The sequence below is a fragment of the Solea solea genome, chromosome 9 (assembly GCF_958295425.1).
Source record: "Solea solea chromosome 9, fSolSol10.1, whole genome shotgun sequence".
NCBI lineage: Eukaryota > Metazoa > Chordata > Actinopteri > Pleuronectiformes > Soleidae > Solea > Solea solea.
Window position 1 is genome coordinate 25,139,118 of NC_081142.1, and position 121,896 is coordinate 25,261,013.

A 121,896-nucleotide genomic window follows, 5' to 3' on the forward strand; every position below is an offset into this window, starting at 1 on the left:
GGTGACCTGTCCAGGGTGCACCCCGTCTGTTCCCCTGTGTCAACTTGGATTGGCCCTCATGTGGAGGATAAAGTGACCGACAATGCATGGATGGATGGTCTATCTCTAGACACTGCCCACTGCAGTCATCATTATTATCATCAAAATGCTGAAAACACTGTTGTCTTGAATGTCAGTGAAACTTTAAGCATTAAAATGTTTTCTGAAATTAAAACAGAAAAAGAATTGTTTAATGTTTTTTATATTTTTTGGAGTTGGACTGATTATGAGTCGGAGCAGGAAAATTCTGACTCGACATGTTATGGCTTTGAGAGTTTTACTTTAAGAACTATTGCAGGGGCGAGGGACTGGACTCTGCCCAAATATGATTTTTAGTTTTAAAAATCCACTTTTGGCTAACCCCCCAACCCCAATTCCTCCATTTTCCTCTGCCAGTTTCTCCCAGTTCCTAGACCTGGTCACACATTTTAAGATCGGAGCCGGAGAGGTTCAGTCTGTGGCCAGATGAGCTGCAGAAGAAGAAGAAGGCCTATATCTTTTCATTCCTGCTCTGAAAGATTTTTGTTGTGGATTTAGCAAATTGAAAAGTTGATCAGTGGCAATTGTCATGGTGTAAGAGGGTGGACTGGGTCATAGGCTGACTAAGAAGGAGTAAATGCTAGAACAATGAAACTTGGTATGCGTTAAATTCAACCTTTGTGGATACAAACTGAAACCAAACATCTGCAGAAAACAGGCTTAGCCGCTGAGGTCATTCATGCAGACATGGTTGCTACAGTAGGGGGGTGATGCTCCAGCTTTATCAACGGTGCAATAGTGGGCAGGGGAATTTCCTGAAGGGTAGGGAGAGCCTTGAAGATGACCCCAGGTCTGGACGTCCTGTGACAGCCACCACCCAAGAAAACATTTGTTACTAAGCGTCTTCCATGAAGGAGAAGAGAACAGTCTGCACAACAAACTCGGCATGGCAAAGGTTTCGGCTCGGTGGGTGCCACAGCATTTGACCCCAGATCAAAAGCATAACAGACTGGTCATGTTGCAGGAGAATTTGGTAGCTTTTGAAGCAGATCCAGCTGGTTTTCTGAATGTTTCTTAACCCAGGATGAGTGTTGGGTCCACCACTGGTTATCTATGGCCCTGTTCACACCTGGCATTACATCTGTCCTCAGTGTTCTGATCACACCTGATGTTAAATGTGTCCTGGATGCATCTCCTGTGACCATATATATATATATATATATATATATATATATATATATATATATATATATATATATATATATATATATATATATATATATGTACACATATAAAAAAATAACAAAGACATTCCTTTTTTAGTAAGATTACTCTTTGATTTAACTTGCTATTTTTTCTACTAATAGAATTGATAACCTAATTTGAACATTGTTTTTCCTGATATTTAAGCTTGACGTTGTTTCTTCCTTTGTTTGTTCTGCAGAACCGTTCTCCCCGTGGTCTCTGTGACAAATGGTCCTGGTCCTGTCCAGACGCCGCGCTTATCAAATTTCAATTTAAAAAATGCTTAGTGGGTTCTACTTTTGGCCACGTGTCCCACGGCGCTAATCGAGGAGGCTCAGCGCTCCGAGTTCTCCCTAATCCAGCTCCACCTGGTTCCAATCTCCCTCCGTTTGTGGGTCTTTATCAAAGCCAGACCCTGTTAGGAACCAGTTTTATCTCCTTCCCCATTCATTGTATGTGTGATTCAGATTTGAAGAAGCCTTCAGGGGTTTAGACCCACTCGAGCACGGGTCCAGCGGGAAAACTGTGGTTTCAACACTTTGACGCACTTGAGAATATCAGTTTACACAAGATAAGTGTAACTGTTTCTCTGCCCTGTTTAAGGCCATGGGTGCATAATTGATTAGAAATGGACTGATCACAATAATACTCTGTTATTGACTTTTATTTACTCTGCAAACATTTTGCAAAGTTCTCCTGATTATATGAGGCTTCAGCACTATTTGCTATTGTTATGCTGCTGCTAATGGAAGGGAAATGTCAGTGGTAATTGACACGGGCTGCAGTTGATTACGCTGCTCGAGGTCTGGTTTGTGATGGTGTGACTGGAGCTGGTTTCGCACACAGTAGCAGCGAATGCGTTTTTAACTGGGAGCTGGTTGCGTCACAGCGAGGTCTGGCTGCGGGGAGACCACACCAGAGGGAAACAGGCTTGTTAACAAGCAGCAATGGCAGCCACTGGTTGACTGGCACTGCTGTGTCACTCATGACAGTCACAGCAACAGTGTGTGTGTGTGTGTGCGCCTCCACACCATTCACACCTTCACACATCACCGTAGAGAGAGAGAGGGGGGCAGTGGTACATGTGTTTGGTGTCGGCTCAACACCTCCACCTGCCTGTGGGTCACAAGAATCTTAGATCCAAGACACCACAACACACACACACACACTCAGTACTAGAACACTGTGTATGTGATGAGAGATCCTTTTGTGCCGTTAGTGAAAGTGAAACTGTTCTAGTTAAAGTACAATTCACTTCCCTAAAGGATAGTTCATTAACAATGCTACGGTAGAGAACATTTCCCACTTAAAGGGTATGACTCTGTTTGTTTGTTTTTTTTTAAATAAAGGATGCATTTTCCACACAATAATTACATTTACTCATATGAATATACAGTACATATATATATCTAATTAATGTAGTACAATTACATACACATAAAATGTGCAGTGGTAATGTAAATAACTCTTCTGTGGAATAAATGTTTCTGTACCCTTGTGTACAGCCGGGGAACGCTCTTCAAATGTGTAATTACAGGTGCAGAAATGTGAGAAATCATTTCTCATATGACATGAAACATTATAGACCATGTGCATACAAGTGTGCAACATAATATATTATTTAAAACTCCAGTAAAATATGAGCATCATCAAAATACTGGGATTCTCCTTTAACAGAGAAAAAGTATGCTATGATTATTATAACAAATTAGAAATTGCAGACTGAATAAACCAGTGTTCTTCAATCTAGCTATCATATAAAATTAACTACTTTACATAATAATGACATATATATATTGCATTACATACGTACACAACACATTTTTATTAGCGCAATTCATCTTATTATGTGTGAATTATTTTAATCATTTTTTTTTTTAAATAATTCCTTATTTTGTACTTAATTCTTTATAAATATTGCTACACTTTTCTACACGGCAACCAGAAATTATTTGCATTAGAAATTAAAATACATGGATACAACCATGAGGCCTGGGGTGTGTGTTCATGACTGTTTTTTAAAAAAGGAAGGGTTAAATGCAGTGTGTGTGTGTGTGTGTGTGTGTGCGTGTAAATAAAACAATGTCTAATTAAAATTTCAAATTGCAAAAAAGCATAAATAACATTTTTGATTTCAGTCGAGCTGGAATTTGATCAAAAAACAAAGATCTTTCTCCAACAAAAAAAACCAGCACAATCAATTGTCTTGTGATTTAGTAACTCAGATCACAGAAGTGTGTGTGTGTGTGTGTGTTTGCCGTGGAGAAGCTGGCCCGCCTGGTTCCCTGCTCTGCATTCATTTATGTTTAGAAATAAAAAAAAAAACTGTGTTACAGTAGCATGACATCGACATATATCCCGATATAAATCAAATCAATATTTCTGTAAGGCTGGGCGATATGGCTTATAAATAATATCTGGATCATTTTAAGGTTATATCCCGTTACAGGAGATATATGTGGATCTAAAGCTGCACACAGGTCATTTCTCTGGACTCATGAAAAGTGACTGTAAATAAACTCTAAAATAAAAAATAATCTACTCTTTATGATCTGTTTTACATGATCTTAAAATACACTTATTATTACCTTTCATTTTAGGTTTATTTCTTTGGCTTTTAATATGTAAGTATGTGTGTTAGAAACAATGAACTTGACCTCAAATGTGTTAAAATTCACACAAATACTTAAAATTGAGTGACTTTTTTAAATTATAATTTTGTCGATTCCATTTTTTTTTTTTTTTTATACAAATGGGACATTTCATTTATATTGAGTGTATTTCAGAGAGTCATCAAAAGATACTTTATTGTGATAGGACAATATCCAAAATCTAAGACCATATCCTGTCTCATGACACCATATCGATATAATATGGATATATTGCCCAGCCCTATAGGCTCTCATTCGTGATCTACCCCTGCAGGTGTAGCTCTCTCACTAAACGCCTCCTCTGGTGAAACATTAGAAAAAATGACTTCCTTAAAAGCCTGTGATTGGAGCGTTGTCCGCTCGGCTGGGTCATGTGACATGCGCAGAAGCATCTCCCTGACAGGACGTTTCAAAGCTCTCAGGGGGAGGCTCGGATAACAGTGCATAATTAATATAATATATTTGTTAGAATAACATGCCAGTGCCTCTGCACAAATGTTGTTTTTGTAGGAGCAGGCCGGAGAGGTGGAGGGGTCTTCAGAGATTTCGGGAGGGAGGGAGGTGCTGTTTCTCCGGGCTGCTCATTCAGGAAGCGAGGAGCACACATAATATAAGTCAACACTAAAATATCACGCCTGCTCAGGGTTCTGACATCGCGGAGGTTGCCTGTATTTTTTCGTGTTTTCCGAGTGTGTGCCGTGCGCTGAAGTGCCATTAATCATCTGCTCCTGCTGCCAAACTCTTCCTCCTTTCAACTCACACACACACTCTGCATGAGGACCTGGCTCTTATCTCCAAAGAGAGTCAACAGGGAGCCGGACTGTCAGACACCACTCTCCCCATCCAGCCCTGACCCCGTGTCACGACCCCCAGAGATAAGATGAAAGTGGACAGCAAGGCTTCACCTGTCATCATCACTGACCACTCCATCCATCCAAGCACCTCCTGGATGAGAGGATTCTTCCCTCTCAGCTGCCTGCTCTTCTTTCTTTCATTTCAAATGTGCATAGAATCACTTTGTGCGTCCCTGACCTGACCCTGACCACACAGGACTTCAAAATGACCACAAGAAATGGCTACTTTTTAGTGTCTGATGCGACACCAAAATCACAATCTTCAGTAACTATAATGATATCAGACGAAAAAACAATCATCAATTCATTTTTTTTTAAACTACAAAGTTGTACACAACCCATATTTTGTACTGTTGCAATAACCACCTAGCCATGGCAGCCATTTTAAATCATAATAATGCTTCAATTCTTTCACAAATATTCTGCTCCTGTAATGAAATAATAGCTAAGTATAATAATTAGTTTATGTAAAAAGGCATTGACTTTCCTTAAATTAACTTTTTTTTTAGTGTAGAGTTAGTGTAATTAGTGCTGTCAAGAGACTAAAAAAATTAAGAGATATATTAATTATGATGTCATTGATCTAATTCATTTCTTTTTTAATCTCACCTAAAAATTACTTAGAAAAGCCCTCAACTTGAGGTATTTTCATTTAAATTCATGATAACATTATTGTGGCAGATCAAAGATTGATATATAACAAAAAAGTGGCTAAAAAAATGAGATTAACGTGATTAAAAACATAACACGCTAAATATGACTGTAATTAATGTAATTAATCAATCGCAATTAATGCGATAATTTGACACCCCTTAATGTAATACTTAGGGTATTTGGATTGTATCATTGATGTGTCCAGGGTGGGATTGGCACAGCACCCCTGTGACCCCCGTGTGGAGGATAAAGCGTTAGAAGATGGATGGACGATCCAGTGACGTTGAAAAGTATCTGTTGTATCAATGTTGTTACTTATTATCGTATCAGCTGTAAATTAGGACACAGATGTATTTACAGGCACCAGCTGCTGGAGGACATTATCTGTGATCTCATGAAAAGTGTTAGAATAACGTGCCGTGCCGGCTTTGTAAAAGAATTCTTGACCTTAAATATCAGTGACATGCTGTTTTGCACTACATTAGACTCCCTTTGGGTCAACACTGGTTTAGACAACGCAGTATGAATGTTCAAATGTATTTTATTGTTTTCATTTCATCCTCAGGAACACCAAACTTCCTCCAGACTGTTTGTTTTTTACAGAAGAAAATGACTCGTCACAGAAGTTGTGATTGTGAGTCATTTTTACTACATTATGGATCATAAACCATACAAAAGTAAAGCAACAACACTGTGCAACACAATGCAGCACTGTGGACTGTTGTTACACTGCAAAATCAAATTAGGGGGGGTGGGCAAGTCTTTAAAGGCCTTTTTTGTCTTGTTATGTGGTGTGTGATGTCTGTGCAGACCCAACCCAGCTTGCTTATTTACCCAGAAAATGCAATAACAATGGAGCAACACTGTCCATAAGCCCAGCACAGACGCCTCTTAATGTGTGCGGGGGTAATTTTACAATGGTTAAGCGGTTTTAAATCGGGCTGGGGTGTAATTGGAGTGTAGCTCTCCCACTAACTGCCCCTGAACAGTCTAGTTAATTCTTAACAACTCCCCCCCTCACCCTTTTTTCCTCCTCTATGCTGCACCAACCCTGCAAGTGTTTTGAACATTTAATGGCATCTCTCTCTTCAGCCATAAAGGATCCTCCAAGTTCCTACTCGCAGTATGTGTGTGTGTGTGTGTGTGTGTTTGTGTGTTTCACTTGCATGTTAAAGGTATGGGTTGAGGTAAAGGACTCCTAATGAGAAGCACATGTTCTGGTCAGTGGCTGGCTGTGCTGGAAGGGCCAGAGCAGCGAGCAGTGTAGCTTTGACTTATTAAAAGCAGTAAAATTGATGCTTCCTCCTGTTTTCCCAATTAAAGCTTTCGAAGCCATCTCTGCTTGACCCCCTCTCCCTCCTGTGATTCCAGGGGTTCACTGAGCACATCTGGATGTAATAGTCAGTCGATAAGCCCCCCCCCACACACACACACACGCACGCACACACACACACACACACACACACACACACACACGGCCGGTGACCAAACACAGCTGGGACCAGCTTTAACTGGACCAGAGTCGGGGTTTTGTGGTGGGCATAACAGGAGGTCTGTCGTTGGTTTTGGTCAAGCAAAAAATATCTCTTAACACTTCTCTTAATGAAAAGTCCCGCGGGTCAAACTCTATTAATTTTCCCTGACTGGCTCCTCCCACACACCTCCAGCTCTAGACAGAGGTCAAACTCATAAAGGTCCTGGGCTCAGTGACAGTCTAACACTCTATCTCCTTCATGCTGCTGCACACACTTGATAACGTCTCATGACTCAGTCAGTTCACCAAATGTACTCATTTATACAGTAGGTCCAATGTACACTGCAAAAAAGGATTTTCAACAAAGTAAAATCAACCTAATTTCTAGAAAATAATTTTTTTTTTATCTCTGCAAACACTAAAAATAAAAATTAATAAAAAATGTCCTTCATTATTAAGATATTGCAGCTTCATTTAAGCTTAAATTACCAGTAACATGCAAAAACAATTTGCATGAAATCCCAACTGTTCCTGTTTTATGTGTTCTCTACTTTTTTTATTATTATTATTATTATTATTATTATTATTATCTTGTTTTTACTCTGTAGCACTTTGAGATTTGTTGTTCGAATGTCAAGTGCAATACAAATAAAATCTATTATTATTATTATTGTTATTATTATTGTTACTGGTTGTATTAATAATTATGTGTTAAATACAGAAGTCAAATTCAAACAATTCTAAGATATAATTTCAGCTAAATCGAGACAGAATTTCTTGCACAGTGTTCTTACATTTTGGCCAGTTTTGGTTTGTTTTAAGGAGCATTATGGTCTGAAAGTGGCTGCAGATTTACAAGCTAGTTTTAAATATACTAGCCAAGCAAAAGTGCTTTTCCCATTGGCTGACTGTTTTGCTTAAAACAAGAACATTGAAATGATTGTATTAGCAGAAATTGAAAAGGTCACGCATACGTATATTGTGAGTGTTTAAACACTTAAAGATAAAATGGTTGTCATAGACTTAGAATTCATTCGAGGGAAGGGCCTTGCTTTACAGAGGTTGCTATCTGCAAATTTTCAAGGACATGTCAGTATGTGGACTCAAAAGAACAACCTGTGTGAGCTTAAGTCCAACCCTCTCTTTACATTATATACCCTGCCCTCTCTTTACATTAAACTTCAACGTTAACCAATCACTGACAAGCTTTCCATCTCAGCTTCCTCATTCATATAAACTGTTCAAACAAATAAAAGGAAATGAATTCTTCATAGTGAGACGATCTACACATCCTGTTGTGTCATAAATCTGTGGCTGTATTCCAGTGACATTTGTTGTTAGTTTGCACTAATTGCTTGTTAAATAAGCTTAGTCCTCTCAAGTCATGATATTGCATAAATAAAACTAATTTTGGATTCTGTTAGGTAATAAAATTATCGCTTAAGCAGCAATGGATCAGCGGTAGCTCTGTTTCTAGTCTACATGCCAATGTATCCCAGGTTTCCCATCACATTTCCTCTCAGCTTCACACTCTCTCTTTACAGCAGCCATTTTCATCTAACATGAAAGCCACTGTACACAACCTGCAGGACAGCAGACAGTCACAGAGCAGCTGCAGAAAAAAGTGAAGTATCCAGCTGCTAAAGAGGCTTCAAATCAGGTAGTGAAAATAGCAACGATTCCACAGAGAGGAGCTGGATGCAGGGAGCAAACAAGAGAACTGTCCTGTCATTGGTCAAATCCTCCTGCTTACAGAGCCCAGAGGAGGAGCACAGTGTCCTCCTCTCTCTCTGATCACAGGATTAATATAATGCTGAACAGTTATTAGAAAGTAATAGAGCAGGAATGCGTGAGAGACTGCGGATTCGGCACCAAACGCCAATTCACCCACCTAAAAAAAGACCATTAAGCCTATTAATATGTTCAAAAAACACAGCTCTCCTAGATGTGGTCATTGGCATCCCACGTAGCATTACAGCACAGCCAGTCATTCATGCGTGGACTTCCCTCCTCCTCCTCTGTTTACGTTGCAGCTGACGAGGGCCAGAGACAGCTCAGCATGTGCATTCTGTACCACATCAGCATGGACGACAGATTCAAGTCCATGTTTGCTGACACAGACTCTGCATACCACAGGTAAGGCTGGCTAATGTTCACCGCCAGCAGACCAAGGCACACACGTTAGCATCAACAGCTAACGGCATCCGGGAATTAATGCATGAGAAACAGAGCGAGAGAGAGAGAGAGGGACGCTCACCACATCTGGACTCGAACCCTAACAGAGGACGGCGTCTCGGCCGTCTCCCCTTGCTACCGCGACAACTCTGTTTTCTTTCCACTGACTTCTTTTCCCCCCGTTTCATTTAAGCTCATATTAAAACAGTAGTGCATCATTTTTTAAGTATAAACAAACGTCTGTTACATTCAAACGATTAAATCTGTCAACTCCACACAACTCTCTCTCTGTGTTTCTCGGTGAAGTGTATCTCATGTCGCCCGGTGGCACGCAGGAAGTGATTTGTGTTAAGACAGACGGAGGCAACAACAACAACATTGAGCTAGTAAAGTGTGACGATTGCAAGCAGGTTGGAGTCTGAAAACACAAATAAACACCCATGAAAAGAGAAATACAAAATCAACAACAAATATTACCAAAGGTGCATCATCAGCACAGAAACAGAAAGTCCGGCTTCAGGATCATTAACGAGAAAGTTGCTGAAACTTAAACCGCCCTGCTCAGATTTCCCTTCAACTTTCACTCGTAGCATTTCTGTGCGCAGTTGTGTTGAGCGCCCTCTTGATTGAGCTGACCCGGTCACTCACTCCTCTCATCATCAGCGATTAGCTACATGTACATTGTGTTTGCTTGTTGAGATTGGGTGTAAATTCTGGCCAGATGTGGTGAGAAGAGTGGGCTGTTTGTTTGGGAGGGTCATGTCAGCAGCACATCTGTACCCTCGGGTTCCCCGTGGCAGAAGTAACGCTCTGGCTAGCAGCGTGACCAGGATGTGACCTCTGACCCTGCCCCGCGGCTCTCATCCACCGCCCTTTCTCTAATCTTGCAAGGAAGAACTTCTGGCTAAGTTAAATATGAAGCGACACTCGTTTTCCCTTCTTTCCACAGTAAACCAGCACTTTCCATTATAAAAACTAGCGCTGAATGATTATGGGAAAATATCGACGGCGAGTTTTATGATAGATATTGCCACTGTGATTGTTTTTCTTTTCCCATTTATCCCTGCTGGCAGCCATGTTTTCAGTACCTCATACAAACCTTTCAATTGAGTAAAATTAGTGGGGACACTAGTGTGTATTCCCTGTCTCGGTGACTCTCTTCTTGGGCGCTGTCCACACAGAAACAGAATGAAAACATAAACTATCTCCTTGTTTTGTTATTTTGAAATGTTTTCCATGAACACAGAATTCTTTCCACATGAAACTCCCCAAAACGAGTCTTCAGACTGTAGTACACATGCCAGGCCTGTATGTGGCACTATAGTGCAGTTACAGAACTACACCAAAACCTGAGAGGAAGACTGTGAGCATGCACATACAGGCCGTTTCTCAATATCCATACTTGTGCGTACTTGAGCGTACTTGCGTACTCCCGTACTTGTGAAAACGTCATCAGCCTCAGTCCAAGTGCTGTTCCAATTCTCAAGTAAGCGAACAGCGAGGACGGTTCTCAAACCCGGAAATGTTCTCGCTCCGCCCATTTTTACCAAGTATGCATCGGAGGTGACTTAAGCGTACTTGCGATGGCCATGTATCCCAGAATACATTTCGGCGGAGCATAGCAGCAGATAATAGAAATATAAATCTGAAATAAATATTTTTCTGTGTCCCGGAACAAAGTTTTAACATCATTTGAGGCGAGAAATGAGTCATTTAGAATTCAAACCTGTGGTTTGTGTATGAAGATATGACGTATTTATAGTTTGGCAGCGACGTTTGTCGGCGGTGATCAGCTCCGCCTCTGCGGACGTTCGGCGCTCACTGTGCCCGGCACAGAGCAGCGTTACCTCGGCCTGTCCTGATGAAATGATCCGCTGGCTCAGCCGTCGCTGTCATTAGATGCTCGGTGTGATCCATAGATTTGCTGTTGACGTGTTATTTTGTTTTTAATGGAAACGTTTTGACCTGAAAGTTTGAAGGTTTGTATATTGTTAATGTTTTATTTATTTTAACTTTGAATTTTAGATTTATATTAAAGTCGAGATTTATATTTAAATATAATATGTAAATATTAGATATGTATAGTATAGTATGTAGAGTAGTATATATTTGTACACGTACATATATGTCATACATACATATATACTACTCTACAATGCTGTAATATATATATTTTCCACATTGTATTATTTGTATTGTATATTTTAATAGAAATACATTAATAAATGAAGTTAAATATTTAAAATGTAAAAATAATAACAACATATATATGCATTTATTAAAAGTATTTCATATGTTCATTTATCAACACTGTAGGTGGCGGTAATGAGGCTGCAGCACTTGGCGCCAGCCACCATTCAAACAGCAGAACAATACATACATACTTGCATACTTGAGTATTGAGAAACAACCACATACTTGTGTACTCCCGTACTTGGCAAGTATATACTCCCAGCGTACTTCTCAAGTATATACTTCCCAAGTACGCAAGTACATACTTGCTTACTTGAGTATTGAGAAACGGCCACAGAGTTAGGCACTGTCCACTGACGTCTTATATGAATATGTATGCATTACAATGTATACAATCACAGAAACAGAGACAGAATGAAGACTAAGGAAAGAACGTAGCGGTTACAAACAAGCACAAGAGAGAGGTGGGACTATGACATCATCATTTTCCCAAAGTAGCGTATTGGTTGTCGACACAAAACTGCAAGGCGGGCCCAAAACACAGTTTCCGTGTGAAGCAGAGTTCTCGTGGACAGTTTCCATCTGAAAGCGTTCTCTAACCCCTGTTTGTAAAAAATGCTTCAGCCCCTTTTATCCTCTTGCACCTATTTTTCTTTTTAAGACTTTTCTTTTATCAGTTTCCCAGGCCAGTGACTGACCCCGCCCCTTTCCCCTTCGGTTTTTAATGGGGTCACTGTTTGGTGTTGGAACTGGGACGTCCAGAGCATGGATGTCAGGAGTGAAGGAGAAGTGGTTGCAGAGGTGGAGGTGTGGGCGGGGGGTGGAGGTGAATGTGTCACTCTGACTGCAGTGTGCACGGCACTGCGTCTCTGACGGGGCCTCCGGTGGCTGTCTGCGGTAAATAAGCAGAGGCAGGTGCCAGAGAGTCTAGACGGGGCTGATTTGGGGTCCAGGGCCCCTGGTATGTGATACCTAACCCAGGCCCAGCCAAGCCTTTCTCTTTCTCTCTCTCTGTCCCTCTGATTCTTTCCTCCTCTTAAGGAAGTAGTGCACCTCTGCCTCTATCCCCTGCCACCACTACCCCCATCTCAAAGCTTTTCCTGTTTAATGTTAAATCAGCACAGAGGAGACAGACCAACAGATGGTGTGCGTGTGTGTGTGTTTATGGGGTGGGAGGGTGTTTTGCAGGTTGATGCTTTACCTTCTCTTTTCTCTTTTTTAATGTGGAAAACTCCTTTTTGAACGATTTCTCTTTTAGATCAGAATATATAACAGTGCATTATCCTAAAGAAAGGCGTCACCGTCTGATACACGTTATGTATCTTCAGGTTCTTTTCATGAGAATACTGAGTCGTTCATATCATGGTGGTAGCTCATGTGGAAATTCCCCATCACATTTAAACATCTTTCAAATCACAATTGTAATTGCAGTGTTCCTTTAAGCTGCAGAGTGTAAAAGTTAATGTAAGTTTTGTTGTTGATGTTATTGATCTTCATTAACAGAGATGGTGTCACTTTATTTGTATGACTGAGGGAGCATGTATGAGTATACAGCAGCAGTGCAGGGACGGGTGGGGACGTGGAGCATTTACCCAGTCAAACTTCTGCACAGGCAGTTTTTCTTAGTAGTAGAACTCACTTATTTGTGTTGTTTATGTTTTTAATAAGACTCCAACCTGTTTGCAGTCGTCTCACTTTACTAACCCAATGTTGCTGTTGCCTCCGTCTGTCTTGACATAAAACAAATCACTTCTATTTCTTGTTTTGTTGTCTTTTATCTGGCTGACCTGTTATATCGGCTTTCGGCTTCTCCCTTTTATAAAGAAAATATTAAAATCAGGAATAAAAAAACAAAACGAGTCACTTCCTGTGTGCAGCAGTGGAATGTTGCTGGGTGACGCGATATCGACACACTGCTCAGAAACACACTGGACATCATCGCTGTGAGTGTCTTCATACTATGTTGCTTAAATACTGAGATGTCTGTCTTGTAGTAGATATGAGGGCGATGTTTGTGCTACATTCTGATGCCTCAAGCTTTTCAAGTTTTGTCTCCTCCTTTTCACAGTGAGCATACTTACAAAAACATTGTCACTCTAATGACATTTGACCTAGGTTTTGTGGCATTCGCTTTTATCGCCTCTTCTGTTGCTATTCTTTTTCCCCCCATCTTCAGCTCTGGTGAACCAGTCGTTGGGATTACTGCCAAAAACACCAGATTTAAAGTAGCCTGTTGCACTGTGAATGTACATGGATATTCATTTATAAGTTAAAGGTCCAACACTACAGAAGTGGTTTACTGAAAGGCCTAATATGTAATATTTGGGTCCCAGTTAGTCATCACAGTTGAGCATGCAAATTGGCCCTAAAGAAAAGCAACAGTGACAGCTAATACCAGCTAATAATGCCTATTCCAACCAGACGCCAGTGAAAACAGACATGTAACATCATGTGTGCATCAAGTCACTTATGAGCCCAGGAGGAGAAGAACTAGCCCTGAGTCAGGAAACCAGGAAACAACGCACATTGTGTTGTTTCAAAAATTAAAATGAAGTGCAGTAGCCTACATGGAAGACAGCAACCATGTTAAAAAATGTAATCACTACTCTTTCACTACTGACAGAGACTTTCATCTTGGGCGAGATGGCCATAGTAACACAATTCCCATGTTGAAGTGAAAGTGGTTGTCAAAGAAACACTGCTAGAGATGTCTTTTCAGTGTTTAATGAAATATACTGTTTATTTTTAGAATCGATTAATCTGTCGATTATTTTCTCGACTAATCAAGCATTATTTTTGTCCATAAAATGTAGTTAAAATGATGAAAAATGTCGATCAGTGTTTAACAAACCTGGAAATCATGATGTTCTCAAACGTCTTTTCGGTTTTAATGATTTTTTTTTTTGTCAAATGAAGCAAAGAAAACAGAACATATTCACATTTAAGAAGCTGAAAAATCAGAAAGCTTGTATTGTTAGATATAATGCAATATGAAGATTTGATGCCAAGTATTGATCGGTTTATTGCTAAATCTAGGAATAGTGTCCATATAAATACAACATATGCTAAAATAATTCACATCTTAAAACAAGACTAGCATATAATAAAAGAAATTAATCATTTCTGAAAAATATAAAAATAGATTTATGGAACAGGGGGTCTGTTTTTCCAAGTTAATATTACCGTTTTGAATATGTCTGGTCACACTTTTAAAAATCTAAATCTAAATTTCTTTTTTAAATACCATCACACACATAAGAGATTCAAAAAAATGAGCGCTATTCTCTTACAGTTCATTCTCATTTCCATTCAAACATTTACGGCTTTGACCCTTCGCAGTGGCTCACGTTTCAACACAGTGCGCTCTGATACAGTCAAAGGCCTTCACCTCGCTCTGATCTGACTCCAGTCATTAACTAACCAATGAATTGCTGTATCTGCCCGTGTGACTGACAGGTGTGGTCAGCTCACAGTCACACTGTGATCGCTGCCAGACCTCAGATCTGCGTAATTTGTTGTAATTTATAGTCGAGCAGAGTAGCGGGGGCAAAGGAAGTGTTTCATTGAAATTATCAGTGAGACCTATTAAACTGTGAACCACATGAAAGGCCGCCAGTGAGCTCTGGAGTGCGTCAGCAGCTGGACAGCCGAGGTGAGAGAGAAAGCAGAGCTGCGAACACACACACACACACACACACACACACACACTGCAATGTTCACCTCCATAACTGTGCAGTCCTGAAATGTCAGCCTTTGATCACTGTGGCCCGCTCATTTACAAACACACGCAAACACAATTGAGTAGCTTTATAGATGCTTCAGACGCACACAGGCCTAAATCACTGTGAGGATATTAGCATGGCCACATTTCCAGTGGAATATAATATTTACTTCCTCACCTCACTGCGATGAGCTCACCGAGTCATGAGCTCAGCTGCTAGCAACTGATTAGTCATATTGAACTCATTTTGGAGCCTAATTGCAAAGTCAAATGCTGATTCAGGATGCCAGCTGCTGTTAGTCCGATTTAAAGCAGCCTTTTAGAATACATGTAAACATCCTAGTCCGACTAAAACTGCACTCAATTGAATCAAAGACAGTACATTTTGATTGACAGCTTTTTTTAAAAGCCCAAACTCGTTTACAGGTCTAAATTATTCAAATGTGTACACACACACAGCTCTTTTGCCTTTCATCAAGAATGAGTCATTTATACATTTACATAGGACACTTGGAAGTTGGAACAAAGAAATAAAATAAGTCCCAATAGAAGAGGGGGCAGGGTTTGACTCCGGAGAGCTCTGGGTCTCGACTCTCCTCATCCGGTGCACATGTAGCCATGGCTTGCAGAAGAGTGCGGGCATGAGCACATACGGCATTCCTGTCTGAGTGTGACAACATTCTCACCTGGTTGAATTCTGGCCAGAGGAATGTTGCCCTCTTGTGGAGGTCCTGTATTATCACTTTACGCACGAGCCAGTCTTTGTGCCGTTTAGGGTCCAGGGTTCCTGCTGTGCTTCACAGAACGGCTTCAGTAAAGTCTATCCAAAAGCCCAGTGTGTCCGGGGCCTCCTCTGCATCCACTTTCGCATCTTTCTTGCGCTAATCGAAACGCGTCACCTGACTGTGCAAGCCGGAGCCTGTGTAAATTAAAAGAAATTAAGCCTGAAACCGGCAAAGATCTTCAGCTCTACTGTGGAAATGTTGGTTGTGGGTGTAAAAAAAGTGTTGAACAGCAATAAGTACCAACAACTAGCCCACAACTGATGTTGTTTTGGTCTGTCACGTAAGTCTATCAGAAAAAAGCTGAAAGGAGGCATATCGCCACCTAGTGTAGTGTAGGGAAGGAAGACTTTATTCAATACATGTATTTTCCACTAATGCTTGTATCCTGGAACAAGGACAGTAAACCAACTAAATGGTTTGACTGTTCATGGAAACACACTACACGCTACACTCCAGTCAGGAAAAGGCAATAGAGGGTAGAAGTGTCTGTGTGATGATGGTCAATAGGCCTGTTTGAGTCCAGGGCCTTGGGTGGTTGTCAGAGTCCATGGGTCTCTGCTTTGCATCTGAATGATTAATCTCTCAGGCCAGGGCGTCTCAGGCCTCAAAGGCCACCTTTATCACGCCCCCCTCCAGCCCCTGTGGTGAAAAGAAAACACAGCGTTGTGCAGCAGCAGCTGATGCGGCATGGCCTGCAGTGAAGAGGATGGAGACGAAACACAGCCATGCACTCATGTACCTGCACACACAGTTCCCTTCTCTTTCTTTCTGTTTGATTTTACTGTTCTCTCTTTCTGCCATGAAACTTTCTGGGGCAATGGTGGCTCGGTGGTAGAGCAAGTCGTGAGTGGATGCGTGTGAATGGCAAAAACTTTGCCGTTCACACACTGCACTGGTGTTATTCCACTTCAATCTGAATTCTCACGAGGTTAAAGAGTTGTTGCAGGAACAGCATTATTCTGCATAATCTGATCATTCCTATTCATACATGTAGAGGTCCGGTAGCTGATGTCAAGGTAACGCCCTCCGGCATGAAACTATGCTGTTCACCTCTTATGTGGACAAATCAGCCAATATGTCTGACCACTCATCTCTTTGTCTGCTGTTTTCATCATTAAAGTGAAGATGGTGGATAGATGCTGTGCCAGAACTGTCGGAGACAGGCTAACAGGCTAACTGGCTAACGGGAGAGCATTTTACTGGATCCCCACAGATCCAGAGAGACAGCGGAGGTGAATTACTGCTATGAAAGTTGCTCACAGCGAGCAGAGGAAGACAGATTGACAGTAACCCCTCAGTGGTACGGCGAGTCGTCTTTCAACCTGAAAGTTGCACGTTCGATTCCCGGCTCCTCTAATCTACATGGTGACGTGTCCTTGGGCATGACACTTGCCAGCAGCATGTGAATGGGTATGAAAGACATGTGATAGAGGTGCTGTATGCATGTGACGGTGGTCAGGACACTGCAGGTCTGGAATAATGTCCTCTCCGGCTGTTTCCAAACTCGTAAAAAGCATGAGCCAGGGGCATTACAAGAATCAGATATGTTCAGCGTGTAAGTTTTGCGATATATCAGTCGATCTCTGTGGATTTAAAGTGTGCAGTGAACTCAGTGACAGGTTTGAATCCAGCACGAGTCCCAGTAAAGGTGTCTTCTAGAAAAAAAATGGACTATAACAACACAACGCAGCATCACCCCTTCAAGTGGGGACTCTACACACACAGGGTTAGTGTGTCCTTTGTGTCACAGAGGAAACACTAAACTGTCAGAATGTTTCCCTTCAACTTCAACTCTGTCTTGATGACTGATTGTTGTTCTGCATCACTATTCACTGATCTGTGTTAATGAACCAGGCCAAGTGTGTGACATGACTCCACGTTCAACAACAATAATCCAGCTCTGAGAACAAACTCCTCCTGCTGTCTCTATCTTCATGTCCCTCTCTTGTGTCTCATTCCTCTGCTGCTCCAATATATCAGCTCCATAACTCCCAGTATGACCTTCCACACCGAAACATTTAACTGAAGCCAGGGAATTAAAAATCAGTCAATGTTATCATTAAAAATAAACGGTGACTTTCTTTTGTTTCCGTTTTTTTTAGTCTCAGTATCAAGCGGCATCTGATTCCTTACACTGTGAAGAGATGATAAATAGGTGGGGAAATAAAGAGCTTATTGGGAGTCATTTGTAATATTTATTATCAAAACTCTGTGTCACTGGATTCTTTTTTCTATCTACTGCACACCGCACCAGGAAGAATGTTTAGCTTGGCTGCTGTTGAGAGGCTGATTGTGATGGACTTAATGTATGACACAGTCAGTCCAAAGAAAGGAAAGCAGCTTGGAAAGAACCAGAGAAAGATCCTGATCTTCACTGTTTTTCTCTCACTCTCCTCTCACTTTGTAAGCGATACCTTTTTAAATACACTGCCAGCGCCCGGGGAACTGGCGTCTGTGAGACTGTTTTAATTTGCCGGCTGTCCTCTGACTGATCCACGTTAACATAATAACCAAAAGCAGCTCCGACGCTTATTTGAGACCGTGTGTGAAACATGGTGTGAATGAGGCCTCTTAAAATAGACTTGATGCTGTACGTCACTTTACAATAAGGTACACAAACAAAGTTAAGTAACCATTAAGTATTCAATACCTATTGATTAACTAATCTTTAGTTAAAAGTAATTAATGATTATTAAGTATATACATTTGATTTTAATCTCTTGTTGAATACAATTTATTTTAATTAAATAAAGAAAAAATGTCATTGGTGTTGCTTTAAAACCTCAGTTATTGTGTGGGCAAGAGTCTAACTCTAGGTAGAGTTTGCAGCATGTATTTGGATGCTCAACAATTCCATTAATAACCTTTCAGTATAATGTAATGACACATGCCATTTACATCAGAGCGTGGAAGTTGGAACTGGGAGTATTGTCACTCAGCACATTCCTTTTTTAGAATTAGGGAAAAAAACAGGGACACTGATGTATCTCGGGATAGCCACCGTTAGCAATACCAGTAGATGGCAATGCTCTGCATTGTATTTTGCACACACAAACCGTGTAGCAACATGCCTTGAATTAAAAATGAAACAGTCTTATGTGTATGACTGATTTACTGTGAAACAAATACATGAGAAGTGCTACTAACAGTAAAAGCAGCACTGTTCTTATGCCACCTTGGAATCCCATGTTGGTAAAGTTGCTCCTAGTTTCTGAGTTGGAAATCTGACTTCGGGGGACTTTGGAAATTCAGAGTTACAACGACAAAGAGCATGCACCACAAATGAAGTGATCTGAGAGACAGACAGACTGACATTATGTGAGTGGAGGATTGTGAACCCGAGTGCACCAACAGGAGAATCAATGAGTGCTTTGAGAGGCTGTCAGAGGAAGTGACAGTTCGCCAGAACGTGAAGCAGAGCAAAAGTAAAGGAGGAGAAAGCAAAGCTGTCACAATCAGGTGAGACATGCAGACACTCAGAGAAGGAGGGGCTGCAGAGGCGAGACCAGGTTCTTTGGCCGGTGTGTTGCATAGCTGTAACCTGAGCAGTGACAGCAGGCAGAGATCAAAGCAGGGCTTGGACGAGGCCCTGGAAGATGCAGGCACAGGGGGATGAAGGGTCACCCTGAAAGAGGAAAAAGTCCTGATTCCTTTTCCTGTTCCCTGCCGAGGAATGTTCTCTGCGGTATGGGACGCAGCTCCTTTGGGACTAAACTGGCATTTGTAGGAACACTGGGCCCCCTTGTCTTAATGACCTGAGTACCTCCTCGTTTCTTCAGTGTGTCACAACTTACACTGACACACATGAAATGAATAATTAGCGTGTTTCCATAATGAGAGATGTCACGGCTGACCATCATTTCTGGTCGTCAGAGCTGTTACCTGGTGACGTCCAGAGAAAACTGAGCAGGAACGTGGACAGAAACATACCAGGAAGTTTCTTATTCCTTCTCTGGACAAAATCAGATTCATCTACAAAGAACACAGCGAGACCCGAGGTTCTAGGGCCAGGGTGTGTAGCGGCCTCTGTGACGCCGGAGGTTTGGTCGTGGTGCCAGAAGTGCAAAGCACCTAAAAATATTTATTAAGTATAGGATTCGATGAGGATGTGATCAAAGAGCAAGTTAATAAGATTATGTTTCTGACCAGATATAGTATGTGACGACAGCTTTCAGTACTTTTAGTTTGGTTTTCTCTGCTTAGAAAAGAAGATTACGGAGATTGCGAGCCAAAAGTGTCTCAGCATTTCCCAGGAATGACTGAAAGAATTAATAACTGGTCCAGTCCATCCACTCTGCTTCTGAGTCGACATCTGTTTTTCATTGGGTCATTGGGTTATATGTTGGCTTTAGTTAAGTGTCATCGCTTGTTATTTGAGATCACACCAGTGAAAACCCCAAAAACAACAAAGCTTAAGCAATAAATAAATGATAAAATAAGAAAATACTTAGAATACTAACAATAATAATAATAATAATAATGATGATAATAACAACAACAATAATAAACTAACGATTATTTTCTCAAACAAATGATTTGTTGTCTTGAAAATGACAGAACACAGAACAAAATCATTTAGTTCTGATTTTTTTTTTGTTATATGGAGCAAAGAAGCCAGAAAATAAGTCACATTTAAGAAGCTGAAAAATTAGAGTTTGTTTTTATGATTTAATGTAACAATCAATTGTCAAAATAGTTGATAATTAATATTTCTGCGACCCTCGTGGACGATGAAGTGGTAGAGCGTGGATGGAATTAATAATCGAAGAATCGTTGCAGCACTACAAAATGATCATAACTGTCTGAAGTGTGTCCCATTTGACCTAATGATGCTTGAAATATTGAATTTTCATGTCATCCAATAGAAATATTTTTCACTCATAAAAACATAAAGCATAAAAACAAATATTCAATATACATGGGGCTTGAGACATGGATGTTCACAGTGACAATAAAATCAGTTTATATCTGTAATATCTTAAGTTGGGCTTTTCCACAAGGAAACTCAAGTTTGTGTTGCTTTGTAAAACAAAGACAGTGTGGATTCTCTTTAGTAAGCCAGTTTTGTTAATCTCTGCTTTTCCCCTCTAACCACCATGTATCCACTGAGTGACTGTGCCAGTCCTGTCTTAATCACAATCGGAAGTATTATTATTTTAAACTTGCATTTTAAACTCGCCCTGTGCTGAAAGACAGCACAGATTTCGCACAAATCTAGAAAGTCCATGCTGGGGTGTAACCAGTGGGCCACAGAAATAGGCAGGCGGATGGTGTGACTCAGAGTTCCACTGTTCCTCCAGCCTCCTTTAGCCTGGCTCTCAAATCCCCTCTGACAGGCATAGCGTGCGGAGAGGGAAAAGACATTTCTTTCTGGCCAGAGAGGAGAGTGAGCAGATATTGAGAGTGTGTGTGTGTGTGCAAAACAGGAGGGAGGAGAAGGGGGTGAGGGGGTTGGAGGGGGGTTAGGGATATGGTACAAACTCTGTAACTGATCGCTGGAAGTGATTTAGCTAAAAACAACACGTCATTATGGCGCTTGCAGGGGTAAAGCAAACAGCTCGTATTTTAGAAGGCCGGCTCAGAGGCCGACGGGCCAGGCAGAAGAACTGCTGCACCACTCCCGATCAGAGGAAAAAGACAGGGATGCATGTGAAGATGGTGGTATGATCCATCAGAGCCCAGTTTATCCATCAACGACTCAATGCAAACAAGGCGGCAGAGGCCTGTCGCCGTGACCTCAAAAACCAGACACAGGATGGAGCGTGAAATCAGACCCCACTGGCTGCATCCACATGTCCATAGTGACTGATTTACATGCGGTAGCTTCAGGCCTTTTATCATCCTCCCTTCAACAGGCCTGGCTTGTGGAGCAGAGGGGCAGCCAGGTCCTCCAGGTCTGGCCGTCAGCCTGTGCTCTCGTCACTTGGCCGTGTTTTGACATGTCTCTGGTTTTTATGGCTTGGCTGCTCTGCTGTTTACCCCTGCAGCCATTAGCAGCCTGTAACTCACACTCATTGATGATGTCCAACACCTGCATCAGTGGACATGAATATTACATGAACTTGTTAGGAGCCTATTCTCTCTTTTTTTTTGACCAGCAGTAAAATGAATGAGCGATTGGTCTGAGTCCAGGACTGAGGGGGTTTCCCTGACACATGCCTGGTGTCAGAGCTCCACCTGGTGGTGTGTTGCCATATAGCTGTATGTTTATATAGCTATAGAAAATGACATTTTGACACAGCCTCCACTCTTCTAGTTTCACACCTTCAGGCTCAGTGATGACAATGTGTGTTAACTTTCAGTCATAGTCAGCAACTCCTGTGTGCTGTGATGTAAAATCACAGATTTCCTCTGTAGACTTTGGTGTAGGGTGTGAGTGGTTTACAAAGCAACACAAACATCTTAACTCTTGCTATAGAGGCTGTTTAACAGGGAGATAAAATGTTATATCAAGACTTGCAACAGGCATATATTTTAGTTTTTTTTGTCGTGTGGCTAAAGTCAGTTATTCCTGCTGGCAGCCATGTTTTCAGTGAAAGTGTCAGAAGGTTACATCAGTGTTTCCCACTCTTACTCTAAGGAGACTTACTTTTTAAAGTGACGCAAATCACAATATAAATCATGACAAGAGCAAATTTGAGCACAATGTAGCGACTGATTTACAGTCGTACAAGTGAATACTGAATATCATATACCACATTTCAAATCAAACCTGCACTATGATCCTTCATCTAGAGGGCATGGATTTGCACTAATGCTGATCGTGATGTGATGTGTGACCAGCTGACGGTATGGTTCAGATTATCACAAAGGGATTTGGATGGGACTGAGGTGAGAGCTCTGTGTAAACCAGTCAAGTTGGAAACATCACGTTGAAACAGGATATGAAAAAAAAAAACACAAACTGTTCACACAAAGTTGGAATACCACAATGTTCCTAAATAACCCTGTGTGAACTAAGAGCGACAAAGCCAGCGAAACCTAAAGCAGAACAAAAAAGGCATTGTTTTTGTCGATTTATCGTCTTTCTCTCTCTGACTCTTTAAGCACAGTGTGATCACTTCACACACCTCACGCCCCTGCACTGCTCCCCTCTCAACCCACTCCATGGCATTTTTCAAAATCAGTCACTGGGTCAGTAGAGGGGGGAACGCTCCTCTCTCCTCCCAGTGTGGCCGACCAATGTTACGAGGTAATGAGGTAAATCCGGAACACGTACAAGTCCACCCAGAGCTCAGACTACAGCCGCAGTCGAGATGGTGAAGGAATCACCATCAATCACCAGTCATCACCTTTTCTAAAATACATAACGTGTGAGGAGGAGGAACTCTGGATTTTCACGTGCTATAATCTGAAACAATCTTCTTTCTAGGTTCGGGAAGCTTACACACCTTAATCATTCAAATGACCCAAAGTTAGGAAGTGAACGTTGACAATTTATTGCCTCACAATGATGAACTTGCAAAAATAGAGCTCTTTTGGGAAAAAAATAAATAAATAAAATTTAAATAAAAGTGTCCCTTCTTTTAAGTTGGAAGAGTTCAGTTTATCTGACTATCCGGGTAGATTTTGTGTGTTTTGTGTTCTTATCTATGTCAGAGCGTGAAGTGAGTTGATGGTCTGTTGTTCTCCGGAGTGGATCCCACGGCTGGCCACACGATGCTTCTTCTCCGTCCGCAGTTGATTGATCGTCCTAGCTCGCCACTGAACCTCCCAGGGTTCAGAATCAGAACGCTCTATTCCAACAAAAAAACAATCTACACACACAGTGCAGAAAACATAATGTTACTATCATATCTCTGTTCATCACATGACCTCATACTACTTGTACTCTGAATATCTTCCATATATGTGTATACCCAGTGGCAGGATATAATATATATAATATATATATATAATATAATCGTCTAATCACTGTAAATGACCATGTTTACATTTAACATAGAAATATTTTTACCATTACACAATTCTCCGTCATGAAGTTACATTTTAATTTAGACTTATTTACCTTTGAAGAGTTCGGAAGCGCATCGCATTCATTTGAAGACAAAAAAAACTTTTTTTGGTTTGTTTTCTGAATATTTTTTGTTCCTGTTTTTCAGCCTGACTGCATTTCAAATGCATTGTAGGAGCCACATTTGTTTATTTGTCTGTCTTTTACATTTTGTCAGGTCTCCACTGGTGGCAGTATAGCGCTTTCTTTATACTTACAGGTGTAGGCAATCACGGGGGTATGGGGTGAAGGATCATATGGTTTTTACCGTTGGCTCGCTTACTCACCTCACTCCTTTGTTTTCCAGTAACATAATTTTTATTAGTTTAATTTTTGCATAAATCCAGTCATGTTTTGTGTCAATTAAATGGGAACCTCCCCTGAACATGGACAAGCGTATGGACAATTGTTTGTTGAGCGTGTCAAAAACCCTCTCCCACTCCCACTCCCATGCAGAGTGACTCCAGGAGGGCAGGATAGTCGCTATATGCATCATCTTGTATCCGTGGAGCATGGCATATCTTTCCAACTGATCATGGAGAAACATTGTTATGTCTAACAGATTTGAATGGGCTTTCCTTCTAAACAACCGCAAACTTCTCAGGTGCCTGCGTAAAGTCGACATATGTACATAACTAATGGTAATATCATCTATGTGACAGGACTATCTCCCAGTGTCTTAAACCCAGATCAAAGTAAAACTTGATTAAACTAAACAAGCCGTCCATGTTGTTATAAATCAAATGTTTATTGTGTTTATTGTTTCAAATGTGATCTAAACTAGCATAAAAAACAGAAAAAAAATTACTCTGAAAAACCAACCATGAAAAAAAATTACTCCGAAAAACAGACCAAAAAATAAATTACTCCGAAAAACAGACCAAAAATAAATTACTCCGAAAAACAGACCAAAAAATAAATTACTCCAATCAAAATTGTTTTATTCAAGTGAATGCAATGCGCTTCCGTAGAATAGCTATATTTATATTTTTAAACAGCTCCTTTTAATCAATATTTATGTTTTTAACTGTAGCATGTTAACTTTTTTTTAACTGTATTCAATTGTTTTACCAACATAAATGCTTAAATAATCACAGTAATACAAATCACAACATAACAATCATCAGTTAGAAATCATTTCAATAACTTGGCCTCATGTGCTCTTTCTATTTTCCTCATCGACTACAGTGGTGGCACGTTAGCTTAGCCACCTACCTTTGAGCATCCACGTAGAATACTACAATACCTACACATGACTAGCGTTAGCATCTCGCTAACATCGCTAGCGTTAGCCTATCGCTAACAGCGCTAGCGATTTTCTTCATTTTATTTTACACAATTATAAACACAATACCACAGTGAGTTTAAACATTAAATAGCGTAATAGCTGTAACTCCGACTGGTTTTTAGGAAAGTATTTTCAATAAAGGCATTTTTAAAACAAAACTTTATCAACAAGCTAATAATTAGGCTTAGCCTCCTAACATGTAGCAACCATGCTTACCGGAGCTCATACAGAAGGTTTGCACGTTGACAGCAGCTCCTTTTTTATCCAAAAGAAAATACAAAACTCGATCCTCAGTGTGTTAAAATCACTGCATTCATCAGGTCATTACATGTTTGTCTCGTATCAGAGTGAGAACGCACTCCGCGACCATGACAATGGGTACCGAGATGATGCGCCACCTTGTGGTGGGCATGATAAACACCACTAAATGACATAGATGGGTCTAGAAATCATGTGGGTTACATGTATGTTTGTGTCTTTATTTTTATTTCCACAGTATCTCCGAGTGTAAAGCATCAGTGTCCCAGCTGTGGGACAGACGCCGCTCATTAGAATCGGATTAGAAAAAGTGACAGTTGTTTTCTTGTTGAATCTTTGCTCACACACTGAAAACACAGCAGAACACTGTGCAGGAACTCCACCCTCTGGATCCGTCATTTATCTGTATTTATGTGAAGGTAATTGAAGTTGAAATGTTTTAAGAGCCTTAATTGCATTATCATGAAAAATGCTTTTTAAACATGAACAAATGTGGAATAATCTCATGTTGTTTATTCTTTATCTCGTCCCTGATGCGCCTGCAGCGCTGCCCTGCTGCCAGAATATGAACCGCGTCACCGTGGTGCAATATATCAAACGCGTGGAAGGAATATTGTCGTGTGTTTGGTGTTTAATGTGTCACAGATGCAGCATTCTAATATTCCACTGTGTAGTGCAACTGTGACTGATTAAAAATGATTGTGGGTCATAAATAAATAATCAAATCATCCTGGTCTGTTTGTTTTATTGGCAAATAAAACCACAACTCTTTTTTGTTCTGCTTTCCCAAACTTCAGATTTGAGACTTCACACACACACACAAAAGACTTTGAGACAACAATTGTTTCTAGATGTATATTTTATTAATATTATCTCCATAGTGTTTCCATTAACTAACGTTGGTCTGGTGGACAGTTTGTGGTCATATGCTGCTGAGCTGAAGCGATGAATCGATTATTAATCGATTACTAAATTAATCGAGAACTATTTTGATAATCGAATAATCGGTTTGAAGCTTTTTTCATGATTAAAACAAGATTTCTGATTGTTTAAGCTTCTTAAATGTGAATATTTTCTTAATTTCTTGCCGAAATCATTAAAAGTCAATCATTTTGGTTTGTGGACGAAACGAGACATTTAAGAACATCATCATTTCCAGGTTTTTTAATCGATTAATCGAGAAAATAATCGACAGATTAATCGATTATGACAATAATCGTTAGTTGCGGCTCTAATATGCTGCTGAGCCTGTGTAAAGGTGGAAGACACTCGAAGAGCAGCGCCGCAGCGGTCAGCCACACGACAGTGGCCGGGTTCCTTCATGACATCTAAGGCACAGACGAGGACTGAAAAGGCACTTCCATACGCTACTCAAGAACACAACAAACATCATTTTAAAAGGGATAGTTCAGACAGTTTAGATGTTAGTCACTGAACAAAATACTTCCACTAGGTTTAATCTAAGCGTATATTTGCTTCTGTATCTCAACGTAAGGCTTTCCAAGCAGGAACTGAGGCTTGTAAACTGCTCAATCTCTTGCACCAATGTCCATGGACAAAATCAGTGTTTCTAGCTCACGGGGGACACAGGAGGTGCTGGTCTACTGCAGGAGAAGAGAAGGTGGCAGTAGCCCTTGTTTGGCAAGTCCGTGTCACTTAAGTCAGTTCAATCAAAGGATTTCAAACACCAATGCGACAAAAAACACATTTTCACAACAACGCCGGTGTGACGTGATATCCTGTAAAATTGCTGATTTTCTCTATGGACTTTGGTGAGGGAGAGCCAACGATTAAAAAAAGTGACACAAACTTCAGTTTCCGGTCAGAAAAGTCTGAACACAACATACTTAACATATCATAATTAAGCAGGTATAGATTTCTGTTGTTAAAGCTGTTTCTCATAGCTAGCATCCATGTCTTTTAACTCTGTAACTGTATTTTAACTCCAGCTCACACACAAACATAAGATCAAAGAGAACATCAATCCTCACACGTTCCAAAGCACCTAACTATTCCTTTAAAATAGATTTGTATTCTACCAAAGTACAATTAACGTCACAGGAATTCACTGACAATCTTCTGTCATAAACTAGTTCAACATTTACAACAGTTTGGTAGTCAAAAGTAATTTACCTGTAAGAAGAAACTGTTCTTGACAGCTTTTGTGATGATTTAATGATAATGATTTTGTATAAATAATTTGACGTAATTCCATGCATATGTGTGGTGGAAGCATTTATGAGGAAAAGGCGTCTAGATTTAACGCAGATGGGAGATTCTGCGACCATCATGTTCTTGGTTCTCTTTCGCCACAAAATGCTAGAACATCCTGCTGAAAGACCAATGATCCACATACACTCAAACACAGCTGTGATTGGTCATAATGCTTTATTCTTCCATTGGAATGCCGCTGGGGTATCGCTGCACCAGCTCCTCCACCTCAATCACCTCCACCACCAGGTCACGGATGTCCTTGATGGAGTCTGGTGGCTGGGCTCCAGGGCTGGACGCGGCCTCCTCTGTGGCAGCCTCAGGGGACACGGTGGCTGTCACATCTGCTGCCTCTACACCTGCACTCACTGCTGCTTCCATGTCGTCCTGCACGTGGACGTCACTGGCAGCCTCCGCCTGGGTCTGAGAGGGCAGCCCGTCGCTCGGATTTGTGTCTTCGGGTGTTTCGTCCGAACTCACGGGCGATTTGCTGATGTCGGCGTCGTCCTGCAGGACATCGGATGTCGTGGAGACTTCATCCTCGCTGCTTTGCGTGGTTCTGATGTTCTCCGTCGACTCGATGTCCGAGGGTGGGGATTCACTGCCCATGGACACGCTCAGAGAATTTGGGTCTGAGGCTTCATCCAGGGCCACATCTCCAGGTGTGAGTACTGGTGCTTCACCACCAGAGGGTGCCTCTACCTTGATTCCTGAGTCTCCTTCACTGCTGTCTTCTGAACCAGCTCCCACAGCTGATGTGGGCTCTGTCTCAACGGCAGGACCAGGACTCAGTGCAGGAGCCTCTGTTTTTGCCTCCGTCTCTAAAATGTCTACGTCTGTGAGGAGATGTGTCACTTCTTCTACAACATCTGTGCTCTGTGTCACAGGATCGTCAGGCAGCGTCTCAACAGAAACGGCCGCCTCTTGGATCACAGTCTCTGCCGTCACACTGACGTCTGGCGTCTCATTTGAAGAGGCCGTATTTGCTAAAGCTGCCGACTCAGCATCCGCTTCCACCTTCACAGTGTGGAAGACGCCCTCTGCTTCAGGTGCGGCCGTCTCCTGACCGACAGCAACGGTCTGCGCGCACTCTTTTTGTTCAACTTCACTCACAAGCGTCTCAATCACACTGGTGTCTACGGAGGTGCTGACCTCCACAGGTTTAAGACCACTGCTCTCCTTCTCCTTCTGCTCCTCCTCCCGTGGGGAGGAGGATAGATCATTGGCCACAAGCGGAGAAGTGGGCTGGGGCTCCACGGAGGTTTTAGAGGGAGAGGAAAGTGCCATGGCGGGGCTTCCTGGGATAGAGGCAGACGGTGAGGAGAGACTGGAGCGGCTGGACTGACTGACCACGTCCCTGCTGTCTGTGAACAAGTTGTATTTCTGCAAGCTCGCTGCTTCCTTCACCACTGCAGAACCAAAAGAAGACAATGTTAACAAGTGGTTTGCTCTGTTGTCACATACTGTATGTGTCAGATTGTACCTTTAGTGACCTCCTTGTCCAGAGTTCGGAGGAGGATGCTCTCAAAAACGTTGTCAACGTGGATGAAGTTGGAGTAGTCGGCGTAGATGAACTGTTCCAGACCCTGAAGCTCCTGCATGGAGAGACCGATACACACGAGTCAAGATGTGGAGCGTGGAAACTGACCGACTGACCGACACAGTCATGTTATACCTTTTAAATCATGAAGCTGTTAACCACACTTTTGTGCCATTGCAAGCTATTTAAATACATACAAACTGTAGTGTAAGGCAGCTTTGAGTGATCATCAAGACTAGAAAAGTGTTATAGAAATAATTTACCATATGAAGAAGAGATAAACAACTTGATTGATTTGTATCTACATTTTCACAGTCTGTGCATATATATCAGATATAGGATTTCTGGATTATAGGGTGTAGTTACCCACTAAGAGACGTCAGCAGACGTCATAGACATAACTGAGACTGTTAAGCCTTGTTGAAGAGAAGGGAGATAGATAAAGCGTCACTATCTGTGCCAGTAACTAACGACACTGACGCACTGTGCGATAGAAGAATCATTCTTTGTGCAGATAAGAGTATGAACACAGAGCAACTGTAAAAATAGACTTTCAAGAAAGTTCAAAAAAAGAAAAAAAGAAAAGTGTCATTTCTGGGAAAAAGTCAAAGTGTACATTTGTTGCCTAAAAAGGAAACGTTTTTGCACTGGAAGAATAATCTCGTTTTAAGAAAAAAACATTGAACTTTATCTTTTAATAATACAGCACTAACTCCAAGCTAAAACACTAATAAGAGGAACAAGACGTTATTTTAAGGCGTGTAAGGTCAACTGCACATCCTCAGTTGGGATCTACTGTATGTAGTTTTTCTGTGTTTGAAAGATGTTGTCATTTTAAAACTCATAATACCACCAGTTTCATCTGTTGTAAGAATTCTAGAATTCCACACAGACAAGAAACAAACAACGCGCCTTGAAGACTCACAGCTTCCTGATCGGCAGTTAAGTGGAAATTTAAAGGAAACTTCATTTACAAAGATCCTGTCCCTAACTTTGTTGAATAAAATAAAGGTTCTGTCAGTGTTATAGTGTGTCTCTAAATACAGCGAGGCTTTGCATACACACATTTGAATATCAGTAACAAGTGTGTAACTGACATTTACCCTTAACTGCCGTCCTCACAGTCTTTGGTGATAATCTAGTTACAATCTTACGGACTTTTTCCTCGTCGTAGCTCACAACATTGTTACTTTCTGTGCGTGTGTGTGTGCGTGTGTGTGCGTGTGTGTGCGTGCGTGTCTTACAGTTTTGCAGGTGGGAGCCAGTCTCTTCTTGATGAAAGGCAGTGTGATAGAAACAAGAGCGTCCTGGAAGATCCTCTTCCTCACCGTGCTGCTGTCATAGTCGTATTGCTGCAGACAGACACACACAGAATACAAGACGTCACTACACTTCTTCTTGTCGTCTTTCTTGCTTTTCTCGTTGATTGTTGAGTTTCACCTGCAGGATATTTAAAAATACTGATTTGAGGATGAGGTAAATTGGACACTTGGTTGTGTTTGTGGCCCTGTGATGGACAGGTGATGTGTGCAGGGCGTGACCCGCCCTGGCACCAGCGTTCTTTTCCTTTCTCTCTCAAATCACATGATTTACATTAGTCTGAAAGGTTATTATGGAATTATTGATCAATAACGACAACAAATCCTGCCTACTGTAGCTTTAATATCCAAGGTGTGGATGCCATGTGGATGATTTAATCTATTTCAACTATGACAGTAGATAGAGAGTTTTTTCTGATAACGTTTGATTTTGACATTTAACCTTTGAAGTAAAAGATTTGATATCTGAAATTGATTTGATTTGATTTGGTACTGAATTCCATAACTGACGGCTGATTTAAAGTTATAGAAATCGATATCTAAAACCAACTCATATTTGTTTGTTTATTCAGCAGCAGGTGAATATACTGCAGCCACTGATGGACATTTAATCAAGCATGCTGTGAGTTTATCTGAAGCGTGACGACGTGTTTCAGCTGCTGTAAAGCTGGTAGACAGTGGAGACTAAAGAGCAGTGGTTTCTTAGTTTCCATGACTAACTTCCACACACTGCTCTCTGTACTGACGATAACGGCTTTGTAAACCGACCTTGAGCACTCGGTGTTTGGCCTTTTCCAGGGCAGAGCTGGGGTTGTCTGGATTGTCCTGCAGGGCCTTGTGCTGCAGCTGCTCAAACGTGTACGCTGCATTCTGCATCAGCTGAAACACACACACACACACACACACACACACACACACACACAGGAAGATGAGAAACTCACAGCTGCCTCAATCTGACTCATCGTGTTTTCACAACACTCCGTCACTGTGTTGATAACAGAAAACACCAGCGTGTTATAAATGTTGACTGATAAATAAATGAGTCAGAAAATCCCTCCACCCACTCAGTCTGAGCACAGACACTGTGTGTGTGTGTATTATTAAATATATACCATCTGCAGGTCCAGCTGAGCGCTGTGGATGACTCCTGTGATGTTGGAGAAACCGAATCTGTCGCGCAGGTGGTGCAGCTTCTCCTGCAGCGAGCCGATCTTCTGGTAGCAGCTCAGCAGGTTGGGTCTCGTCATGTCCGTGAGAGCCTGTGAGACCAGGAGCAGGGAGGGATTACTGCAAGTCTCCAGTGAAGGGGGAACTCAGAGAAGGTCAAAAACAGACAAAGAAACATAGAGACCTTCTTCAGCTGCTCTTTGTCTCCTCCCGCCAGGACGTCCTGACACTTGTCCATCATGCTCTCACTCAGATGTTGTCCCTCCTGGAAACCAGAGCTGACCGGCTCCATCAGCTCCTCCAGAACAGAGGCCAGGTACGGCTGCACTGACTCTGAGCACAGCTTCAGAGCCGACTCGGATACTTTAGCTGCACAGGAAAGAAACCAGACATACACGAGTTCACCAAAACACAGTCCTGAAGTGCCACAAGGGGGCGTCTGCAACTTCCCAGTCATTCCATGACCTCACAACCATCTTATTTATGCTTTTTGTTTGTCACATTGGTAACATTTTATATTAGGGAACACGTATTCACCATTAACCACATGCTTACTAACATATATATGTAGCATACTAGTAATTATTAAGCTTATTCTTTAGATGTTTCCTAAATAAGGAGTCTGACGGCGTCTGCATGGAAACAACAGCACGTTACCTTGCACTTTTTCCTCCAGCTCCTTTCTGCAGTTGAGGATCTGGTCCATTTCGGAGTGGATCAACACCTCTTGGTTCCGGACTGACATGCGACAGTCTTCCTTCAGCGCCGACAGTCCCTCCAGCAGATGCTCCTGAACCAGGATGTACGCCGCCTCCACCGTCTAAACACAAATGCCACCAAAGCTCTGGTATTTCATTATTTGACTGCATTTGATTTCATTTGACTGCAGCAGGTGAGTGTTCCACTCACAGCAAACCAAACTCTCTTCCTCTCCGTCTTCTTAGCCTTGAGACGAGGCAGCATGTCTTTCTCCAGCGTGGGAAGCAGCTGCTCCATCACCATGTTGGCCATCACCTGCAGCACAGACACACATATACATGCACTTCCTTCATGATCACATGCTTTTATCAAACTATAACTCTGAAGGTTCCCTAACGGAGTCTTGTGCACATCTAATGGAGATAATTTAATGGAAACACATTAAACACGTCTACATAATATCGGCATTAAATGAGTGAGACTGGGGATAAGTTTGTAACCTCATAGACGGAGTGAATTGCTTTATTTCTCACTTGTTAAAATGAAGGTGTGTAGCTTGTAAAGAGAAGATCAATTAGATCTTCTTTACTGGGCGGTTAAAGGGACAATCGTCTCTCTAAATTGATTAATTAATCGATTACTAAATTCTTTCGAAGATTAAGCTTCTTAAATGTGAGTGTTTTCTTTATTTCTTTGCTCTGGAAAACAAAGAAATCATTAAAAGTGAATCATTTTGGTTTTTGGACAAAACAAGACGTTTGAGAACGTCATCGTTTCCAGGTTAGACGAACACCGATCAACATTTTTCTGATATTTTTTGGACCAAACGATTAATCGAGAAAATAATCAACAGATGAATCGATTATGAAAATAATCGTTAGTTGCAGCTCTACTCTGTATTAATGAAGGAACTAATACACCTTCTTGTTTCAGTTGTCTACATCATAAATGTGTTATTATTGTCACGTTTCCATCATTTCATATCAAAACAAACACTTTTGCTTTGAAATACTACGGTGAATATATGTATCATGAGTATTGTGTTAAAAATAAATGAAATGCCAGCGTGAGTGAGTGCAGGCACGAGTACAATGCTGTATTTAGAGCAGAGAAGAAAAACACAAGTGGAAATGTCTTTCAATTTAACTTCACAACCCAAACTTCCTTCCACCTCAATGAACAATGAACCAATACAGCAAAACAATGAAGCACTGATGCTGCTGGTGTGTGGGAGTGTTCCTGCTCTGCTTTAAACCCAGTGATCAGAAACAGGGAAGGGAACGAGTGAAGGGAACGAGTGTAGGGAAAAGAAGAGAGGGAAGATGACGCCGTCAGGGAGGAAGAGTTCATTTGCAAATGGAGATGAGAGTCGACAGAGTGAGAGGAAGCAAATCAGCTGTGGGTCTCATTCCCACACACAGCGCTAATTATTCCTCATGCAAATACACTGCAGTGTGTAAACAGGACAGACTTTGGTTTCTGAACAACACCATACATACATACATACATGTACACACATATATATATATATATATGTATACACATGTACACATACATATATATATATATATACATACATATCTATATATAGATATAGATGTACACATACATATATATATATATATACATACATATCTATATATAGATATAGATATATACATACATAAGATATATATACACACTTGCTTTTTCATCTGCATTGAATTGAAGAGATTATAAGTAAGCACTCTCAGAAACAAATGAAAAAAATATAAGAAATAAAAGGAAAGATTAAAAAAAATAAAGCCTATTACATAATTGAATCTTAGTGCTACATTTTGGGGAATTAAATAAAAATGGCAAAGAAATGTGTTACATTATGTTAACTAAAACCTCTTTGGTCTACTTTGAAGCCATATGGATGTTCTCTGTTCTCTGCTCGTCAGTTTATTCTCCTGCAGTGTTTGTCTCACTCACTCACTCGCTCGCTCACTCACTCACTCACTCACTCACAGACCATAATATGGGGGGGCAGGTGACAGTTTTTTGGATAGCGTGTGTTATGAGCTGAATATTTGTCATTAACCATCAATAGTTCTTCTTTAAGCCTCAAACATAGAATAATACTTGCTTTTTTAGATCAGACAGAAATAAGACTTTGTTTCCAAAACACTGAAATATTCATTCTTATAATTACAATGCAAATCAATAACAATCACAGGTGTAATAAAGTAAATGATGCATATGTTGTACGTACTCTGACATCACTTCCTATCAGCATGTCCCAGACCTCGTATTTGCCCTTGTCCTGTCTGTAGAGCTGGACGGCTTTGACGAAAGCTTGGACTTCACACGTCTTCTTCTTCAAGAAGTCTGACACAGAGGGGACGAGACAGAGCGACGCGTCGTCAGTGTCCTGCATGTTCTCTCTGCTACACAACACTGGGTTCATCAGGAGTCGTTTTTGGTGAGGAATCAAACACAAGGCTTGAAAGCTGAGATTTTAGTCATCAACAGAGAGCGACAGAAGTTCTTTAGTCCATTATCTGGAGATTTATTTCGTAATAACAAGATAAAATAACTTGAGGGTTTGCAGCTTTCAATTATCATTATGATTTTCTTTTGTTCTTCATCCTCATCTCGTAAAAACTCATTCACATATCTTATTATAAGGAGATAATGAACGGATATCCCATGAGTTGATTTCTCCATGATTTTGAGATAAAAGAAAACTAAAAAAAAATACAGCGGTGAGCGTGGCCGTCCTCGGTTACCATAGCGATATAGTTCAGAATCTGTTAAGACCAAAAATCAACCAAAAATCAAGCACTGACGGTGAAGCGATCAGTGTGTGCAACATCTCTGTCAACTGAGAATTAAGATTTTTATTAAAGTGAAAATATCTTTGATAAAAAAGCTTGAAACTGTAGAAAAACTGTCATCTGATGTGTGTGACGTATATGGCTTTTACTCTCCTCTGCTGTGAATTAAACACTTACTTTGCCGCAGATGTAGATAAACTATGTCCTCATTGTGCAAAATAAACAAAAAAACAATAATTATAAGAGGTAGCAGTGCTTTAGTCATTAGTCACATCAGTGGATCTTGGTGTGTTTGACAACAGTTGCTGTACAGTGGACGTGCAGCCTCCCTACCTTGGTTCTGGTGTCTGATGCAGTCGGACAGGATGGAGAGGAAGGCCTCCTGTTTGGCCTGCTGTTTGAAACAGAAGTAGGAGTCTCTCCTGTAGGGCAGACGCAAGTAGACGGGAAACTGGCCCGGCATCCCAGACAGGGGCGGAGCAAAGTCTTCCTTCACGTCTGAAAACGGGAAAACATAACGAATGATGACAAATACAGGTCTCATCTTTTACGGTATGTATTCACCATGTGAGTATTTTACTCACTGGTGTCATCAGGGAAACACTTGTCCACCATGGCCATGTACTTCTCCTCTGTGGTCAGAACGCTGCCCCCTGTGGGCAGAAGTTTGTGGTGTGGAGGAACTCCTTTGACAAAACACTGAGAGCACAAACAACAAGAGGAGGAGGAGGAAAATTATGATGAAAGGTTATATTTGTATATATATATATATATATACACACATATACGTATATATATATATATATATATAGATATATATATATATATATATGTATATGTATATATATATATATAAATACATACATATGTGTGTGTGTGTGTGTGTGTTGTTATTTAATGGCTTTTTTAGCTGTGTGTATGTTTTGTGCTGCAGTTGCGCCGTCACACTCACATCGAGACCCTCGTGACACTCCAGGCAGTAGTTGGCCCTCACCACCACGTAGCGCTCTTTCCACTTCCTGGTGTCGTCAAAGTAAAGGACGGCCTCCTCGTACAGAACCTCACCATCCTGAGGAGCCTCCTGCTCATCACACACACACACACACACACACACACACACACACACACACACACACACACACACACACACACACACACACACACACACACACACACACACACACACACACACACACACAGAGATGATATGGGAACCTGCTTTTTAAAGATGACACTTTATTTCATATTTTAACATTACATACGTTTGATAAAAGTATCACAACTTCATTTTATGCCTCATTTTAAAATATAACCCAAATAAATAAATGCAACTCATTTAAGGGTCGTGACCCAATCTCGATGAAGCCGTTATTATCCACTCAAAATGGACTGGTAACAGTAACAAAAGTCAAATCTATAGCAAAGTCTGTTACATTTCAATTTGTATTTGATTCAGGGAACTTTGGTGGATATGCAGAGGGGTTCTTTCATCTCGGAGTTAAATGCATGTCGGCCTCACAAAATAACAGACAACTAGCAGCAGAGAGGTAAATACTGTTTAACCGGCTGGAGAAGGCACGGCGAGACCTTTAATTATATTAAACTTCTATAATTAATGATATTTTGATCAGGCTTTTACGACACTGTGGTTTACAGCAGTAACTATCACAGCTGATCTGTTTCAGGTACTTTGTTGTTCTTTTGTCTGGATGTTTTTAGCACAGCGGTAAATACTGAGGCATCAGCAGGAGTGAGGACAAGGACAAAGACCAGGTTCTGATTATTGATCAGGGGCGATTGGATTTCCACTCCATCAGTTCCTAAACAAGACTTGGAGAGAGTGACACCTTTCATGAGTGAACTGGTCCACGTTGTGGAAACAGTCACGTACCCTCTGTTTGAGAAGCTGCGTGATGTTGTCCTTCTGCTGCTCCAGATCATCTTCTACCTGGGAGAACCTCGCCACAGAGAACTGCTTCATGTAGTACGGACTGAACGCCGTCAGCTCAGCCTCGGCCTGGCCTGCACACACACACACACACAGAGGAAGTTTCTTTTAGGAAATCACACACGAGGAGAGCAGTGTCAGTGCCTGTAGAGAGACGGTGAGCAGAGGTCGGGTTTCAGAGCAGCCCTGAGGAGGAGGAGGAGGAGGAGGAGGAGGAGGAGGAGGAGGCGTGAGCGTTCCACGCACAGAGTCCACATTTATGCGACTCACTTGAGACCAGGTTGTGCAAGTCGGAAGGAGGGAAGTCAAACGTCCGTCACATGCAGGAAGGAAATGAGGAAACACTAAAAGAGTGCAGACCTCCGCCAAGACTTTGTCACCTGTGTTTTACATTTTGATCCAGTGGATCCAGAAGAACCTTCTTCCTGGTGAAGCCCACTGCAGTCACACATCTTAAGTAAAAGGTGGCCCAAAATAAAACTCCTGAGACCAGAATAATTGTTAACTTGTAATTATACAGACTTTTTTCTGCACGTTCTCATACCTCAGTCCACAGAGAACGTCTGTGTTTCAAAGATGGATCACCATATACAGTAAATGCTGCTTCTTTTACCGTTACTAGCACTTCTGTCTTCCACGTAATTCTGTTTTTCCTTTTTAATCTTTAATCGTAGACGTGTTGGTGCGCCGTTGCTGTGAATCTCAGTTGGGGGTGACATCGCTCGCAGTTCCCAGTTCCTATGTCAGTGAAACGCAGCAGAAATCTGAAAGAAGACTCACTGAGGAAGGCAGCAGTGGATCAACAGCTCCTGTGTCCTGTGATGTCAAAATAACACATGGACTTTGGTGTGGGAGAGTGAGTTTCCAGTTGGAAAAGTCAAATATTTGTCAGATATCGTAGAATTACGCAGACGCGATATGTGACGCACACTTCAGAGGAACCCCAGGGCCTAAACCTGGGCCTAAACCAGGGCCTAAACTCGAACCCTAACAAGGGATTTGATCTCAGGAGAGCAACTTAAAAATGTATGAACACATTCTTACTCCACCTTCAGACTTCACGTCCACATCTCGTCACTTCCTTGGAAAGAAAACATGGACTGGTAAACAAATCTGTGACTCCTGCATCACACTTGTTTCTGGAGCAATCAGACTCTCCGTCTCTGCTCAGGTCTCCTGGGTGACTCGCACTAGCTGCACAGCCTCAGCCAGATGCTGTTCACTTCCTGCTCTCCTCAGACCTTCTGGCAGTACATCTGCAGCATTACAGAGAGAAGAGAGAATCTCTCAGAGGCTCTCAGATGTGGAGGGAATCAGTTAAATAAAGTTAAATAAAGCTCAGCAAACAGACACAACACACAACTAAAGCTCAGCTCAAGTCAAAGGCAAACATGTTCTAATATTTCCCTTTTTTCCTTCTCCCTCTGCACGGTTGACATCACATCACAGTCGGGAAAACTAATCCACTAAATGGATATTTACCCAGCTTTAAATGCTCAATATCCACAAACAATCACAGGTAATTCCTTAAATCTAAGGTTCAGAGCTGTGTCACTGTCTCTTCATCGTGTGTTTGATAGATGATGATGATGATGACGACACACGGCCATGAAAACCAGCCTCAGTCACGTTACTATGGAAACAGATCCTTCATCGTGCTGAAGATGTGTTTGGAAAACTAAACAACAAAAAGACAAAGCCGGGTTTTACGGCTCTGTTTGTGAGGCGGAGTCAGTTTTCTTACTAATATCGTGAGACGCTCTCAGAAGAGGTGATAAACAAGTCTCATCCAAAGTCAGAATGGAATCACTATCAATCCGTTGTAAAGGGATATTTGGGAATAGGAATGTTCTGTGTGCTGTTTGTGTCGTCACTGCCTATCACAAACTATGGCGATAGATGGTAAATGATCTTATTTATATAGTTCTTTTCCACATGAAGCTCACAAATTAGCCATTCATTTCTTCACTAACATAAGACGGAGTGTTTTATCTCTGAAATCCTCTCAGTTCACTTCCTGGTGCTCTGAGCTGATTTGAATGGCTCTGACTTAAGGCCCCGCCCTCTCACCACCCTGCTGCTGTTCATGCAAAAATACCTGCAGTCTTATTTTAGCCTCTTTTCAGGTTCAACGGCGTTTGCAATGACCAAGACACACCCTCTGACGACCTTGTTTACGAGGTGAAATATGAAGTTGTGCATCAGCAGTAAGTGGTGACCTCTGGAGCAGGAATCAAAACCAGATTTTCTTTCTTCTTATTTGAATCTATCTAATATTGTACAGAGATTATGATTTTACTAAATGTATCCTTTAAAAAAAAGTAAGAACAAGCTAACAACAGTGGTGACAATGTGGACGTTGTCTTTAATCACTGTTGTATATAAAATGATGCAACGAGAATAACATGAGACGCAGAGAATAATGTGTAAAGAAAATGCTCTTATCAATAGTTTCCCTTTTTGTGCTGCTATTAATTACTGCTTCTTCTTTGAGCCTAAATATGTAAGTAGTTGTTTTTTTACAGACATTTACACTCCAAACGCCTGTTTCACCCGTTTCACCTGAACAGAAAGAACAGAAGGAGCCGCACCTGTCGACTAATCCATGCTGTGGGTGGGAGAAAAGTGAATGATCCAGTGGTGTGTTTAAAGGATTTCTGCACGTTACTGTGGGAATGTTATCAGCACATTTACACATCCACTCTGTGTGATTAACCCTCCAGCTTAGAGCCACGATAACCACAGCCACAAACAACACCAACAACACCAATATCCTTTCACTGGAGATGAGTATCTGGCACTTCACACTTTACGGTAAGGCTACATTAATTAATAGGGATGTCCCAAAACGATATTGATATCTGATATCAGTCCGATATCAGCCAAAGAATTTATATCGGATTATATCGGAGTGCCGTTCTGCTCCAGCAGCGCCTGTTGTGATCACGTGGGCTCTGAGTGTTGGATGCACATAGAGCCAACGTGATCACAACAACAACTGCTATTTCAGAGGTTAAACATTTTTATTTAACTTCTGAAATCAGAGGCTACGAAGCCGCACAGCGAGCGCGAGTTAGCCATTAGCACCGTGCTAGCGCATCCTGAGGCGAGCTGCTCAAACAACATTATTCCATAAACCAGCGCCACCTGTCGACTTTCAACAGCCTCCGTTTGTTAATTATACCCCAAAAACCAGCCATGCCAAGAGCTTTGTGTGTTTTAAATGTGTCCTGAAGCTTGTGTTTACCTGCAGGATGAGTCACTCACCCTGTGTGGGTTGGGCTAATCCAAAATAGTGAAAACAAGGGGCGGTGTTCTCTGAAGACACGCTGTTACCTGTGAAACACAGGTGCTCTGAACCCATTAGCACTTGGTACTTTCCTCCTGATGAAATTAACCATAGACTGTATGAAATTAACATGGAAAAAAATACAATATTCTTACGTTGAAGGTAAAAATTGATGTAACCCATTGGTTAATAATAAATGGGTCAGTTTTTCTCATACCTACTGTTGCTGACTATTGTTGCTGACTAAGTAATATCACTTGATCAAGCCTATTCTAACATTCCACACTACAAAATAAGTCAATAAAGTATGTATGATTCGTGCTGATATCATATCGGATCAATATCGGTATCACATCAGAAGTGAAAAAGTTGTATCGGGACATCCCTATTAATTAACATTGTTGTTATAAGCATGTTTTAACAGTAAATTAGTTATTTATCCAGACATCATTCAAGGGCCTATGAAGCTACTGTTATTGTCAGTAATGACTTTTAACAGTTAAAAATGGCATTAAAAGCTTTAAGTAACTTTAAATCCCTTTATTTAGTAAACATTTATTATTTATTAGTGTGTGTGTGTGTGTGTGTGTGTGTGTGCAGCGGCCCGGTCAGCTGCAAACATGCTGACGTATGAAGAAAAAGAAATGTTGTTGTTTACTTTCAAACCATTAAACGTTTGAAAAATCTAAATACTGGCCTCATCAGCCAGCTGCGTGACAGTTAACGGCGCACTGAAGCAGATTCGAGTTTCAGAGAGTCACAATAGAACGGCCGGAACACGGGTCGGTTGTTAATTCAAGGTCATCAGCAGACTAGCTTCATGAATCAATTCATTATAGATATTATAAGAAAATATAGGCGTGTGGTTTTATAAGGGGGGGAGACGGTACGCACATGAAAAAAACATGAAATTACAAATTTAAACGACTAAACAGACTCAAGTGTAAACAGAAGTGCCCACCAATTCCTGGGTTTATATAAAAAAAAAAAAATAACAATAAGGTAAGAATTATGACAAAATGACTCTCAATATTGCTGCACCTACTACAAACAAAACTCCCTTTTCATTAAAACCACAGTGGTCACTGAAATAACTTGAATTTTTGAATTGTGTGATTCAACAGAATTAGTTTAAAAAACAATTGTGTCCATGTGTGTCGAGGCGAATGTGAAGGTTCTCAAATGGATAAAAAGAAAGAATAATAATAAAACAATATACTGTAAACATTTTCAACGTCACATTCAGTGAGTGTAACATTCTATTTTAAGGCACATATCTTCATTTGATTAATATGAAAGGGTTTTGTCCTTCACGTTTCAAATGAGTCGTCATGTTTGACGTCACGTTGCGTTCACTTGCCTTTAGCCGCTGCTACTATAGTTCACTGGGAAACCACAGGGTTCCTGTAGCCCTTATTATTATTATTATTATTATAATAAATCACAATGTGCTTCATGACATGGTGAGACATCCTCTGTCCTCACAGACATAAGCAGAGCGGAGCACCAGTAAACAGTTCATTTTAAAAGCCTGGACTCAATCTTTGGAGATTCCCCAAATGGAATGAGCTCATTTTTGTGTCAAGTAATAGGAAACACTGACATGTCAGCTCATGTCCCATGTGTCTCTCACACACACATGAACAGGCAAACACGTAACCATACTGTATTTCATGGTTTGAAACCAACAAAATCATGAGATTTCTCAGGAAAACACAGACGACACAGGACAAGTCACTGCAGAGCAGCAGCAGCAGCAGCAGCAGCAGCAGCAGCAGCGTGTGCGAGCTGCTGGGAATGTGGAGAATGTAGAGATACAGCAGAGAGCGGCCGCTTGTTGAGTGAGAGCGAGGCTGGTTTGCCCCGGCATGTTGACATGACGCCTAACACAAACTCGACACGTCGTCACGCGTCCGTTTTCATGCATTCATCAAAAACTCATCCTCATTAAGACATTTGTCACATTAGACAACGTCACCTGATATTATAATTGTTTTTTTTTAATGTGTGTGAAATATTATTCGTACAAAAACGTGTCGTAGTGTCACTTTTATATCGTTGAATACTGTACATTACATTACTTTTATACCACGTCACAGGGGCACGGTGCCCTCTCACTTTTCTCATGCGTCCTCTTACCAAAGAGCAATACTTTACACTACACGCAGTCTTACTAAAAACAATCGTTTAATATCATGTAATATTTTCAAATTAATGCCAGGAAACAATATTCCCGTTTTCTAGAAAATGCATAATGTCAAAATTGTGGTCAGTCAGTTTAAGCAGCTTCGAATTCACATAAACTGTCTCGGTCAGTTTTCTCCCTCTCTTGGTCTTGGGCTCCCAAGGTATCGTTATTTATAATAAGAAACTAAGAAGTAAAAAGCACATGAAAGCAAAACAAAAAAGTGGTAATAACAGCAGTACCTGTAATAGGGTAACCCGAATATCGGGGTCGAATATAATTCAAATATCAAAAAGTATCAATAATAATGTTCGAATGTGTATTTTTTTATTTTTAAAGGCGACATAGAATGCTTGTATCACACATATATGTTAGTTATGGAGGTCTACTTAGATATATTAACTTGTTTTCATGATTAAAAACCTCCTAATCGCTGCAAACGAGCCGATCAAAATATCTCCTCGCTGACGCTCTCGTCAGCCGCGCTGTTTCAGACCAAACAGTTGCTGTGATTGGCCAGCCAACGAGAGCTTTCCTACTGTCCTGTGATTGGCCAGGTACCTGGAAGTGACGTAATAGATAGGCCAGCGCTCAGATACACAGCTCCCCCTCTGGCACGGTGGATGCTCTGCATCTCAGCAGCTACAACGAGACTAGTTCTTCTTCTTCTTCTGCGGTTGAATGTACGCAACCGGATGTGCCCGGACTAGTGCCCGCACCGGGAGGCACTACGGTGGTGAGGATTTCTGATGACGACATCAAATTAAGGAAGTGTCGATCCGCTTCGCAGAGCCCAGGAAAACAATACAACACTATTTTCTCAGCAGTGGCTGAACTGTTTGTTCTGAAACTTTAGGGTTTCATAAACGAGGTAATGACGCAGATACACACACAAACGCAGCGTTAATTGGAGCTTCCGGTCTATGTCACCTTCAATACACGTGTTAAACCGTGGCGACTCAAGCCCCGCCCTCTTTCCTCTGCCTATCCACGTGTGAAAAACAAACGAACAATAAAGTTTTCTGAGTCGCAACAATCTCACGTTCCGTCAGAAACAAAGGCGATAAAACACCCACAGAGGTCACCACTCCTGACCATCTCAAAAGTTTTTGGCTTTGACAAATAAAGACATCGTACTCTCAGTCGGACAACCTGAGGGGACGCCTGCCAACAAACCAGCCGAGTTTAGGTCCGAGCAGGTTCACAGCTGCCCGTCAGAACGCTGTTACAGACAAACTGGTACGCTTTATTTACAAAGACAGGAGAACGATGAACATCTCGCAGGGGTCCAGTTTCAAAGACTTCATCCAAGAGCTTGAGCCAAGGTACACGGTTCTTAGCCGCGTGACCATCACCGACAGAGTCACCGCACGTTTCATAGACATGGAAATAACTCTCAAAGCGACCGAAGCTCAGACGAGTCACACGGTCCAAAACGTTGGCAGACACATCGGAGACAAACTCGTGAGTAGAACGTGAGTGAGTGCTCTCCATCACCACGGACAACACGGATAATTATATTAAACGCCGTCGAGAGACACCTGCGGGCCGCCAGTGTCCATGCATAGAACATATTACAACCACATATTAAGTTAAAATGTATTAAAAATGTAATTAAAAATTTGACTATAATCTTTGGAGATTCCCCAAATGGAATGAGCTAATTTTTGTGTCAAGTTAGAGGAAACACTGACATGTCAGCTCATGTCCCATGTGTCTCTCACACACACATGAACAGGCAAACACGTAACCATACTGTATTTCATGGTTTGAAACCAATCAAAATCACATATTAAGTTAAAATGTATTCAAAATGTAATTAAAAATTTGACTATAGTTCAAATATTAAAAATAATAAGTATTTGGATTGTTTGATCCCTGTGAACCGGTCTGTGGAAAATAACACTTATATTGCTTGTTTCAACACACAGACTAGCTCAGGACCAGACACGTCGTCCAGGATGTTCACCTTTGACCTAATGACTCTAGAATTGTCTAAACCTAAACTTTGTACTGTTTGTTTTTCCAGTATTTTCATGAACCTTTATTGAAGGAACTGTGTTACCAGTAGTATAATCGTCTTTCATACTGATTGAACAAACAGAAATACTGTATTTACAGTACTTGTCTCCTCAAGACTTAAAGCTGTATATGCACTGTGTCCTGTGGTTCAGCCGACCTGAGTAAACAACAGGTGGGTTTGCAGCAGAGATTTGACGGAGCAGCAGCAGCAGCAGCAGCAGCAGCAGCAGCAGCAGCAGCAGCTTCCTCTCTTTGTGGAGAGCTGTGGACTCGGATCCGGAAAAAAAAGAAGAAAAAAAGAGGGGGAGAAGTGGCCCAGTTTCTCAGATCCTCTGAATATCTGTGAGATTGTGTCATGGCAGCTGGAGGCCGAGCAGAGTGGTACAGCAGTGAGAACAAAGAATCCCACACCCACATACAGCCTTTTTTGCCTTGTTGGGGCAGCCCATGTCCAAGAGGGAAGGAATTAGGTGACCGGAGGGTTGTCGGTTCAAATCCCAGGATGGGTCAAGCAAGGCCTGAGGTGGTCCTGAGCAAGGGCACCCAACGCCCGGGCACAGATAAGTGCTGCCCACCACTCCTGGTATGGCTTGCATGTCTTCACTATCACTATCACTAACTTAAGTCCACTCAAGTAACACTTACTTTGAGGCGTTGCCAACAAAATGACAGGAGAAGCTTTTGGGGAATCCAAGCAGAGGCAGAACATCCACACGTTCACTTGTGTTGTGGATTATTTGGCGTGGATTATCCTGCTCTGTACGTTCTCACATGAGCTCACATGGACGTTTTTCAGTGAGAAGAGTAGAAAACTTTTAGGAAAAATCTCCGTGAAGTGAATTCTGTAGACATTTGCATTGACACATGGAACCCCTCTGGACTAGCCTTGGTGAACCCAGTCGATGTCGGCCATTTTCGACTTGATCTTGCTCTGCTGACACCATTTTGACCGAGTGTGCACCAATGAAAGTTTGGTCCAAATGGCCACCACTCATGATGTCACCCATGGCCGTTTTGCAGCTGGAAGTTCAGACGCATCATCAGCAACAGGCTGCGATTGGATGATGCCACCTGCCAATCACACTGGTGTTAGCACATATGTGCTGTAATTTACTAGTGATTGAGAACATTAACTTGTCAGAAAAAATGTTTAATGATGTTTTAAATCCAGTGACACGTCCAAGCTCATCTTACCATAGACTTCCATTCAAATTAAGTTCTTTTGGCAACCAGCAGAGTCGCCCTCTGGTGGCTATTCAATATATTATAATTTCTGATTGATTTCTGAGGGCACAGGAAGAATCTGTCCATTTTTTTATATATATACACAATCTATGGTTTGGAGGAGACGATCAGTCCCAACCTCTAGTTTGTGAACATTTGGTCCAGCCTGTAGAGTAACAGAGCAGATGCCTCATGTCTGCCTCGTTCATAAAATATGTGCACAGCACACATGAATCACCACCTCACCAGATGTAGACAATGTCTGACTCAAGGTTTCTGTTCAGAGTCAGACAAAAAAAAGTCACAAATATCATCACAATTGTCATAAACAATATTCCTGTGGTTTGTAATATATTCTTATTTGTTTTCTACCAATCCACATTTCATAATCCCAGAGAGCCAAACTACCTCTCACAATGTCTGCTGGATTGTTTTTGGAAACAAATATCCACTGAGGATCCATGAAGCTCATAACACACATATTGTGTCATCATATTTCAGTATTTGGTCTCCATTCAATGTCAGGAACTGGAAAACAAAATAAGAAAAATGTGAGCAGGAACCAGGGATTTTTTTTTAATCCAAGGATTCATCAGTTCTGCTGTTCCTGTAGCTTTTTAGAATCAAACCAATCAATGACACGAAGCACCCATTAATTTTCCCTCCTCATGAGGGTTGAAGGGGGCTGGAGCTAATCCCAGCTGACATAGGGCAAAGGCGGGGTTCACCCTCGCACACACGGGAAGAGCATGTATACTCTGCACAGGAAGGACCTCTGTCCAACCCAGATCCAAACTTGCTTGCTTGTAAGGCAACAATGCTAGCCATTGCACCACTATGTGGCCATCCATGACACCATGATAACCAAATAGGTAGGTGTCAAACAACAACACCCAAGGTTTGATTCCCTGCAGTGATCTTTCCATGTTGCATACTATTGCTTCTTTCTATTTGAATTCCTGTTGGTCCTTGGTCCCAAAGTCCCATTTAAAGGCCAGTGTGTCACAATTAGGGGGGTTTATTGGTAGAAATTGAATATATGACCCATTAGTATGTATTTGTATGAGCGCATAATTGCTTTAGAATAGATTGTTTTTGTTTTTTTCAGTCTTAGAATAATATTTATACAGTACTTGGTTACTTAGGTTATCTTGCGTTTCAGACACTTGTGAATTAGTTTCACCTTTGAAAACCAGAGACTGTGTTCATTTTTATATGGATCCTACGACCAATATCAAGGAAGTTCGACTATAACACAGGCGAACGGAGCAAACCACTGACAGAGACATAAAAAAAGGGACAAATGATGTCATTCAGAAAAACTGCTTCACAGACACCACCAAAACTGGACTGTTGTCAGTTTATGAGTCATCGAACATCTCTTCAACCCAACCCAGTGAACTAACTACCACCAAATTCTCCAATACATACACCCACCCCACCTTCTGCCCTGCGCACACACACACACACACACACTCCACAGAGAGAGAGAGAGCACAAAGTTAGAGGAATGTTTCTTTTCACCATGACAAACAAGTGCGTGTTGTCACTGAAAAGCACTGGCAATACAAGGCTAAGAGTTATCTCTGAAAAAGGCAGCCAGGAAAAAGTGTTCTTCAGTCTGCAGAATGAGGCTGAATCCAAATAATCCCAACATTTACATCCCAAGTCCTTCTGTAACCACTTGGCCTCCTTTTCCCATTGAGGTCAAGGAGAGATATGAAGGAAGGGAGAATCCATAAGGACATAAGACAACTGTGGTAAAATCAACTGCACTTTACACTAGACTGTGTAAAATCTGCTGTGATTAAGCGAAGCGAGTGTCTATTGAATGAGTTTCCTGTTGACCTTTACGTCCCAGAACAGAACGACACGATGGCCGGTGAGATGGATCGTGCCACGGTCGCTCTACACGACTCTGGTGGTTGCGGTGTTGTCTGAAGGAAGACCCACGGCGGCTGTATGACTTCTAGCAACAATACTGCGGTCTACACCTCGTCCGGTGCTGGTTCTGGTTCAAAGACCGGGGAGCACAGTTCACATTTACATGCCGGAGTAATCGGACTATGAATTGCATTATCCAGGTATGTTAGTCCGATTAAGACTAGCTCCATTTTAGTCGGATTAACATGTATACGTGACATTAAAAAAAAAGAAGAATTCCTGTCCTAGTCTGACTAAAATCTGACTTGTGAGTCAGGTTCCTCCAACTAGTCCAATTCCTTTAGGAAGGTTATTTTATTTGGGTTCAAATATTTGTAAAAACCATGAACTCTCGCCTGTGAGTGCACCTGACTGTACAGAGCTCCTCCCCGTCTCATTTAAAGACCTACGGAGATGCACCTTTTGTCCTCGCTACACACACACACTGACCCAACTATGGACACACCCAGCAGCAGAGGAGACAAAAGACTGGAAGGGAAAACGCTGTGTGTCCCTTCTCACTTTCCTTACCCTTCCCTGCAGGACAGGACAGGCAGGAGTGACCTGTTCAGCCTCTCTCACACTCACACAGATTTTAACCTTTTAGCCTCACCCAAACCTTAACCTAACTACACTTTCCATTCATCAATCCACTTCCACTCATGCCCCCACAGGGTCTTTGGGGCAATTGAATACCAGGCCAAAAGATCATATCCCCATCAGGCAAAACCTGTTTTTATTATTATCTACTAACCTTTTCTATTTAGATCTAAACGAGTCAGATTTGTACAAAAATAGCACATTTAAGAGCTAGTGTGTCTTAAAGCTGCTCTTTGATGCAGTCCATGTTTAGTTTTTTTTCCAGAATAAAAAGGCACTGAAGAAAAGCAAAAGACACAAATAGAACAAGCAAAAAAGGCCTTTCTCGGTCAAACCAGGGTCCAAACCTGTGGACACTGTACCACCGTGTGACCCCCCCACATCTTAGCCGTGAACTTAACCTTAACACTGAACCTAACCCAAGCAGGTGTTAACCTCTGAACAGCCCTTTAAAAGTGAGGAGCAGACACAATATCCTGAGAGAGAGAGACAGAGAGACAGACAGAGACACAGAGAGAGAGAGAGAGAGAGAGAGAGTCCATGTGTATGGCATGGATTTAAGTTTAGTGGAACTGGAATGTTTTTTTCTTCTTTTTCCTGTGGAAAGATACAAGAAAACCTGCCTCACAGGTTTGCGACGGCGGCGCAGAGACGTTCTCGTGTCTAATGAAACTGGTTGACCGGGTTGTTTCCACAAAAACACAGTTAACATGGAGACAGAGACTCAAAGTGAGGGGATGAGACACCTGAGTTTGTGAGCTGCTGAATGAAGGGCGGTTATATGTGACCGAACAGACATGAAGCTGTGTAACAGCACGGAGGAGCAGAAGTGCCGCAAGTTCACCAAGTTTTCTGTGATTAGAGGGGAAAGCAGGCAGAGAGACAGCGGCAGAGAGACAGCAGCAGTGAGACAGCAGCAGCGGCGGCGGCGGTAACGCGGTGCGTCCTCGCCGCCTCGCTCCACAAAACATTGTCCCCTCTTTACCTTTGATGTAGTTGGACTTGTTGTCATCCAGCAGACTGGACGCGGAGACCCCCATGGCGCTGCTGCTGAGAGTGGATCCACAGGTAGAGCTCGGTCCTCAGGTACAAACACCGTCACCACATCGATGAGACGCGGCTACACCCGAGGGAAGAGGAGGAGGAGGAGGAGACACGCCCTCCTCCTCTGACGATTACTCACAAAAGCCAACTCACTCCCCCCCCCTTCACACGTGCAGAGGCGTTTCAAAGAAGTTTGGGGGCCCTGTTGAGCAATGTAATGTAACAAAGTACAAATACTTTGTTACTGTACTTAAGTGTCATTTTCACATATCTGTACTTTACTTTGTTATTTATATTTCCTAAATAAAATGTGTAATTTAGCTCCGATACATTTCCCTACAAAATAAAAGTTGAGTTGGTGAAGTAGTTGTTTTTAGCCGCTCAGCTGTTAGCCGCAGATTTTGGCTCTTGTGTGGACACGCCGTTAAAACACCGTTTTAAGTTCAAAAACACAAGGAGACACAGGGAGGGTGAGAGAGAGAGTTTGTCACCCAATACAGTAAATGAATCATTTCCAAGTGATGTTTTATTATGCATGATATTTAAGGAGCCGTCCAGACGGAAACAGGTTTAGGTGAATCATTTTCCGTCCTGTTGTTATATCTGTAATGTGTACCGTACGTCTTCTTCTGAGGTTAAAAAGATCATTTACCTTTCGTCCCGTCCATCACAGGGCCACATAGAGACAAACAACCATCCACTCTTACACCCGTACCTACAGTCCATTTAGAGTGTCCAGTTAATCTCTGCGTGTGTTTGGACTGTGGGAGGAAGCCGGAGAACCCGCAGAAAACATACGCACACACAGCGAGAACATGCAAACTCCATGCAGGAAGACCCTTGTTCCGACCAGGTCTGGAGAACCAGGTCTTCTTGCTGCAAAGGCAAGAGCACTAACTCATATTTGACTCACCTAACCAAATGATTTCCATCAAATCAATAACATTGTGAGTGCTTTTCTATGACCACATGTCAAAATACCAAACATGTATTAAATCACAATACCTAATCTGGAAATCTACATTAAGTAAGAACATACTGAACAAGATTACTTTCTAATCTGTCATGGAAGTCTGCCTAGTATAAAACAATAGATCTTCAACTTTTTACAAGGAAACAAAATTATCTCTGGAATATATCATTTTTTATCTTAAAAAGTTCTTAGCTGAGAAAAAAAACAACAAGCAAAGACAAACGGCAAATTCAGTCCTTGCACAAGAAATCTTTATTGTTTTCAAGGCATAAGAAACAAAAATAATACAACTGCTATAAAAAAAAGACTTGTACCACATGTATTTTTTAAAGAAATCTGAAATAAATAGACATGGTGGACAAAATAAGCTTGGTTCAGTTCGTAATTCAGCTTGAATAAAAAATGAAAGAGATTCTGAGACGGCACACGAACACAGACATGAAGCAGATATCAGTGCAGTTAGAACGCTGCTTGTGTTTTAGCATCGAAGACGTCGACATCGAAGCTGGGACTGAGAACAGAAGAGTCTGTGGTGTCGAGCGTGAGCCTCTGACGCTGCTGGTGTGTTTCTCATGCCGTTTTGTCCGTGCTCACGTTTATCTGAGCGGCGGTGGCGGCGTTGGTGTTCGGGGGCACGCTGTACTTGGTGAGGACAGATTTAAACTGCTCCAACTTTGCATCCGTTCGCACCCCCGTGGGGTCGAAGTGAGTGCGACCCACCCTGAAGCCGGCCTCTGTCAGGTACTGAAGGAACTTATTCAGCCTGTCCAGACACAAAAAACAAAAGAATGAAAATCACATGTTCTGTATGAGCATGTTTGGTTTCACACATTTACCGTCCAGATCTCTAGAACCAGCACTTTCAGCACTTTGGTCCACTGTGGTTTGTTTAAAGTGCTTAACAAATAAAGTTGGATTGGATTGGAAGCACAATGTTTCAAAAATACTTGCCCTATTCTAGTAATACAAAGCTAAATGCTAATCAGTGAAGTATTCCTCTAAGTGGAAGGTTACTAGCGGAGCCATGAATCGAACCCATAAGACACTTAACCTTACGTTGCTTCTTAAGGCTGTATGTGAATGGCAAAAACTGTAGTGTAAAGCTCATATAAATAAAGACCGTTTATCATAAATGCTTTTTATAATAAACTTTATGTCAATGGAACTTAATGAGGGAATATCTGAGAAATACTTGCTAAATATTAGGGAAGGCCTGATATCACTTTTGTGTCCTATACCGATATCTACCTCCATTTTCTCCCGCTCCCGAAATCAGTCCGACACAGTCCCTTTACAGCTTGTAAACAATGTTAGCAACACTTCACATACTCCGCTAACATGCTTTTGCTGCTTTTGATTCCCATTTTTACAGTCAGTGATTTTGACTAGTATTATATAAGCTCATCCCTACTATGCATAATTAGGCATGTGAGTATTTTGAGCTTATTGTCATTTTTATGCATATTTTCCAACTCCAAGCTATATGAACTTGAATGCTGAACTGGATTTAAACATGATCAGGTGATGTGTATTTCTGTAATGAGGGAGGGTGTGGCCTAAAGTGATTGACACCCTATATCATTTACCTTAGACAAAGTGGGGGGGGGGGGGGGGGGGTTGGGAAAGGAGAGAGAAGATTTAAGATGATCACATGCATCCAAGTACTCTACTGTCCTTGAAGATGACAGAATGATGACATGGCTCCTTCCTCACGTGAACTAAACCCTTTTGAGAACTCATGAGTCCTTCTTAAACGTGATATTTACAGTGAGGGAAGACGATACCCCTCACAGACTCATGGAAGGCTCATGACATTATTGGTCACTGAATATTTTTGGAAATGTCAGAAGTGTTTATTTGTAAATTTTGAGTTGTTCATTTGTTATTCTTGGTCTGATAAATGAAAACAAAAGTGAGATGGGACACTATTCCCTGCCCCAGTTTAACTCAGCATGACAGTAGAAAATGGTGGACGTCCTGTACTCTTCACCAGAGGCCAGAGTAGACTTACTTTGGCATGTTCCTGCCCCGGATGCTGTGGCGATGGATGCTGTAATAGAATGGTGGGTGTTCCAGAGACAAGTCAGACTTGAGTTTCTTTAGCACGTTCCCAGAATCCTCTCCAGTCTTCCTCTTCCCTGCAGAGAATTTCATGTTTAATGGTTTATCAAAATCTGGAGACCTTTATTTTAAGTTCCTACAGTTTAAAGAAGACAGTGATGCAGGACATGTCCAAGCAGCTGTAGATATTATTAAGTGACCCTAAAATAAGATTTTTCTTGTGCCCCCGTCAGCCATGTTTTGTTTGTTTGTTTCTGCATCTCAAGTTTTCCTAAAGATGGGGACAAACTGCAAGACTATTGGCCTGATTTTACCCACAATTCACAGCTGGACAGAGTCTGCTCCAGTCAGCACTAGCTGTGGGATAGTTAGCATGACTAGTTGGCACAGAAATCTGTGGGCAAGTGTGTGAAGGTAAGAGACTCCTGCTTCACCAGGGTTGTTTACAGCTCACTCAGTGCCGACCATGTGTCACGACGTCATACAAACACACTTTAAAAAAACATAACTACCACTTCAAGGCTTTGTGTCAATCTGTATAAATCCAGACAGAATTACAGGGATTTACAGCTGACTCACTCACTCACTCACCTGACTGATCGGGACCCGACTCCTCTCCACTCTGTAAGGTCTTGATGACAACTCCACACTCCACTGCAGAGGAAACACAATATCCTATGAATATGTGTTTCAGCTAAAATCACACACCGACACACCGACACACACACACACACACACGTGGGGTCTTTGCTTTACCCTGGTTGGTGAGGGCAGCTGGCCCGTGCACTAAAGCCTTGAGCGTGGTGCACTCGGACTCACAGATGAGAGTTTTGATGAGAGGCTGGATGTCATCCATGCTGTGCTGCACTGCTGCCGACAGCATCCTCCTCAGGAAGCCGGTGTTAAACAGAGAACCAGACCTGGACATGCACACCAACACACCTGTAACTCTGCTCAAACTGTCTGGACATACACGTGTATCACTCACTTTAACAGAATTTAAAAAAAGGAACATTTGGTGAAATAAAATGTGCATTTTTTTTTAGTCTTTTGTGCATTTTCCATCCACATAATATAAAAGAGACATTAACATCTTTTCTCACATCTCACATCTTTTCTAACATTGTTCACATAGCAAATAACTCTGGAAAGGCTTCAGCAGATTCATCATTATCTACAGAGACTTTGTCAAGTATTACTATTGTGATTACAGTAAGTGGAGGAAAAGCTTTACGGTAAGACTGGGCAGCGTGGCCAATAATAATAATATCTGGATATTTTGAGTCTATATCTCATTATATTAGATATATTGGAATATAAAGCGGAACACAAGTTATTTCTCTGGATTGTATTGTCACTCTACTCTTTAAGTAGAGTGACAATACATTAGGGCCACACGGTGATGTAGTGGTTAGCACTCTCGCCTTGCAGCAAAAAGACCCGGTTCGAGCCCCGGTTGGAACAAGGGCCTTTCTGCATGGAGTTTGCATGTTCTCCCCGTGTGTGCGTGGGTTCTCTCCGGGTTCTCCGGCTTCCTCCCACATTCCAAAAACATGCAATGTGGGGTTTAGGTAAATTGGACACTCTAAATTGACCATAGGAGTGAGTGTGAGAGTGAATGGTTGTTTGTCTCTATCTGTGTGTGGCCCTGCGATGGACTGGCGAACTGTCCAGGGTGTACCCCGCCTATCGCCCGATGTAGCTGAGATTGGCACAGCACCCCCCGCGACCCTCTGGTGGAGGATAAAGCGGTAGATGATGACTGACTGGCAATACATTAAAATATCTATTGTTTATGATCTGTGTTACTGTATTAGATCCTTTGGCTTTTTAGTGTTACATGAAGGGATGTTTACGTGTGTTAGAAACCATGACATTACATTGACTATAAACATGGTCAGATTGTGCTAGAACACAAATAATTACACTTAAAATGAAGTCTTTTTAAAAACATAATTATGTCAATTCCATGTATTTTTAATCAACATTAATATTTAAATTAAGATATTTAGTGTATTTCACTAAATGTATTCAGTATAATACATTTAAAACCAGGAAAAGTCATCACAGATACCATATCAAAATATGACGATAATATGGATTTATCGCCCAGCCGTACTGAACCGTATTGACACTCCTCCACCTCTGCATTCACACATGTGATTGTTTATTGGTGTCGTGTTGAGTGACACTGATGCTGTTTACCACATTGGTCCCAGCTCCACTGCTGTCTTCCCAGGCAGACTTCCATGACAGTTACAGGGGAGTGTGTCTGGAAGAACACAATCAGGACATGAATAATGAATGAATGAATGAATGAATGAATGAATGAGTTTTTATTCGGTTTACATTTCTCAACGTCAATGACCGAAAAAGAAATAGGCTGAAGCTCAAGGCTTATTTTAGCCTAACCTGTAAATTCGGAATGTTGAAAAGCAACAAACCAACCCAACAATTTATATCTAAGACAGACTGGACGGCTTCTATTCACAACTCTGAATAATAGTTCTAACATTTGCAGAGATGCTATATCTGTAGATGTTCAAAGAGACTCCTGTAATCAGTGTGTTACTGATGCTACAGCTTCTAAAGACTCACAACACACATTTTAACAAGAATAAATCATAAAACAGTCTGATGTAGGTCACAGGACTGTGTGTGGGAAAATGGCTCCACAGGAAATCTTAAATAAAACAGCTCCTGCAACTGGTTTCACTGACACACTAATTCAATTCAATTGTTTACCAATTCAAAATAATATAATATTAGGTGTTACAGACATGGCCGTCGATAAGTCGCTGCTTAATGCACAACATTTGCTCTCGTCATGATTTATATTGTCATTTAGGTCACAACAGATAAGAAAGTCTAACGCAGGGGTGCTCACACTTTTTCAGCATGCGAGCTACTTATAAAATGACCAAGTCTAAATGATCCACCTACTACAAAAATGCAAAACATATATTTATTTATAAATATATTGAGAATTCTTTATATGTACAATGTATGTTGATGTACCTTGCATAACCACATGAGCCCATATTGCACAACACAACACAATCAACTATGTACATTTTTTGTCATTACCTGACTTTACTCTGATGACTTGCACTGAATGGAATCAGCACAGTAGCTGCTGACAGCCAGCCTCAAGCACACTAACAAATGATCATCAAACGCACTTCGAAAATGTCATCGTGAACAAAAGCCATCCTCCCATTCTGTATGAAAGTGATACGTTTTTGTCTTTTAACTTGGTCCAGCTCCCCCACTCATTTTTATACCCTTTCTTAAGTTTAAGAGAAAAATTGGAGGTAACTCGCTAGCTATCTTGTTAGTTTTGCTGCTGCACTTAGCGCCGTTGTTTGCGCATGCGCAGTGACCTAAGTGTCAGAAAAAGTCAGATGTCAGCTGACTGGCTGCCCTGTATATCAATCAAGTGACAGGATGGATGATAGGCTGAAGTCTATTTTTTTTTAACGTTATGCGATCTACCCACGCTACCGTTGCGATCGACTGGTAGATCGCGATCGACGTACTGAGCACCCCTGGTCTAACCCATGAGTGAGTCAACATGCTGACGTGTCCTTGGTCAAGTAACATAGATGTGTTGTATCAATCAATGAATGAATGAATGATGAAAACAAAGTGGTCATCATCAGAGAAGAATGTGGTTTCTGTGATCTGAATCTAAGCATTTAAACCTGAACTTGGATCTGGATGTGATTGGACTACTGAGGACCAGTGTTAATACTGATGACCCTTCTCCACTATGGTCCCGGCTCGCCCCGCTCTTCTGTGCCAGACTACGCTAGTGGAAACACAACTCGAGGGTCATGAAAAGGTCATGACGCTCTAACAAAGCTTGGTAAAGGACTCACCATCCACCATGATGCTGTGCTTCAGAAAGACCCTCTCCTCGCACCACTGACAGTGGACCAGTTTTTGTAACTTCTTGGTGGACTCGTCCGCCTGCGTGGGACCCCTGAGGACTCTCACCACCACCAGCACAAAATGCTCCAGTGCAACAGCCAGCAGCACCTCGATGCCTTTATTTGTGCGAGCCGCTGCTCTGCACCACGCACACAAATCAGGATTACGTTTAGATTAAGTATCTGCATCACAACTCGGATGTAAAATAAAGAAATAAAAGCTTACCTGGCCACAGCAGTGACCACCATGCGTGCAGCCAGCTCCCGGTAATACTCGGTACGCACAATGCTGCAGCCGTAGTGGCGCAGGGTGACGTTGGGATACTTGGCGTACAGAGAGCTGGTGTCTGTGGACGTCACGGACACGATGCCCAGATTGCGGACATTTCTGAAGGCGGCGTCCAGGTAGTTCACCGTCGCCCCGAACGGATCCAAGTGACTGAAAGATTCAACATATACAGCGACTCAGAGAAGGTTTCTCTAATGTTGCAAAAAAAACAAAACAAGGAAAAGCCTTGAAAACATCTGTAATACACCAAGTAATACAGGTTTTAAATGAAAACAAGGAGAAACACGTCAGTCACTGGATAATACTCACTGTAATTGTCATGTCACCCCATTTACGGCATCTTTTTTTAAGCTATTATTGTTTACCTGGTGCTTCCTCATCAGCCGTCTCTCAGTTGTATTCATTAAGTAATTTGAATGTATCCGGGAGGGTAAATGTGTGACTGGGGCGAGTGGCGGTGTTTTTATATAAAGCACACTGCATTTTCTATGTAAGAAAAGCGCAATATAAATAAAGAAAACAAGGAAATGTTTGACTTATAATGTGTTAAATGACAATACAATGACAGATAAATAAGTAAGTAGATGTAGGAGGTAGTGGCACACAGTCAGAGCAAAGTGAACCTGCAGGCAAACGCTCTCCTTAAGTCTGCAATCGTCCACCGCTGCCTCCATCATAGAAGTTCAAATCATCTATTCTGTGACGTTTGAAATTCTGTGTTAAAACACACAGAATACGTTACATTTCTGTGATTTATACGTTCCTATTCTTCATAAATGTGATGTTTTTGTAAACTGCTGAACCGGTTTCTGCAGTTAACAAAACTTCAGTTTTCAGTCAGACAAAGCCGAGATAAATAAAAAATTTTAAGGTATCGTGGACTTAAGTCGGCCTAGATTTTATGAGGGAGCCTCATGTGTTCCTGCTGGCCACCATGTTTCCAGTCAGAGCGCGTCTGCAGCTCTCCAGCTGGTTCTCAGCTGAGGATTCACAGCTAATCCAGTTAATACGACAATTGTTTACCATAATCATAGTGTCACTCAAATGAGCCAATGAAAATTGAATGTTTACTGGAAGAGAGATTTGGGAATGAGAAGACACGGCTCGCTCGAAAGTAGGGAAAGTTGATACAAAAAAACATGCTGCATTTCCAGCAAAACTTTCCCTCCAACCCCAAACTTTCCCAGAAGGATTACCAGGAACCCTAGAGGGGCGGGGCTGTGTGTTGAAGACGGCTGAAACATTTTGTTTCCGTGTATCATTCGTTCTTTTCATATTCAACTGAGATTCCAAACTCGAAAAATGGAAAAACGGTTTGTTATTTTACTTATTCGTTTATGAATCTGATACCAAAAAAACAAATGACGGGTCATTTTTTGTTCTGTTGGATGCATTTTAGACATGATGATGTCATTGAATACCCCTGACCTAAAAGAACAAGTCGACAAATCTCACTCACATGTAGTCAAAAGGTCGTAGGTGCATGATGACATTAGCGTCCATCTTGGCGACCTCGACCGTAGCGATGGGCGTCCCGTCAACGTCACTCAAGCCCCCGTCGGCCGCCCGCAGGCCCCGCGAGCCTCCGTCCACTCGGATGCGATTGAGCTCGCAGTTCTCTCTGATCATTTTCACGCACGTCTCGTTGATGTCCGTTATGGTTACTTTGACGGCGCTGCGGAGGTGTTTGGCCCACTGGAGCCCTGTAATCCCTGCCAGACCATGGACACAAACATGTGCATTTTATTTACATATTATTTTAATATCCGTGTGTGGAGTTTTAAATGCCTCACTAGGAAACAGAGTTCATTCGGAATTAGGGCTGGGAGAATATGAGATTTTTGTAATTAGATGGTAATGCAAAGCACTCACAGTTAATGTCCATCATCGCGTCAATTGTGAATGGGAAACATTTGTTTTTGGGGGGTTTTCAAAATAAAAGTGGGAGTTATTGAGGTCTACTTCCAAACATTAGTGAGAACTGTCATTTCTGAGGTAACTATGCACCAAAGAATTACTGAAAAATATCTAACATTTTGCAAACTAGTAATAACTGGAATTCCTATTTTCAAATAGATATTTTCATATTTTAGATTTTAGACGTTTTGTTGGAAAGATTGATCATTTAAGACAAAATTGACAGTATTTGGAAAGTCTGAAAGTGGTCATTTTGAATGGAACTATAATTTCACAGTTATAACACCACTCTCTTTATATTTATATTTGAACATGTACCGTGCAGACTGTGGGTCTTTGAGAGGCAGAAAATGAGAACATTTTTAATCATCGTCTGTCGTTCAGGACATCAGAAGAAGACACTCCGCTCCCGAAAAGTAGAACTATGACTATAAAGAGACTGTAGATGCTCAGAATGAGCTACAATAAGCTTGACATTATTGTTTTTTTTTTATTAAAAATTGTGTGTGATGAACTGTGTAGTGCTGCTCTGCAGAGGCTGAAAAGAAAGGACACAGAGCTAAACCTAAAAGCAACATAAGTTTGAGTTTCCATTCTAGCCTCCTTTAATATTTCACGTAATGACTTGAAACACAAAGAGCCACAAGGGGGAGCCTGAATCTTTACCAGTCATTCCAGGCCCTCAGGATTTAAAATGATTCTAACTGTCCTACACACGTTTCATTTCTCTTTAAGTACAAACCACCTTTCAGGAGAAATGTCCTGTGGTGGTAGAAGTGTCTCACCTGTGCCTCCAAAAGCATCCAGACACTCAAGTGGGTTCCTCTCTTCAGCCAGAACCGCCAGTGAACAAAACACCAGTTGCCTGAAAGACACACACACACACACACACACACACACACACACACACACACATTTTGTTCAAATCCAATTATAATTCAAAATATAGTATTAATACAGTCTGTCTGCTGCTGTTCACGGTCTCCATTCACACTACAGAACCTTTTACCAGGGTTGAAGATCATGTTTCTTACCCGCGGTGCATCATGGTCTCTTCACTAAGTTTAGTTTGACGTTAATTTGCTTTTCTTTTTTGACAAACATCCACGTGGCTGATTCGGGGCCATCGCTCACTCTAAAGCTCACTCTCTTACTCCATCACGTTTCACACAGGCTCAGTTGGACTCCCTTTTTTATTGGCTTGTTATGTGTTTTACTCTATTTGCATGGTTAATGTTCTATATTTTTAGGCTCATGTTTTTATTTTGGTACTTGACATCATTCTGTCCAGTTTTCAAATTTGAGTTTTACAGCATTATGTCATATAATACTGAGCTTTAGCAGTAACTTTATAAAAATGACTCTATTCAGCCGTCAATCAATTTAAAACCAACAGAGGTTGCACAATAAAACACAACATACAGTACTGTATTGTACTGAAAATGATCACAGTTAAATTACATTGACACTGAAAGCCAGCACTGACCTGTTGGACTTCATCTTGCGGTTGAAGTAGGTGTCACTCTTCTGGAAGCCAGTTTGGTTTGGGAGGAGCTGGACGTTAGTATCAAGCTCTTTCATGATTTCACACGCCTGACCAGAAGGAGCTGCAGACGCACAAACACCACACAACAGAGTGTTGCTTTATGTAATCAAACCCTCGCCACGACCTATCCATACGGAAACAGAACTTTCTCTATACGATGTCTCGTTTCGAGGTACGTATGTAACGCTGTTAAAAAAAAAGTAAACATTGCAAGTATACAATCACTGATTGACTCAAGACTAAAGAACAGACCAAAACATCTCCAAACACAAGAACATACAAGGGTTGTGTGTTGAGATGTTCCCACTCTGGGACTCGTTTAGATTAGAGCTGAAGATCTTTGCCCGAACCCGTCAGATTCAGGCTTCATTTCTATTATTTTGCACGGGCTCGGGAGAAAGACGCCAAAGTGGATGCTTTGTTCTGTGAAGCACAGCAGGAACCCTGGACTCTAAACAGCACAAAGACTGGCTCGTGCCTAAAGTGATAATACAGGACCTCCACAAGAGGGCAACAATCCTCTGGCCATACATGCTCATGCCCACACTCTTCTGCAAGCCATGGCTGCAGGTGCACCAGATGAGGAGAGTCGAGACTAGAGCTGAAACGATTCATCGACGAATCGATTACTAAATTTATCGACAACTATTTTGATAATGATGAATCGGCTTGAAGCTTTTTTCATGATTAAAACAAGATTTCCGATTGTTTAAGCTTCTTAAATGTGAATATTTTCTTAATGTCTTTGCTCTGGATAACAAAGAAATCATTCAAAGTGAATCATTGGTTTGTGGACAAAACAAGACATTTGATAACATCATAATTTGCAACATTTTTAAGGTTTTCTGATATTTTATGGACCAGCCGATTAATCGAGAAACTAATCGACTAATTGATCAATTAATTGATTATGAAAATAATCGTTAGTTGCAGCTCTAGTCGAGACCCAGAGCTCTCCGGAATTATACCCCGCCTCCCTCTACTCTTAGACCTATTTAGAGTGCTAAGATGTTACCATGTTAACAGAGGACTTATTTTATTTCTTTGAGTCCTATGTAAATGTATAAATGACTCATTCTTGACGAAAGGCAAAAAAACTGTGTGCGTGCGCACATTTGACTAAAGTCGAGCTGTTAACGAGTTTGGGCTTTTTAAAACAAAGCTGTCAATCAAAATGTACCCGTCGGGCTGGGGCCGAATAACAATAATATCCTGTAAACATACAGAGTCCGTGAGATAACCTACCCGGCTCTTCAAATGGTATTTCAGAGCTGCTGGAGTAACTGGCCTCGGTCTCTCCCTTGTTGACGTGGCGTTTGAGGTGGCTGACCATGTCTGTCTTACGGGCGATGGTGACAGAGCACACCACACAGTGGTAGTGGGCCACGTGTCTTCCTGAGGTCTACAAGTGGATTATACCAAACACACACGGACAGAGTGTGACATGAACGCAAATGTTTTAATATTACTTTCACTTTTTATAATCAGCTGTGTTTTTAAGAAATGTGCATTGAAATCACTATTTTGATTCATCTTTCACTTCATTAAGCAACTTTAAATGTATCCATGAGTTCCTACTACATTTGTCCATGATTATACAATTATTCTCCTGGCTCTGAAATTGAATGGTCAGGAGGCTAAACCCATATTTTGTGAAGCCACGGAGACCTTGATCTTTGACCCTGGGCCATTAAAATGTAAGCATGTCATCCGTGAACACGTCCTTTAAGCTCCTCACCTCTCTCAAAGGCTGAGCCCAACCGCCCTGCAGAGAAAGCCCATTTCAACTGCTTGTATCTGTGATCTTGTGATTCGCTCTCTCTCCCTCTGTTTCATTGTCCCTGTTGTCTGATGCCCAGTTAAGCTTTGTGAACCTGAATCTTCACCACAACAGACCAGTACAGTGACGGCATCACTGCAGACGCTGCCCCAGTCCGTGAATAAGTCCACAAGATACTTAAACTCCTCTACGTGGGGCCTCGGACTCGGGAGGTGTTGATTTTCATCTGGACTGTTTCACACTCAGTCTCTTGAGATATTGCTTTCACAAAAATGGGTGTCACCACTGTGATAGCATATGGTACAAACTATTTTTAATTTTCTTAATTTTTATTTTATTTTTTATAAAGAAAAAAAGAATTATAGCTAGAATCCACAATTTATCTCTATCGCATTCATTAATATTAGACATTAGACATAAGATTTGTGCAATGGGGAACATAAATGGACAGTATGCAGTGACAAACTGCAATCTACACACACTATAAGGGAAAATGTGGCACTTTTTGGCACTTTTTGTTGGGACTTCTTCTTATTGTGTTTAGTGTCTGTGGTTGTACGGAATAAAGGTGTTTCTGCCTCAACCTGCCTCATGATGGCAAAAAAAAAAAAAGAGAGAAACATTTCCTGCATACCTGTCACTATCCATTTTGAAGATGTTTAGTGTGAATGAATGATTCAGATATGATGTATTCAGCATCAATCCACTCCTAAAAGTGTGTGTTTTCCATGTCTGGTGGTTAGTAACACATTCTGCCGTGAAGTGACAGAAGAGTCAGAAGAAACATTTTTCATCTCTTTACACGGTCTTCGATAATATCTACCTGGACACGAGGAGGATTTCAACAAATAAAACAATAACATTTTCAAAAACAAATAACTGACTCTTGAGCAAGAAGTGACCAGAGTGTGTGTGTGTGTGTGTGTGTGTGTGTGTGTGTGTGTGTGAGACGCACGTTAGCTCAAAGCTACAGCAGTAATGTGACCTGCAGGTGGTCTGGTTTTAATCACTCACCTGATCTCCACTGAGGCCAGGCTTCAGGTTTCTGCAGGGCAGGTGACAGATACACATCCTCTGACCTGTTCAACAACAACAACAACTCTGCTGTTTGAATGACAGTAGATCTCACCTTCATACAAAATGTATACTAGTATCGTGTATATTAAAATATTGTGTTTTTGCCCATCTTCTTTACCTTTATATTTTTTCCCAGAACTGTGTGGGACCTCTATACAATCTGGCCAAAATGAGCCCCACAAACAATATATATATATATATATATATATATATATATATATATATATATATATATATATATATATATAATAGGTTTATTATTAATCAAGTCTGACTATCCACAAACACAACACAACGAAACATAATGCTCTGATGATGATGACATCTGTGATTCTACATAAGGTGGAGTTACACTGGGAGAGAAGTGGGTGTGTGTGTGCTTCACCTTCAAACTCTACATAGACCTTCCAGTGGAGGTTCTGCAGGTGTCGGCGGAGTTTGTGGCTATAACAGGCTTTAAACTTCTCCTCTGGACACAGAGGACACGACTTTCGTCCTGCTGAGGAAGCACAACACACAATGATTAAAGACATGTTAGAACACCTCATTTTGCTTTTGATTCTTGTGCTGTGGCTTAAAAATGTGATATTTAAGAAGCCATTTAGGAAATCACACTTCACCATTTACAAGTTATATTTACAATAACTGTAAACCCCTACATATTAATACCACACCAGTATTATTACCATCTGCCAGAATTTAATGCCATCGCTTATGATTTTTTCAGTATGTGCAATAACAATTGTGTATGTAGCAGTACCATTTCAGCATCAACAATTACCTCATGTTCCAATATCTAAAATCATGAACTTGCATGTATTGGAATAACATAACCTAAATATGGAAAGTTAATACCCATAAGCTCCCCTTAATTCTCAGAATTTAGCAACACTATCTGCTATCCAGAATTAATTTATTTATTCTGCTTTTGTGTTATTTCCATGGTTCATTCACCTTTTCCAAGGTCAAACTGAGATTAATGCCTTTGCAGTACCTCGCCGCTTTGGTAGATTAATATTGACTTTACATTAACATAAAAAGATCATATAAAAAGAGATGGACTCTTGCTATAAACAACCAAAATCACGCTTTATAACAGTCACCGTCACATGCACAACTTATTCCTTTACCTAATAATTAATTGTTCAGCCAATAAGCTATTTTTGTGAAAGAAATACAGTCAGTATTTCAAGCATTTTAAGCATATTATCCAAAATTCAAGCACTTTTCAAACCTTGAAAACAAAATTCAAGCCTTTTCAACGACTTCAAGCACAATGACTTGTTTAATATTGACCAAAGAATCACTCTTACCTCCATTGAGGTCAACCAGCACCTCCAGTCCTTCCAGTTTGGTTTGAATGGAGACGTGTCTCTCTGTAAGGACAATATAGCATTTAATTTTCATGGGGGCCTAATGATGACATTTTTACTGCCTTGAACTTCCTTAAAAAAACATTCACAAATTAGAGTTGAGTAAAGGGCTGGTTATCTTCATAATCAATTAAAATATGTCATTATTTAAAATATTTACATTCAAGGAGACTGACCAATCACTGACGGAACTCTCATCAACAATACAAACTTAATTCTTATCTCACTAAGGCCTTATCGCTGCCTGCATCGCTGACACCCAAACAGTGCTGGGATCCTCTGCGTTAAACACCGAGGAACTGATTACATACTTTCAATCCACTCTCGAGAACCAGGAGCCCCAAATCTACACCTCAGCGCAAGTTTAACGATGTCACTCAGGCTGTCAGACGATCAGAGCGCAAGTGGAAGAAGGACAAGCTGCAGGTGTCTTTTGATGGGCTTAAAGACAGTCGGCGATGTTTTCATTCACCAAAGTCATCACATCAAACTGTCATAAGCCCTGTATTCTACTTGGCACAATCAATGCTCTCCTAAATGTTCCCCAGTCTACTGGTCTACAATTCCTCTGTTTTTGGTGACAAGGAACCAGAGCTCTTGTCTCTCCTCCCTCAATATCTGTCCCCTGCACTGCTGTCTTTGATCAGTCTGAGTCTGTGTCCCTGTGCACCACAGCGGACATTGTGGTTCAACATCAAAAAAGCCAGCATTGACCCATCTGTCTGCTCAAACTGTAGACCAATTTCTAAGCTCCCATTACTTTCAAAAAATCCGGGGGTAAGTTGTTCACACTCCGTTGGTAGCCTTCCTGAACAGAAGTGGTATTTTGAGGGTTTAAAACACTGCACTGTACTAAATATGCTCTATTAACCGTCTTAAATGATATTCTTCTGGTCATGTTGTCATTTTAGTGCTCTTCGACCTGAATGTTGGATCAAAGTATCCTCCTCTCTTGTCTGAAGCATTGGACGGGTATTAAAGGGGCTGCCGTGGATTCTTATTTGGCTGATAGAAGCTTGCGTGTTAAAATGAGTGACTTTGAGTCCTCCTCCAAGGCCTCTGAATCCTGCGGCCTCTGCCACCCCCCTGTTGATCTTGGTCCTTTCGCCCTTTACAGCAATCCCATAGTTAAAAATCTGGGGGTCATATTTGACTCTGATTTCAAGCTTGATAAGCAGATTAGCTGTGTTATAAAAAACATCTTTTTTTCAAATTACCACTGTTAAATCAATTCTGCCCATACATACATATACAGTACATGCCTTCATAACTACTCGACTGGGATATTTATTTGCCTCTCACCGGTTATGTGTGTTGTGCTCTGTTTTTTTTTTTTAAATGTTGGTTTCATTACTGTACAGCACTTTGGTCAACAATGTTGTTTTTAAATGTGCTTTGTGAATAAATTGAATTGGATTATCCACACGTAAACTAAACTTTACCAATACACTCTTCCTATTAACACTGGGTCTGGTTGCAGTGCACCATTCTGTTCTGTAAATCAGAGAAAACAAATAAGGACACAAGATGAACAGCTTCTATTTGATTACCGGCAGTTGTGGTGGAGGGTTTGGTATCGTTATCTGCAGCAGCTTCATTCTCGGCTGCTTTGTCTGCAGCTTGGTCACCAGCTGAAGGCACATCTCCACCATCGCATCCTTCAGAGACACAAGAGGTACAGTAGGTAAACAACATATTAGCATGTGTAAAAAGTGTTTCAGGACAAAAGGACCCAACGGTGTGGGCATGGTCTGAATTGAAGTGGACCACAATTTGGTATGGTTTACGTCTTTTGGATAGTTCAGACATTGGAACATTTACAAGAGGTTATATAGAGGTTACACAAGAAGAAGTGACAAAAGGTCACATAATTAATATGTGGGTCAAGAGACAATATTCCTGAGTTCAAACACATTCCAGTTGAGAAGTCGGAGGGAAAAAACACGGGTGCAAACGTACATCTGAGATTACTAATCTAGTCTAGTTTCCAAGTTAGAAATCCTAGTTCAGGGGACATTGCTCTGAAACTCTGAATCTTGCTTACATTTGAGCGCAGAAATAGTTCAAGGTTTTCTCTTTAAGCGTGATTGTATGAGGGACTGATGTTGACTGTACTATAAATGGATTTTAATCTCTTTACAAAAGGCTCACCTAATAAAATCTATTCCTCTAGGCTCTTGGATGAACAACAGCATAAAATGATTTGTGTGTGTGACTTGAGAGTGACCAGAACATTTGTAATCATTTGGTAGAGTTTGGTTGACTCAAACTTATCAAACGAAGCAGCAGTAGAACAGCTAGTTTCCAGTAGAGAGATAAAGCAATAAACGAACATGCTTCGTAAACTTAAACAGATTTTAATGTGTGGCTGTTGATATCGAGCAATATCCCCATGTTGAAATAGAGAGTATTTCACACACGCTTGCATACGTTCTAGAACAATTGCTTGTAACAGCTGCTCTTGAAGCGTCTCCATGTTTCGTGTGTAAATAGAGCAGCTCTACGGTCCTGCGGCGCAGCTCCGTGATGAGACCGCGTCTTCCTCAAGTGTGGAACAACGCAGATGTAAGGCCCCGACAAAGCTCATAACGAAGACACTTGCACTCGTGCGGGTAAAAGAACATAGCAGACAGTCAGCCAATGTTCGTCTCTGGCCCTTTGTCTCAGTTTGTTTTTGTCTATTTGGGTCCTACGGCGGAGCTCCGCGGTGAGGCCCTCGTTTAGTTCAGCAGTTATTAACTCCCATTCTCCGTGAATGTATAGCGCAGCGCTGCTGGCGACCAAACTGCAGCTAATTAAATTAGATTAAAGTCACGGAATTCACGTTAATGTGAGTAACTAGAGCTGTTTACTCACGTTTCTTATCTACGTCCTCCTGGTGTAGCTGGGCAGTGTCCACCTCCTTGAGCTCCGCCATTTTTAACTACGCTACGGCAACAAACGAGAGTTTGGATCGTTTTCACTCGAGCGGGGCGAAGGCCCGCCCCTTCCCTGGTTCTCATTGGATAAGACTTAAACTAGACGAGCGTGAGCCAATCAGAGACAGAAAAGGGGGGATTTGCCCGTAGTTCAGGAAAACAAAAACTACGCAACAAACGTAGGGCATTTTGTTTCGATATACGTAAACTGCGCAGATTTTTCTTCTTTTTTTTCCATCTTTTATTTGCGATTTCTAAAATATACAATTAGAACGTTGTCATGGTACAATCATACAGAATGAAAAAATGTTTTTTTTAGACAAGGCAATCGCTTTCATATACCTACTTTTATGTATGAAGAATGTACTGAGGATAATGTGTTGGACCTTTCTTTGGTAAATCAAACAAAACATTTTCTCAAAATAAATTATACATTTAGATGATATCCAATCATATACATCTGCCCAGAAAGCATTAACCCTTGATGTTCAGTTGTTTCAATATGTTCAGCGTAAAAAAGAAGCAATTGTTGTGGTTTAAATTAAATTAAATTGACATTTAAAAGGAGGATAAATATCATTCAGTATTTTAGTGTCCTTCACCTTTGGTGCAATAGTTTCTTGACAAAAGACTGTCAGATTAGAATATTAGGTCATTTTAGACTGTGACTGTTCACCAAGAGGGAGGAGAGATTTGGGATTACATTGTTTTGAAATAAATGATAAGACATTGTAATTACAGACTGAGGGAATGCTTTGATACTACCTCCTTTCATTTCAATTAATGTAGGACAAAAAAACATCAAAAGGTCAAATATTTCCAGTGTTATGCGAGAGATGCATCGCAGACCAAATTCCTTCTCCAACCAAATTTCATAACAAATAGATTTCTTTCTAAACAAAGTTATGTTTGCAATTTTCCAATTTTGTAAGACTGGAAGGCAGATCATTTGATGGGGAGCTTATTTATGTCATAATCACGCTTAAGGGGGAAGTTAATTCATCCTAATGTTATAAAGATGTAGTTTGGGATGTGAAACCAAATGTTGTTTCCATTCCACAAAAAGGATCTTAACCAATTTATTTTAATAGTGTCATTGATAGATTCTACACTGTGACTTCCTGTTCCAAATGTAATTAAAGTTGGCCTGCCATATACACTTAATTGCATTGCAAAATTCCAATAATAGAAATTTCTCTTTGAGACCAAAAATGTAAATATCATTTACATTTACCTAAGGTATAGTCCAAATGTTCAGATTATCTTCAGCGATGTGTATGCCCAAGTATTTAACAGATGATTTAACAGGAATATTGTGGATTTCTACAACTCTAACATGGGATGTGACCCCGCCTATTGCCCTATGTCAGCTGAGATTGGCACAGCACCCCCTGCGACCCTCCGGTGGAGGACAAAGCGGTAGATTATGGATGGATGGAAGTACATGCATCAATAATAATGTTATTATTCAAATAACGTACAAAAAACAGCATCTCACTGTTGTTTTGGCCCTTGTAATGTACTGACTTGACCCTTTACAGATATTTCGACAGGTTGAAAGGAGTGAGCTATAACTTGTCAATTATTAAATTAAATAGATTTTACTGGAAATGGATCACAACTTTTGTTTTTGTGTTTCTGTTACAAGAAAACAAGAGTTAGGGCATGTCATAGATAATATGCTCTCGACTGAGTCAGCTAACTGGGCTCCTCCTCCAACTGCTCTCACACACGGCTGTTGTGACAGGACTTTGCCCTGTATGCATGATATGTCTTTTGTTTATGCTTGGATGCAATAAATAAAATAAGTCTAACTCACATTACATTTTTCCATAAATACATACATGTTTTTGTTTCTAAAATATCCCAGCCAGCCATGTGTCCGTGGCTTGTTTGGGTCAATGTTGGGCTGGCCTTCAAAGCTTCAGGCTGGCCAACAGGTGCTGTCTGTAGCTCACCTCAGACCCAACTAAACTACAGCCATGTCTGACCAGGGATTTCAAACCCATGGCATAGGGCTGTCGCAAACTTTAAATATCCGTTTTACGATCACAAGGTGAGTATTCTTCGCTATTGTTCTGTTTAGTGAAATGTTTGTAAAGTGTCTGTAATCCTGAAACATTCAGTTGGCCACTCTATTAATGTTGTGTTTGTGTTTTGCAGGTTGTCCGGTGAAAGTCGGGGTACACCTTGGACAGATGTTTGTATGTGAAAATAAAGGGTTCTTTGCAAATAGCATTGTCATAAATAGCAAGACACATAACTCCACATTGCTCCTGACGGCTGTGCCGATTGCACGTGAATGGGTATAAGAGATCCGTCCATCCACCTGTGCTGTGCCAATCTCAGCTGACATAGGGTGATAGGCGGGGTCACACCCTGGACAGTTCGCCAATCCATCGTAGCGCCACACATAGAGACAAACAACCATCCACTCTCACTTCTACGGTCAATTTAGAGTGACTCATTTACCTAATTCCCATATTGTGTGAGGAAGCCGGAGAATGTGGAGAAAACCCACGCACACACGAGAAGATCGTGCAGAAAGGCCCTTGTTCTAACCGGGGCTCGAACCTGGGCACAAAGGCTGTTGGGAAGTGAGGTGTGAATGGCAAAAACTGTAGTGTAAAGCAGCTTTGAGTGGTCATCCAGACTAGAAAAGTGCTTTATTATTACAGACCATTTACCATTTAACCCTGTCACATGTCTATCAAAATGTCCAAATTGATTTTGAGCTGTCTTTCATCTTCATTGCTCAACTCAATTTCCTCTCTTTTAATGATTCAAACACGGTCACCTTCATCATCTCTAGACTTGACTACTGCATTTCTTTTACCAGGAAACAAAACTAACTAACGCTCCAGCTGATATAGAATGCTGACGCAGGCTTTTTATATGCACGGTTTTATGATACACTAAGATACACACTGATACTCACATTTTAAATTTAAACAGGTGTGTGTGTGTGAATAAATATGATTTGTGGCCATTGAGACAGTTTTCACATTTCCACATGCAACTGGTATTTGTGTGGAAGTGTGAAGTGATGAGTGTTTTTCCAGAAATGATTATTAGAAAGAGAATATTCTTTATATTACAGCAGGTACCAGCACAATCAAACAGAATTATAGCGTGTCCCATTTGTAGACGGGACACCCCTGAAGTCAGATTTCCAGCTATGAAACTGTAAGTGTACTTTTAGTATTAATAGCACTTGTGTCGTATTTGTTTCACAGTAAATCAGACGTACACACAATAAACATAGACATGTTTTACACAGTTTTGCATGCAAAATACCACGTAGAGCGTTGCTATCGACTGGTATTGCTAACAATAGCCAGGCCGAGATACAGTATGTTTGTGTCCATGGAGTTCATATTACTTTTCTTTAATCTGCAAATATAAAATGATTTAAACGAAAGTCGATCACGACTTTCGTTTCGTGTTTCTGTCCGAAACAAACCAGAGTTTCGATGACTAATTAATGGTCATGACTAATGCTCACGTCTATCACGACAGGACTTTGCTCTGTGGACATTACATGTCTTTTTATTGTTTTTATTGTAGGCAGCGTTGATACGCTACCCTTTAAAAGCATGGCGTCTTTTTATTCAACAGCATGCCATCATTTACAGAACAGCTGCTACTGACTTTATACCAGCGATCTCAAACCAGCATCTACAGAAACATCCAGAGGAGAAAACCAGAGAACCATGAGGTGAGTTCAATTTATTCATTTAGAATATTATAGGTCAAGTGTGAGTGTTTAGGCTTTATTGGTAGAAATGAACTTTACTATGTATGTTGTGTATATTTAGCATGTTGCAGCAAGTGCTTATAGAGTAAATGTAGTTTGGTTTTTGTAGCCGAAGAATAATACTAAGTTCCATTTACAGCAAAAGTCAGGACTCAAGTTCATTGCTATTCTAGCCACTCTTAGCAATACCGGTCAATAACGACACTCAATATGGGATTTACATGTTTATGGTTAAAATTTAAACAGTACCATGTCCACAACGAGCTATTTATGCTAAAAGCCCCCACATCGGGGTTGGTGAGGTTTCGCTGACATAAAACCTCCTGAAACTGCCGGGAAATCGTTTTAAAAAGCGACTCAAACATGTATTAAAAGTTACATCATTTTAGGGTTATGTTGTGAAAAGAAACAAACATAAAGACAGGTGGGGTTAAGTTAATAAAAGCAGAAGACTGGAGTGAAATGTTCATTTAGCTCAAATATGAGGGTTTATTTTTATTTAATGCCCTGATGCATAACTTTTAAATATGAACAAACGCCCATGCTCCACAACACTCTCTCTGTGTTATCACAAAATATTACCATGGTGCACAAAAGAAGTGGTTAGTTTTATGTCAAGACAGATGGCGGCAACAGCAACTGGGCGCGAGTAAAGCAAGACGACTGCAACAAACACAAAGAAGTGTCCATGAAAAGTCTCAGAAGTGAATTCTTCTTGCCGTGTTCGCCATTGTTGGGTGCATTTTGTCCAAAAAAAAGGTAATGAAGAGAGGAACTTTCGAGTCATGTCTGGTCAACTTTTTTACTCGAGCACATTTAAAAGCAGCCAGGGTTGACAGTGTTAATGGCATAGCAACAAGATATAAAACAATGACTTAGTAAAATAATAAGATGGTCGAAGTGTCTGGATTGACTATTCTCATCCTGAAGTGAAGGCCAAGGAGAAGAGGTGGGTCTATAAAAGTGATTTAAAATGTTCGATGGTGGGGGCAGTTTTAATTTCCATGGGTAAATAATCAATCCTCAATCACCCTGAGGTTTTAGTCGGGTTTTTGTGTGAAGAAGGAGTTTGCAACTGGGGCCAAACCATTGAGAGCTTTAAAAACCAACAATAACAGTTTTCAATCAATCCTAAAACGAATAGGAAACCAGTGGAGGGAGCACAGCACATGTGTGATGTGGTCTATTTGCTTTGTTCCTGTCAAAAGATGAGCAAACCTTGTCCACGAGCTCAATTTGAGCATAAATGTGGTGTGATTGCACCCATGCTGGAGATATTTGCTGCCCGCAGTAGATTGGTAAATGAGAAACACACAGAGAGTGGTGTTCAACTGACAGACTTAATTAGGACTGTGATAACTCATTTTACAGTGGTTATTTATGTTTAAAGGTTAAAAGAAAGAACTAATGAGCTTAAAAATGTCTTCATTTTACATTTTTGTCCTTATTTTTCCACTTTGAAATGAATTTCATTTTTCATCTCCATCAGTGCTGCTCACCGTGAAACAAGCCTGAAAACCAAACTGGCTGCGCTGCAGTGCCACTTCACCTGGGATCTACAAACCAATGACAACGAACTTGCTCGTATCAGGGACGGGCTGCTGGATATCGGCACTGACGAGGGAAACCGATGGCTGGGTCACATTTACAATCTGCTGGGTTACATCCACTTCCTCCTGGGTTGCCCTGATGATGCCAGGAAATACTTCACGAGGGCTGCGGAGGCCCTTTGCCACACAAGGGGAGCAGGTGAGGGTCCCTGGCTGCTGGTGAACTATGCTAATGTGGCTTGGCTGCATTACCACAACGGAGAAGAAGCAAAGAGTCTGGAATGGTTGTCAAAGGCTAATGCACTGTTGGAAGAATACCAATCTTCATCGCAGCACAACTTACACGCAGAGATCTATGCTGAGAAAGGCTGGGCTCTGCTCAGGTACAAAAGCAAGAGAGAAAAGTCGCTGGCTTCAGTTTACTTCCAAAAAGCCAGCGAGATGCAGCCGAACATGGTGGAGTGGTATGTCAGCTTTGTGTCAGCCAGTGTTGATTATCCAGAGACCAGTCCAGACATGTTAGAGAAAATGAAAAATGCCAAGAGACAGGATCCAGAGAACCTGTTCCTCGCTGCTCAGTACCTCATGATGCGGGCCAGGAATGGAGAACAAGTTCGAGATAAAGTACGCAAATTGGCCACCAAGATTATGAGAAATCCTGTCAGCAGTCATAGTGGGTTAAGGACAATACTTAACATTTACAAAACCTATGACTCTGTGGATGAGGCAATTGATTTGGCAGAGGAGGCTCTGAGAAACCATCCAGATGTCCGTTATTTAAAACGATGTGCTGCACTGTGTTATAAATGGAAGGTGAGTTCACCAAACGGTCACCCAGTGTCAAACACAGATATAGAAAGAGCGATCCGCCTCCACAAAGACGTGATTTCTCTCTACCCAGATTCTTCATTTGTAAAGAAAATGGACCTTGCAACCATATATACAAAGTCAGCTCACTGCCCAGATAAGGCTGGGGAGATTTTCCAGGAGCTGTTAGAAAGTCGCCTGGAACCTCCAGAACAACAAGTTCTGTTCAACATCTATGCAAGACATGTATTCTTCCATCTAAACGACATAAACAAGTCATTACACTACCACATCAAGGCAGTAGAGATACCAGAAGAGTCATTCTTTCGAAGGCACAGCATTCGAGAGCTGCACAAAGCCATGAAAAGAAACAACAACAATCCCATGCGTGGTGAAATAGAAGAGTGTCTGAAAAAGCTGCAAATACAGAGCACCTGATATTTTTACACTTTGATCCTCCAAAAAGGGATAAATATTATAATATCATCGACTAAAAAATATAAAATCAGCACTATCTCTTATGGTGATAGCATCTTCAGCCAAAATCAATGAAAAACATTCCAATTTAATTCATGTGGGAAATAAATACATATACATTCCACCTTGAGTTCAGCTGTTTAACTGACATTAACGGGGAATACAGAGCAGGTTTCAAGGGTCTGAGCGAGGATTTATACATTTGATTGCAGTGTTAGTGGAAGATGAATGTGGCTGTCAACATATCTTTCATCTTTTTATTTTTATTTTAACGTGTAATATTGTATATTTGATCTGTATATTGTGTTACTATGATCTAACTTAGTAACACATTAAATGAGATTCTCTTTTTAATGTCTTTTCAGTGTCTACCATTGTTCCGTATATTGTCGATTGTATAATCAAACATGAAATGTGTGTTTTTGAATCATGTGTTAAAGTAACCTTGAGCTGTTTGATGATGATTATTTTTTTAGATAAAGACTTTACGTGTTTCCAAAATTGTACTCCATTAGTTAGTTTTAAAAAACCCGTTATGAATATTGGGTAAAATGTATTGTAAAACCTAGCAACTGCAATAAAACAACATTTTCAAAAGAAGTGAATTATGTTTGTTTGTTAAAGTTGGTGCTGTGAGCAGATCTAGACTGCGTAGCTGTTTTTCCTGTCATCCAAATAAATGACATAGTGACCTTATAATATATGACAAATCAACATTAAAACAAAGAGAAAAATGTTAAAAGATGAGATTGAACCTCATATGAACGGCAATGCCAAGAGGCCGCGAGCCTGTCCGGACCATCTTTGGCGTCTTTGTTCTCCACTTAGTCTCTAACTGAGGTGAGTACTCACACTTTTGCATCACCTTCCTTTTGCCTTATTATATAAACGTGAAACAGTGTTTACTGTCGTGATCGTGATCGTGTGTGTGTGTGTGTGTGTGTGTGGTTGGTTGCGCTGGTGTGTGGCGCCATGTCACAGTCACTTGATTTGGTTTTCATGCACAGAAATGTGGCACATGTATTTGCGTAGCGAGCAGGAGGGGAGCGTCAGAGACAAGGGAGTTTTTCCTCTCCACTCATGCCGAGTGTTTGCTGGGTGCAGGTTGATAATGTCACGTTGAGACTTCCTGATGCATGGTGTCACGCAGGCGCCACCACTTCCTCTTTGCTGTGTACACATCTGTGGGTATTTTGACTTTATTTTTGTAGACCTTTGTATCCACCAAGATCTTTGCTCTGTGTTCTGTCCTCTTCCACAAACCACGCACGTCATCGTGACCACAGTAGGTCGTGTGTTGCTCACAGTGAGATGATTAAATGTGTGGGCCTGACACACCCTGATAAAACCTACCTAACTTCATGTTTTTAGGCACTTTACGCTGCTTGATCTTCAGTTAATGAATGATTACTGACTTTTATGGGACAGGTGAATATTAGGGATGAGACTGAGTTAGTTTGAAGCTATTCTGCTCGTGTACCTGTGGGGTTTTTCCTCCCACAGTCCAAAACCTGCCCGTGACTGTGTGAACGTGAGCGTGAATGGTTGTTGAATCCTTATTTACCTTTTTACTGTTTATACTACTATCAGAACCAGCTCTGCTTAATCTCATTTTCTGTCTTTGACAACAAATGGTAACAAAACACAGGACTATAAATGTTGTCATTCTCCTTTTAGTGTGTTTGTGTAAAAGCCAGATCACTCAAATGTTTTATCTGTATCTAACCAATGATACAATTATCTTCCATAATAATACAATGGATTATTAAAACAAAATGTTGAACCCAGTCACTGGGGGCCACAACAAAGTGGTCTCCTGGTGCCAGTGGTCCCAAGAAAAACAATACTGGACCAGTCAAGGCCCACATGAACAATGACCTCCACCAGTGGTGCTGATGGAAATTGGGCTGCTGTTGGTCAAAGACAAAGAAAAAAGAGAGGGGAACAGCGTGTCATGGATGTTAAAGAAGAGGGCAAAATGGTAAATGGTCTGTATTTATATCTAAATCTTATACTTTGTTAATCCTCTTAGGGAAATGATTTCTCTGCATTTGACCGATCCTAGAATTAGGAGCAGTGGCTGTTGGGAACCTTGCTCAGGGGCTGCCCATCATATTGCACTATGACGACCACTCAAAGCTGCTTTACGCTACAGTTTTTCATTCACTTCCGTACAGCACATCTATGTGCAGCACATGTTCCATCACTCATCTTTTATAGCGATTCACCATCAGGAACAACATGGGGTTATAGGTGTCTTAGGCATGTAGACTCGCGGAGCCGGGAATCAGACACACAAGATTCGAGTCGAAAGACGACTCACTCGACCACTGAGCTACCGTCGCCCAAAAATATAGCTGAAAGAAGAAGAAGAAAAATAATGCAGAATTTTTGATCATACACTGTTAAAGTTGCTCCATCAGTCATGTTCTCAAAGTCCTCTAATGTCTCCCAGAAGATGGAGCGATTGCGTCTACACTCAGGGAACCACAGTTCAGTTTATTATCATCAAACAATCTCTTTCATACCAAGACTGGGGCTGAACAATTTGTGGAAAGCATCTTTAGTTTTACTCACAAATTTAAATAAATGGTGCCTTTTGTAATTGTTTTGAAAATGTATTTTCTCTTTAAAACATTTATTTGTTCTAAGTCTGTTTTCCCATATTTACCTCACAAGACCGTACTGTACCTCCGAAAATGTTCCATTAAAGACGAGAATGGGGAGTGGAGCGTGTGTCTGTAATCAATGCAAATGATTTCCTGTTCCTCCTCGTGTGAGGAGGAACACGAGGAGGTCTTATAACACAGGTGAACTGTGTGAGGAGCACTTCCACTGGAGAAGCCGTCGCCTGCACATCAGCTCATGATGATGAAACTCGTGCTGTCTTTCGGTCTCTTCTGGACGCTCATCAGCACAGGTATCTCTGCATATTCTCACATGTCTTTCTTTCAGGTAACAAATGTCAAACATTTACACTGGAATGAGAAGAGGAGCCTCATTTAGATTTGGGACACGAGACCTCAGATAATCATCTGTCTGTCAAAGTCTGTTTTCTATTTTATTTTAGCAACACTTGACAATAAGGTGTACAAAAACACTTAACTCATCATCAAGTCATTATAAGATAATGATGAACTAATGTGTAGTTAATCATTAGTTAATGATTAGTTAAGCTTTTTGACAATTAAACACACTGTGGAGGAGAGAGAGGCACCAGATAGACAGATGACACCTTTAATGCAAATAAATGTCTATCATTTTGCATCTTAATCAAGAAATAACAATTATTAACAACATATAACGACAATGTTTTTTTTTTGGATAACAATAATAATTATATTTTAGCATTAAAACTGATTTTTGAAATGTTTTATTTTGGCAGCTGCAGCTCTTCAGTGTTGGTTTGGTGACAACACTTATCAACTCCCCTGCAACGAGCGGTGTGGACTCATTGTTGCACAGAGTAGGTGATTAAAGTCTTTATATAAGTGTATCATTTATTAGGTTTAATGAACACGTGTCTTTCTTTCATCAACATTGACTGGACAGCTTATATCCAGGGCAAGCTCGTGCAGAACATCACACAAGCGTGTCTGCCGACGTCCGTCTGCAGACAACGTGCAGGTTCATCGCTCAACATTGGCTTCCTGTCTTGGGAAGAATCTATTCAGTGCTGCGACACAGACGGCTGCAACACAAACACTGTGGCTCGTAAGTCAAGCAAAAATGGATCTACAGTATGTTCAAAGCTATTGTCATGTTCGAGTGGAAAACCATCTTCTGTGTTTCAGTTCAAGACAACAGTGTGTCAAAGAAAGACAACAGTGTGTCAAAGAAAGACAACAACCTCCAGTGTTTCACCTGCCCTGGTTCAAATAATCCTCACTGTAACCAAACCCTTCAGTGTGCGGGAGGACAGGACCGCTGCCTTCATGGGACTGGTGAGCCTTTTAATGATCTGTTGTTTAATTCATAATGGAGTCACTGAAACAGGGGAAGCTCATTTAAGTCTTTTACGTCTTTTATTAAATTCTGCAAATGAACAACTAGCGCAAGAAAACTGGATAATTATGTAAAACTGAAATTCCATAATAGTATAAATATATAATAAACTGGTTGGACAGTTCCTCCAATTATCATGCAGAAGCCCAGCGTCCGTCCTCTCTCTCTCTCTCTCTCTCTCTCTCGGGAGAAGCCCAGCTTCCCTGGAAGTGACCATTTTGCCGCACTTCGTGGCTGCTACGGGAATACGGAAATCACGTGAGATGATCCGTGACAAACAGTTCTAACCGTGTTCTAGTGCATGTTTAGTACTGAATGGTAAATACAACTCTTGGAACTCTGTCTGGCGATTGCTGTCTTAGAGCAATCGCCAGAGTTCCACGACAGGGTACCAAGAGTTTATAGCAGTTGCTAGTTTACAGCTCCGGTCCATATGTTACACAATACATTATAAAACTGTAAATACGTGCAGACAATGCAACACAGTGAAATACATGTAGCACAAACACAGAACACCGATGTGGTATTTGACAGTTTCCAGTCATTGTGTATCGTCTTGTCTTCGGATAAATCTGGGGAGGGATTTCTAGGGCGACTCTGACAGAATTCATATCTTTCTGATAATATGACAATGAAGCCAGCAGCCCGGCTTCTTGTCCATTAGGTTTAGTGCCTGATTATATCGAGTCTCAGACACTGGGTTTACCATTTACCATGTTTGAGCTTTGAAACTTGAAGCCTTGAATTGTTAAACATCATGAAAAATATGCTAAAATCAAAGAGTGCATAATTGTATTTTTTTATATATATATGAACAGACTAAAGAACAGTGGTACAAGGGCTAAATTTTGGGGAAGTTTTCTTGATTGTCTTTCACACACTGCTCTCGAAGGCGATGCGGTGAACAGTGTCAAACGTCTTTTTCAGCTCAAGAAACACGACTAATATATCCAATAATTTTACATCCACAGTGTCAAGTAAAGGCGTCGTAATTCCTACCTTTGGCTGCATCTCTTCAGCGATGTGTGGAGACGATAAGCCTTGGTTTCATAACCCGTTTGGCGACATTCAAGCCATCAGTGGGCTAAAGTGCTGTGGGACCAGCTTCTGTAATTCTGCCACTTCGCCTACCTGTGGCGCCTGCACTGTCAGACTGGCTGTCATCGCTCTGCTCTGCATGCACTTTGTAGCCTGTTAGGACATACTGGGTGTGTGTGTGTGTGTGTGTGTGTGTGTACAGAGATGCACCGTCAGCTTACATTTGACTTAGTCTCATAGCATATTAGCAACATGATGTAATCTGATGTAATAGACCTTTAGCACAGCAGATATTCTATTCTAGCCCAACATCACCCTCTGTCCTTAGACACTCACAAGGAAAAACTCCACAGAGGAGGGATCTCCTCGTTAGGATGGACAGACGTGCACGTGAAGGACACATAAGTAACAACTCCCAACAAAAATAAATGGCAGGAGGCTTTGACCAATCACAGGACAGAATCTGAAATACTTTATTGACCAATAAATACTTAATTGAACCTGTGATACGTGTACAAGCTTCCTCCCTCTTGTCCTTTCTCTCCCCCATTTCTGTCCCTCACCTCTCCTCTGTCCCCCATTTTTTCCCTTTCACCCCAACCTGTCTAGGCAGATGCTGCAAATCATTGAGTCTGGTTCTGTCAGAGATTTCATCTTCTGTTAAAAAGGAGGTTTTTTTCTCTCTCCACTGATGCCCAGTGTTTGTTCATTGTGTGAATTGTTGGGTTAAAGTAAATAGATGCTTTACCTTTCAGTTTTTTTTAGATAAATAATAATTTTATGTTAAAAGGTAGCAGTAGGAGGGTGAAGACATGTTATGTCATCTTTCTTTTCTTTCCTGTTTTGAGTTCAATTTAAGTTTTTCATTTTCCGTTTTCTTCTTTGCAGCTAAGATTAGGTTTGTAAGGAGATTTGGTTTGTTATTTTTTGGCATTGATCCTCTCTGAAGTCTAATAAAACTGTTACACTCTTGAACAGACCTTGGTTTTATGTTGGCTTTCTTTGGAAAGATGAGGTCAAAGACACACACACATGCGTTACCCATGGTTTCCTGAGGCCAGGGATGTAACACCATCACAATCTATTGTATTGTTGTTGTTTTTTTAGATATATGCAAAAAATAAATATTGCAGTTTTGAATTTGACCAAATTTCAATACAGTTGACAGAAAAGTTAGCTTGTAACACGTGACTGTAAAAAGACTGCGGTCTTTTTGGTTCTATAGCGTCAGGAGAATCCAACATTCGTTTTGAGCTCAGGAGTGACTTTCAAAAACAGAACTTAAGAATCACATTCTTTATTTATAAGACAAATGTGTACATCGTGCACTTTCTTTATTCACACATATTAAACTTTTACTGTACTGTACTGAACACGGCTGAGTGTCACTGGTCCAATATGTACTTTCTTACCCGACAGAAAAAAAACTAAAACAATACAGAACTTATTACAAGTCTCAGAGGGAGGAGCTCTGACCGATTGGAGATTAAAAAAAAAGAAGATATAAAACAAAGAAGGGTTGTCACTCGTTTCTTCGACTCTTCTTGTGACTCTTTTTTGAGCTCCTGTGACGACAAACAAACAAAATAAATACAAAATAAACACAATAAACGAGGCACATGGTGTCATCTCAGTGAGTGTATTTGCTACAGAGCTGCTGTTAGGTTTCAATATTCCAATCAGTAATATACTTTTCAGTACGCATACTAAATGCCAGGACGAATTTCACAATAAAAACCTACCAAAAATGGTAGAGCGCTTTACTTTGACACAAGTACAGAAAGTGTTATTGGTGACAAATCTGACCGATACAGTACAAGTCTCCCTTGTGCGTCTAATAAAGGATTTTCTTATTTTATACTCAGATAAGATTGACTAATATCCAGTCCCACGCATCCAACCAAACACCAAAACAGAAGTCCTGGAGATGACGGTATTCAGAGGGATGGTTACAGTGATTAGAGCACATACATATAAAACAGAAGCGCTCACCTCTCTGGGGACTTTGAGTGGCTGCGATGTCTGTGGCTTCTGTGGTGACCTGGTTCACAGCCGAGAAAAAATGGACATAGCAATAAGAGCAAATATTATCAATTATGAAAACATTTGGTCCATAATTGTTGATAATGAGTGGACAAATTAGCGAGTGATTAGCAGGAGATTAACAGATCTGCTCCTTTCTTCTTTTACCTGGAGATTTGGAGCGGTGGCGTCTGTCCCTGGACCGACTGCGATGTCTGCGAGGGCTTTTGCTGCGGTGGCGGTCTCTCCTCGGTGATGGGCTGTTTACACACGAAACACGGGAATGAATATTAGCTGCAAAATAGGCTTTTTTGTGCAGTGAAAAAATTATTCTGCCAGAAGTAAACATACCTCCTCCTCTTCGGAGATCTGCTCCTCCTGAAAATGAAGACAAATATATAAACTCACATGGAGTTCGACTTCGTATTCATCATATTCAGATTTCTCATTTTGTCTTCACAGCAGAAAAATATAAATGAATAATAATTAAAAGACAAACCGTCTGGGTGAGCGACTTCGTCTGTAGCGAGGTGATGGAGAGCGACGAGGTCTGTCGTTGTCACGGTAACTGCGTCTGTGGGGTTCAGGGGTCTGGAGTCTCTCTGGCTGCAAGTTAAAAATAACAACAAGAAGATTTTAAAATCACGACCCCACACCAACGCTGCTCTGTAGTCTGTCATTTAATAACATGACCCAAAAACCATTAAAAAAAATAGATTTGTTGCTGCAGGAAAACATTTTAAAATAAATACGGTAATACATATAGATAGGAGTGACTTTATCATAAATAATTACATAATATTAATTCATGTTTTGGGTTTCATATCATTTCAGTGTCATAAAAGAGTTTTGTTTTTCATTATGAAGAATTTAGATAATGAGCCATCACTAGCGGGTACACAGGGAAAAACAGATTTCAGCCACTAAACAAAGAGCTCACCTACAGGATGTACACTGGTTTTAGTCTAAAATGAGACTGTGTTTTCTGCTTTATCTCTTCAGAAGCTGTAGATTAAGTAGATTAGTTAAACGAAATTTCCCTTGTGTCCCCCACTGGTAGTCATGTTTTCACTGACAGTGTGTCTGCTTGTCTCAGGCTGATTCTAAGCCAAGTGATGTGTCATTATTGTATACAACCAACTTAAAAAAAAAACACCACACTTTGAAGGTACCTGTATAAAACATATGTGGTAAAAATGAGTTCTTACCTTCTCTTCCTCCTCATCTTCATCTTCACTGCTTTCCACTTCATCCAGGTCCTCTTCTAAAGCACTGATACGTGTATCCAACATCTCAGCCTCCTCCAAGACTTGTCTTTTCTGCAACACGCACACACATACAGATCAGTGGTGTAGGCCTATAAATCAGAGCAGATATAAATGTGATGAGCAGTTACCTGGAGCCGGGGCAGAATGATGTCACACATCCTCTCTGCATGAAGAAGATCATCCACAAACTCGTCCACGTGCATCAGCTCAAATTCTAAAATCAGAAAAAAAAAAGATAAAGAAAAATGATGCAAGACTGATTTCATGATACATCGACAACAAATATCGATATCACCTCAGTGCCACAGTAGTCATCCGTGTTGTAAACTCACCTCCATCTCTGTTTTGACTCTTGATCTTCCTGTAGTCGTTGTACAGAGGCTCCAGGTATTTGTAACAATCCACCGCGGTGCCCGTTAACCTCATGTACATCGCCCCAAGTAAACGAACATATCTACAGTGGGAGAGAAGGTAGGTTACTTTTCAAGTTGTATTAAGATAGGACATATTTATGGTTTGGCAGCGACAATGTCAGAGGTAATCAGGTCTAATGCAGACGCACGGTGCTCACAGTGCCTGGTACCGAGCCGTGGTAACTTAGCATGTCCTGTTGAAATCAAACACGGCTCAGAACTTGAAATAAAACATTTTCTGTGTCACGGAACGTAGTTTTGAAAATATATGAGGCGAGAAATGAGTCATTTAGAATTTAAAAATGTGGTTTTGTGTGTCAAGACTCAAGATAGGTCATATAGCTGGAAGTGAGGACGCCGGAGGTGAACAGCCCCGGAGCGCTGCTGCTCACAATGACTGACACAGAGCAGCTTTGCCTCAGCCTGTCCTATTGAAATTAACCGCTGGCTCTGGCTCAGGAACAGATTTTTCGACCATTATATGTAACAACCTTCGAATAGCTTTTTTGCATGGAATGCCCATCCCTAAAATTCCTAAGATTAAAAAATGCTAAAGATCAGCCCAATATACCTTATCGCACACTTTGAGGATTTTTAAGTCTTTTTAATTGATCTACAGTTTGGCATTGTTCAGCTCATGACGTCACCAGTGAAAGCACTCTGACCAACCAGTGGCCGGCAGTCTGACGACATCACGCATGTTATCGGCTCCGATCACTTGGAATCTCGCCAGAGCAGGTAGTAAATAAAGTACCAGGTACGATCGCTAATTGGAAAGCAAAAAAGCTGTACCAAGGCAAGTCGAGCCGGGACCATGTAGTGAAGCGACACAAATTCTAGTACTTTTCTAAGACATGCTTGAGAACTCACTTGAAATCCTCGTTCTTTATGAACTCAACAATGATATCTTTCTCTGGCTGAATCTGCAGCATCTTCAGTGTGAGGCAGAGGAAGGGCGTGGGCTTGGTGTTCCCGCCAAAAACACCTCCAACATACTTTAGCTCCATGGCCTTGTCAACCACCAGCTCGGCTGCAGAGAAAAAGCTTTGATTAATTCCAGTGACAAGAGAAGAAACAGACGAGGCTCTCTGCTGTCAACAATGCAAATATATACTGTGTAATATTACATTTTCCCTTCACCTCAATAGGAAACACTTATGTGTATTTGTTGAGTCAGATCAACTCTAAATACATTACGACTGCAGCTTTCAAAATTGCTCTTACGTTTTACTTTTAAACTGACCTCATTGATTTTATACTAAACAATTAAGAAATGTATTGAAACAATGACTTTTGTCAGTAATATTTTCAAAGAAAGAGAAGACTCTAGTGGAGATGTACTGCTTTTTGCAGCTTATTATGAAAATACCCATTTTAACAATCTCATTTTAACTTTAAGTACCTCTATTTCATATTTTCTGTGGTAGTATTTCAAATGTGAGCACGTTTGAAGGCATTTTAATATTTCCTCCATTCACACAAAAAGCGAAATATTCTTTAAAAGTATATACGATGAAAAGCTGAAATTGATATTTGAACAGTTTCTCAAAGTATGAAGCGTGAAGGATTGACACCATTCATTTGAATGGGACACAAAAAAGCTACTTAAAGTATAGTACAAAAGTCAATAATAATGACAATAATGCCGAACATTCTTAATGTTTAATGGTTTTGTAGCTTGTGATCAAGTAAATATTAATAGCTTTTAAGCTCATAAAACACACAGTGCTGTGGCAAGTAATCATGTTTTTTTTTTTTTTTACTATTCTAGCATTCGGTTAACCCAACTAACACAACTAAGCAATTACCGTAAGTTAAACTTTTTCAAAGTGAGGGATATTGTTCAGACAAAGCAAGTAGCATTAGAGTGAGGTTTTCTGGACGAATGGAGGGATTTTAACAGAGGTTGTTGTAGGTTTGTCAGCGTTAGCTAACATGATGCTAACGTTAGCTCGCCAGCGTTAGCGACGCTAAGATGCTACCTACCGGTCAGACCGAAACACTCCTCCTTCCAGTACTTAGACTCGTAGATTCGAGTTCGGATGATTTTCTCCACCAGATACTGCGGGTTCGTTCCATGGATACTGTTAGCATCTTTGACGGTTCTGTTCGCCATTGGAAAGAAGATAAATGTATTATTTTCTAGCACAAACAGCAGCACTTACGAACCCTCCGGCGGAAATGAGAACAAACACTTCCGGGTTGACTTGGGTTAGTGCATGGTTCGTGCCATAGTGCCACCGATCATGGATGTATTTTATTGTTTTATTTATTCATGTTTTAAACAAATATGAATACAGCAAAACTATAACTATAAATAAAACAAGTTTACAACATGAACCAAAAAAACAAACAAACGGGAAATGAATAATATTTTTTGTTTATACAAAGGTATTAAACAATAGCATCAGTTGTCAAAGCTTTCTTATTTTTTAGTCTTTTAGTTGTAATGCCGTACTGGATCAGTTCTTGCCGGTAATGATTGAAGCTGTGTTTCGAGTCAGTCCATTATTTTTGTGAATGTGGAATTTTCCTAATAGTAAAAAAAAGTTGTACAAAGAGAATAAAATCCTTCTCGTTCATTGTGTCGACAAAACAAATAAAAATGTATTTTTCTTTCAGCTGAATAACGTGGCCAGTTTTCGTGAAAATATGGTTTTGAACATCCACCCACAATATTTTAGAATGTGTAAGATGATAAAATAAATGAGAGACTGTTTCATCTTCCAACCCACAGAAAGTACAGGAGTAGTCGATATCAGCCCTAAATCTCTGTTATTTAACTTTATTATTGAGACATAATTTATCTCCAACCAACCAAACTTTCTTCCAGTCAATTTCACCATAAAATGAAGACCAAAGGGATTTTTCTGAGGGTACAGTTCATACTCTTTACATTACATTTAGAATAAAACTCACCATAAATTAGCAATTGTCCATCAGCCTTCATAAGTTAAAACCATTGTCTACCCAATCCTTGTAGTAAAGAGACTTGTTTTTATACTTAATACACCTGTTATTCCATATGTAGAAGTTTGTTGGTGAAAAATGACGGTTGTTTCCATTTTCCATGCCAGCAGAGCTGCTTATGGAAGTTTGCTAATCTCATTGGTATCTCATCAATTTTATAGTCACTTTTTAACAAAAACTTGAGACCTTCTATAATTAAATATGACTTTAGGGAAAGTGGTCCAAATGTGTTTCCTTAATTAAACTGGTTTACCATTTCACTTTGAAAGTGTTTCAAAAATAAATTCCTCCACACCACCATTTATTCTAGTGTTGCATAGAATATCTTTCTTTAAATAATGGCATGTGTTCCTCCCGATGAAATAGAATAGAGTTTTGTCGGCATTCCCAGTGATAATGACACATAAACAGGAGACTTGCAGATCCTTTTCAATACAATTGCTTCCTGGGAGTTGACGTTCACCCTCCAAAGCAAAAGGGGGCGCTAAAGCGGCCTAAAACTCTGACGGCCAAACGGAAACGACGTAATTTTCGCGCGAAATGTAGTCTGAGTCGCAGAGTTTGGGAATCCACTACGTGTTCGAGGCCGGCTTTGATGTGGTTTTAGTTTAAGACGGCGTTTGACTGCATTTGTCCCGGACCAAAGCGTGTCTGTTTTAATTTTCTGTGTGTCCGCGCAAAGAGGAGGGAAGAGCATGAAGTATTTCACCAGGCTGAGAGTCAGGAGAGTCTACAAGTGGCGAGGAGATCCTTTAGCTTTCAACAGGAAGTTAAAAACCTGCGACTATGGGTGAGAAGAAGCACTTAATTAAGCACTAATTAAAATGCACATATATGTATATCACAGGCATTTGTTTTACTATCTGTCAATGGCAACATCAGTCGGCAACTCTTTTGATAAGTCACTTAGAGCTGTTACAAGTTTACATTCAAATCATGTGGTTTCAATAAGGTTGTGCTCATCAATGTAAATAACCCCTGACATGGATGTATTTGGATGGATGGTATCTATTGATTAAGTTATTAATTATCACATAGATCTGTACACACGTTTTTAAGAATGGCCCTGTTAAAAAACAATGTACATACCTTTTGATTAGGAGCCTAAATGCACTTCATTTGATGTTGATTTGTTTAAGCTTTATAATTTATGTTCACAGAGTAAGGTATTATCGGTAGTACTAACAGTACAACGCATGTGATAATAATGTTATTTAAAAGAAAACATTTATTGGTGTTTTGTGTCCAGACAGATTCGAGCGAGGGAGGGATTTGGCTACTAATCAGTCAGGCAAAGAGAGAGTGGAGCCACACGCTTTTTTGATCTCTGTTTTCGTCTATAACTTTGAGCTGTATTCGTGTTTTAAATACGTGTATGTATGTATACCTTTGTGTATGTAAAGAATAGAAGAGTCCTGGATATGAGTAAATGGAGCACTGCACTGTTATTTATTGATAAATCCCTGGTTCATGTTTTTCTCCATCTGTTGCTGTGTTGCAGCTCTTTGGCCATCAGTGTGGAAGGTCTCCCCAGGACAACTGTCATTGTCGTTGGGCAACACATTCTCATAGAGGGCGAGGATGAAGACGACCCGTATGTGGCCAAAGTCACCAGGCTGTTTGGTGACGGTGAGCATAAATCACAAACTAGGGCTGTCAGGTTTATTTATAATGGCCCGTAATTTGTTCACGTTAGGTCAAAGGCCATTTACCATAAATACAAGTCCGTCAACCCTTATAAGATAAAAAGTCATAATTATGAGATAAAAAGTCAATATATGAGATATACAGTCGAAATTTCGAGATAAAAAGTCATAATTATAAGATAAAAATTACAAGATTAAAAAGTTGAAATTATGAGATAAAAAGTGCAAATGCTCCTCAACGGCAATGTTTGTAATGGCCATTTCTGTAACAATGGGCTTTTTTTTAATCTCATATCATAATTATGACTTTTTTATCCCATAATTGCGACTTCCTTTTTTTTTCATTCTGGCAGAAATGGGTTTCCATACAATACTCATACTATAAATCCACTCTAAAATAAAATATCTTCTTTTTAAAAAAAAATATAAATAAATAAATGTTTTTACAATTTTTCCTGTGGTTGAAACATGCGCTCAGATGTCCCTGTGCACACACAGAAGGTCTCAAGCGGTCAGGGGGTCATGAAGCCCAGCACACACGGCTATTCAAGAGCCAACATTTGAATAAAGAAAATGACAGCCTTAAGAGAAACACATTGCACAGAAAAAGGAAATTAAGTCCAGTTTCCCAGTTGTAATCAAATGGGTTTATCTGAAATGGTACGTTTCCTGTCCTGTTGCCTTTCAGACAGCGGGAAGCAGAAGAAAGCGGTGGTTCAGTGGTTTGCCCGTGTGTCTGAAGTGCCTGCGAGCAAACTGAAGCTGCTGGGCAGAGAGCCTCATCCACAGGAGATCTTCTACTATCAGGGTCGCGTCTGTGAGGACGAGGTCAACGCAGAGTCCATCCTTAGACCTGTGAAGGTTTGTTGATTTGGTTCTATGCCAAGGCTCTTTCTGTGTGCAGTTTGCATGTTCTCCCCATGTGTGTGTGTGTGTGTGGCTTTTCTCATTAAAGCCAATCTTTAATGTAAATATGAATATATGAATGTTTGTCATGATGCACCAGATTAGGGAGATCCACGTTTTGTACAATTTGCAGCATTTGCTCTGTGAACTTTTATTTTATTACCAAGCTAAATTGGTATTGATATGGAAACTCAATCAAATGGATTTGGGATCTTGGTAGTCAGATTTAGTATTGATTCAGGAAGTCATTATTTATACTGTTAACCACACTGGAGTCCACCCATATGTGCTGTGTTTTTTGGCTAGTTTACTTTAAATGGGAACATCATTTCCAACATTTGCATCATTGTCTTTTTAAGAAGACCTGAGACTAGTGGACATTTACTGATGTTATAAATCAAGTCAGAAGTAGACGCTCTTTTTCCTCACTGGCCCTGATGACTAACTGGCACTTGAATCCTACTTCCTAGTCTACACTCACTGACTCCTTTCTCTGATTTATATGAACTGACCCTTTTAAAATCTTGCCTCCCTCACAGGTGAAGCACCTGGACGGAGCAGCTCCATTCCCCGACTCTGACGATAAGGACACTCTGTTTGTGAAGATGTCCTGGGACTCTAAAATCTTCAGGGTGGCTCCCGCAGCTGAACCTGCACCAGCGTTCTCGCCTCCTCCCCGCTCTAAACCCTCCCTGCCTCCCTCACCCCCCTGCTCCCCACCCGCAGCAACCCCAGCAACCCCAGCATCTCGACGTGTGTCTCGACGTACGCTGTCCACGCCGGAGCCCGCAGAGGTGAGATGCAGCTGGGGCAGCATGAGCACGGGGAAGGTCAGGTCTTTGGAGGCGGAGTCCCATCACTCGGCCACAAAACTGTCAGCCTCGAAATGTCTGAGTGCAACGAGGAGGAAAGCCTCAGCCAGGACGCCTGGAGTCCGCAAGAAACTGCAGCTCTGCAGTGAGTGTTGTCTTTTCTTCTTTTATTTCATAATTATATATAATAATAATAATAATAATAATAAACATAACTTACTTTGAGGGTATTTTTATTAGGCTGTTTTTTTTTTCATGTTAAGGCGTAAATGGGCTTCAATACAATACACTATAAATCCACTGTTCATGATCTGTATCTTAAAATACACTTATTATCTTTTATTTCAGGTAATCACCTGGTTTATTTCTTTGGTTTTTTTTTTTAAATGAAGTGTTATTAAGTGATTTCTTTTAAATATAATTGCCCTATCCATGTCAATTTTCTACCAGTATATTGAATTTATATTATTTAGTGTATTTTACAATTCAGTATAATTTATTTAATTTTTATTTAAATGCAGTGACAAACAGGTAGGTTTTCAGGCTAGATTTAAAAGAATGAATTGGTTTAGCACACTCTTCTGGGAGTTTGTTCCAAATATTTGGAAGTGGCTTCCCCATGTTTTGTCCTGGTTCTAGGGACACAGCTCTAGTTGTCAGGTGATATGGTGATGTATGTTTTCTGCATAGCTGTGTATTTTTGGTTTTGTCAGATTCTGAGTTTGTGGAAGCATGTAAAGGCTAAACAACAAAGGCCCTAGAATTGAGCCCTGGGGAACTCCACTGGTCATTTTTATCTGCTCCGATCTGTGATTGCCAATAGACACAAAGTCATCTCTGTCTAATAAGTGTGATTCAAGCCAGTGAAGCACTGAAGCAGAAAGACACACCCAGTTTTGCTGTCAGTCAAGCGATATCTCGTCATTGTCAGTATCAAATGCAGCACTGACATCCAATAATACTAAGACAGAAATGTTGCCACCGGTGCTGTTATGACACTTGTTTAGTGTAGTTTTCAGTCATTTTACCTATGACTTATAGTTGTTTATTTAGAGTAGTCTGATAAATGCAGTTTTCAGGGCCTGTGAAAAAAACACCCGGCTGAAGGACATGTTGACCATTTGTAGGACATCTTATTCAAGACAGCATTTGTATAATGTCCTCCAATTAAATCCAGATTGTGTAGTTCCTGTTCCTGCCAGGCCATTTTAATTGGTTACTAAATTAATCTTCAACTGTTTTGATAATCTCTTTGAGTGTTTGTTTGTTTGCTAAATGACATGTAATGTAATGTAATGTAATGTTTGTTTGTTTATAAATAAAACATGTTCTCAGATTTTTCAGCTTCCAGGTTTTTGAATGTGTCTCCTTGTCACCGCCAGGTCCGGAGAAGTCGAGCCCAGAGGACGCCATGGACCAGCTGCTGGACCAGGAGCTGGAGTCAGAGATGATGTTGGTTCAGAGGCTGTCGTCCTCTCCTCCACAGGCCCTGCACCTTACCCCCCACAGGATGGGCCACACAGCCCCTGCCAGTCCCCTCTCTCACCGCCTCACCCCCCTCAGGAAGGCACAAGGAGGCCGCGATGCTGAGGACGCCATCCCCATAAAGCGCTCCTCTGTCGTCCTCCAGCAGCTGTCTGAGACTGACAGTCCACCTCCTGCTCCCAGAGAGGACTCCACCAGGTGAGAGTCCACTCTCACTCATATTCAACCACATTTTAAAAATGATCACGTTTATCAGCCAGATGATTTTCCACTCACCACAACAAAGCTGGTCCTGTGCTAATTCCAAGAACGGCAATTATTTGAATCTATTCAAATAAATCTGACAATAAATCAATTAATGCTAAATATAGGCTATTACTAAATATAATTTTTTTTTTTTTGAATTAAATTAAACCAGAAATGAACAGACTCAAATTGTGTAAAATAGAGATGAACAGGTTTAATAGATTTGAAAATGCTTAAAACTGGAGATTATCAGGTTTAAAAATATGTTAAATAGAGATTAACAGGTTTAAATGTCTTTGAAAATGCTTCAAGTCAGAGATGAACAGCGTTACTTGAGTTTAGATGATTCATATTGGTGTGAAAGTGGTTTAAACCAGAGCTGAATTGTAATGAAAGCACAGCCACACTGGTCAGTCCTTTGTCTGTCAGTCCTCAGCAGGGGTTTGTGATGGAGGCAGAGTTACTGACTAGTTCCATTAAGACACCGAGAAGAAGAACTGCCACTCCGAGGAGAAACTGTGGCACCAGAGGGCAGAAGTGAGTCAGAGCCTCTGTACATCTGTAGGGCTGAGGTCATTCACTGCACGTCATCTAATTTGGGTTCTTACACACGTTTGTCTGTGGCGTCTGATGCAGATGTGATGGGAGCACGTTAGGGCTGGGTGATATGGTGTAAAAAAGAAAAATGCACTATTTTCTGTAATTAATTGCGAAAATAAACCTGGAGCTTTTAACAGATATTTATTTATATAAAATCATAGAATACATGTAGAATCAACACAAAAAAGTATATTTAAATCAATTTCTTTAAACTTTTAAACAAAGTCCCTCTCCTGTGAAGTACAAATTTGGCACAAAAAAAGGCAAAAATGTTTTGAACATGTTAGTAAATGTTTACACAGAGAAACAGAGAAATACAACACACACACACACACACACACACACACACACACACAAAACACTGGTCAGCGAGGGCAAGAGAGAAAACAAACTCCCATAAAGAGAGAGCGCGTGCACACACTTTAGCTTTGTACGATAGTTTTAGACCTTAATCTAGTGTCTTAATTTAGTGTCTGCTATTCCTGATATTTCAACCTAACTGCAAAATGATGTTTGTTCCCAGAGCTGCAACTCCATCTCGAAGGAAAGAAGCAAAAGCAGCGAGGGAAACTGCTCTGGCTGTGCTGTGAGTGTGACCTTCTCTCTTTTTACTGCAATCACAACACGAGACACACGACCAATGACTGATCATTAGGGAGTGGCGGGGGGCTGGAACCCATTCTTAAATGCATCCTAGTTCTCTCTCTCTCTCTATTTGCCTTGTGCTTGTGCCGATGCCATGGAATAATCTCAGAGTTAAATCCATGTTAAAGATAGTATAAAAGGCTGCAACTAACCATTATTTGCAGAAGCAAATAATCTGTCCATTATTTTTTCTATTAATGGAGTAATTATTTAGTCCGTACTATGCCTGTAAATGCTGATCCCGGTTCTTCAAACCTCCATGAAACAGAAATGATCTTATATGAAGCAAAGAAATCAGAAAATATTCACTTTTAAGAAGCTGAAAGAAATCGTATCGATTATAAAGTAAGTTGGTTAGTGTAGTAAGTGATTACTAATGCAGCCCTTGGAGCAGGTCTGGAGATAAGTTATTGAGTTAACTTGCAGTTTGTCCTGCAAATGTGCTGAGTTATTGAGCATATGAACATACACACACTGTTTGTGCAAACATTTCATTTGTGTTGTGGTTTTGTTGTGTGACCATGTCATGTGTTTTTTCCACAAAAGTCGCCTCCCAGACGCTGTAAAAACAGCGAGACAGAGACTAATGTTGTGTATTCTGTTGAGTTGTTGTTGTTGTTGTTGTTGTTGACATGTGTGATGTGCACAGGGTCGAGGTGGATAATGAAAACTCTCCCATGCTGCCAGCGGCCACAACGCCGAGGAGCTCCAAGAGGAAGTCTGCTCTGTTGGTGTCGTCTCGCATCAGGAAACAGCTGTAAGTGCACGTCTCACCTGCGAGTCATCTTCATCATTCACTGACCTTTCTTAGAGGGATCATTCACTCCAGACAGTCCAGACAGTCCTGACTCCGGAGAGCTCTGGGTCTCGACTCTCCTCATCTGGTGCACCTGCAGCCATGGCTTGCAGAAGAGTGTGGGCATGAGCATGTACGGCATATTATCACTTTACACACGAGCCAGTCTTTGTGCCGTTTAGAGTCCAGGGTTCCCGCTATGCTTCACAGAACCACTTCAGAAAGTCAAAATCAAAAACCCCTGTGTGTCCGGGGCCTCCTCCACTTTGCATCTTTCTCGTGCTAAACGGAACACGTCACCTGAGCCCGAGCCCGGCCCTTTGAACTGAGTTTGACACTACAGTTTGAACTGTAGTGTCAAACTCTACTTGACACTACAGTTTTTCCCATTCACCCATTCACTCACACTTTTACACAGCACATCTATGTGCAGTGCATTTTTCACTCATCTTTCATACGCACTCACACACACTGCCGGCACAGCCGTCAGGAGCAACGTTGTTAAGGTGTTTGTTTGTTTGTTTGTTTGTTTGTTTAGGCATCTGCTGAACAGTGACCAACTCCTGAATTCAGACGGAGAGGATGAGGATGAAGATGTGTTTGTTCCATCCAAGGCGCTACAGAGCAGCAGTGAGGAGGAGGAGGAGGAGGAGGAAGAGCTAGACAGTGACCAGGAAGTAGGTGCAAAGAAGAGCAGAAGGACAGTGGGATCTCGCACCCCTCGTTCAAAGGGGAAACGTGGCACCTCTGCCAGGACGCCGCGTAAAACCCCCAACAAGAAGGTGAGAATCCGTTTAAAGGTTATAATCTGTGGTTTGATGGTGTCTGTGTGCTGGGTCTGGGAACATCACCCAGATTATATCAACAAGACTAAAGGAACTGTGAAGATGTCATGTGTGTGAATGAGGAAACAAAGAAACTGATAAAAATAAAGTAATATACGAAAAAAAAAGCATGACAAACATGAAGATGGTTAAAAGCTTAGAGAAAATGTGAAAACAAAGACACAAATGCTAATAGAGTATTAAAGGACATTAAACATAGTCCATGTGTAGTCTGTGACTTAAAATCCTGAACACAAAGGGAGTTGAGTTTGTTTTGTCACTTTGTATTTTCCTTTTGTTCGAACAGATCACACCCAGCACACCTCAAACCCCCCGGTATGCTACTCCCATCATCCCGAGCAGGTCACTTCCGGCCCGTTGCCCCGCTAATGTCCTAGAGGAGGCCAGAGCCAGGTGAGAGGACCTGTGCTTCACTTATTTGTTTATATTACGAGTTTGAGCTATTATCAAACTCCAGTTTCCAGGCTGGTTCCAGGGGGGTATTCCATCAAGCAGGCTAAAGGCAAAGCCAAGCTTAAATGGCCAAGTCTGGCTAATATGAGTGAGAGTTTGGTTCCATCAAAGAGGCTGAGATTAGCCCAAACTCAGTAACCATGGAAACTATGACTCTGGCTAAGCCTCAACCATGGCTAAGCCATAACTGTGGCTCAAATTTCCGTTCCATCAATCTGAGCTTCAACCCTGTTCCACCAAGGTGGCTAATGTGAATGCCAGCCAAGTAACCATGGTAACTTATGCTGCCGGGCAAACCTGGTCTGTAGCAGGCTAAAAGTGAAGCTTAGCACCATCTATGATCAAAGAATGTCCAATAGACAGAAACAGAGACACACAACTGTCATGGAATGATAAAATAATATGTAAAACATAAATTATATAATAAAATGTATTAAAGAAATTATTTATACTAATAATGATATATTATATATAAGTACATTAAAGAACATTATCACCAAAATAAAATATAATAAAAAATAAGAAACAAATAGATACAAAATTAAACTAATTAGCAAAAAAATATAATAAAAGGAAATTTAAAGAGATCATCATTCTTTTGATGTAACAAGGGTTAGGGCCTCCGATTGATAGGAGACAGATGATCGATTTGCTGTCACCTGCATTCACTTACTGTAATAGGGGTCCTCGTCTCCAGTGAATTGCTTGATTTGCTAAAATGATTCTAGATAAATAATAACTTTTTTACAATCAATAGATCTGTCATATGATTATTTCCTATAGAATGATAACCAACATTGCATTTCCTCATGTAATAATCTACCATCAATTGTATGATAAATGTGATGAGTCATGTAAAATACTTTGATTAAATGTAGCCTATTATTATCAAAAATGTAGGCAAGGCTACTTTATATAGCAAATTTTAGCACAAGGTGATTCAAAGTGCTTAACATAAAATAAAATAAAATAAAAATACAACAATTCAACATGTAGCATCTGGGACAAAATACAGAAGTAGCACAAATACAGCATGTAAAAATGACAGGCTTAAATGAAAATGATATCAATTCTATACAATTGGCCATGTAGGAAATAAATGAAAGCTATCCCATCGATTTGCATAACATTCAGTTGATAAATGTGATGAGTATCACTTTCTAACATTACTACTAGGGCTGCCAAACGATAAAATATGGAGAATTTCACATACATTGCAGTGAAACAATAATGCTATTTTAATTATGTTCATATGAATGTTACTTATTAGGGCTGTCTTTTTGTTCTTTGGGGATTTTCCTTTTCATTTTAAGGGATTTGGTTGCATTAATAGGTCCACATAATTGATTAGTTTAAAACAAAAACCATCAAGAAATCAATTGGTAGATTATTGTCTCCATATATGTTGTCCCTTTGATGGAGGATTTATATAACATGATGATGCTGAAATACTTCATTTTCTTTGTCACTTTCATTCAGCCTGTCGGCAATAATATTCTGCCACGCCACATCCCTCGCTTTATTGATTGCCGCGGTATTGCCCTTCTTTGGGATTATGTTGCTGTAATCCTCATATACCTCCATGAGGAGGGTTTGCTCCGCTGCGGAGAACATCTCTGCACGTTCTTTTCCCTTGCTTTTCGGCATTTTTCACAGTTTCCGCGCTCGACTAGAATGGGCTTTTTATTTTCCTTGTGGGCGTGCACAAGTTGAGGCTTAACAGTTGAGGCTTGACTAAGCGTCAAGTGGAGCCAGCTGATTTCACTTGATGGAACAGCTTGGAGCTAGATTGGGAGATGGAGCTTAGTCAAGCTTCAAGCTTACACCTAAGTCTGGCAATTCTTAGCTACATTGATGGAATACCCCCCTGGTGTGGGAGCAAAACCGCTTCCAAACCAGTCATTACCTACTCCCAATTCACCAGGGTAAACCTTTAGAGGTTTCGTGGTAAACCTTTAGAGGTTTCGTGGTAAAGCTTTAGAGGTTTCATGGTAAAGCTTTAGAGGTTTCATGGTAAAGCTTTAGAGGTTTTATGGTAAATCTTTAGAGGTTTTATGGTAAACCTTTAGAGGTTTTGTGGTAAACCTTTTAGAGGTTTTATGGTAAACCTTTTAGAGGTTTTATGGTAAACCTTTAGAGGTTTCGTGGTAAACCTTTAGAGGTTTCGTTGTAAATCTTTAGAGGTTTTATGGTAAACCTTTAGAGGTTTTGTGGTAAACCTTTAGAGGTTTCGTGGTAAACCTTTTAGAGGTTTTATGGTAAACCTTTTAGAGGTTTTATGGTAAACCTTTAGAGGTTTCGTTGTAAACCTTTAGAGGTTTCGTTGTAAATCTTTAGAGGTTTCGTTGTAAATCTTTAGAGGTTTTGTGGTAAACCTTAAGAGGTTTTATGGTAAATCTTTAGAGGTTTCGTGGTAAATCTTTAGAGGTTTCGTGGTAAACCTTTGGAGGTTTCGTTGTAAATCTTTGGAGGTTTCGTTGTAAATCTTTAGAGGTTTCGTGGTAAATCTTAAGATGTTTCGTGGTAAACCTTAAGAGGTTTTTGTGGTAAACCTTTAGAGGTTTTGTGGTAAACCTTTAGAGGTTTCGTGGTAAACCTTTGGAGGTTTCGTTGTAAATCTTTAGAGGTTTCGTGGTAAAGCTTCAGAGGTATTATGGTAAATCCTTAGAGGTTTCTGGGTAAATCTTTAGAGGTTTTGTGGTAAACCTTTCGAGGTTTCCTGGTAGAGGTTTCGTGGTAAACCTTAAAAGGTTTCATGGTAAACCTTAAGAGGTTTCGTGGTAAACCTTTACAGGTTTCGTGGTTAACCTTTAGACGTTTCGTGGTTAACCGTTAGACGTTTCGTGGTAAACCTTAAGAGGTTTCGTGGTAAACCTTAAGAGGTTTCCTGGTAAAGCTTTAGAGGTTTCGTGGTAAAGCTTTAGAGGTTTCGTGGTAAACCTTTAGACGTTTCGTGGTAAACCTTTAGACGTTTCGTGGTAAAGCTTCAGAGGTTTCGTGGCACACCATGCGTCCCTGGCCTTCCTATGCACAGGTCTGACCTCCATGCCAATTTTCAAGAGGTTTTTCCCTGATCGTACTCTCCGTTTATGGATTTACTTGCACTCCGTTCTAATTTAGTTTGGGATGTCACGTGCACTGAAACTGAACTATTACTTGAAGTTTCTGCTGTTTGCAATCCGGCTTTTGTGATTGTCCACTGGCACTCACAAGTGTGAGAAGTTCCTCCAGATGATTGTTTTCATGTAAATGTGTGCACTCTCTGCAGGCTCCACGTGTCCTCAGTGCCAGAATCACTTCCCTGCAGGGAGCAGGAGTTTCAGGACATCTACAGCTTTGTGGAGAGCAAGATCGTGGACGGAACTGGAGGGTAACACCAAGATATATACATACATATATATATATATATATATATATCTCCTGACCAGTCGTCCGGCTGTCCCACTCACATGAGTTGTGTGTTGCCGCGTTCCAGGTGTATGTATATCTCCGGCGTGCCGGGCACAGGGAAAACCGCCACAGTTCACGAGGTGATGCGCTGTCTGCAGCATGCGGCCGAAGTCGACGAGATCCCTCCTTTCCACTTCATTGAGATCAACGGGATGAAGATGACGGATCCTCATCAAGCCTACGTCCAGATCCTGCAGGTGAGGAGTTCATGGAAGCAGCTTGAAATGTAAAAGTTATACAATAATGACCCATCCAGCCTGGTGCAGCATGTTCACGTCTCTCTCTCCCCATTTCACTGTTGCTCTGTGCTGTTAAAAGTAAACATTAAAGAGGGTGTTGAGCAGGATTACAGGAGTGATTAATGTCGGAGCTAAATTTCATTTTATTTGTATAGCGCCAAATCACAACATACATTATCTCAGGTCTCTGTAGATAAACAACATCATCAAGAGCAGAGACACCCAACGATTCACACAATGAGTAAGGACTAGGCGTCAATGGAGAGAAGAAGAAATCTCTGACAGAACCAGACTCAGAGATGTGCAGCATCTGCCAAGACAGGTTGGGGTGAAAGGAAAAATGGGGAATAGAAAGGACAAGAGGGAGGTGAAGTAGAGACCGAAGAAAGAGTCCAGGAGCAGATATACAACAATTGTATCAAATCAGTGATGATGCTATAGCATAATAATAGCCTCAAAACTGGATCTGGATCCTGCAAACCTACAAGATGAGGACACGGAGAGAGGACAGGAAGGAAAGACAAACTAAGGAGAGACAGAGAGCAAGGTTAATGACACATAATGAAGTCATATTCAGACCCTGAGGGTGAGTGAGTGAATGAGGGAGGAAATGAAAACACTGGTGTGTTCTCTGACCACCTGGCCCGGCTCCCTCCTCTCTGCAGAAACTGACCAGTCAGAAGGCCACGGCTGACCACGCAGCGGCTCTGCTGGAGAAGAGATTCAGTAACCCTGCACCCAGGAAGGAGAGCACGGTGCTGCTGGTGGACGAAGTAAGAACTGCATTTGTAATACTAATAGAATCTCTCATAGGCACAGTTTTTAATGAAGGACATGCAAACCGACACACTGTCCCACTGCCAAAGATGCACGTGGATTAATCCACCGCGGAAAATAGTTCCTGTTTCCTCCATGTTTGTGTGTTTAATTGTACATTATATCAACTGAAAGTCCTATGATGTACTAACATAGAGTCAGCATTGACAGTAGAGCTGGGCAATATATTGATATTATATCTATATCATGATATTATTATATTTAATACATGCAGTTGAGAGAATTGGATTTTAAAAAACCTCATAATAACACTTCTTTAATTTTAAGCCTAACTGTTTTTGTTAAAGCAAAATTTCAAGTCAATTTCATTGTTGCTAACTCACGAAAATATCCTTCATTTTACAGATGGTCGATTTTTTATTTATGGCTGCAACAATTAATCGATTATTAATTTAACAAAATTTATCGTCAACTATTTTGATAATTGATTATTCAATTTCATACTTTTTTTTTTTTTAATCATTAAAACGAGGTAGCTGTTTTTTCAGCTTCTTAAATGTGAATGTTTTCTGGTCGCACTGCTCCATTTGAAAAATAAGTCATTAAAACTGTAAAATGTTGCTTTGCTGATAAAACACGTGAGAACACCATCATTCCCAGGTTTGAGAAACACCGTCGACATTTTTCAACTTTTTCTGACATTTTCTGATTTAAAACAAATAAAAGTAAATAATCGACAAGCTTTTCACGAGGGTCTGACTGACTGACTGTCTGACTGACTGACTGACTGTCTGTCTGTCTGACTGACTGACTGACTGACCCTGTGCTCTGTGTCTGGATCTCTGTAGCTGGACTTGTTATGGACAAGGAAACAGAACGTGATGTACAACCTGTTTGATTGGCCCACGCGACGTCACGCCCGCCTGGTCGTGCTCACCATCGCCAACACCATGGACCTGCCTGAGAGGATCATGATCAACAGGGTGGCGAGCAGACTGGTAAAGTTCACTTTACACTACATGAGCTCTCGTGCAGATCTCGTACACAAGACGCCATTTCATACGAGCTCCATTGGCTGCTGGTTCCTCTTCAGTTGAATTCAATGTTATTTGAATGACTTCTTCCTTGTTTTCCAGGGCTTGACACGGATGTCCTTCCAGCCGTACAGCTTCAAACAGCTGCAGCAGATCATCACGTCCAGGCTGAACAAGGTGAAGGCGTTTGAGGAGGACGCTCTGCAGCTCATTTCCAGGAAGGTACAGGAATGGTGTCCGCCGCCCTCTCGTCTCACCCGGTCTCTACTGCGGTTGCAGATGTCACTCACAGACTGTGCTCCTCCCCCCCTCATCAGGTGGCCGCTCTGTCGGGCGACGCTCGTCGGTGTCTCGACATCTGCCGTCGGGCAACAGAGATCTGCGAGCACTCTGCCCCCCCCACACCTCCTGCCTCAGGACTGGTAGGAATGAGTCATGTGATGGAGGCGCTGAACGAGATGTTTTCCTCCTCATACATCACTGCCATCAAGTAAGCGTGATTAGCCAAAAACTGTTTGTAAAGGTGCACATTAGGAGCTGTAATAAAAGAAAGTAACCAGTGTGTGTGTGTGTGTGTGTGTGTGTGTGTGTGTGTGTGTGTGTGTGTCTCCAGGTGCGCGTCACTGCAGGAGCAGCTCTTCCTCAGAGCCGTCATTGCAGAGTTTCGCCGGCTGGGACTGGAAGAGGCCACTTTCCAACAGGTACAGCTCCACCAAATAGGGATGCATGATATTATTGATTATTCACGATTTATCAGATATCACAAAAACGCCCAACAACCTGACTGAACGTTTGCCTCGTCTCAGGTGTTCGTGCAGCACCAGGCTCTGTGCCGGGTGGAGGGCCTGCAGCCCATCAGCGTGTCCGAGGGTCTCGCCGTGTGTCAGCGCCTGGGAGCCTGCAGGCTCCTGCTGCTGGAGCCCAGTCGCCTCGGAGTCCTGCAGCGCGTCCGCCTCAACGTCAGCCAGGACGACGTCCTCTACGCCCTGAAGGCTGACTGAAGCAGGAGCGTCACAACGGAAATCCCTCGTTTTTAAACCGTGAATCACGCGTAGACTGTCTAAGGCCTTTTTCCTTGTTTTTGGTCCTTTTCCAATAATGGGAGAGTTTGTGTTGTCCCCAGATTAATTCCTATTTAAAATGTGAGTTGTTGCTCTTTTCTGATGAGTTTTAATTTTGTATAGTTCATTGTTTTGTTTTATGTTTGAGTACTTGAATATGCAATAAAAGCCCATCTTTAATATCATGTGCTCCTTGTTTTATTCACAGCTAACTATAGATTCAGCTTCTGCTGTTACTGTGAGCTCACAGCAGTTGCATTGACTGTTGGTCTGTGGGGCTTAAACATTAGTATACCACCTTCTAAAGGACATCAGAGAGATCACAGTACCCTGCAGATAAGATGGCTGCTTGGCACGATTGCTCACGCCAACATAATCTAAATGATGACGAGACCAAACACACTGGACACTTGCTGGCCAAAACATGAACTTGGGACAGTGTGGAGAAAGTGGGAGGAGAAAGAGTTGCATCTTCACGTGCCGTGACCTCTTCACACGTGTCTTAAAAGTTCATGTAATCTCATGTGATGGGAAGAAAATGGAATGGGACTACCTGTTTGAGACTCTGTGTAGGTTTGGGTTTGGTGACACATTTATATCATGGGTTAGACTATTGTATGCTTGTCCTTCGGCAATGGTATTAACAAATAACCATTATTCAAAATTGCTTAGGCTCCATCGTGGCACCCGTCAGGGATGTCCTCTTTGTGCTAGCTATTGAGCCTCTAGCCATAGCGATAAGAAACATCCATTCTATCCATGGCATTACGAGACTTGGCACTGAACATAAACTGTCATTGTATGCTGATGATCTGTTATTATTTGTGTCCAAAGCTGAGACTACTATTCCCCTCATTCTGGAACTTCTTGCAAAATTTGGAGAAATCTCGGGCTATAAACTGAATCTACATAAGAGCGAATTATTGCCAGTGAATCTGACTGACACAACATTACGAGATATTACAGTGCCCTTTAACAGCTTTGTCTACCTTGGGGTCACTGATGAGACATTTTTGTGATCTCTTTAAAAATCATTTTGAGTTCAGCAGGACTTATCCAGCTGGTCACTCCTTCCACTCTCAGTAGTTGGGAGAGTGAATGTTGTGAAAATGTCTGTGCTATCCAGGTATTTATATTCATCCTTAATGCTTACTTTGAGAAGCTTGATTCGGCGATATTATCTTTTATTTGGAACAGCAAGAAACCCCGTTTGCGTAAAGAACACCTGCAGAAGTCAAAGCAGGATGGCGGCCTAGCACTTCCAAATTTTCGATATGACTACTGGGTTGCTAATCTTTGTGGTTTGTCTTTTTGGGTACATTGCTATTCTGGTAATAGTGTACCAAAGTGGGTGGAGATGGAAAAGCTTTCTTGTAGATCCTTGTCCCTACCAGCTGTAATTGGTACATCAGTTCCACTACCTCCAAACATAAAGTTTAATAATCCTGTTGTTCATAATTCCATTAAAATCTACTTACAATTTAGGAAACAGTTTGATCTCCAAAGTATGAGTCTCTCCAGCCCAATAGCATCAAACACCTTTTGCTCTCCTTCAGTGCTGGATGCCACATTCCATGTATGGCAAAGGCAGGGGCTGAAAAGGTTTAAAGACCTCTATATTGGAAACTCATTTGCTTCTTCTGAACAACACTCTGTTAAATATAACTTAGTGGTGGCCTTTTCTGACTTTTTTTAACTGAGCATCGACAAAGGTGCAAGAGTGAATCTTTATCCAGTATTCTGACTGATTTATTCATCAAAGATCTATATATATTTGCATTTTACAGATTGTTTTTTATTATTATTATTATTATTATTATTTATTTATTTATTTTGTAGGGAGTTTGTTTTTGTGTGGGGTGGAGTTCTTTTTTTTGTCTTCCCTTTCTTGAAAAACTGTTGTTATTGATGTTTTTGCACACTTCTGTCTGAAAATGAATAAATATATTAAACACTAAAATACATACATTGAATACATACCGATTCAAGGAATTATTATTATTATTTTCTTGGCGTTCAGTAACAGATGAAGCCCACAGTGAATCAGCAAACAATCAAAGGGATGATCTGACTCCACTTTCACCACAGTACAGTTGCATCATTGAGTCTACAGCTGAAACGGTGTCATTGCTGTGAGCAGGTATAGACTAATTTAAATAATTAAATAATAATAATTACATAGACGCCAATAATCATGACACGATGAAAAAAAATGACCCTGTCAAGTTGTTCCCACCATCCCACTCACTGAAGGATTGAGAACATACACACATTCAACAGTCAGTTTGATTTTTGATACAAATATTAATTCTTATTTTTTTATATTAATATAATTTACGTCATCTCAATAAAATACATATTTTAAATTGTAAACATTGACGATTCAATAAAGCTTTGGGGAAAAAAGTAGGTGGAGCCTTGGGCAACCGGAGTGATTCTATTGGCTGCCAATTTAAATGACCGGGAAGGAGCTGTCGTTTCAGTCAGCTGTGTGAAGGGGGACGGACGCTGCCTGCTAATCCAGCTAATCCGGCTAATCCAGTTAAGTAATGACACTGTCTTTGTTTATTCGTGTTTGTGGGAGTAGTCGGCGCGCGCTAGTCTTGTATTTGTGAATTATGTTTTTCCTCTAAATTGTGAATGAAACTCTAGGAAACAGTAAAGTGTAGAAGCAGCGTCGGGACATGCCTGGACACGTCTCAGTGAGGTCTCCATTGAAGCATGGGAACGAACGAACGAATGAATGAATGAATGAATGCATGCATGAATGCTTCTGGCTTAATGATGTATCAAGAATGCAAACAGCAGCAATGATTTTTCACTGAATTGTGTGCTTTTAGGCTGAATCATGACGACGTTACTGATGAATTAACAATTTTATTAATACCGTTTCACTCGTTCATGTGACTCCTATCAAAAACATCGGTCCGAGATCAAATATGTGCCGCCCTTTGACCTGCAGACATCACATAAATGATGCTCACTTCTTATCTCAATTATGACTTTTATCTCATCATTATGGCTTTTTTATCTCAATTATGACTTTTATCTCATCATTATGGCTTTTTTATCTCAATTATGACTTCTTATCTCATCATTATGACTTTTTTTTTAATCTCAATTATGACTTCTTATCTCATCATTATGACTTTTTTATCTCAATTATGACTTTAATCTCATAATTATGACTTTTTTTTATCTCAATTATGACTTTTATCTCATAATTATGACTTTTTATCTCATAATTATGAGAGTCAGAATTGAGATGAAAAGTCATAATTATGACTTTCCCCTCAATTATGACTTCTTATCTTGTAATTATGACTTTTTTCCCCCCTCATTTATGACTTCTTATCTCATAATTATGACTTTATCTCATAATTGTGACTTTTTATCTCAATTATGACTTTTTATCTCATAATTGTGACTTTTATACTCTCTTTGTTTGATTCTTAGTTTGAATAATGCTTCCTTGTATTGTATATGGTCCAGTCCTAATTGCTGTCTTTGTGGGTCAACTGTGTAAAAATGGTCAGAGAGGTGTGGGCAGAGTTAGTAAAAAAGAAGTAATATTTCATACCCTCTGAACAGCTTTCACATTTGTCAGTTTTGGCATCTGTTCAATGGCATGATAGGAGTCCTGTTAGGGGGACATAACATGGCCCTTTGTGATTTTCAGTTAGCTTATGTCAGTTATATTAAGACCTGCATTTAACATGGGTCTGATTTAAAGTGAATCAGAGTAATAACTGTATGGGGTTAAAAAAAAATAAGAATTGCCTTTTCTTCTTCTGATTAGTTGGCATGTGAAAGATGCATAATAATTATGTGTGGTCAGCCAAAATGACAAATCAAAAGGTCATTGAAAATGGGATCATTTTTCCCTGGGACCCATTTAAAAAACCACACATGGGTCCTGGAACACATTACATGGAAAACCTAGCAACATCACAGCTTTATTATATTGATAGATGTAGGGAAGATTAGGCTGAATTGGTGTTTATTTATCATGGTGTAATTTTTATCGTTACTGCGATAAATGCCAGAAATGATCAGGATACATTTTGTAGTCCATATCGTCCATCCCTACAGTACAGTTACTTGTTTAGAATATTTGTTGCATCAAGAAGTATGAGAATATAAGATCGTTGGGAATTAAATGTTGTTGATATAACAAAGGGATCAACAGATATTTGATTTAAGTGTGAAAAATGTCGATTTTGAAAAAGGTGCAAACAAGGAATTGTGGAAATTGATACGCCAACATATTAAATGGCTATAGTTCTTGAAGAATAGAAAAACCGTACCGATCCACATCCAAGTCTTTGAAAAGTACATCAGAAGAAAAGGAGGGAAATGTTTTTGTTTTTTGCTGATTTAAGGATTTTGATTGTGTCCTTGTGCTTAGACATGGGTCATCTCCTAGTACACAACCACCTCCAGGCTCTCCTGCTGATGTTCATGGTGGCCTCTCAGTGTCCAACAGTCGGTGGGCTGTTTGAGTGGTTGAAGCAGACACCGGTTGTTCCAGCTTCACCGACTCCACCAGCAGCAGCAGAAGCAGCAGCATTGGCTCCAGCACTTCTTGCAAAGGATGCTCACTTTGAAATGGCCACTGCAGACGAGAAGTTTTTGGCTGAGGCAAAGCAGATGGAGCTCAGCCCGTTGGACAGCTGTCACCACCGGGTAAAAAAAAAAGAAAGAAAAGAGTCTTACATTCAGACTTTATCATCATCAGCTACGTAGAAAGTCAGAAGATATTAGGTGATAACATTTAATTTAAAAATTTAATTTTTTTAACTTAATTAAAAAAGTGGTAGCTCAGTTTTTTTTTCCTGGAAGTCCTGGAGCGACTGGGAAGATGCAAGCACTTAAAATATATATTTTGGATTGAATACTGGCAACCTTATGGAAGCTCGTTTCTACCCCAAAAAAAGGGGCGGGACATAAAAAGTTGAAATTATGTGAGGAAAAAGTCATGAGATAAAAAGTTATGAGATAAAGTCGAAATTATGAGAAAATGTCATAATTATGAGATAAAAAGTTATAATTATAAGATTAAAAATTAGAGGTTTTTTTTCTCATAATTTTGACTTTAAAAAAACAGCATTTACGAGTCACTTGCTTGCAATATTAAATTTCTCTCCATTTAAGATTATCCTGTTGACTGATCCTGTTGTTGCTGTTATTGTGAGTGCTTTTTGTCATGATGTGTGGTGCATGTATATATCATCCTATCCCTCGTCTGTCACATTTAAAATGCGCTTGCTCTCTTTCATAGGTGGTGGCTCAACTGAGGGCGAGCTGTGAAAGTCTCTCAGAAGAGCAGCTTGCAAAGCTCGGCGTGGCACTGTTTAACTGTCAGGCCCAAAGTGAGGGGCGTCACACGTATCCATGTACAGACGCAATGGTAAACGTATAGAAACTTTCACTGTGTGTGTGTGTGTGTGTGTGTGTGATGGAGATGCATCTTATCGCAATATACTTTAAAAAAAAAAATAATAATTAGATATCGGTGTTTATATCGCAATATGATTCAAATCAATTTCTGTCAAGCTTAAAGGGAAGGCTATGAGGTACAGCTTCTTCATAATATATTGATCATTTTGTGCGTGTGTGTGTGAAGAATGGATTCAATGATTCTAAATCACAAAGTTACAAATTCACGATATAGACAAAATATCAATGTATTACCAAGCTCATTTTAGTAATGTATCTAAATATACTCACAGCTGACGTGTGTGTGTTGATACAATGTTTCAGTCCATAAAGGAGTGCACCGCAGACATGGACTCAGACACATGGAATGCTTACCACATAGTGAGTAACCGAGCCCGCGCCGTCTGCTACGCCGCTCGCCAGCAGCTCTTTCGCCGCAGAGCGGAACACACCGTCAACGCTCTCATCTCCACAGCCAGCAGCCAGCTCGATGCAATGAAGGACCTGAAGGTAAGACCTTCTGCTTCATCGTGTGCACAGTTGGTCTGACCACAGACCGATGCCCCGCCCCGTCCTGCTTTAAAACAGGAAGGTCAGCTGGAGTTAAAGGAACTGACTGCGGCCTCGTTGGATAAGCTGCTGGAGGGACACGTTGCTCTGCAGGACCAGCAGGGACAATTATCTGAAGGCCAGGAGCAACTGGAGAGTTCCCTGAAGGACAACCTGAAGCGCCTGGGTCAGGAGAAGGCCCTTATTGCCTCTGGACAGGAGATGGTAGCCCAGCTCATCCAGGGCATTACCAAGAAAATGGGTCAGTGCCTCTTTTTTAAAAAAACAAAAAAATATTCATGGTTTTTCAGATTTGTTTATTAAACATACAGATGCATTTGTGCTTGGTTAGTTAACAGTGGATAACAAGGATAACAGTGTCTAGCACTGTTGCCTCACAGCAAGAACATGGCTGATTTGACCATGGGCCTCTCTGTGTGGAGTTTGCTTGTTTTCCCCATGTGTGTATGGGTTTTATCTTGGTTCTCCAGTTTCTGGTGCTTATTTATATGTCTATAAATAAGCACCGGTCCGTGTGTGTATTTTGATTTTGATGCTGCCATCTTGTATGGGAGTGGTTTCTTTGTCGAGGAAGGAATTGTTAGTTTCATCTTCATGTACACCTTTGTGTATTTATACAATACACAATTGTTCAGTGGCAGCTTCCTAAGGCCCGCCCACAAACAAAAGTGTATTTTCAAACCATTAAATACAATATTTTTGAATGATTAAATAGATTTAAATAGACTTAAAGTGTTTGATTTGTGAAAATATTGACACATCTAATATATTTCACTGTTCTTCTACATAATTTAATAGGGATTTTTTTTTTTATTATAAGGAATTAAAATAATTCTCCATAAATATTTCATATGTTACACAAATGTCTTTTGCTTTTCTAGCCCAGTTCTGTGCCCGTAGGTAAATGTTTAGTGGATTAATGGATTTCCCTGACATCCTATGTTTACTCCATTTGTTTATTTGTCTTATTAATCCCATATTTTCTTTTATCAACTGTAAGAACGGGCAGATGATCACTGATGCCACTGAATATCAATAGTCCTTACTTACTGTGTTACTGTCAGTGTGATTTCTGCAGGGTCTGGTGATTGTACGGATGTAGTTATTTATGTGTTTATGTTTTATTCATTTTAAATAATTTATTAATATAATCTCTACATTTGAAAACTGAGTTATGACTGTTTTCTGTAAACATAAAACCAAGCCAGTCCTTGAATAATTTAATGTTTGAGCCAGGTGCCCTAGATTTCTAACTCAGCCTCACTTAACATTACCTCCAAAACCTTCCAATATTTTGGCACTCTCTAAGAGAATTCCTAACCAGTCCACTGAAGTCCATCACTTTCCAGATATAGCTGTAATGTTGAAAGTCCTTAATATTGTCAAAGTTTGCATCCAAATTTCAAATTCTGGTTGTATTGATCCTCACTCTTCCTGTCGTCCTCCTAGAGAACGTGAGTGAGAATTTGCAGATTCAGGGCTCCGAGGTCCAGAACAACCACCAGGCGATTGTGAAGGACCTCACAGATGTCAGACACCACGCCCACGACATCTACCAGAAAATTGGTAATGAAAACGGACCGTCGCAATCTCAATTCCTCACATGGCTTCATTGATGTGTGCCTGTATCAATGTTGATCTCCTGTGGCTGATCCCAGACCACAGCATGTCAGAGTTTATTCAGTACCAGGACCAGACGTCGCAGTACTACATCGACCTGATGGACAAACTGGAGCGCATGAACAGCACGCTGGGAGTCATGCTGCGTTACATCGACAACATGCAGAGTCGTATCGAGGAAAGACTTCACATGATCCAGGGCTACCTGGGCTGGGCAGGTGAGACTGCAGAAATAAAGAGTTTATCAGTGGTTACCACAGTTACCAGTTACTTGTTTATGATGACCGTTGGATGTCAACAACTATGATTGTGAACGTCTCCCTGTGTGACCCACAGGTCTAAGCCTGGCAGCCATGTGGACGTGCATTGCACATGCAGGCTATCTCGTGCTGTGTGCCGTTCTGCTGACTTTTCTGCGATGTCCGTGTTTCACCCGGGCGGCGCTGCTGCTCACTGTGCCTCTGAATGCAGTGGCCGACATCAACCAGCAGCCGGCACTGGATCTCGTCAGCCTCAGCCTGCTGCTGCTCTCCCTGTCTCTGGGTGCTGACCTTGGAAATGCTAGCAAGGCAAATAAGGTGCCTCCATTTCCATGTCATGTATTTGGTGACTCTGTGTGTGTGTTTACTGTACTCAGGTCACTGGTTTGTGAGTCAGTTGTGGTGGAGCCTCCGCGTCAGAGAGAAGCCCGCCGTCCTGCTGCCGCTGGCGCCGTGTACGATTGTGAAACCACAGAAGCAGCCAGTCTCATCCTGCAGCTCATATCCAGCCTCTTCAACCCCACAGAAGTGAGTCTGCTGCTCACACTGATTGTTTGATTGTCCCACTGGTGGCATCTTCAAAACATCTGCTCTGGTCTGACTTTCAGTCTACAGCCCAAAAAATGGATAAAACTGAATGTAGTTTCAAAATAGCTTATTTCAGCTTTCATCTGGACCATAGTGGACCATAGTGGACCAAAGTCTCTTGCTGTAAGTGGTGGACCCAACACTCATCCTGGGTTAGGAAACATTCAGGAAAAAGGGCTGGATCTGCTTCATGCATGGATGTGACATGCCCCGCCTGCACTGCTTTTGATCGGGGGTCTAAAGCTGTGGCGCCCACCGAGCACAAACCTTTGTGCTGAATGTTCTCCACTCCTTCATGGGAGATACTGTACTTAGTCTCTCCTCCATCTACATGTGGTGAACACCACCAACACCACGGTGCCAAAATTATCATTTTGAGAAAATGAAAAATACACGCTCTGTAGTGACAGGATGAGCTGGAAGTCACGCCCATAATTCATGCAAGGCATCATGGGCCATAGGAAGAAGGTGGATAATTAAAATGAAGTTATTGTGAAGTTGACTGATGTGCTGCAGCCTGTTGTTCTTGTGTCCTCAGATATGAAAAGCACGGCTTCACAGAGCATGATGACTGGCTGAACCAGGACAGCGTCATATCAGGTGTGTGCAGTGTCAATGTCAAACAATGACATTGACTATAAACTAAAAAAAGTCAAATCCTTGGGCTTAAAATAAGTGTTATAAAGTGACTAAATGTATGTCCTATATGTATTCAATATAATAAATATGATGATTATCAATGCAACAGCCTTTAAAACCAGGAAAAGTCACCACAATAGCTTTTATCATGATACAAAATCCACAACCATAGCATGTTTGAGCATATAACCATAGAGATATAATATCTAGATATTGCCCCGCCCTAAATGTCATTATTACAATGTAAAACAATCTGATTAATGCATATGCACAATTTAAACAAATGTTTTAGAGGTAATTGAAGTGGACCTGGTTGTTACTCTGAGGTGTCTGTGTGCAGGTGACTTCGGCTTATCGGCCTCGTCTCCGACCTGCAGGAAGCTGATGTCAGAGTCCAGGTTTATGCCAATAATTGACGCGCCAAGTTACTCCACTCCAAGACTCGTACCGCGGCCCCTTTTCTCAGCGGTGAGCTGATCTGTGTCAAAGACTGTAGATCGTCTTACAGTTCTGTTTCAGTTTGCATGATGCACAGAGTTACCGCTGACTGAGTCTGCTGCACATGTTTGAGTCCAGTTCTGTCAGAAATTTGTTCTTCTGTTTAAAAGGGAGGTTTTTTTTCTCTCCACTGATGCCCCGTGTTTGCTCGGCGTGTCAACTGTCGGGCCTCTTTCTTTCTTTCTTTCTTTCTTTGGCAAAGACGCCTTGTACTGTCTGATGATGGTTAATTGGACTGTTGAGCCCTTTTTTTTTAACATCTGTGAAGAAAGATGCTTTAGATTATTATGATAATTCTTATTATAATTATGGATGGTGATGGATTTTGTTGGCATTTCTTTCAAAAGCTAAAAATGGTTAGTCCCAAGATGTCTTTTTTTCCCCGACTTGTCAACTGGAAAGCGGTGAACTCAAGGTCGTTCATGTCGTTCCCAGTTCCCAACCTCCGATTCTCGCTGTAAATGGATCGCAGCATTTATTTATTTATTTATTTATGGTTTATTTGACATGGACAGTGCACATTAATAAACATACGATGTAAATGTGCCAGAATTAGTGGCTTATTATTGGCTATTTTACATCTGTTGTCCATGGACCAATGTTAACAGGTCAGATGGATACTAAAAGAAGCAAAATCATAAAATATACATACATCATAATAAAAGCATTTGGTAAAAGTACACATAAAACATGCAAGAAGAGAAGGGTCAGTAAATATAGGGAAAGACAGGGGAGAGAAAAAAAGAGAAAAGGAAAAATAAACTCACTGTCTTGTGCCTGTTGTTAGGAATCAGTTGATATACCTCCAAGGAACCTGGGAGGAGTCCTTGATGCAGTGAACGACGACTCCCGTGATCTAGTGAACGACTCGCGCGGCGCAAGTCCTTCCCCGTCTCTGACCACCAACAGGTGAGTGTTTCAGTCTTCAGGTGAGATCAGAGTCGAGTCTACATCACATGACTCTGTGCCATGGTGGCTGGTTGGCACCAGTGCTGGTTTCAAGCTTTAAGGTTGCATTCACACCAGCTCCTTGGTTTGCTCCGGTCCACCTGAAAAGGTATCGGTTTGCTTCAAGTGAACCAAATGCATTGAGTGGACTACAACGCAGGGCATTGTGGGTACAGCACAACCAAAACATTTGTGCGTGTAGAACGATAGAAAAAACAAAAAAAAAAAACTCAAGTCCGATCGGATTTGGTGCAGCTTTGCTTCTTGTTTGTTGTTTGTCTCGTCTTCTCCTTCAGTAACTCTTAATGCACGCCGCCTCATGCCAGCCGGGGAGTACGTTATTCAGAAGGTTCGGTTTGTTTCACTAAAGTGGAGTGTGAAAGCAAACTGCTGAATCTAGTGGAGACTGTGAAAGGTGTGAAAACAACACAAGAGTGCACTTTTAAATCCAGAGACAGACTGAGTATATGTGTTTTTTTTATTTTTTTTTTTAGTTTGGAAAACAGCCGGAGCGAACATTATTCTGCATGAGCTGCAGCATTCCATCTTTAACTTTCCTTAATTCTTCTCCAGAGAACACTTGCACTTAACAAGATATTACAGTTAATAGCATTAGGGAGTCTGTAAATGAACTTCCTGGTCGGCAGTTGAGGGTTAAACTTGAATATGCAGAGATCCTGCCCCTGATTGTCATCGTGTGTTCCAAAATACAGCGACAAACGCACTTTACCATCAGTAAGAAGTGTGAGTTCTCCCTTCACTGTCGACTGGGAAGCTTTGAATGTGGATGCTAACTTCAGCGTCAGCGTGGTTAATGACATGATCACATGTCTCACTCTCACAGCAGTGATCCAGGTAAATGTTCCCAGTTAGCCTGTTACTAACATCTGTACACATCTTCACTTCTTATGAAAGCGGCCGGTGAAGAGACGAGTTGCCTGATAGATTAGCAGGTACATGTGCTGCCAGCAGAGGTGTATCAAGTACTGGGAAAAAAAACAAGTAAAAGTACAAATACCACCACTGAAAATGACGTAAAAGTTAAAGTCACCCATGAGAAAAATCACTTGAGTAAAAGTCTTAAGTAGCTCACATTAAATGTACTTAAGTATCAAAAGTATAAGTAATTTTATAGTATACATAAGAAGCAAAACAACCAAGAGTTGGAGAGTTGTTAAACACACTTTTTAGGATTTTTCCTTTTCCCATATTTCTATTTTAATATGTAACAAGGTGGCAAACATCAAAGTAGCAGTAAGAGTATATTTTTTAACTTTTAAATGTAGTAGAGTAAAAGTAAAAGATTATAAATAAAGTAAAGTACAGATCCTTAAAGTGTTACAAAGTACATCTACTTCCACCTGTCCGTGTGAACAGTGTGGCGTGACTGTAAACATGTAAAAGCCACTTATTACAGTAAATAACATGTAACGGTCTTTGTTTTCCTGTTGATTTGCAGCTCTGTGTCGGGCCGTCAGCTGTGCAATGGAATCACAAAAACGGGGAAGGCGTGTAAGAAGAGAGCTGTGCTGGGACACGAGTACTGCAGGGTTCATGACGGCGGTCTCACCTCGTACGTTCACTCCTGAAAACACTCCACACAGTTTCTCTCACTGCATCGTAACTGTCCTTTTTAAATGTTTGTTTTTATTATTGCCATGTTTTTAAATATCAAATGAATAAATGATCTTTACTCATCTGTATTGGATTATGTTTTACTGTATTATAGTGATCACTGTATAACTGGAGTGTCATTGGGGTTAAAAATACTGCCCCTGTTCTACTAATACTAAGCTAAATCTGTGAAGTATTCCTTTAAGCAATTACAAGACTAATATGGATTGTAATCTAATGATTTTTACAAGTGAGTGTTGCTTTTGAAGATGATGAAGAGTGGGAGGCAGAGAGTGTGTGTGTGAACCGGGTCATAAAATCACTCATAGTCCAGGGTGGAAGGAAGTCGATTGCAAATTAAAAATGAGATTCTTCAAGACGCCTTCCTGTATTAAAGTATGACAAAAAAAATACAGATTTATGCTGGAGGAAATGGGAACCACGCTCGTGTCTGTTAAGATTGTCCCATATTGATTCCATGTTGTCAGGGAATGCATATATACTGTTTGACTCCAGTGATTAGATTCTCCTCCTTGTGCTGAGGCTCAAGCCTCTACCTCCCACCCTTGAAGGCAGTGAGACTAAAGAATGTTTATTTAATAGAAAATCTAACTGCAAAACGTCATTTAAGAACGTCATGGCCAGATGCTTGACGTTTGTTTGCTTTTAAAACAAAAAGTGTACTTGTGGGATGTCCGTTACTGAGACACTGTTTTAGTTGTTTGATTGTTTTGTATGTGCACACACTCAAATAAAAAATGTGAATATTTAGACAGAACAGTAGGTATAAATTTTATTTTGCCCAGTACAAACCTGACTATAAAACAAAGAGTACTTAAAAAAAAACAAAAAAACTAATTTTAAAACCCAAATCTTGTATTGTACTTCACATACCGGTTTTATAATGCTTAAATTACTTATTAAAACTTGTGCCAGCACCAGGATTATTTAGTTAAAACAATAGGTCAACAATTATGAAGTTAAAACAATAGGTCAACAATTAAAACAATTCAAACTAAATTAACAAACCATTATGAATCTCATTTTGTGCAAATGGAGAATTAATCAAACCGAGGAACTACCGGGTTCTCATCTCCTCTCCAGTTAGACCTGGTCCTGGATCATCAGTGTGATTCTTCACTTCCGGGCGACGTCGTAATTGTCAACAAACCAATCGCACGTTTCCTTCAATGCTGGAAGTGAGAGAGCAAAAATAAACTGAAGAAGGAAAAAAAAACATCTAATCCCATCAAATTTCCTCCAAAATTCTGGCTTCTACCACGACATGAAAATCACCTTGTTTGAATGGTGTGAATTTGAAGTCTGGCAGGTAGCGGAGCAGCTTTGCATTACTAGCTGTCTTTTTGAACTGTCCATCTGCTTTAGTGGTGTCATGCTACAGGTCAAAGGTCAAGGAAACCACAAGAAATTAACAACACGATTGGTAACATCGAGTTTTCTAAACCTAATCCCTAAGAATTGTAACAAATACTGTTATGAAGGACAAGCTCAACACATGGATTAAATAACATACAACACAGTTAGTGATGGGACTTCCGTGATGTAAAGGATACTAAAACTTCTCCTTTGAAGTCCATCGCCTTGGCAACTTCTTCAGCTGCCTCTTTGATGGACACCTCCTCTTCCTCTCCAACTGCGACCAGCAACATAGACACAGCACAGTCGTTTCAATTACGTTCCTTTTAATATCAAGATCTATAATGTGCTGAGAAAGATGAGTCACCTGAGAGGATGATTGGATCCACTTCTGGATATTCACACAAGACCCACAGGAAGAGACGAGCCAAGTCCAGGGAGTAAATGAACTGTCTCCTGGGATTGCCAGAGCCCCAGATGATGAGAGGCTCCCCATTCTCTAATGAATGAAACAACACAGACGGATGTAAAATGCTGTGTCCCTGATTGTCAGCTCTGATACTACCATGAGCAGGTGACCCAACATCATTTCTATAAACAAACTCATTTGAGACTCTTTTACTTGGACTGTTTTAACTGTGCTGCAACCAAAGGAAGAAGGTAAGTGTCTTGCGAAACTTTAACATTTTGCATTGTTGTTACTGCAGCACTCGTAACACATATGAACCCCATATTTAGTTAAACACACACACACATACACATTATTTCATGTTCTAATTCTCCTTTCCTTTCCAGAATGAGCGTAGTGGCCCCAGCACCTGCCTCAAAACAAACAATTATGACAAAAGAAAGGTTTGTGTGTTTTGGTATTTGTGTGTGTTCTTGCATCTGCGTGTGTTTTCGTTTCTGCATGTGTTTTGGTATTTGCGTGTGTTTTCTGTCCTGTGAGTGTTTTGGGGTTTGTGTGTGTTCTCGCTTGTGCGTGTGTATTGGGGTTGTGTGTGTGTGTTCTCGCTTCTGCGTGTGTTTTGGGGTTTGTGTGTGTTCTTGCATCTGCGTGTGTTTTCGTTTCTGCATGTGTTTTGGTATTTGCGTGTGTTTTCTGTCCTGTGAGTGTTTTGGGGTTTGTGTGTGTTCTCGCTTCTGCGTGTGTATTGGGGTTGTGTGTGTGTGTTCTCGCTTCTGCGTGTGTATTGGGGTTGTGTGTGTGTGTTCTCACTTCTGCGTGTGTTTTCGCTTCTGCATGTGTTTTGGTATTTGTGTGTGTTTTCTGTCCTGTGAGTGTTTTGGGGTTGTGTGTGTGTTCTCGCTTCTGCGTGTGTTTTCGCTTCTGCATGTGTTTTGGTATTTGTGTGTGTTTTCTGTCCTGTGAGTGTTTTGAGGTTTGTGTGTGTTCTCGCTTCTGCGTGTGTATTGGGGTTGTGTGTGTGTGTGTGTGTGTGTGTTCTCGCTTCTGCATGTGTTTTGGGGTTTGTGTGTGTTTACAATTCAAACATTTAATAAATACTAATTATTTAAAGGGAAAAAAAGAACAGTATCGTCCATCATCATCACCAAGTGCTGCTGCTGTAAGAGAGGGTGGGGGAGGCCAGCTCTTCTTGATCAGCCAGTGCTGAAAACATTGATTTTCTACATGATTTCTTTCTGCATAAACACTAACCAGTAAGGCTTAGTCTGTTTTTGTTGCCACTCAGGGTAGTGTGTTTGTGTGGAGCCACGCCCCCAATGGGAGCTTAAACCGTGTAAGTTTGCGTGTTCATGCGGAAATCAAGCCATTAACCCACAAGGGTGTGGCTTTGTCATAATAAACAAAGAACCCTGACAAATACCTAAACATGAGATGTGTCCCTGAGATTCCTGAAGAATAAGTTCACCGCATCCTTTCAGACTTTAATTGTCCGCGATGTAGGAGAATGTCTCATGATTGTTAAGTAAACATAATGAGGGTATGAGCAATTACATCTCTATTGTCTTCATGAGATAAACTTGACTGTGACTTACTTTTAGCAGTGTAGGTTTTGTGGATGAGGCCTGGCAGCACATGACCATCCTCAATGCTGAAGTTGTCATGAGGACCAAAGACATTGGTGGGGATCACTGCAGTAAATAAGCCTTCATGCTCCTGGGAATGGGCCCTGTGAAAAAGAAATATAGTGAAAGGGGGCAAATCAATATGGCTGTTTTAAAGCTCTTTTAAAGGGTCAGATCAAATTGATGCCAGTAAACAATGTTCCACTTGGCTAGAAAATACTAAAGTCATGGTAAATAGACAGTCAGGCAGCTTAACAGCTTTAAAGTCATGTAAACTCTACCATGTCGTTGCCAGCCACTTTGCTATTGCAAAATATTACCTTTAAGGGAACTACAAAATGAAACAATAATTAGGAAACTGTAGAATTTTGAAAGGCTGTGCAGCGTCCACCATCTTTTTCTCATTATGATGATAAAAAAAACCCATAACTGAACAGATAGTACATACCTGTTCTGAACATCAATCATTCTCTTAGCATAGGAATAGCCGAAGTTAGAGTCGTGAGGTGGACCATTATGGATCTGATTCAAAGACAATTAAGAGAAGTGAGTCAGTTGTTTATACACTACAGTACCACAAGTGTGGACCTGTGAGTCAGTTGTTTATACACTACAGTACCACAAGTGTGGACCTGTGAGTCAGTTGTTTATACACTACAGTACCACAAGTGTGGACCTGTGAATCACATTCAGACACAAACACTAAATACTGATATGCAGTCATAACCTGAACAGTTTTTCCATCACTCCTCCGTTACGGCATTAACCGCACACAGCAGAGGTATGGGTCGGGCCTCGAGCTCATAAAACACATTTCTTGCAGGTTGTAAATGATATGTTGTTTGTTGTGAATCATCGCTGTTCACGTGTGGTAAAGAGTAAATCTGGGCGAGTGCAACAAAAACCCTGGTGGCCAGAAATGCTCAGGAGTATCTTGCGAATCCTTTTATCCACCTTATTCCTGGAGGTTGTACTGAAGAAATGAACTAGGTCTTCACAGCAGCAGTTCCTCCTAAGACTCTGTCTGCTTTAAATAAATACAAACACCAATGACCTTATTGCTGTGTCAACACTGAAACGCCTCTAAGCTTTTCAGATTGTACATAGCTTCACGCTGTAGTGACAGAGTCAATATAATTCTTTACATTTATTATTTGTCAAATACAGACACAGTTGCATCACATTGTTGTAATGTGATATTTACTCAAAGTAAATCAGTCTAGCAGTGTTACAATTACAGTTCATTTAAATACATTCTTTAAAAAAAATTCTTACAGTGAACAGTAGTGTAGATTTTGTTTTATATAAATAGCAATTCTATAATCATCAATCAAGGACTTATTTTTGTGTTTTGATAAACTTTTCTGCTTGATAGGTATAATAAAACTCTTACCATGGTCTCATCGATGGGATAGGTGGTCTTATCTGGGAAAATGCAGGTGGACAGGCATGACACGACCTTAACAGCACCCACTTCTTGCGCTGCCCTCAGTACGTTGTCATTGATGTAGACATTGTTCCTCTGTGGTGAAAAAAACATATGCAGTACTAATTAATGACAGTGTCACTCAGCAGGGGGGCACTTTTACAGTAACACCATGTAGGATTTGGTCTTCGGGTCCCCCTACAGTTGGGAAACGATACCAGTGAACTCTGAAGCGGGATTTCTACCATGTCTTCAGACCAGGTACATTAGTCTGTCTCATTTTATTCATTGTGTGTTTTAGCTTCTGCATGTGTTTTGGTATTTGTGTGTGTTTTCTGTCCTGTGTGTGTGTTTCGTTTATGAGTGTGTTTTGACTCCTGTGTGTGTTTTGGTGTTTGTGTGTGTTTTCGCTTCTGGGTGTGTTTTGGGGTTTGTGTGTGTTTTAGCTTCTGTGTGTGTTTTGGTATTTGTGTGTGTTTTCTGTCCTGTGTGCGTTTTGGTGTTTGTGTGTGTTTTGGTGTTTGTGTGTGTTTTCGCTTCTGCGTGTGTTTTCGCTTCTGGGTGTGTTTTGGGGTTTGTGTGTCTTTTAGCTTCTGTGTGTGTTTTGGTATTTGTGTGTGTTTTCTGTCCTGTGTGTGTTTTGGGGTTGTGTGTGTGTGTTTTCGCTTATGCGTGTGTTTTGACTCCTGTGTGTGTTTTCGCTTCTGGGTGTGTTTTAGCTTCTGTGTGTGTTTTGGTATTTGTGTGTGTTTTCTGTCCTGTGTGTATTTTGGGGTTGTGTGTGTTTTCGCTTCTGCATGTGTTTTGACTCGTGTGTGATTTCGCTTCTGCGTGTGTTTTGGGGTTTGTGTGTGTTTTCGCTTCTTGGTGTGTTTTGGGGTTTGTGTGTGTTTTGGTATTTGTGTGTGTTTTCTGTCCTGTGTGTGTTTTGGTGTTTGTGTGTGTTTTCGCTTCTGCGTGTGTTTTGGGGTTTGTGTGTGTTTTCGCTTCTGGGTGTGTTTTGGGGTTTGTGTGTGTTTTAGCTTTTGTGTGTGTTTTCTGTCCTGTGTGTGTTTTGGGGTTGTGTGTGTGTGTTTTCGCTTCTGCGTGTGTTTTGAATCCTGTGTGTGTTTTGGCTTCTGGGTGTGTTTTGGGGTGTGTGTGTGTTTTAGCTTCTGTGTGTGTTTTGGTATTTGTGTGTGTTTTCTGTCCTGTGTGTTTTGGTATTTGTGTGTGTTTTCTGTCCTGTGTGTGTTTTGGGGTTGTGTGTGTGTGTTTTCGCTTATGCGTGTGTTTTGACTCCTGTGTGTGTTTTCGCTTCTGGGTGTGTTTTAGCTTCTGTGTGTGTTTTGGTATTTGTGTGTGTTTTCTGTCCTGTGTGTATTTTGGGGTTGTGTGTGTTTTCGCTTCTGCATGTGTTTTGACTCGTGTGTGATTTCGCTTCTGCGTGTGTTTTGGGGTTTGTGTGTGTTTTCGCTTCTTGGTGTGTTTTGGGGTTTGTGTGTGTTTTGGTATTTGTGTGTGTTTTCTGTCCTGTGTGTGTTTTGGTGTTTGTGTGTGTTTTCGCTTCTGCGTGTGTTTTGGGGTTTGTGTGTGTTTTCGCTTCTGGGTGTGTTTTGGGGTTTGTGTGTGTTTTAGCTTTTGTGTGTGTTTTCTGTCCTGTGTGTGTTTTGGGGTTGTGTGTGTGTGTTTTCGCTTCTGCGTGTGTTTTGAATCCTGTGTGTGTTTTGGCTTCTGGGTGTGTTTTGGGGTGTGTGTGTGTTTTAGCTTCTGTGTGTGTTTTGGTATTTGTGTGTGTTTTCTGTCCTGTATGTTTTGGGGTTGTGTGTGTGTGTTTTCGCTTCTGCGTGTGTTTTGACTCCTGTGTGTGTTTTCGCTTCTGCGTGTGTTTTGGGGTTTGTGTGTGTTTTCGCTTCTGCATATGTTCTGGGACTGGGATTTCATTTATAACTCAACATAAACCTTAAACAAAAACATTTCCTAAAGGTGCTACACAACAGCTGTTAGCCTTGACAGTAGAAGAGAAACGTACCCAAAAATCCAGGTTATACTTCATGTTTTTGAAAAGACCTCCAACCAAAGCGGCCAAGTGGATGACGTGCGTTGGCCGATGCTTCTCAAATATTGCCTTTGTCTCCTCCCAGTTCCTGAAGACATGTCAACTAGAGCATAAGAAATGTGTTTTGTGTGTCGACACATCAGTGGTGTTCAGAGGATATGTGCCTCTCACATGAGGTTGGCATCTTTGGAGGAGAGGTATATCCATTCTTCCCCCTCCTTGGCTCCCCGCTCATCTTTGACCACACGCTGAATGGCATGGCCCACTAAGCCACTCCCTCCTGTCACCAACACTTTCATTGTAAAAGGGTCACTGCCTTTAAAACACACAAAAAAAATAGTGACTGCAGCATATGAAACAAAATACAAAAATATGGCATGTGACAGTATCTCAGTGGAGCAGCATATTTCAGCTACAATGTTCATCCTAAGATAAAACTTTACAAGACAAAGTTTCATTTCAAATGCAAATACAATAAATAAAACAGGTGTCATCAGCCTTTTGGTTTTCCTTATCTCCACATGAACCCTGAGGGGATTGAGACATTTTAGCAATGATCAGGTGATACATAAATGTAGAGCTGAAACGATTAATCGATTACTAAATTTTTGATAATCGAGTAATCGGTTTGGAGCTTTTTTCATGATTAAAACACAATTTCTGATTGTTTAAGCTTCTTAAATGTGAGTATTTTCTTCATTTCTTTGCTCTGGATCACAAAGAAACATTAAAAGTCAATCATTTTGGTTTGTGGACAAAACAAGACATTGGAGAACCTCATCATTTCCAGATGTGACGAACACCGATCAACATTTTTTAAGGTTTTCTGATATTTTATGGACCAAACGATTAATCGAGAAAATAATCGACAGATTCATCGATTATGAAAATAATCGTTAGTTGCAGCTCTACATAAATGTTCTTGGTTTGCTTTGCCCATCTCTGAGACAAGTGTGCTCTCAATTCTCTGGCACTAATACTTTGAGGGTCAGGCTGAAAAAGACATCAGTTACATTAACGTCAGTTTTGCATGGTGTTAACAATGGCTTTACTCTCAAATATTGGCATCGCCTGTGCTTTTCCCTTTTGTTTGATTGTGCGTTGTTCATGAAGGATACATCTGGGTATCACAGAAGTCCTGCAAACGCAAACAATAATTAAAATAAAACTAATTAAAACTCAACAAATAAGACCGGCTTAACAGGTTTGAGAAGAAGCTTAAACCTGGTTGTCTTACTACTTCATGACGAAAATGATCTGCTGTGGTGAATCATTAAATAATTAAAGCCTGGAATACATGACTTGACATGTATAGGTGTATCGCTTGCCAGAAGACACAACTTATGTACCTAATGTTCAGGTCAATAGTTGCTCTTCATTTCTTCTTCTACATCATTTCTGGCAGGCTGCACACAGAGAGGTGTAATGCTGCGATTTATTATGATTATGTGGCCATAATCAAATATGATTATGGCCACAAACGATTACAAAAACAAAATAATCGAAACAAATCAATTATTATTATTAAGAACATATTCACAATACCCACGTCTGGACTAAGATGAGAACTAATACATGGGTAACTTTTCTCCAGGTCTTGGTTTTCGTGCAGTAGGTGCAGTAGATGCAGTAGGTGCGGGTATTTGCGTTTCTTTACTGTGACGGTATTGACAATATTGACAGCTACAGGTGAAACCCGCCCTATCATTCAGCAGCAGGTCAACTCCACGTCAGCTCCTTACATTAAACACGTACAAACGACAACCGTCTAACGTACTATCGCGACTCAAGTCTCAGGTTAAATAATACAGTCAGCAACATGGGCTGACATAGGATTTGAGGCAAAAGACTAACTTTATTTACTGCAGTGTTATATCCATGTAGTTTACCCAGCCTCCCATACACTGCCACACACCGGTAACACTGAGCTTCCAAAGGCATGAAAGCTAAAAGCGCTTGTTTCTCACCCGTACACCACGACGACGCTTCGAGGATATGCCGGTCACTCGTGAACTGTGAAGCTTCTGTAACGGAACAACACGACGTCAACACGTCTTCGGCTTCTCTTCTTCTTCTTCTTTTTGTTTTACGGCGGTTGGCATCCTTCTATAGGCGCATTACCGCCCCCTTCTGCTCTGGAGTGGGAGCCAGAAAATATGCCAACATCACACACACACACACACACACACCCTTACCCTATATATTTCCCAATTTCTATCCTACTTTCTATCCTATAAAGTAGCCCCGTATCCCTTAAAAACTTCACCACTATCTCACTCGTTTCCATTACTCCCTTTAAATGAAATTCTTGATCCCCTAATTTCCTTGGATTATTTTCCATCACCTCTGTATTTGCCCCATATGCCCTACACCTCAAAAGTACATGTTCCACAGATTCC

General features: G+C 40.8%; 7 protein-coding genes across 10 annotated transcripts; 3 read left to right on the top strand and 4 right to left on the bottom strand.

Moving 5' to 3' along the window:
- Nucleotides 1-26,150: 26,150 nt before the first annotated feature.
- niban1a (niban apoptosis regulator 1a) lies at nucleotides 26,151-49,381 on the bottom strand. The gene is made up of 14 exons (XM_058637958.1): nucleotides 49,223-49,381; nucleotides 36,938-37,068; nucleotides 35,999-36,127; nucleotides 35,631-35,745; nucleotides 35,380-35,544; nucleotides 34,482-34,597; nucleotides 32,456-32,560; nucleotides 32,204-32,366; nucleotides 31,731-31,915; nucleotides 31,492-31,638; nucleotides 31,148-31,258; nucleotides 30,305-30,412; nucleotides 29,004-29,115; nucleotides 26,151-28,929 (listed from the first exon to the last, which is right to left on the bottom strand). Exons 1-14 carry the CDS (start codon nucleotides 49,275-49,277, stop codon nucleotides 27,698-27,700), a joined length of 2,874 nt encoding a protein of 957 aa, XP_058493941.1. The 5' UTR covers nucleotides 49,278-49,381; the 3' UTR covers nucleotides 26,151-27,697.
- Nucleotides 49,382-50,483: 1,102 nt separating this feature from the next.
- trmt1l (tRNA methyltransferase 1-like) lies at nucleotides 50,484-67,192 on the bottom strand. 2 transcript variants are annotated; one of them, XM_058637960.1, is made up of 16 exons: nucleotides 67,086-67,192; nucleotides 65,780-65,887; nucleotides 64,170-64,232; nucleotides 63,242-63,352; nucleotides 62,794-62,858; nucleotides 61,245-61,401; nucleotides 59,940-60,060; nucleotides 59,239-59,318; nucleotides 57,996-58,248; nucleotides 56,474-56,686; nucleotides 56,197-56,387; nucleotides 54,521-54,587; nucleotides 53,072-53,235; nucleotides 52,907-52,969; nucleotides 52,266-52,392; nucleotides 50,484-51,017 (listed from the first exon to the last, which is right to left on the bottom strand). In XM_058637960.1, exons 1-16 carry the CDS (start codon nucleotides 67,144-67,146, stop codon nucleotides 50,825-50,827), a joined length of 2,037 nt encoding a protein of 678 aa, XP_058493943.1. In that variant the 5' UTR covers nucleotides 67,147-67,192; the 3' UTR covers nucleotides 50,484-50,824. The 2 variants fall into 2 exon arrangements, with proteins under 2 accessions (XP_058493943.1, XP_058493942.1); XM_058637959.1 differs by having other exon boundaries at nucleotides 63,242-63,355.
- Nucleotides 67,193-70,739: 3,547 nt separating this feature from the next.
- LOC131465838 (interferon-induced protein with tetratricopeptide repeats 1-like) lies at nucleotides 70,740-74,332 on the top strand. The gene is made up of 2 exons (XM_058638776.1): nucleotides 70,740-70,865; nucleotides 72,394-74,332. Exons 1-2 carry the CDS (start codon nucleotides 70,861-70,863, stop codon nucleotides 73,697-73,699), a joined length of 1,311 nt encoding a protein of 436 aa, XP_058494759.1. The 5' UTR covers nucleotides 70,740-70,860; the 3' UTR covers nucleotides 73,700-74,332.
- Nucleotides 74,333-80,062: 5,730 nt separating this feature from the next.
- On the bottom strand, nucleotides 80,063-84,682 carry prpf38a (pre-mRNA processing factor 38A). The gene is made up of 10 exons (XM_058638668.1): nucleotides 84,471-84,682; nucleotides 83,355-83,514; nucleotides 82,404-82,525; nucleotides 82,200-82,285; nucleotides 82,012-82,122; nucleotides 81,303-81,409; nucleotides 81,155-81,181; nucleotides 80,972-81,063; nucleotides 80,774-80,822; nucleotides 80,063-80,346 (listed from the first exon to the last, which is right to left on the bottom strand). The coding sequence occupies exons 1-10, from the start codon at nucleotides 84,598-84,600 to the stop codon at nucleotides 80,304-80,306; spliced, it is 927 nt and encodes a 308-aa protein (XP_058494651.1). The 5' UTR covers nucleotides 84,601-84,682; the 3' UTR covers nucleotides 80,063-80,303.
- Nucleotides 84,683-85,961: 1,279 nt separating this feature from the next.
- Nucleotides 85,962-100,634, top strand: orc1 (origin recognition complex, subunit 1). Of its 2 annotated transcripts, XM_058637403.1 has the most exons (18): nucleotides 85,962-86,244; nucleotides 86,956-87,083; nucleotides 87,789-87,961; nucleotides 88,546-88,963; nucleotides 90,201-90,501; nucleotides 90,979-91,086; nucleotides 91,673-91,735; nucleotides 92,444-92,551; nucleotides 93,129-93,372; nucleotides 93,722-93,828; nucleotides 97,157-97,258; nucleotides 97,364-97,535; nucleotides 98,243-98,350; nucleotides 99,203-99,352; nucleotides 99,491-99,610; nucleotides 99,706-99,878; nucleotides 100,002-100,089; nucleotides 100,195-100,634. In XM_058637403.1, exons 1-18 carry the CDS (start codon nucleotides 86,150-86,152, stop codon nucleotides 100,387-100,389), a joined length of 2,853 nt encoding a protein of 950 aa, XP_058493386.1. In that variant the 5' UTR covers nucleotides 85,962-86,149; the 3' UTR covers nucleotides 100,390-100,634. The 2 variants fall into 2 exon arrangements, with proteins under 2 accessions (XP_058493386.1, XP_058493388.1); XM_058637405.1 differs by lacking the exon at nucleotides 90,979-91,086 and having other exon boundaries at nucleotides 85,963-86,244.
- Nucleotides 100,635-102,900: 2,266 nt separating this feature from the next.
- Nucleotides 102,901-112,714, top strand: bmb (brambleberry). Its single transcript, XM_058638410.1, has 13 exons — nucleotides 102,901-102,990; nucleotides 104,858-105,135; nucleotides 105,731-105,859; nucleotides 106,213-106,398; nucleotides 106,477-106,699; nucleotides 107,908-108,024; nucleotides 108,117-108,296; nucleotides 108,415-108,621; nucleotides 108,716-108,866; nucleotides 109,465-109,526; nucleotides 109,906-110,033; nucleotides 110,851-110,972; nucleotides 112,471-112,714. Exons 2-13 carry the CDS (start codon nucleotides 104,860-104,862, stop codon nucleotides 112,598-112,600), a joined length of 1,911 nt encoding a protein of 636 aa, XP_058494393.1. The 5' UTR covers nucleotides 102,901-102,990; nucleotides 104,858-104,859; the 3' UTR covers nucleotides 112,601-112,714.
- Nucleotides 112,715-113,405: 691 nt separating this feature from the next.
- Nucleotides 113,406-121,585, bottom strand: LOC131465592 (GDP-L-fucose synthase-like). 2 transcript variants are annotated; one of them, XM_058638412.1, is made up of 10 exons: nucleotides 121,465-121,585; nucleotides 119,669-119,813; nucleotides 119,471-119,585; nucleotides 117,427-117,555; nucleotides 116,482-116,555; nucleotides 116,004-116,137; nucleotides 114,370-114,501; nucleotides 114,200-114,279; nucleotides 113,922-114,021; nucleotides 113,406-113,818 (listed from the first exon to the last, which is right to left on the bottom strand). In XM_058638412.1, the coding sequence occupies exons 2-10, from the start codon at nucleotides 119,794-119,796 to the stop codon at nucleotides 113,763-113,765; spliced, it is 948 nt and encodes a 315-aa protein (XP_058494395.1). In that variant the 5' UTR covers nucleotides 119,797-119,813; nucleotides 121,465-121,585; the 3' UTR covers nucleotides 113,406-113,762. The 2 variants fall into 2 exon arrangements, with proteins under 2 accessions (XP_058494395.1, XP_058494396.1); XM_058638413.1 differs by having other exon boundaries at nucleotides 119,669-119,809; nucleotides 121,465-121,555.
- Nucleotides 121,586-121,896: the final 311 nt, after the last annotated feature.

Coding starts and splice junctions, on each gene's coding strand:
- trmt1l (XM_058637959.1), bottom strand. CDS start 67,146: ATGGCGGAGCTCAAGGAGGTGGACACTGCCCAGCTACACCAGGAGGAC. Junction 63,356..64,169: donor GCTGGTTGACCTCAATGGAG/GTAAGAGTGATT, acceptor GTGCTTCCTCAG/CAGGACGAAAGTCGTGTCCT. Junction 52,393..52,906: donor GTCGGGTCCCGATCAGTCAG/GTGAGTGAGTGA, acceptor AATTCTCTGCAG/GGAAGAGGAAGACTGGAGAG.
- bmb (XM_058638410.1), top strand. CDS start 104,860: ATGGGTCATCTCCTAGTACACAACCACCTCCAGGCTCTCCTGCTGATG. Junction 108,297..108,414: donor GGGCTACCTGGGCTGGGCAG/GTGAGACTGCAG, acceptor TGTGACCCACAG/GTCTAAGCCTGGCAGCCATG. Junction 108,867..109,464: donor GCCTCTTCAACCCCACAGAA/GTGAGTCTGCTG, acceptor TTGTGTCCTCAG/ATATGAAAAGCACGGCTTCA.
- LOC131465592 (XM_058638412.1), bottom strand. CDS start 119,796: ATGAAAGTGTTGGTGACAGGAGGGAGTGGCTTAGTGGGCCATGCCATT. Junction 117,556..119,470: donor AGTATAACCTGGATTTTTGG/GTACGTTTCTCT, acceptor TTTTCACCACAG/AGGAACAATGTCTACATCAA. Junction 116,138..116,481: donor ATGATTGATGTTCAGAACAG/GTATGTACTATC, acceptor TCTTTTTCACAG/GGCCCATTCCCAGGAGCATG.
- prpf38a (XM_058638668.1), bottom strand. CDS start 84,600: ATGGCGAACAGAACCGTCAAAGATGCTAACAGTATCCATGGAACGAAC. Junction 82,526..83,354: donor ATAAAGAACGAGGATTTCAA/GTGAGTTCTCAA, acceptor CTCCCACTGTAG/ATATGTTCGTTTACTTGGGG. Junction 82,286..82,403: donor GAGTCAAAACAGAGATGGAG/GTGAGTTTACAA, acceptor TTCTGATTTTAG/AATTTGAGCTGATGCACGTG.
- orc1 (XM_058637403.1), top strand. CDS start 86,150: ATGAAGTATTTCACCAGGCTGAGAGTCAGGAGAGTCTACAAGTGGCGA. Junction 87,084..87,788: donor CACCAGGCTGTTTGGTGACG/GTGAGCATAAAT, acceptor GTTGCCTTTCAG/ACAGCGGGAAGCAGAAGAAA. Junction 90,502..90,978: donor CCCAGAGAGGACTCCACCAG/GTGAGAGTCCAC, acceptor TTTGTCTGTCAG/TCCTCAGCAGGGGTTTGTGA.
- niban1a (XM_058637958.1), bottom strand. CDS start 49,277: ATGGGGGTCTCCGCGTCCAGTCTGCTGGATGACAACAAGTCCAACTAC. Junction 32,367..32,455: donor GGAAGAGAGTTTGGTTTGCT/GTGAGTGGAACA, acceptor ATTTGTGTTTAG/ACGGTGGAGGCGGCGTACAT. Junction 31,916..32,203: donor GCTGGAGGAAAAAGTGCAAG/GTAACGTGCTGT, acceptor TTTCCTGTGCAG/CTAAAGTATCCGAGTCGGCT.